This window comes from Protopterus annectens, chromosome 6.part1, assembly GCF_019279795.1.
Source record: "Protopterus annectens isolate FY-2018-M chromosome 6.part1, PAN1.0, whole genome shotgun sequence".
Classification (NCBI taxonomy): Eukaryota; Metazoa; Chordata; order Ceratodontiformes; family Protopteridae; genus Protopterus; species Protopterus annectens.
The window spans coordinates 97,162,254-97,306,432 of NC_056738.1; positions in this window are offsets into that span (position 1 = coordinate 97,162,254).

Genomic DNA, 144,179 nt, shown 5'->3' on the forward strand with positions numbered 1-144,179 from the left:
CATCAGATCCAAATTCATGTAGACCCATTTCAATTTTAAACCATAATTATAAAGTGTTTATGTCTGTAATGGCTGAAAGAATGGCTAAGTGATATTAAAATTGATAGATATGGATCAATGTGGTTTTGTGGAGTGGAGGCAGACATTTGACAACATTAAAGAACAATAATGATCCAAAGGGAAGCAGAATGTAAGAAAACACTGCTGCTGTTGGTGGGTCTTAATGCAGAGAAAGCATTTGACAGAGTAATCTGGGATTCTATGAGTAGGGCAATGGAAGCATTTACATTTTCTGATACAATAATAAAGTCAATTTGAAAGCTATATGAGGGACCAGAGGCAAAAATCAAAGTGGGAAGGCACCTCTCTGATAAGCTGTGTCTGAACAGAGGAACCAGACAGGTGTGTCCTCTTTCCTCTTTGTTTTTGCTTTGTATTTAAGACCATTTACAATGAAAATAAGGGACTCAGGAATTGAAGGATAGAATTGCTATGCTGTACATGAAAAGTTGTCTTCATTTGCAGATGGTATTAGTTTGTACCCAGTTGAACCAGAAAAGGACATCTCAGTGCTGTGGAACATTCAGAAACAGTTTTTTTTTCAGGTAATAAAATTAATGAAGATAAAACAAAGACTATAACTATAAACTGTGTACCTATACATGGACTGGTTCAGCAATACCCATATTTTTGGGGACATGATAAAATTAAGTATTTGGGAGTATAGCTTAAAATGGATTCTGTTTTAGCAGCTAAGGATATGTGGGAAGAAACTAAACAAAAGATAATACAAAAACTGAGAAACTAGAAGTCTTGCTTATGGATATGGATAAAAAGATGCAAGCAGTGAAATGTCTTCAGTCCCTTTTGTTTCATGCACAGGTCAGACATATTTTACCAAGCAAAGTAAAAGAGCTGTGGATGGTAATTAATAAAGAGTTGAGGGATTTTATCTGGGAGGGGAAGAATTGAAGAGTCAAGCAGGATACGTTGATCCTCCCAACAGTACAAGGAGGTTTAAGATTATCTGATTTAAAGTGGTATTTTAGAGTTATAGAGTTAAGACTCTTATATATAACACAAGCAGAAACCTACAAATCAAAGTGGAAAGGGATGATAATGGGGGAGGGGGGGTAATTCAAGAAACAAGGAAAGAATGGGATTTTGGATACTGATCCTTAAGGTGAATAACAGCAGTCATACAGAACATTATACTCACAAAGTAGCAGAAAGTATACTATGAACTAAGCCAACAGGGGAATGGAGAAAGGAGATTCTGTTGATAAAGATAACTGCAATTAGCTGTACAAAGAATAGGCAAGAGGGGGTGAAATCTTCTGGACGAAGCTGGCAAAGTAATCAAGGTATTGGGAACAAATAATTGGAGAAGGAAAGGTAATAGAATGGGAAGAGGCCAAGAAGACATTTGGACTGCAGGTTAGTAATTGCCTTGCCTATCAGGGATTGATATTAGAGTCTAAACAAAGAGAAAGGGATAAGGGAATCCTAAATGAAAGACCTGTGCGGGTTATGTTTTTAATTGAATCTAGAAAATAAGCTGTTGTTAAAAAAAGAATAATTAGTAGGCCATATAAAATATTGCACTGTAACCATTGGAATCAATCAGAAGAGGTCAGGAAAAGCTTGGGAAGAGAGATTAGATAAGCAATTCACAAAGAAACAATGGGGGGGACATATGTATGGCTCCTAAATATGCAACAGAAATTAGAAGATTTGGAATCTTTGCCTAAAAGTGTTTTTATAGATACTTTTATACCCAAAGCAGACTCCAAAGAATTAAAGCTTCTGGACCATTTGTTATACTTTTTGTCATATTTTTGAGATTATGCATACCTGGTTAAAGAATGCGATCTGTGGGACTTGCATCAACTGTAAAGAAGGAGAAACAAAGCATGGAGATAGGTACTTTAGATACTTTACATGTAGTTTGGTAGCCTATTTCTCTGAGCAGTACAAAAATTCTGGAAGAGTATTTTTTACTGCCAATGAGTTTCAAATGAAGGTAGGAGAAGGGTGGTACTTCACATAGATTTGACTCACCAAAGATTATTAAAACTGTATCTGAGTACTTGGCTGAGTTTGAAAATTAGACAAAATTTTAATTAAATACAGACACATACTTGATGTTAGCACAAATAATGAATGCACATAGAAAAGAATGTTATCAAGAAACATCATTATATTTTGAAAATGTCTCAACGACTTAACAAAAGTGGTTGCAGCCAACAAGTAAGTTTCATGCAGTAGCATGTACCATTCTACCACAACAGATTTACAATTAGGGACATGTTTCCAGCATTCAAAAGTAAGTTGCAGCAAGAAATGGCATTATCTTTGAAAGCATGTGCCAAAACAGCTGAAATGCTTAATACTTGCTCACAAATATTCTTGCTGATGAAACTAGAACAAAGAAATGTTCTTCTTATTGTTCAAATCTCAGACTGGACTATCTGAGGTGTGATGCTGGCATTCTGTGACTAATAATTCATATTTCAATGCCACTGTTTAAGAGCTATTGTCTTCTTAGTAGCACTGTAGTTGGTTCACAAAATCAAACTGTGTAGGATCCAGAGTTTGGAGATTCCCTATATCCTTCTTTATTAGGTCCATGATGATGTGTTCCATAGCTTTGCATATCAGACTCATCAGGCTAATGGGGCGATAGTTCCTGGGGTCTGTAGTGGCACCTCCTTTGTGGAGAGGGATGACTGTAGCAGTGCGCCATTTTGTAGGGACAAAGCCTGAGGTGAGGCTGTGATTGAACAGGGCACACAGGTGAGGTGCCAGTTCACTCTGTAGTTCATGTAGAACACAGCTAGGGATACTGTCAGGTCCCATAGAAGATGTATTATTGGCCTTGGACAGTGCTGTTTTAACCTGTGCAGCAGTATTACTGGGTGCCTGGCAATCTACGGGTATTGTGAGTGGTCCTTTGGGGGGGAGGGGTAAAGTTAGCACTGAATCTGTCCGCCAGTATATTTGCAATATCTGTATATAGGAGGTACCATTGCGCAGTAGCTCAGAGCAAATCTGGGTATTGCCATGGAGATTCTTTACATAACTATAGAAGGCCTTGTGGTTGTCTTTACTATCTGCTGCAATTCTGTTTTCATAGTTAACTTTAAAGGATTTGATGAGGGATTTCAACCTTTTGTTGAGGCTGATAAGGGAGTTTTTCCAGTCTTGGGACTTCACCTTATTCCACATCAGTTTCCTCCTTCTGTTGTAGAGTTTGTTTATGGCAGGGGACTACCAGATTGGCTTCCTTTTTTTTGAGGAGAGCATCTTAGTTCTATTGGCTATGGTGAGATCCATGCATTTGTGTACGTGTTAGTACAGTGCATTGGTGTATGATTTGACAGTCATGCAACTATTCTCCATTTGCATGGGTGCCGTGAAATTAGCCACCTCTGTTTTTAGGAGCCCAAAGTTAGCTTTGGAGAAGTTTTTCATGGTGGTTACCTTTGTTGGGGTGGGGGGTGGGAGGGATGTGGATTTCCATGGTGATTAGCTTGTGATCGGACCTAACCAGGGAGGAGTTGACTATTGGTGTAGAGCAATGGTCGCCCATGTTAGTAATGACCAGGTCAAGGATGTTGCTACCTCTAATGGGGATAAGAATGAGCTGGTCCAAGCCATTGGAATTAAGGAATTCCAGGAAGCGTTGGGCAAGTGTATTGGTACATGAGTAGTTTTCCCAGTTAATGGAGGGGTAGTTGAAGTCATCCAGTATGAAAGTGTTAGGTTGGACCCTAATATTCTCCAGGGTGCTTATGAATGTGGAGTGTGACTGTTGGGACATGGTTGGGGACCTATACCAGGCTACAACCTGAATCGCTGTCTTACCCAATGTTAGCTGCACCTGAATTATCTCAGATGTGTTATGTTGGGCTACCAGTCTGGAGGTGTGTGCATCCTTTATGAATATGGAAACACCACCACCTTTTTAAGCTTTGGTCCAGGTTTTGGGGCCAAAAGGTGTGGAATGAGTTGTAGCCTGGTAGTGCAGGGGTGCTTTCTGCTGCCTTGAACCAGGTCTCTGTTACAGAACAAATGTCGATGTTCTCCATTTTAAGGAGTACTTCGAGCGAGTGCATTTTGAGATTTAAACTTCTAGCGTTGAGCAGCATAACCCTCAAATTGCATTTGTTTGTAGCTGTTATGGTGGTAATTTGGTCTTTGGAACGCCGCCTAAAAAAGGCACTATAGGGGTGGCAAGAGCCTTGGCCAGTATCCTGAAGCCCAGTGCTGACAGATGCAGGCCATCTCTGGCAAAGCATCGAGGTCTGTCAATCATGTCATCCCATTCATGAAATTTGTATTGTTTCAATCTTTGATGTCAGCCAGAAGTGCTCTTCGCAGCACCCGTAATGTGCCCAGTAATGACTCCTTCTGCAATTCGTACATGTGCCCAGTAATTACTCCTTCTGCAATTCGTAGAGTTACATGTATTGGTAACATATCTAAATACAATTGTAGATTATTTTTTATAAGACCCATTGCTTCTACTATTATTGGGAATGTCTGGGTATCTTTCTTCCACATTGCTCTCATTCCTGCCTGCAAATCCTGATATTTTATGGCTTTGTGTCTCTCTGTATGCAAGACACTGTAGTCACTGGGTGTGGCAATTTCAATGATCAATGCTATTTTTGTCTTCTTTTCATGGACCACTATATCTGGTTTTCTAGAATCTATCTTTTGAGTTGGTAATGGATGATCCCATGTGATGTAAACTTCATCATTTTCTATGTGGCTCATGTTTCCAGTGTTTTTCAGCCACTTCAATACCATAATTTTTACACAATCCCTAGTGCAACAATCTTGCCTATTATTATGACTTTCAGTATACAGTCCTTCTGCCATTGGTATGTTACAACCAAAAACAAGGTGTGTAACTGTTTCCAGTTTGGTTTTACAAAACCTACATTTGTCAGTTTCTCCCACATGTTCAATGGACTTTGTAAACCAACATGTACGCAGCCCACTATCTTGGGCCACAATTTTAATCTTTCATCTCTTGATTTGAATTCGGCTCTCCTTAACCATTCCTGCATTCATTCCTGATAAACATGAGGTTCTTCCAAAAGTTTTCTATACTTGCAGCTATATTTATGCATTTTTCCCATTTCTTCCTTTCTCATCTGGTTCTTCACCTTATATTCTTTCTTTTGTTTTTGGCACATTCAGTTGATGCCTGATTTTTATCTACTTCTGATTTGATTTACATTCCTGCTTGATGCTGATATACTTCTGCTAGATTAAGCAGAGAAGTCATCTTAGATTTATTCTCCTCATGTTTCACTATGTTTGGGTCTTATGAGGTCAGCAGATATGTGTGGAGTCCCACGATTGCAGATCTATACATATAATCAATTTCAAGGAGGCCCATCCCTCCTTTGGAACAAGGAATATATAATCTTGGTATGAACTGATTTTTATAAATCATATGGTGAGCATGAAGCATCCTTCTTGTTTTCCTGTCTAATATATCCAACACATTTTGGGGCCATTCAGTCACTCCAAAACTGTAAGCTAGGACAGGAAGCAAATTGGTTTATAGCTTTTATTTTGTTCCTAGATATCAACACTGTTTTCATGATTAATTTAAGTCTTCTAAAGTATTCCTTACTAAGTTTTATTTGCATTTGTTTTACATTTTATTGTTGATTCTACATCAATTCCAATATATTTATACACTCCCTCTTGCTCAAGTTCTTTTATATCATATTGTCCCAAACAGATGTTTTCCTAGTGCTGCAGTTTTCCTGCTTTAAAGGTTGCTTTTGCACATTTATCAAGACCAAATGACATTCTTATATCATCTAAAAAAGTTCTGACAACATGCAGTTGTGCTTTCAGTTCCTCATCTGATGAGCTATACAGTTTTAAATCGTTGACAAAAAGAAGATGAGAAGTCTTTACACTTTGTTGTTTTCTAGGAGCCAAATTACAGCCATGGCCTATGCTGTTAAGTAGACAGCTTAATGGGTTAAGGGCAATGCAGAATAATAGCGGTGGCAGAGAGTTATCCTGGAATATCCCCCTTTGAATTTTTATCCCTGGGATAATAATTTGTTCTTTATCATGGTTTAATTGCAAAGTGGTCTGCCACTGTTTCATGGCCATTGTAATGTAATCAATCAGTGTAGGGTGTATCTTATACATTTTTAAGCACTCTTATCCATGAATATGGGATACTATCAAATGCTTTTTTTATAGTCAATCCATGCCATACTTAGATTCTTCCCCTTTTGACAGTTCTCCACTATGACTTTATTTAACAACAAATGATCCTTTGTTCCATATGACTTTATTTTGTACTGCCATAATTGAGTTTTCTTCTGACTATAAACTCTGTTGGCATCAATTCCCATGCATAGTTTATATGTCGTTCCAAGGCAAATTATTGGTTTATAGTTTTTAGGGTAGCTTGCAGGTTCACTCTTAAGTAGGAGCATTGTTTTTTCCTGTTGTTAGCTAGAGTGGTGTCTGTTCAGGATGTGCATACTAATAGTTCTTACTCATAGCTAAATCTTCGTGCAAAGATGTTAATACTGTTAACCAAAAGTTAGGTACTGTATCTGGGCCTGAGGTTTAACAGTTAGAGGCTTTTCTTAATTTTGTTTCAATCTATCTGGCTTTTACTTCATCCCATTTCATATCCTGTACCTTTAAGCTTCTTATTCTTTCTTTTACTTCTTCTATCCATTTAGCATCATTGTTATGTTCCACAGGATCTTCATAGATACTTCTCCAAAATGTATCTATTTCTTCTTTTTTTGATGGTTTTCAATTCCTTTTACCGTGTTTTCCAGTTCTCTATAAAACTTTTTTGGGTCATCAATAAATTGCTTATTTTGTACTTTTCCTTTATATCTATCAGTGTATCTTCTAAGTTTTTTCTGCCTGTGCTGAGATTTTTAGTTTATTTGCAATAGTGTATGATAGATCCTGGTCTGTTCTAATACTGCCCATTGTTTTTATCACATCTATCTTTCTTAGTATTTTTGTTGATCTGTTCCCTATTCTATATTCTTCTAACAGTTACACTTCTTGTCTTAATTGCTTTATAGTTTTCTCTATTCGATACTTCCATGATGGTATTCAATTTCTCCCCTTCCTTTCCCTCACTACCCTGTGTTTTTGTGGTAGAACTTTATCAGTTATCAAATTACCTGCACAGTAATATATCCTGTTTACTTCTGTTATATCGCATGGATCTCTATGGGCAGTCGTAATTACTGAGTTCATTTGTTTTATCAAACTTCTGACTTTTTGGGTTTTATTGACTTTTTGCAGTCTATTTCTTTCATTGATCTTAATATGTCTATCTATGTTTATTAAATCAAGCAACTCTTCTCTTAGCTCATTTTCTTCTAAACTGAGGGCACATTTTTTGTTTTCCATTTCCTGTGGGCATTCTATAGAAAGTTCTATAGCATCTTCCTGAGGCACATTCTCTTCAATTTCATCCTGTGCCATCCGTTGCATATGGGAACTCACTAGCCTATCACTCCTCAACATTGACTGCATTAGAGTTTCCACAGTTTCCTGTTCTTCCCTTGCTGTCTAGCTTCAAGTGACCATTTATACTGGTTTCCTGTGGAAGGCTCTAAAATATATTCATATTGCATCTGACCAGTTGCTTCCTGTTCCACTTGTTTACCCTTAATTTCGATATCCATTGCTCTATCCTGTTATGGTATTTTCTGAATTAGATTTTCTACACTGAATCCTTCACTTTGCAGGTACTCCATAACTTCAGTTTCTATTTCTTTAAGTTTTCCATTACAAATCTCCTTTTCTATTTTTCCTCTTTGTCTTCTTATCTTTTGTATTGCAAAATTTTCCATGATTGGATTCCTTTGCCTATATTTCTCTTCAAATATTTTTGGTGCTGCTCTTTTTGTATTGGCCAGTTTTGCTTTCGCCTTTGCATAAATATTACACCATATTAAATCTCTTTTTCTTTCCTGTGTCCATATTTCTTCTTCAGATGTCTCCTGATCTTCCTGCTGATCCTAAGTTTGAGGACTCACTCCATCATGTTGTGATGTAACCTGTGTTAGACCTTCTACACCAAATCCTTTACTTTGTAGGCACTCTGTAACTTCAACTTCCATTTTTTAACTTCTATTTTACTAATCTTTTCTACATTTCCTCTTTGTGATATTATTTTTTTTATTGTGAAATTTTCCATATCTGGATGCCTTTGCCTGTATTTCTCTTTGACTATGTCTAGGGCTGCCTTCTTTATATTGATTAATTTGACTTTCTCATTTGCATAAATAATGCACCATATCAAATCTCTCTTTTTTTCCCATATCCATATTTCTTTTTTATACTTTTCAAAAATCTCTTGGTTTTATTGTTTATATTTTCGCATTTCCTTAGATGCTTTTTTTTTCAAACAGTTCAGAGTTTCTTGATCTATATGCTGTTTTTCACAAATCTGTTGTATTAATGAATACAATTTTTTTATTTAAAGCTTCTGACAGTTTTTCTTGTGGAAGTATTTTTCTTACCTCTAATTTCTCTCTTAATCATTTTGTATATCTTGTGTCTGGAAATTCTGTGCTTTTTGCATAATAGAAACAATACATAATTTCTTTCTTATCCTCAATAGTCTACTTTATCATCTTTATGGCTCTTCTTTGACCTATCAGTTTTTTGTGATTTTTGTGGACTACTACTTCCTTCTGCAACAGGGGGGCCATCCTCCCCCTGGGCCTGGCCTGGCCCTATTATAGGAATGTTTCAGTATTTTGAGGATTCTACACTGTCATCTTTTCCATTCCTGACAACAGTGTGCCTACCAGGAATGGGCACATTTTTATCCTGGTTCTTGTGCACCCAGCTCTTATTTTAATTTTTAACCTACTTCTGTCCATGATATATGCTTTATAAATACAGTCTATTCATCGGTGTCGTCTTGGTGAGATTTTGTGAAAAACAGGGTCCACCTCGCAAAGGTACTCACTAAGACTTGAGGATAAATTTAATTTCAGCAATAATACTCTCCTTTACTTGCTGACTTATCATGTCTCCATTCGGACCCCAATTTTTAACCTACTTCTGTCCATGATATATGCTATATAAATACAGTCTATATATCATTGTCATCTTGGCAAGATTTTGTGAAAAACAGGTTCCACCTCATGAAGGTACTCACCAAGAATTGAGGATGAATTCAATTTCAGCAATAATACTCTCCTTCACTTACTGACTTATTATCTCTCCATTCTGAGTAGCCACTCTTAGTAGTTTCATGATGTAACAGTTGATGAGACAAATGCAAGAAGGAAAAGCAAACAGAAATAAGTTCAGACATAAAACAAATGCAATAATTTTTCAGTGATGCTTTTTCTGTATGTGACATGTTTAGTGTTGGATTACAGAGAAGGAAAAACACTTTTTGAGAAGAAGAACTTGGCATTTGAGTGTAATTCTCCATTAAGAGGAATAAAGCAATCACCTCTGATAATTGTTAAAAGTAATGGTATGAATTTGTTATAGAAAAGATGGTTGAACAAACTTTGTTTAAACTGGGGAGAAATATGTTCTGAAAGTGAGTCTCTATAAAAGTAAACATTAAACTCTGTTTAAAGAAGAAATGGTACATTGCAAAGAATTACATCAACTGTTCTTGTTGGCACAGATGTCAGAAGTATATTTTCTTATTTAGATTAGCTGCTTATGAATGTATGCTACAGTAACAGAAGAATAACAAAGACTGATTAAAGTTAAAGTAATTGCATTCAGTCAAAGTCACTCAAATGTATGTATTAAAGGGTCAACAGATAGTACACTTGTTTATGAAGATGGGAGGTCAGAAAGGTGTGGGTTCTATTTCCACCCTATGTACTTAGGTTCTTTTTGCATTACTGACACACACTTCAGTATAGCAGAAAACTACACTCCTGTGTGTTGTTCTTTAGGTGAGATGTTAACTGAAGTCCCATCTGTCTGAGCTGGCTGTATCTTGTGTGGATGTTACAGACTGTATGGCATTTATTGGAAAGAGTAGGACCAATGTATGTACATACTTATATACATATTTACATTTTTTACACATTTGCATGTAGTCACTTAACATAAACATATTTCTTCAACATACTTTTCCTTTTTCATATTTAACCCCCAACCATTTGTTTAATTTATTAAAATGTCAGCAGTTTCTCACTTTTTAATCCCATCTCCCCTTCCAAATAATCCACATGGGAGAAAAAAAAATCTGTTTACCTTACCACATACTTGCCTACATGTCAGCCTATATTCCCCACAACAACATGTACAAATCTATATTTATTTCATAATTTCCTAAATATTTGTTACAACAGTAGGCCACAAATGCTTTACCCTTACACAGTGAAGAAATAAATGTTCAGTAGTTTCCTCCTTCCCCTCACATATTACTAATTTTCCCTCCATCCTTTTCCATATATCACTGAGGCTTTTACAAGGAGTCTTTTTGCTGAGACTTACCATAAGAAAAATCCTGCCATCCTTCCACTTTCTGAATTATTTTCTTTCTCATAATTGTTTTTCTTTTTCACTTTCATAACTCAAAGTGTGCCATCATCCAACTATATAAAATAAACCCATAAGACTATCATACCATTTACTTGTAAGATATCATCTAAATTTCATTTCCATAGCACTGATATTCTTTCATATTCTATAATTTTACATCATCCTTAATTGGCACTTTTTTTTTTTGCTTTAATTCTTTTCAATTTCAAAAATTGACTTAGCAAAGAGTCCCCACAACATTTTATACAATTCAATATCTCCTACAAATAGAAAGATGACAAATAAACCATTGTTTTTTTAATTAACCCCCTATGCTCAGTCTTATATATATTATATAATATCCCCTTTTATAGGGTTTAACCTAGAATTCCAACTTGTGCTGAAGAAAATATCCAATACCTTCTTTTTCTTTGACATTGGGAACATATACACTCTTCCCAATATTCCAGTTTTACCAATAACACGTTCCTGAAGGACATTCTGAATGTTTTCCAGAGCTCCCTATAAGTGTAACTTCCTCTGAAATCATATCCAATTGCTTAATAACTAGATTGTGGTTGTAAAACTTTATACCTAAAGCCTCCATTTCCATCTTACAGAAGTTGAATTTTCCCACCGTTAACTGTTTCTGCTATATTCTAAACCCCTTACTTTTTTCTTTGCTTGTCTTTATTTCTACTGCCTTAAGTGCTTTTTCTAATTCTTTAATCATGTCCACCATCCACAACTTGCTTTTAGCCACTACCACTATGTAATCCGCAGGCAGCCATTATTAATATCAAAAGCAGTCTAGATCTATATCCCTATTGTGCTTGTCACTTGGCCTTAACACATTGGACAGATACTGCATTCATAATCATGGCAGACAGGACACTGCTCATATGGCATTCCTGCTTCAGCCCAATCATGAGTCTATAATGACCTTTAAAAATATAGAGTCTTTTTACTTTTACCATGTTTTTAATATGTTTCACAGATGTGCAGGTGTCACATTATTATAAACTTTCTGTGAATCACATATTACTATCTTACCTCCCCCTCCCATTTCAAAATACTTTCTGGAACTTATTTAACAATCACTAGCATCTCTTTTGAGTACTTAAGCACCACCTTTCTGATCACTTCTTCAAATCTTTTCTGCAATATTTTCATAATTATTTTATTTATTTATTTATTTATGTATGTATGAATGTATGTATGTATGTATGTATGTATTTATATTTATTCACCAGGATAGGACACTGATCAATATTGACCAATTTCAGGCTTAGGAGAAATATAAAACATTTCACAAACAAAAAAATACAGAAATGTAAGCAATAACAGAATAGTTGAAGCTAATTACACAGAAAAAGCTGTTTATACATTCCAGGGAACAAGCACAGTGCAATATACAATCAAGCAGAGTGTAATATGCAATTTATATATATATATATATATATATATATATATATATATATAAAGAGAGAGAGGGAGAGAGAGAGAGACTCAGAAAGCAGACAGGTTAGGTGATATGTCCTGTGTTGAAGCAGGAGGATTTGGTTTGGATGAAGAAGTACTTTTTGAGTTTAATTCTGAATTTGGAATAACTGCCGATTCCCTTAATGTTGACATGGGGAGCTTACCAAAGAGTAGGCAGGTCTCTGACAGGAAAAAGCATGTGCAGTGCTGTGGAGTTTGGTTCTAGGGGTAATGACAGCTGGTGTTTCAGTTTGTATGAGGAGTGTTCATGAAGTCTAGCTGCAAGGGGAGTAAATGTGTGGAGATGAGTAGTTTGTAGGGTTGTGATTCTAAAAGTAGGTTAGATCTTTGTTTTATGAGTAGCCGTTTGGCTTTTTCTAGGGCTATACACTGATGCTCACAGACAGGTGAGTTTGTAATGACTCATCAGATGTTGTTAGAGATAGTCTGGAGTGTTGCAATTTTTTTGGAGATAGAAGCAAAAATCAGGAGACCATATTTAGGTTGAGAAAGGAAAACTCATTTGCTAATAGCTGCTCTGGCTGGTTGAGTTAAAAAAAGGGACTTTTTTGGTCCAGAAGAAGTGGAAGTTTATTTTGGCTCTAACATTTCCTATGTGGAAATGGAATTTTAGTGACTGATCAAGCCACTGTCCAACGTATTTGAAGGTGGAGGTTGTCTCTATGGAATGGTTGTGTAGGTCAAAGATAGTTAAAGAGTCAGATACTTAGTGAATTTTCTGTGGAGTTCCAAAAAGCATAGTTTGGATCTTGATGGGGCTGAAAGGTGGTTTATGGTTTATGAGTCATCACTGGAGCTCATGTGGCATTGAATGTTGGTGTGAATGACCTGATCAGTAAATGACCATGTCATTAGCATAGAGAATTAATGGGAGATGGAGAAGGTTGCAAGGAAATTTGTTAATGAGTATGGGGAAGAGGAGGGGGACAAGAATTGATCCTTGTAGCGTGTATATTACATAATCGAACTTTTAAAAATTCGAACGTCGTATGGTTGAAGCCATATGATCGAACTTTTAAAAGTTCGAAAAACTAAAAAAAAAAAAAACAACAGAAAAAAACCTACCTGACGGTTTTAAGCAGGGGGCAAGCCCCCCTGCACCCCCACAACCCCAGCTCTTTAAATATACCAACTCCAAAATCACACTGCAGTGCAGGAAAGGGAAATCTTCCCATTCTGACTGTACGAAGATCTCCATTGAAACGTTCAAACTTTTAAAAGTTTGATCATATGGTGTCGACCATATGACGTTTTAACTTTTAAAAGTTCGATAACATAATATACACCCTCCTTGTAGCACAACTTTTGTTATAGGTGCAGACTCTGATTGGGAGGATCCTATTTTCACTCTGAAGTGTCTGTCATTGAGGACGTTTTTAAACCAGGGAGCATTGTCTGGACTGATACCAATATCATTTAGCTTGTTTTGGAGAAGATAGTGGTAAATGAGGTCAAATGCCTTTGTCAGGTTTATAAATAAGGTACATGTAAGGAGGCCACCATAAGAATTTAGCAGGATATCATCAGTTAATCAGTTAGGGTCCAAAGTACTGTCATAGTACTTCATCCAGGTCAGAATCCATATCGTTTGGAGGAGAGCAGGTGGCACTCTTGGATATAAAGGGAGAGTTGGGTGCAGACTATCTTTTCAAGAAGTTTGCCCAGAATTGGAAGGATGGATATTTGATGGAAGTGAGAGGTATCTTTTTTTTTTGGGGGGGGGGGGTTGCTTTGAGGGCGATTTAATTAGAGCAGTTTTCCAAATCTGTGACTTGATGTTTTGTGTGAGACAAAGATTATGTATGTGGGTGAGAGAAATGCATAGATGCTCTCTGAAGTGACAAATGAACCAGGGTTTTATGCAGTCAGAGCAAGGAGGAGTATTGGTGGAAATATTTTCAAGTGAAATAGAGACTTCTTTGGGATGTGTGCATTTGAAGTGGAACAGGGGAATGAATTATGGTGGGGTGGACAATGCATAATCTGTGGGTGGTGTGGAGTTTATTGTTAGGAGATTACTAATTTTTTTAAGGAATCTTCTGGAGAAAGTTTTGCAGTACCTCATTGAATGGTGCTTTAGACAGGGTATCATGAGGATGTTTTCTTCCTGTAAGTAGGTTAACCTCTTTCCAAAAGTGTGTAGAACTGCAAGAGGGTAATTTGTTTCTTTGGAGATTTCTTTTGTCCCTTCTGATGGACTTTTGGCTAGGTTACAAAAGACTATAAAGGAGGTACCATTGTCAGTAGTGGGGGTCTGTTTCCATTTTTGACATGCTTCATTCCTACAGGTTAAAAGATATAAGTTCATTGGATAACCATCTAGTTTTGTTGGGTTTATTAAGCCTCTGGATAAGTGGGAAGAATTTGTCTTGCAGCTAAAGTAGAAAGTCGGTTAGGCTTACAGCTGCTGTATTAGGGGCGTGTAAGGAGAGTATGTGGTTCCAGCTGTAGGTTGTTATAAAGGTTCTGATTTTGTCTATATTTGTGCTACTCTGGTTTCTGAGGACTTTTAATATTGTTGGTAGTTTTATAGGATGTTTAACAACAGGGCAATGATCGCTAAGTGATGGTAGCAGATTGTTGTTTATGCTTATGTTGCAGATGGAGTTTGGTATGGTTGCAATAATTAGATTGACTGTGGACTGTTTGGAGGATCTAAGGTTAGGTCTTATTGGTTCTTTTATGAGTTGAAGGAGACATAGGTCTGCTAGGAAATACCCATGTCAGAGGAAAGAGGGCTAAGATAATTAAGACTGATATCACCTGGAATGATGATGTTATTATTTTTAAGACAGTTATTAAGGATGTTAATGATGATTGATTTGAATTTATTTAGGGAATCAGGGAGTGGTAGACAGGCTGTAGTAATCAGTAGTGGTTTGCCATTGTGAGATAGAAATTTTAGGAGAGTCTAGTTAGGACGAGTCTGAGGAGTTTTATTGGGCAATGACTTTTTGGTTCAGTCTGTTTCTGTACAAAATTAAAGAGCCTCTGCCTGATACTTTGCTTATTCTGGCATCATTGACATACTTAGTAGGACATTAGAAAGTGCTGAAAGCTGGGGGAGTCTTTTACACTAGGATTCTGTGATTGCTAGAGTGTCTGGGTTGTTCTAGGAAATAAAAGCATGTATGTGGTCGAGCTGTTTCTATTGCTATGTGCATCCAGGAGGGCATGGTTCAGTGTAAGAAGAGAGTCGTTCTGATGCTGAGGAAAGAGGTTGTAAGGCCTCACTTGTATTCAATGTTACTCTCAAGAAGGAGTGTAAAGATAATGCAGCATAGTCTGAATGAGGTCTTTTGTGTTTTTAGGCAGAGACAAAAATGTTTCTAAGTTTTGGTAATCAATGTAGAAGAATGATCCTGAGAGTGGTGAGCTGGGAAATAGGACTGGTCCGATTACTGGGGGGGTTTTGGTAGTGGTTTCTTTGGGAAGTTATGAAAGTAGGGATAATGCATAGTGATATGATAATAGGTTGAGTGTTTTACGAAGATGTTTGTTATTGGTAGTAGGGGATAAGGGAGGTGAAGAGAAAAGAAGAAGGAGATAGAACAGGATAAGTTGGAAAAGAGGAACATGTTACTGATTGGATGTCTGTTGTGCTTGTAAGCGAGATTTAAGACTTCTAGTAATACTGTAGTACTGACTATGAGAGCAGTGAGATAAGAGGGTTATGTGGTTTTATGGTGGTGTCTTTTTAAGAGGTGTATCTTGAGGATGTGAAAGGGGGTGGAGATCAGAGCAAATATAATGGATAGTATGGGGGTGGCTAGAGAATTAGGGCTGGCAGAGAAGCAAAGCAGGACACAACTCCCACTGTCTTGGGAGCTAATCAGTCAAACAGTGAGCTCAAAAAAACTAGGCACAAATGCATGAGTTGTTCAGAAATTAGAGCTTTGAGAAAAGAGGCAATACTAATAATTGTATGACAGAAAAGCAGTGTATTTTGTTCCACCACTTTAATAAGGTAGGCTCACCCTAAACGGAATGTACGTACTGAGAAAGAAGAGTTTTGAAAGGAGGAGTCAAGCAAAGAGCAGCCATAGAGATACCGCCTACCTCAATATGGTTATAAACAAGAAAAGGCAGAAGTGTGAGATGCTAAGCACCATTGGCAGGAAAAGTGGCAAATTCACCTTATGGTTTCTATTTTTTCTCACTTTTCCTTTGCTGAGATGCCTGTGTGAAGCGTTTGAGTAGAATCCTCTGCACAGAAGATGATTACATTGCACAATGTAAATAGGTCTCCAGCATTGCATTATTTTTCCTCCTTCTCCAAGTAGATCATATAACTCTTGGATATACTATTTCTTTTGTGTGCCTGTAGTTAACTATTCATTTAACATTTGCACAAACAAAACTTTATTATTTCCCCTCCATTTGCCTACAAAATAAATAATAGATATTATTGAATCCCAGTAATAACTGTACATTTGCTTTACTATTTTACTCATTATCATCGACCCCCCCCGAATGTTGGCAGTATGACTGGTATAGGGAGAGAGCTAGCTGATATGATGGACAGAAAGAAGGTTGGTATATTGTGTGTGCAAGAGACCAGATGGAAGGGGAGTAAGGCTAGATGTATCAGAGGTGGGTTCAAATAGTTTTATCATGGTGTGGATGGGAGGAGAAATGGCGTAGGAGTTATTTTAAAGGAACAGTATGCTAAGAGTGTTTTGGAGGTGAAAAGAGTTTCGGATAGAGTGATGTTTATGAAGCTGGAAATTGATGGTGTAATGATGAATGTTGTTAGTGCATATGCTCCACAAGTTGGGTGTGCAATGGATGAGAAAGAAAAATTTGGAGTGAATTGGATGAAGTGGTGATGACTGTACCCAAGGGTGAGAAAGTAGTGATTGGAGCAGATTTCAATGGGCATGTTGGTGAAGGGAACAGAGGGGATGAGGAAGTGATGGGTAGGTATGGTGTTAAACAAAGGAATGCAGAAGGTCAGATGGTAGTGGATTTTGCGAAAAGGATGGACATGGCTGTGGTGAATACGTATTTTAACAAGAGGGAGGAGCATAGGGTGACATACAAGAGTGGAGGAAGATGCACACAGGTAGATTATATCTTATGCAGGAGGGCCAGTTTGAAGGAGATTGGAGACTGTAAAGTGGTGACCGGAAAAAGTGTAGTTAGGCAGCATAGGATGGTGGTTTGTAGGATGACGTTGGTGATCAAGAAGAGGAGGAGGAGTGTGAGGGCAGCACCAAGGATCAAATGGTGGAAACTGAAAAAGGGTAATTGTGAGGTGGAGTTCAGGGATGAGTTAAGACAGGCACTGGGTGGCAGTGAAGAGTTACCAAATAGCTGGGTAACTACAGCAGAGCTAGTAAGGGAGATGGCTAGAAAGGTGCTTGGTATCACATCTGGACAGAGGAAGGATGACAAGGAGACATGGTGGTGGAATGAGGAAGTACAGGAGAGTATACAGACAAAGAGGTTGGCAAAGAAGAAGTGGGATTGTCAAAGTGATGAAGAAAGTAGGCAGGAGTATAAGGAGATGAGGTGCATGGCAAACAGAGAGGTGGCGAAGGCTAAGGATAAGGCATATGAAGAGTTGTATGAAATGTTGGACACTAAGGAGGGAGAAAAGGACCTGTACAGATTGGCTAGACAGAGGGACCGAGCTAGGAAAGATGTGCAGCAGGTAAAAGTGATAAAGGATAATGAGGGAAACATACTCACAAGCGAGGAGAGTGTGTTGAGGAGATGGAAAGAGTACTTTTAGGGGTTGATGAATGAAGAGAATGAGAGGGAGAGAAGGTTGGATGATGTAGGGATAGTGAATCATGAAGTACAATGAATTAGCAAGGAGGAAGTAAAGATAGCTATGAAGAGAATGAAGAATGGAAAGGCTGTTGGCCCAGATGACATACCTGTGGAAGCATGGAGGTGTTTAGGTAAAATGGCAGTGGAGTTTTTAACCAGATTGTTTAATGACATCTTGGAAAGTGAGAGGATGCCTGAGGAATGGAGAAAAAGTGTTTTGGTACCGAGTTTTAAGAATAAGGGTGATGTGCAGAGCTGTAGTAACTACAGAGGGATTAAACTGATCAGTCACAGCATGAAGTTATGGGAAAGAGTAGTGGAAGCTAGGTTAATAAGGGACGTGATGATTAGTGATCAGCAGTATGGTTTCATGCCGGGAAAGAGCACTACAGATGCAATGTTTGCTCTGAGAGTGTTGATGGAGAAGTACAGAGAATGTCAGAAGGAGTTGCATTGTGTTTTTGTAGACTTAGAGAAAGCATATGACAGGGTGCCTAGAGAGGAGTTGTGGTATTGTATGAGGAAGTCAGGAGTGTCAGAGAAGTATGTAAGAGTGGTAGAGGATATGTATGAGGGTAGTGTGACAGCGGTGAGGTCTGCGGTGGGAGTGACAGATGCATTTAAGGTGGAGGTGGGGTTACATCAAGGATCAGTTCTGAGCCCTTTCTTATTTGCAATGGTGATGGACAGGTTGACAGACGAGATCAGACAGGAGTCCCCGTGGACTATGATGTTTGCAGATGACATTGTGATCTGTAGTGAGGGTAGGGAACAGGTGGAGGAGACCCTGGAGAGATGGTGATATTCTCTAGAGAGAAGAGGAATGAAGGTCAGCAGGACTAAGACAGAATATATGTGTGTGAATGAGATGGAGGATAGAGGAATGGTGAGGATGCAAGGAGTAGAGGTGGCGAAGGTGGATGAGTTTAAATACTTGAGGTCAATAGTTCAGAGTAATGGTGCGTGTGGAAGAGTGGTGAAGAAGAGAGTACAGGCAGGATGGAGTTGGTGGAGAAGAGTGTCAGGAGTGATTTGTGACAGACAAGTACCTGTAAGAGTGAAAGGGAAGGTCTACAAGAGGGTAATGAGACCAGCTATGTTATATGGGTTGGAGACAGTGGCACTGACAAAAAGGCAGGAGTTTGAGCTGGATGTGGCAGAGTTAAAGATGTTAAGATTTGCACTGGGTATGACGAGGGAGGACAGGATTAGGAATAAGTATATTAGAGTGTCAGCCCAGGTTGGAAGGTTTGGAGACAAAGCCAGACAGGCAAGATTACATTGGTTTGGACATGTGCTGAGGAGGGATGCTGAGTATATTGGGAAAAAGATGCTAAGGATGAAGCTACCAGGTAACAGGAAAAGAGGAAGGCCTAAGATAAGGTTTATGGATGTGGTGAGAGAGGACATGCAGGTGGTTGGTGTGACAGAGCAAGATGCAGAGGACAGGAAGAAATGGAAACAGGTGATCTGCTGTGGCGACCCCTAATGGGAACAGCTGAAAGAAGATGATGATGATCATCGACCCCCCCCCTTTTCCCCATTTCTCTACATGGGGTCAGGGTGTCATGTTAACTGTTGATTCAATGCTACACTCTTGCATTCTTTGACAGTCATGCCTGACTGTCGCAGATCTCCTCTCATATAATCCAGCCACCTCTTTGCTGGATGTCCTTGTTTCCTCTTACCTTCTTCCTGTCTGTCCCAAATCTTCTTCACCAGACTGCCTTCTGCTTTTCTTTATTATGACCTCTAATTCACTGTTGCTTGTTTTTCTAACTCTGCCATATTTTCTTTATCCAATGTTTTAACACTCCCACCCATGTTATCTACTAGAGCCTTCTTGCTTAACATTTTCATAACATACCTTATCACTTTATGCTTCATCTCATATTGTAGTACAATTCCTTTCCTACTTTACCACCCTATATATATTTTCATTTTACCATACCCTTTCTGTCCTTTCCTCGTGAATTAATTCATCCATTTTCCTTTCTTGTCTTTTTATTTACTTTTCAATAAAGATGTCACCTTTTCTTCATTTGTTCCCTTTTAATATAAACCTTTGTCTTTGAATTGCACTATCCACTGATTTTATATTCATTTTTTATAAAAAGCATGGTAAAAAAGCATGGTAAATCCATACATTTAACAAACTTCAATAGTCTGTTCCTTTTTCTGAAACAGAATACCAGGGCTTGTACAGTGTTTTCCAGACTACCAGACAATCAGTTTGATTTCCAGAGAGTCTAGGAAGAAAATGAATAGGTGGCAATGCTACATCATGCTTGGACAATGTGCAGTGTAAATTAAAAACATATAGGTCATACATATGAAAGTATACTACTTAATACCTCTCGGCAAGTATGTGTGCAAAGATCCCAAACCATTGTACATCATTTGCTAATCTAATGTGTTGGAGTGCAGACATAAATTTACATTATCTGATGTTTAGACAGCATCGCAGCAAAATCATTATATATTAAGTTCAGCAGTCCATTACAACATACGCAAGTAATGCAAGCCAGTGGCATTACTTTCCACTGTGAAAATCACTTCCTGAAGTACAACACTGCCAAGCTCATTTGCATGACTGATGGAAAAATATTAGCCCGTGTATAACTATTTCTTGAAGTTTCAAACTTAGAATGGGAATTAACATTGTTCTATAGTACTCTATGGCAACCTTCATACAAATGAGTACAGACGTAAAAAAGGTTGAATTGTGATCCAGTTAAGAGTAGATGTGTGTTACGTTAATGCTTTCTTTATCAGGCTTTACACATTTTTCATGATAATTTCAGTAGAGTGATCATACGGATAATATAGTTATGTTTATAGATGTGAGATTGTTACCCCATAAATCCTTGATTTGTGCAAAAGTATTGCACTTATTGCTGTAAGAGCAGGTTTGGAATTATTCTGAACTATAGAAGAGACCAAGCAGGGTACTGCTGGTGGAATAAAATATGTAACCGTAATTTCACAGGGCAAAATGTAGTGGGAAATTATAATATTCATAATTTTAGACCTGATGGTGGATTCAAACACCAACCAATTTGTACTGACAGTCTATAGATATGATCACTAGCTGATCACACCACAAAGGAAGTCAAATGTCAGGTGCTGAAACACACACATTTGAAGGGATTATGAAAACAGTATGAAACAAAGGAGTACGTGGGCAAAACACTACATGACAGTAATGACATATGAAACAAGGGATTATGTGTGCAGCACACTACATGACAGTAATGACATATGAAACAAGAGAGTATGTGTACAGCACACTACATGACAGTAATGACATATGAAACAAGGGAGTATGGGTGCAGCACACTACATGACAGTAATGACATATGAAACAAGGGAGTATGTATGCAGCATACTACATGACAGCAATTACATATCCAACAGGGGAGTATGTGTGCAGCACACTACATGATAGTAATGACATATGAAACAAGGGAGTATGTATGCAGCATACTACATGACAGCAATGATATATAGAACAGGGGAGTATGTGTGCAGCACACTACATGACAGCAATGACATATGGAACAGAGGAGTCTGTGTGCAGCACACTACATGACAGTAATGACATATGAAACAAGGGAGTACGTGTGCAGCACACTGCATTACAATAATGACAGTTGCAACATCTAATATGGCGCACATTCATCCCAACAACCTGTTCAACATACGATAATAACTGACTCTTTATAGTGCTGTCAGTCTGACTTTCCAGAGTGCAGCAAGACTGAGCACAATAGCATGAGGGACAGCAGATTAATGCAGACAAAAGTAGAAACTCACCAGATTTCGCCATAAGATGTGACCTGCCATTTCCCATGAGTTACAATTGCTGCTTGGTGCCATGCATCATACAAATACTGGGGACAGAGATTGACAAGAGAGAAAGAGAGAGAGAGAGAGTGTGATAGGGAGAGAGACAAAAACATTTTTGTTGGTGGGCCATTTCTGGGCATCTTTGTTGTGTATTACTCCTATGTTTGTCATCATAATGATTTTATAATACTCTATACAATATTTTTTTTCCAAAAGGGACAAGTAGGGTTAGGATAGAAGAAACATGAATAAGACCTAATCAGGATACTTATGTTGCGAGCACTTAACACATAAAATATTGATGAAAAACATCAAATAATGCTTGACATACTTCAGGATTCAAATTCTTGATACGATTCAAAATACAGTCTACAGACATGATTATTATCTGACTACACCACATAGCAACTCATACTTCAGATACTAACAATCACTGAATTGAAGGGACAGTGACAAAAGACTGAAACAAGGGAGACTGTAGGCAGCACGCTTCATCACAGTAATGACTGGTGTAACATCCCATAAAGTGAAAATTACATCCAGCAGCCTATTAAATATATAACAGTAACTTTCTCACACTAGTGTTATCAGTCTGTGTTTGAGTAGAGCTGCAGGGTCAAGCACATTTTCACAAAGATATCTGTACTAGTGTGGTCAGATTCAAAGTTTTTGTCATGAGATGTGAAATGCCATTTACTGTCACTCAGAATTGGTGCACAGTGACAAGTATTGTGCAAATGCTGAAAACAAACCTTGAAAGGTTTCTATGGGGCATGGCCATGTGTACTGTGTATGATTCTATTTTTTGATCAGATTAAACATGGGAAAAAGGGATGAATAGGTTAGTGGTAAAATGGGGGGGGCAAGAAGAGGGTAGGACACAAGGAGTAAAATAAAGGAATGTGAAGGATGGTGGTGAGAGAACACTATAGCTATCTACTTCTTCACTTGATAAATGCAAACTTGTAAAAAGAATTTGATTAATTTGGATAGTCACCACATCAAGGCTGGGTGACAACAACTGAATAATGTTGTATGGCCAAATGCACCAAATCTTTGGTGTGAAACAGACACATAGGCAAAGTGGAAAACTATGTACAGGGCTTAATTTTTTTGTGGCACAGGTGCCCTTTGTTCTCTAGAGAAAGGATTGTTGGGGAAGGTAGTTTGGAATAAGAGGGTTAGGTAGTTAGAGTAGATTAGGTAGCAGTAGCAGACATCCAGCATGTGAGACATGGTGATGACATAAAATGTTGGAGAACACCATGACTGGGGTTATGTAGGGGACATTGATCTAGCTCCCCATGCTGATGGTCATTTGTGTTGCAGAAGCAATGTTTCCACTCAGAAAAAAATTAAAAATAAAAAAAAAGAGAGAGAGTCAGGGATGGAGGAGAAAAAACATTTATATAATAACATTAATGGTATGTCAGATTAATATTCCAAAATATAAATAACTAGGCACATATGTAATAACATTAGTGGCATGTCAGATTAATATTCCAAAATATAGACAACTAGACACATACATATAATAAACGTTTACACATATAGATATGTGAAGTCATAAATATGTCATAAAATATGTCAGTCTCACTGCTATTATACACATCAGGCAAACAGGTGACTATGGCTTATTTGATATATGCATCACAAGAGACGACATCCATTTACAAAAATGGAAAGTTTAATGTTGTTTAATATTGTAGGAAATAGATTTTATATACTATTCTGTTCTAAAAATTAATTACTGCTGCTGGGAATCGAACCCCCATACACAGTTTAGTTGATTAACACATTGGGCCGGATTCACGAAGGCTTGCACGGAGTCTAAGAGTAGTGTAAGACTCCATGCAGCCTTCGCGATCCAGGAACAGCCCAAAGTCCGTGTAAGAGTCAAGCTAAAACGGCTCTTACACGGAGTGGGTGTGGATAAGCTAATCAACCCACTTGCAGCCGAATAGCATGCAAATGAGGCTGATTAGCGATCCAGGAAGCCCAAAACAGCTCGTGTAAGAGCCGTTTTAGCTGCAGAAATGTACTCAGTTGACAACTGAGCACGTTTCTGCAAACAAGGCAATGGAGCCATGTCAGCTCCAAATAAAGGGTGCATATGTGATAGGCAGCATGCCAATGGCCAAATATGTGGCCATTGGCAAGGTGACCCCATGCAAATATATTAAAAATATAATTTTTTTTTCGGCGATTGCCGATGTTTAAACCCAGCGCAGCCCAAGCAACGGGCTGCGCTGCATAGAACATAAAAACAAAGGTTTGAAACCCACAAATGTAGGTTTTATGCAATACATGGAATGTCAATGGAGGGACCAGCAGAGCAAAACCAACATGGCCACCGTGTAGTGGTTGCTAAGGGGGGAAGCTGAGTCTAAGAGATGTAACTAAGCATTAGTAGGCAATCTGATGCAAATGAGTGTAAGGATACTGAATTCCACTGTCACATAGCAAATGAGCACATTCTGAGTAGTGTAAGAGTTACATACGGGGAGGAACAGAGTAGGAGATAGGTGACATCACAGGGGGGAATGGTAGAAAGAGATGCAGTTCATTGGAGGTTAGAGTTACATGACAGATGTCAGACAGATATCAAGGAAAGAGGTGTGCCACTAAGTAAACATGAGAAAGTCAAGAAATGGAAGGTGTACACTGTTGCCTACACCAAAGTTTCTTGCTGGACGGCGATGTGCGCAGTGTGCGCGCGAGTAAGGCAGTGTGCGCGCGTGTAAGGCAGTGTGCGCGCGTGTAAGGCAGACTCAGCATGTGGGAGCGTGTTGGGAGATGTTTAACACCATGTGCGCGGGCGTGCACGTGTTTAAAACCAAATAAGCAGATTCTGAACTGTGTAAGTATGTGTGCGCGCGTGTAAGCCACTGTGAGCGTGTTTCTGCTGGTTTGCACACGGCTCCACCCTGAGGAAACAGAAAGGAAAAAGGAAGCAACAGATGTAGTAGGAAGTTAGCAGGGAATACTGCTGGAGCTAGCAGGTGAAAACAATTAGATGCAGGCAATTACACAGGCAGAATACTAGGCCAGCCCAGCACTTAAAACTCTGCAAACAGCAGTGCAGAATGTTTCTCTCAAGAGACACTGCAAGACAGGAGTTAAGTTATCAGAAGTGAAAACTGAAAAAGCTGAACTCAGAGCAGAAATGTTAGGGGCTGCCATAGCTGTCATAATGAGACATAGGCGACTTGCTGAGGGTGGTGACAATGCAGATGGTGCCAGACAACCCACAGTGAGGAGACGGAGAAGAGTGTACAGGCCCAGGGTCACCTACCACGGGTTACATGAGCTGGAGATAGTAGAGTGCTATAGAGTGGACAGAGACCTCCTGCAGCAAATAGTGGAGCTGTGCAGGCCACACCTCACACACAGAACCAACAGAGGGGAACCCATCCCAGTGGAAACCAAGGTATGTGTTGGCCTAAGAATACTAGCAACAGGTACCTTCCAGAGACCAACTGGCAATATGATGGGGATATCACAGGCATCAGCTTCCAGGGTACTGCACCAGTTCCTGGATGCCATGTCAGCACATGTCGGTGATCATGTATACTTCCCCAATGCCTGTGAGGTATTGGCCAGCAACATGCGTCTCTTCCAGCAAATAGCAGAATACCCTGAGGTAGTGGGTGCAATAGACTGCACGCACATATGCATCAAAGCACCAGCCGGTGAGCGGGGTAGGGCATACATCAACCGCAAGGGCTTCCCCTCCATCAACTGCCAGGTCGTGTGTGATGCCCAGGGCATAATAATGAATGTGTGTGCTGGCTGTCCTGGGAGCTACCACGATTCCCACATCTGGCATTTGACGCAGCTGTACCAGACATTTGCCAATGGGGACATCCCGCACGGACACCTAGTGGGGGATGCAGGGTATGCACTGGAGCCGTGGCTGATGACACCCATCAGAAACGCACACACACCTGAACAGGAACGCCATAATGAGGCACACGCACAAACACGTAATGTAATAGAGCATGTGTTTGGGCTGCTCAAGTCACGGTTCCGGTGTCTGGACACATCTGGTGGAGCCTTGCAGTACACACCAACTACATGTACCCAAATTGTCATTGTATGTGCCATGCTACATAATATGATCTTGCGAAAACAGCTGCAGGAGGACCAGCATAGGGCTGGGCCAAACAGCCCCCCACCATTGCCAAGGCCACCACAGGCACAGCGTGATTCGGAGGAGGAACAACCTGAGCCTGCCCCAGTAAGCAGAAGGAGGCATGCCCAGTATGCCCTGGCCTTGGCAAAGAGGCAACGCATAGCACATACATTGGCTCAGTAGGAACCTTGGGAATGATACCCCTCTCTGACTCACTCATATAGTAACAGGGATGCCTAACATGACACAACCTGCTCTCAAACATGTACAGGGAAGTGTAATATGCGCATCTGACAGAGGCAGCCCTGCAGCACCACCTGAGGCATGAATGCTATGTGTTAAGTAATGTAACACCAAGTACCATATGCACACCTGAGGACCCTGACTAACATCCTACCCTCAACAAGCAGCATGCCACAACATGACAACGAGATGATCAAGTGCAACAATTGACTGAAGTATCACAGTTACTCAAAGGGGACCCAATGTGTGCCAGTCTGGGATGACATGCTGAGTATGACATGATGCACCACCTGCTAGGACTGGCGTGCACCTATCAGTGCAGGCCGTATGGATACTGGCAAAGGCTGTTGTCACGCACAGTGTGCCCTGAATAGGTAAGGCTCAAAACACAAACCTATCTCCATAGGTACCAGAAGGGATAAGAATAAGATAAGGGATAAGTTGAAACAGCAAGATGCATGCAGTCTAAGCTCACCCAGTATGGAGAATGTTGATAACTGTGCTGTAACAGAAAACTGAGGCAAGGCTCACAACAGCACCCTAACACTACCAGGTTACACCTCATACTGTGCTGTACAGCCTCAAAACTTGGAACAAGCTACAAAAGGAGGGTGACTAGCAAGAATTGTCAAGGATAACCACACCCCCATGTTGGTACCACCACAAAGCAGCATGGACTAGCCATGCTCAAGTAACAGTGGCTAAAACTGCCCCCCAGTTTATAGCCTGCTACAGACTACTGGCCCAACACCAGGAACTGCATCCGGCCTATGCTGGAATACATGAATATATCAAGTCCTCCAAACCACATTATATTGGGCGACTGCAAATACCCAGACATATAGACTGGGAGCATTATACCAGCTGCAACAGTGTAGGACAAAAGTTCATCGAATCCACAAACCAAAAGGCCCAGGAACAACGTACCACCCCCACAAGAGGGGTAAGCATACTGGATGTGATAATCAGCAACATGGGTACGGGATGTCAAGATGAGAAGTGTATTGTTCACTGGTAAAACCAGACCATATAGTAATCACACTGGATATACAAATCCTGACCACAGTCCCTGGCCGGAAAACCACAGTGGAAAACATGTGCTAAGCAATATTTGCACACCTCCAAACTGATGTGGAATCCATTAAAGGTCCCATGCAGGTGCAAAATATGGGCCACACCTCAGAACCTGTAATACAGCCATTCCATGAACACTGCCAGGAATGCTTGGATTATGCAGTCCTAAATTAAAACAAGACACAGTGCCTAAATCTGGCATGGTGGACACCAGCCATAACCAAAACATGCAAGAGAATGAGGAAGCTACTACATGATAGAGCAAACATGAACAATGAAGTAATTACTGATCAGTAGTATGGCAATAAAATCTGTCCACACATGCAATCCACTAAGGCCAGCCACAACAAGTGGAATCTGTGAATCCTGAGGCAATGTTACACCTGCCCCAAGTACACAGACAACCCCAACTCCACCCAAGAAATACAAATATATGTGAGAGATGCAACCATCCATCCAAACTGGAGGCTGAGCTCCCTCAACTCAGTAGTCCCAAAACAAGTCAGTAGGAGAAGGTAACCACACACACCACAAACACATACCCACATAGACCTATCACAACTGCAAACCAAACACATAAACACAGAAATACATTCCCGGAGGCAGAAATCACAAACACAGCACACCAACAGAGGCCTCTAAAGCAGACACCCAATGAAACAGCCTCCAAACATAGCACATGCAACACATAGCACACAAAGCTGGTGTGCCAAACAGTCACAGGCCAGAAGGAGAAACAACATGCCTGATACAGTTGTAATAGGTGACTCCATAGTCAGACACACTGCTGTCCGCACACCAGACTGAACAAGGGAAGGGTACAGTAAGCTGCCTGTAGGCTGCCACAATATGCCACATAACAGAAATATGTAGGTCACTCCAAAGCAAGTAGAAATATGATGCAGTCATAGTCCATGCTGGTGTGAATGACCTGAGATGTACTGCCCTAGACTACATGTAAAGAGACACAGATGAGCTATCCGATTATGTAGTCCAGGCCGGTATGACACTCACCGTTCGCAGCATCCTACCCTTACCAAGAATAATGCCACAGTACAAACACGGAATGATCAGTCATAGCAAGTAGCACACTTACTGGTGTCATTCCAAGGGGATCCAATGTCTGTCTGCTCGGGATGTCATGCTTGACAAGCCACGCAGCTGTCCTTGGGATGGCCTGCACCTGTTACCCTGGGCATCTGAATATTGGATAAGGCCTTTGCCACCTCCATAGAGCCTTTTGTAGGCAAGGCTGAAAAGACTGACCCACCACCCTAGAAAACATAAGTGGGAAGAAACATAAGGGAAATGCTGACCAATGCCAGATGTGTACACCCCAATATGCATGCTCCCGAGGCCATCCCCAGAATAGAGAACATCGATGTCTGTGCAGTGACAGAAACCTGCTGCAAGGCTCCTGACAGCACACCAGCACTACCAGGTTATACCACGTACCATGTGTCATGGCCCCAAAACCTGGAACAAAACATAAAAGGAGGGTGAGTATCCATAGGCAGCACAGACACCCATACGTCCAGGTAACTGACAATGCACAAGGCAGTGGAGTTCACCCATGTACAACTAACTGTAGGCAAGACTGCTGTGCAGTCTGTAGCATGCTACAGACCACACTCTCACACACAATAACCCCCCCAACTGTCCTGAAGACACTGGACAGTATGACTGTCCCACCAAATACCAAACAAGGTACCACGAATTACCACATAGGTGGTAAACCATTATGTATGGAAGGAGTAACCAGGGACCTAGGGACACAAGTGGACAGTAACCTGTTATGTGACACCCACATTGCCAATGTGGCTAGGAAGACTGTCTACATTTGACACCGTATCAGGAAAGGAGTCACATCTACGGCAACAGAGGTCACTGTGCCCCTATACTTTTCTCTAATCATACCCATAATCTAGTACAATGCCTCATATGGGATCTACCTTACCTGACACCTGCAGCAGTTAGAAAGACCTCAAAGGTACCTCACCAAGAGGATAAAGTGTCTCAAATATATGTCATATGCTGCCTGGCTGTAGACACCCCAGCTGAATCCAGTCACATACTGCCCACACAGAGGCATTGCATGCCTGTTGTAGGAGGCCATGCCCAACACAGGAGTAATGGACATGCTCCACCCCAGAAAACACATATCCATTGGAGCTGCGAGAGTGAGAGATGTCAACCTCAACAAATAATGAAATAGGATGTGCCGGTGGGACAGATACATAATCCAGAGGCTCCCCACACCCTGGACCAGAATCCCACTCCATGTTAGGCAGAGCCCCTCACTGACACTGTTCAACAGGAATCTTGCCAAGTGGATGGATGATTGTAGAGTTACAGTGGGGGTCTTCACTGTGTCATGTCCAGACAGAGGCACAGCAAAGCAAATCATAAATGGCCATAATATCCACATAGCAAGGGGTCTCAAAAGCCACACACACTCTGGCTAGGCTAACAAATGCCCAGGGTGGATAGCCTAGTATGAACCTATGAACCTATGTAGATACAAATTGTACAGGACACTAAGGATAATCCCAAGGCTTACACAACTGATGGTAGGAGCCATGTTGGGAATTCACAGATATGCCCTGAATCACACAAATACCACAAACACACACACATATTGCCAGCATACATCCTGACAGGTGCAGTGCAAACCCCCCCACCCCCACGAATGCAGAATATCTATCCCAGCAGACTGCTGGCCCCCTGACATTGCAGATGCTGAGGTAACAGACAACATCTCCAAAGCAAAACACACAGCAGCAATGGTATGAGATGGTGTCCTGGGCTTAGTGCAACATGGAGTCTAAGATGAATGGAATGCCAAACCACACTTCTGCTCAATGTCAGCCTTACCACAGAATATGTACCCAAAGAGCAGTGTACAACAACAGTGGTCCTTCTCAACAAAGGTGTTGCCTGAATGGATACTGAACAGTACTACCCCAGAATCCTGAGAAGCTCAGTTTGCACAGCTATGGAAAGGATCAGCATGTACCACAGACATAAGGATGTTGGGGACCTACTGACACCGGACCCAACCCAGTGTGGCCTTCCCAAGTGCAGATCCTGCCCCTAACCATGTTTGACTCAATTGAAACAGTCATTAAGGTCATTGATGAGGGCAATGTGCTCCACACAGTGTATCTGGACCTTGCAAAGGCTTCTATACAATACCCTACATGTTCAGTATAGATAGGCTCACCAGCTTAAATATAAACCCACATGTCAGTACAGGGGTTGAAAACCAGACCAAGGACAGAACAGACATGGTCAGACATGCTTCAGCCATGTCAGACTACAAACCAGATATAACTGGCATCCCACAAGGCTTTGTCCTGGTATCTCCCTCGTCTGGTATATATGTCCCATAGGTACAGGCAAACATGGAAGGACTGTGTCCTAACATTTTTGCAGAGGACTACAAACTGCTCACCACATATGATCCACCAGCTGACACATGCATCCCACAAAAGGGCCACATAGAAACAGACAACTGGTGCCATAGCCATGTCAGCAAGCTAAGTGCAGAAACGTGTATAGTCAACCCCGTGGATATACAGTAAGTGCCCACCAATTACCACATAGGTGTTAACCCATTATGTAGTTAACATGTAATGAGAGACCTGGGGACACAGGGTGATAGATATCCTGCATTGGACAAACATGTGCTGTAGTGTTTACAGAAACATACCATATACCCACCTAATCATGAAGGCTGTCAGATCTACATAAGGGGAGGTCATTGTGGCTCTGCAGTCATCCTGCATCAGTGGTACAATTGACTACAATAGCCCCTGTGGGATGTACCTCAGCAGACACCTCCATCAACTGTAAAGTCCCCAACAGTACCTCATCAGGAGTATCAAACAGCCTGCACAGATGCCATGTGTTGCCTGTGTTGCTGGCATCAATAAACATGCTGCACCTTGTACAATCTGAATGGCAGTGAGCTATGCACATGAGAGACCTGAACCCCAGCACTGATTTACATAGGACAAGCTGTACTGTTTGATCCATAACACAGAAGCCACTCCCACCCATGAGTGAACCCTCAGCACAGGCTACCCATAGAGTCACTTATCAATCTTCCTCAATAGGAATCCTGATGGGTGGACGGGAGATGGTAGGTTTATCCTGGGTATCACTGTCATGTCACAGGTAGACAGAGGCACAGTATACTAACCATGACATATGTCATGGCAAACTCCTCTTACAATGTGTGTTGAAGGACAAACACACTCTCCAACTTGCATTAGACATGGACTAGGGCACATCGCTAGTGTTTGCAATTGTACACCTATGTTGTGGAATACACTAACAATGTTGGACAAGCCTGGTGTAAGTAGTTCATATCTGAACAGAATGCAACATGGTCAGATGTACACAACTGGCCCCAACCAGGATGTTGTGCCCACTATCGAAATGTAAAGCAGTGATAGCAGTAAAGCCCAGGATACTGTCCACCACAGTCAAAGTACTACCAGTACACTATACAGTACTACAGTGTTAGGTCAGTGTGAAAGGATGTTGACAACTGTATGCAAAGTATCCCATGCAAACACTGCAGGCACAGTATAATCCTGTTGTGTTCACACACAAAGCAGTTGTACAGTAACTACACAACATGACACACAACCCACAACCATAAACGGGTGATAGTTGTTGAAGTTCACACACATCCACAAATGTGGTGGGCTGCAGAGTCCAACATATGGAATGCTCACACTGGGCATGCTCACACACTTTGACAACATGCCATGGGAAGGCTGAACTGGGCATGCTCACACACTTAGGCCAAATCTCGGTTTAGCAGTTGGACACACATATCTGGTATTGTTATGTGTTATGCCAGGAACCAACCACATTACAGCAGTCTGCCCAGTGCACACAGTTAAATGACTACAGAGACATACGTGATATAGTGGATCCCTCCCATATGCAAACATCTTCCACAGATGCAGAAGTTGTTCATACAAACAGGGAATGCTATGGCAATAAAGATATGCAAACAGTCTATCAGCAACAACTAATGTGCGTTTGACAATTAAACATAATGGTGTAGAGGTCAACACTAGGCTGTTTGCCCTAGGGAATGACAGCTTAGCCATAGTGTGCTTGGTGTCTGCCTCCCCACAGGATGCACATTCCCCTTTCTAAACACAGATGATGTCAGCACCCTATAAGTACAGCAGGAGAAAAGAAACCTCCCAGTAATGCTCAGTGTGTGTGTGTGTAAGTCTGTGTGAAGGAAATGTCCCTTTTGGCAAATAGGAAAAGACACTACAGGATGCACATTCCCTTTCTAAACACCGATGATGTCAGCACCCTATAAGTACAGCAGGAGAAAAGAAACCTCCCAGTAATGCGAATAGCGCGCTCCGCTAATGCGTCTGTCTCAAGTATCATCACAGAGTTAGGTAGGGGTTTGAATCTTGCGAATGGAAAGTGTGTGTGTTTGTCTAGGGGGGGTTTGTGTGTGTGAGGGAAATGTCCCTTTTGGCAAATAGGATAAGACACTACAGGATGCACATTCCCTTTCTAAACACCGATGATGTCAGCACCCTATAAGTAAAGCAGGAGAAAAAAAACCTCCCAGTAATGCGAATAGCACGCTCTGCTAATACGTCCGTCTCAAGTGTCATAACATAGTTAGGTAGGGGGTTGAATCCTGCAAGTGTGTGGGCTTGTTTGAGGGGGGTTTGTGTGTGTGAGGAAAATGTCCCTTTTGGCAAATAGGATAAGACACTACAGGATGCACATTCCCTTTCTAAACACCAATGATGTAAGCACCCTATAAGTACAGCAGGAGAAAAGAAACCTCCCAGTAATGCGAATAGTGCGCTCCGCTAATGCGTCCGTCTCAAGTGTCATAACATAGTTAGGTAGGGGTTTAAATCCTGTGAATGGCAAGTGTGTGCGTTTGTCTGAGGAGGGTTAGTGTGTGTGAGGGAAATATCCCTTTTGGCAAATAGGATAAGACACTACAGGATGCACATTCCCTTTCTAAACACCGATGATGTCAGCACCCTATAAGTACAGCAGGAGAAAAGAAACCTCCCAGTAACGCGAATAGTGCGCTCCGCTAATGCGTCCGTCTCAAGTGTCATGGCATAGTTAGGTAGGGGTTTGAATCCTATGAATGGCAAGTGTGTGTGTTTGTCTGAGGGGGGTTAGTGTGTGTGAGGGAAATGTCCCTTTTGGCAAATAGGATAAGACACTACAGGATGCACATTCCCTTTCTAAACACCGATGATGTCAGCACCCTATAAGTACAGCAGGAGAAAAGAAACCTCCCAGTAATGCGAATAGCGCACTCTGCTAATGTGTCTGTCTCAAGTGTCATAACATAGTTAGGTAGGGGTTTGAATCCTGTGAATGGCAAGTGTGTGTGTTTGTCTGAGGGGGGTTAGTGTGTGTGAGGGAAATGCCCCTTTTGGCAAATAGGATAAGACACTACAGGATGCACATTCCCTTTCTAAACACCGATGATGTCAGCACCCTATAAGTACAGCAGGAGAAAAGAAACCTCCCAGTAATGCGAATAGCGCTCTGCTAATGCGTTCATCTCAAGTGTCATAACATAATTAGGTAGGGGTTTGAATCCTGCGAATGGCGAGTGTGTGTGATTGTCTGAGGGGGTTAGTGTGTGTGACGGAAATGTCCCTTTTGGCAACTAGGTGAACAGACTACAGGATGCCCATTCCCTTTTCTAAACACTGATGATGTCAGCACTCTATAAGTATAGCAGGGGAAGAGAACACCCCCAGTAATGCAAATAGCGTGCTCTGCTAATGTGTCTGTCTCAAGTGTCATAACAGTCAGATAGGGGTTTGAATCCTGCAATTGGCAAGTGTGTGCGTTTGGCTGAGGTGGGTTAGTGTGTGTGAGGACAATGTCCCTTTTGGCAACTAGGTGAACAGACTACAGGATGCACATTCCCCTTCTAAACACTGTTCAGCAGACGGCCATGGCTCTGGCACAAGTTGTCTGTTGCTATGATGCCCCTTTGGAAGATGCTTGTGTCAGCTGGAGAGTCGATTATGGTGGCCAGTTTGCAGTCATCTGCATATTTGGACAGCCACAGTCCATCCGTGTTGGCCTGTACCTCCAATAAATATATACCAAACAAGAGGGTCCCAGGACTGAGCCTTGTGGGACACAACCCGCAACTGTTATGGGGTCTGGCATGGCTCCAGCAATGCTAACCATGTGGGTTCTGTTCTTGAGCCACTGTGCAATCCATCTAGTGACATAGGGGCTTATATTTAAGCTGGTGAGCTTCCCTAGAATGCCCAAGTGGGGTATTGTTGCGAAGGCTTTTGCAAGGTCCAGGTAGGCTGTGTGAACCACCTTCCCCTCGGCAATGGCCTTGGTGACTGTATCAAAGAAATCAACCGGGTTACACCTGGTAGTGCTGGTGTGCTCTCAGTAGCCCTGAACCAGGCATCTGTTACTGCACAGATATCGATGTTTTCCATGCCAAGGAGTGTTTTGGGTGCATGCATCTGGAGGTTTAGACATCTGGCGTTGGGTAGCATTGCTCTTAGTGTCTTATCCCTTGTGATACCTATGAAGGTGGGTTTGTCATTTGAGCCCTGCCTAACATAGGCACTATGGGGTAGCAAGAGCCTTTGCCAATATCTGAAAGGCCAGGGGTGACAGGTGCAGGCTGTCCCTAGCAAAGCAGGTAGTTCAACAGAAGATGAATGTGTGAAGGTGTAGTGCCTGTGATTAGTTAGCAGTAGCATATATGACTGCTCACGTGGACACATGCCAGGCAGGTCATATACACTGTCACAGGCAATGTACATGTGAACAGGACAAACAGTGACAACCTGTCAAGTGGGACATGGACATACATATAGTAGGCTATGCAGATGGCACTAGGAGTCCACAGAAGCTCTATAACTATGCATTGCAGGTGTGATCAGTATTCCAGGGTAATTGCAAGCAAACATGCATGCAAACAAAGATACATTAAACAGGGCTCCATGTAGTCCATTGTACAACAAACAAGCTGTACCAGTTCCAGTAGGTAACACTGCAAATATGCAGGCACTATGCACATGTACATGGAAATACACGGGTCAGATGGCTAGGGTCCAGTCTCAGTGCACACAAGTGTACAGAACATGCATGTACTGTCAGGATGTACAACAACTGGATAGAAACCCATGTGCTCATACCTGCAGTAATACACATGTCAAATAACAGACACTGAGCCTTCACTCAGTGGTTCCATACGTAGTAGGATGTATGCTCCCTGGCCTGCCACCACAGTATCCCTGACATATATGGGGACTCTCCCTCCTGTGACAGTTAGTTATGTGTGTTGGGGCTGTCTAGCATGGTATGAGATGTGAGCATGCAGTGCTAGGGTGCTCCTGTGTGTCCTGTACCAGTCGTGTAGTACTGCACACATATCAACATCCTCAAACATCTGCATTGCAGAGTCTAGTGTGGGCAACATGCCACTTGCAATTTACATGTCCATCATTGTGTATTACTACATTCATTACCCTATCCCCTGTGCTACCTATGTATGTAGCCTTCTGTTGACATCATTACCACCAGTATGCCAACATGTGCAGATGATACACTATGGTACTTACCATGGGTGTAGACAACAGGACATGACAATCACACACTTACTGCATCAGGCATGCTGTGATATACCCACAATTAATTCAGCACACAGTACTGTTAACAACATGATACTATTACTACACATCTATGTGGTCACCCTGTGCATCAGCAACATGTTAACCTGTACCTGCACAGTTGTTACAGATTGCAGGAGGTGGCACAGTTTCATCATATGCACAGGGTGTGAACTTGGTATGCCTGAGTCAGCCACCCATACCACCAATTGACATGTATGTGTATGTGTGTTGGTGAGGGACAGCAGTAGAAGGTGGGGTAATGTTGATGCAGTGTGTGCGTGTATGCGGTAGCCCTAGGTGTTGTCAATTTGAATGTGTGTATGGATGCACACAGTTCCACCTCATGGCTGCCATATACTGGTGTTTGTGGACAGCCACAGACTGTACCTGCCAGGTCATACAGATCAGTGTCTCTGGCCACGGACACGGTACCTGTGCCTTGCAGGGGTGCTACGGACCGTATCCGGTACCAACCCAGACTGGGTACTGTCATCAGTAGCAGGTGTTCGTTGACTGGACACAGATCCCTGTCGGGCCTGGCCAGAGCCACGTGCACGTGGTCTCCTGGGGCGGTGTGATGACAGCACAGACCCAGCATTGCTGGGGCTGCTGCTGGCACTACGGAGGTGGCCGCGGCCCTGTTGTCGTCCATGCCGACTGCCAGCTGCTGCTGTTGCTGGCATACGGCCACGTCGACGCCTCAACCGCCCACCATCACCCTGGCTCATGGACATGTAGTTGTGGAACCGGTCAAATATGTCCCCGCAACGTCTGTCTATGACATCGGTGAAATCACGGATGGCAGCCGCAATGTCACGCATACTGTCAGTCATGGCTGTGCGACATGCTGCCAGCTCCCTCAGACCCTGTCTGGTGTACCGTTCCATACGTGACTGTGCCTGCATGACAGTCCGAAACATAGCTGAGGTTGTAAGACCTCTGTGGGCACGTCTGACAGGGGCAGTACGCCCATGGATGCTCCCACGAGAACCCCTGGACATCTGTCTGTGTGGTACCATCTCTGGGCCATGCCCATGGCTGCTGTGTGGGGAGGCATGTGCCACAGATACCACATTACCCTGGTCAATGCCCACTGTATGCTGTCCATCACCTAGGGACAGTGGTGACAAGGGGTGTATTGGCAGGATAACTGTGCGCATTGATGGGGTCGACAGCTGTGTACTGTCAATCGGCTGACCAATGGCGGACCCTGGCATACCTTCCTGTGCCATTACACTGATGTCATCATTATCAGTACCCATGGCACCTGACTCAGGTTCCCTGCTACATGACACCAGAGCAGCAACAGAACCTGTGGGAAGGAAACAGGAAACACAGTTTACAATGTCTACACATTACCAGCGATGCACACATGCACAGGTGCACACATGCTCACCTGCACACATGCACAGGTGCACACATGCACACATGCATACATGCACACATGCACACCTGCACAGGTGCACACATGCACACATGCACACATGCAAACATGCACACCTGCACAGGTGCACACATGCACACGTGCACACAGGCACACATGCACACATGCACACCTGCACACATGCACACATGCACACATGCACACAGTTTCACACAATTGTACAGTACTCAGTATGCGTGATATCAACACACAGACACAGACACACCTACATGCATACAAAGAGCACTACTAAGTGAGCCAAATAGTACTATTACTATCAACACTATTACAGGAATTGTTAATACACACGCACCAGCATGGATAGGCTGCATTGCAGTTATACCAGAGGGTCCTGCAGACATGAAGAAAATAATGTCAGTGGGCACAACTGTGCCATTGTTACTGAGTATGATACAGGTCAGGAGTACAACAGTCGCCTTTCACAGGTCAGCAGCTAATATTGAGGATATCACACTTGCACATTAAATACTATGGTGACAGCTACAAACCAAGGACACACCTCACACATGCATTAACTACCAGTGTACACAACAGTCAACTATACATATGACATATTACCTGCACGTTCACTGTCTTGCTGCTGTGTGGCTCCAGCCTCCATCATGATGCATGTCTGCTGCTGTTGTTGTTGCTGGTGGACTGGAGCCATTACACTCAGGAGTAGTCCCTCCAGTCTGGTGAGTGGGGGATGTGTAGCCACCCCACCACCTGTGGTGACCTGTTGCCTGTGGATATCTGATGCACGCTGATGGACATGTCTGATTAAATCACTGCAGTGATGTCGTACCTGCTCATATGTCCTATTATGTGTGCCTATATCATTTACCCGACGGACAAGGTCTTGCCACAGTGCAGCCCTCTCCTGCTGATTCTGGCTGGTGCGGGAAAAGAGTATTGCATAGTCCCGCACCAGGCTCTGGTGTATCTCCTCATCCTCAGCTGTGGAGTAGGTGGGGTTCCGCGGGTGGGCCATGTACCTGAGGAAGAAAATAACCTGGTATCAGCAATATATGTCAGCAGACTTTGGCACACATACTACACATGCTACTTGACTGTTATGATACAACATATCTCACATATGTAGCATCTGTCTGTCTATTGGTGGATACACATGTAGATGGCCAGGTATCAGTGCTCGGCCAGCAACTGTGCAACAGTACCTGGCAGACTCCATACGACATACTACCAAACACCAGCAGTCAGAACACCGATTCAGGTCAGAAGCACCTCCTCACTCTGGGGTTTGTATCTAGGTACTGTATGGCCTACATCGGCAACTACTGTGGGCTGACCACACACTGATTGCCCTGGATATACATATCCCACCTCCACCACCAGCACAGATGACTATAGTGCATAACATTACAGATACAAACTTTACACTTTGTAACAGTGATATGGTATCCTTGCAGCCCACTGGGCCAGTGGCAGATACAACCCACAATGCTGACCCCTACACAATTGCTTTCTACAGACATCTCCAAGAATGCATGGATCATGCAATCCCATATATGACCAAGACACTCTCCACAAAGGGACAGCATCCTGTCTGGTGGACCCCAGCCATAGACAGATTGTATTGCAGAAGATGGAAGCTGCTGCAAGACAGAGCATCATTCACTGAAGGGAGGGCATGTCTGAGCAGCACTGGTAAGGATCTATTTCCCATCATACTGACTACATGGGCAACGTTGAGAGGGAAATCAAGAGTGACACTACAGATGACCAGGAGGCCTTCTTCAGTTATGTTAGCAACCTGGTCAGGAGCCATCCTCTATGCCCATAGGTAGTACACAACACATATTTCACTGACACCACAGATATCGACAACATTGTGGTGGACAGGTTCAGTGCAGGTGTCACCCGCCCTCTCCCCTGTAATAAGGCATAGTTATCCCAGCTGACTGTAACCTCCCCGTCATCACAGATGTCCAGGTGAGAGACACCCGCAGGACAGCAGAATACACAACATGGATGGGACCTGATGGTATCCCCAGTTGCATGCTACATAACTTCTGACAGGAGCTAAACACACATATAGAAGCGCTATGTAACACTAGCCTGACTACAGGATATGTACCTGTACACTGGCGCACAGCAGCAGTGGTTCCACTCCATGAAGGAGGCACCTCACCATACCAATACAATACAACACAATACATTACATTACAATACAATACTATACAATATGCTATTGCCCCTGTGTCTACAGCAGTGTACTGTTCTGCTACCCTGACCATTGTGACACATGTGGTGTGATGGTACCTGCTGCTGTCACACAGTTACACAGGGTGACTCATATGGCATATTACCTATCTGACTAACATTCAGCAGGGGTACGTGTGACATGTACTCATGGGGAGTCTCGCTTCTTAACACTGTGTAGTTTATTGCAGGGTGTGTCTTATCTGTGAGTAGGAACTCTTACCTCCACATGTGCACACTATTGCAGTGGCACGGACGACACACAGCAGACATTTAGGTTGTGGATGGTGGGAGGTGTTACTATGGTTGTTGGACATCTGTCATGGGTGTGACCTCCATATGTAAATCTGGGAGTGGTAACCTCTATGTGGGTAGCATATGTGTACTCTGTGGTGTTTTCAGTCACTGTGCATTGGTAATGTGTTTGAGTGCTTTGTCACAGTGTTGTACATGTCACTGTGTCCTTCTCCATATCTGTTTCTGTCATGTGAGGTCCATACCATGGCATCCATTATGTGGTGTGGGGGGTACACCGACCTACATGTCCATACCTGACTCACCATGTCTGCGGACACATACCATGTGCAGGTATTCCAGGGATAGTGTGCCACTGTGACTATCATTGGGGCCACTATTGTACACATTTCTGACCCTGCTCACCCCTGACACATGCAGTGGTGGGCGGCCAATCACATATCTGGTGGTTATTGGTGTTGGTGATCTGGAATGTGGTATGATACTCCGGATTTGACACTGGTGTTCACTCCATGCCTTTGTCACCAGGCACCTGTTGCAATACATCTGTACACATGTGCCTCACTCAGACTTTATATACATCTCTCTCTCTCTCTCTCTCTATATATATATATATATATATATATGTATATAGATATATCTATATGTATATATATATATATATATATATATATATATATATATATATATATGTCCGTATACATATACACATATATATATATATATATATATATATATTGATGTACATATATTGCTATAGATGTGGATGGGGGGCACAGAGGGGGTGTGAGTGACAGAGGGGGTGGGACAGGCTGTGTTGCAGGTCATCATATACAATCATACCTGTAGGTAGTCAGATCAGTCTGTCTATGTATATGTATCTACATATATCTATATCTGCATGTGTGCATTACATAGATATGTTGGTACAATATTCTATCGACATCTGTCTATGTATTCCTACATCTCTCTCTCTATGTATGTATACATATATAAATATCATATATATATATATGTATGTATATATATATATATATTTATATATATATATATATATATATATATATATATACACATACATATGTTGACATACATACATATCCATATGTTGGACAGGTATATCAACATATTTGTCTACCATACTGTATACACACACTAACATACTGCTAAACATACATAGCTGTGTAACCTAATTTATACATGGCACTACAACCTACAATCAAACAACACTGATATGTGCACATAGATGCTCTCACATACAAATGTATGTACAGCCTTCACTGATAGTTGCTGTATGTCTCCTGCCCTTTACACATCTTCATATACATATGGATACAGACCAATGACACATATGGAGGGTTCACAGTATGTACACCTTTATAGTATTACTTTACATTACCTGTGTTTGTCACAGCTGCTTCTGCTGCTTTCTGGTTCTCTGTCCTGCTGCTCCACTTCCCAGTTGTCAGCTTTCAGGTAGCTGTTGCTGAACAATTCTTTTCTGTCTGCTTAATTGCAGTTTTCTCTGTCTCTCTCTCTCTCTCTCTGTCTCTGTCTGTCTCTCACGTCCTTCTCAGGGTGCAATGAAAGTATTGCATGCGTGGACATGGGGTACAGCATACTTTTGTAGGTATCTGCATATGCCCATGTGATGGCCTCTGCACCAATTGTTAGCCAGCATTTGCTAATTGTATGCAGCCAGTTGTGTACTGATTGCAGTTCTCACTGTGATTTCAGAACAGTGCTATAAAAAGGTGTGTGAGATAGGCGTAGCCCTTTCAGATGTTAAGGGCAGGGACCATGCTGTTATGCTGTGGACAATGTTCTGTGAGTGTAAAGGTTGGTATCTCTCTCATATTTCCAGGTGTGTTGTAGATTAACATTCCTCCATTCATTTCTCCAGTTTCCTGTACTAACTGTGTATGTACACTGACAACTACAACTACTACTATTGTTAATGTGTGTGTGTGTGCTTTCCTTTCACTTTTGCTTGCACTCTGTTGCTAAGGCTTCAATAGTTGCCCTTTACAGTCACTACTTGTATGCCTGCTAGGTGTCTTGACTGTAGTGTGCTGCTGTAGCTTTCCTATTTTCCATGTACATTCACACCTTGGAATGCTTGCTATATCTGCTAGGGTGTTACAGCATGCAGTGTGGTCTGGCCATGGTGTGGGCCTTGACATCTATTAGGGTATTTGAGTATGCTGCTGAGCAGGCCCCAGAGACTTTCAGGTTCATCAGTTATGTGCCTCATGGAATGGTGCATATCAGTGGGGTACACCCATTAAAATGTCTGGTATGCTGCAGTTGTGACTGTGGGTTAGCATGAGCATATGTATTACTACACTTTTTCTGCCATGCGAGTGGTGAATACTTTCCGGACTCCATAGTTACCATTGCATGTGTTACACCTTTCTGCCTACTGTTTGTACATTTCACATTGGGTCTGTGGGGCATCCCTGTAAGACATTCACTGTTGCTATGTCTAGGTTCTTAACTATTCAAATATGGTGGTGTTGGACCCGTCATGTGTACAGATATTTGCAGGCTGTCCACATTTCTGCCTCATAATTTGGTCAATATCTCATGCACACCTTTATCTGGCAAGTCAGTCTGGGCTCAAGTCAGAATATGGTGACAAACATTCAAGTTCAGACTGCATACCCTTCCAAACATCCCACAAGGTGTAGACCCTGTTACTTTCTGAACTGTCTGCGTTTGTTGTAGCTTTATTTGTAATGTGTCCCTGGTTTTGGGCCTTTGCTCCACATATTTTATTACTTGGTCCAGATGTGTTCCTGTAAGAGGTTGTGGGGTATGGGCAGTGCTTATCCTGCTGTGAGTACGTGTGTGTCTTGCAAGGTGCTATGGTGACATTATTACCTACTAGCTTCCAACTAGCATGGCTGTTTCTGTTCACACACTACTATTATGGAAATCCACCAGTTTTGTTTGTGATTCTAAATGTCATGCTTTGTGTACTACACATCTATATTCCCTTTACATTCGCTCCTACTGTTACATGATATATTTACTTTAGCACAATGTTTTGATATAAGAGTCGTGGCTTAGTTGTAAGTCATGCAGACTATAGTTGCCAAGGTCCTGGGTTCGGGACTCACAGTGGGATTTTATTTTTCTTTTGAACTGAGTACAGGACCTGTCAATCAAAGTGCCTAAGGCACTTTTAAGCAGTTGTAACCGGGTTAGCGCTGGTTTGCACGGAGCTCACGCATGTGCACTGGGGGTTAGCTCCGCGCACACAAGCGCACACCTGATTACAACCACTTAAACGTGCTTACTCTTGCGCACACCCGCTATTTTCCTTGAAAGAAAAGAAAATGGGGAGACAGGAAAGTGGTGAAAAGGGGTCACAAAGAGGGTAAGACAGTAGGGAAACAAGCTTGGGATGTGCAGGAGGGATGTAGGTAAGGCCCATAGCTGCCCATTTCTTCAGCAGCAACAGCTGTGCATATGTATGTAATTTGGTGTGACATTTGAAACCTTCCACCCCTGAGAGAGGTGTCAGGACAACAATAATACTTGTTGTACAGCCAATTGGAATTGATAGGTTCCATGTCCAGTAGACATGTGTGCGGAATGGGCAGCTATGTATGGGGCGTAATTTTTGTGTGGGTACAGAGTGCCCTTTTTTTTTTTCAGGTGAGAGTGGTATGTCAGGTGAAGGTAGTCGGTACAGCTGGGGAGGTAGGTTGGGTAGGTTAACAGACAAGACAAACAAGACGCATACAGGGGCGGTGTATGACACGTGTGGGGGGGGTTACACAATTGATGGGGACGGAGGTTTGGATATCCAGAGCCCATGAGCCCACAGATGGCAACAGTGGAACTGATATCCCCACCCATAGGCAGTTGCCACTGTTCCTTCACTGCCCAGGATGGGGCTGTGCTGGGGGCTGTGTAGGCGGGGCAACGGGCATGCCCGTTAGTTGCGCCACCCGTGCCTCGAGCTTGCGTAGGGGCTCGAGGACAGAGTCCCGAATCTCCCTACGCACCACAGTCCGGATGCTACGGAGGGTGAGTGGTGGATCTCCTTCGGCCACACTTGCAGAGGGGGGGCGAGCCCCATCCCCTGCAGCGCTTCCACCCGCAGGTGGCACAGGGCCACCGGAGGAGGGTCCGGACTCGGCACTAGTGCCAGGTGCACTCGCCAGCTGAGGTGGGAGAGGTGGGTCCGCTGGAACCCGCCTTCCCTGTCGTTCTATGTTTTGCATTATATCATGACAGTTTGGGTTAGTGACATATAATACCATTCACAATTAGTTGTAACAGCATGCATTAGTATTCCCATTAACCAAACACTCAGATATTCACACCATTGAACAGTGTGCATAACACATGCATAATTTGAACAGTAATACACAGTCCAACAACATGCAGGGTTGATTGATGGCAACAGGCCATCAGGTATGGATGTATGAACAGGGCGGATGCATCAACAGACATGCAAATATATATGACCCAACAGGACAGACGTCCAGGGGTGGTAATTGTGATTGCACATACCATTTTCACGTGGAATGGGTTATAGGTGGTTAGAGGGTGGGGTAAATAAAGTAATATTAACACCTTCGAATACAAATACATATGCTGTACATTTCTAATAGCTACAGTTATATACACACTACTGTTCTAACTACAGTGTCCTATATGTTAACTACTTAACCTTGCAGATGGGACTGTTACTGCAACATCAATCTACATTTTATTGCTGTTCATGCACATTCATATCGAGCTTTGTTCAGATACATCATCCTGTTACCTTTGCTTTATATACTTGTAGACAAGTGTGGATGTTTGGCATATCAGACAATCATCCTATCTGCGTATTTCAGACTGGGAGCAACATATCCAGATTTTAGTGTACACATTCCACATGCAGCAACACTTTGAACAGATTTTGCTGTTTGGTTCTGAGTCTCACATGCATTTAATTCTGTCCTAACTGCAGTATAGTTTATTCAGGGGTTATTACTACTGTATTGCTGTATTCCTGACACTTTCTCACACTCTCTCACTTGCTTTCATGTTACTATTCAGACTGGTACTTCTAGGCTTTATTGACATGTTTTAACAGTAGTTATTACAGTTCTTTCCAGCAGTCTCACTTCTGTCATGTTTCAGTATTTCCACAGGGATATATTTCACACATGTGATTTCATCCTCTTCTGCAGCTGTACTTTACATGCTGCTGCAGGTTGTGTACTATTTTCTTACAGACAGGGCAGTTTTATTTCAAAATATATGTTGGACAGTGTCACAGGCTGGGAACTGTTGTAATCAGGCAATACTTGCATACACTTTCACACTGTTACTTGCAGATTTAATTCCTTCCTGGCTACACTACACTCTTTTGCTGACTGTCATACATTTATATATCTTTACAGTTACTAGTAGTGGATTACTGACCTGCCTGGTGGCGCAACCGCACCAGCCTATCGGCATAGGCTCTGCGGTTCGCAGAACGGACACCTGCAGCTGTAATATAAATGAAGTAATATTGGAATACACATCTCCATAATTTCAGGTAGTTTAACTTTCTACATACATAATTAATTGTTACTTACTCAGTGGTGGGGCGTTGGGTGATTGCCGGGCCTCCTGGATCCAAAGGTTCAGTTGGTCCTGCTTGCATCTCTTCAGGTCCGCATGGTGGTGACGGACCTGCTCACCTGTCCTTGGAATTCCTGTGGCACTGGTGAGTTCATGAGCCAACTGGTCCTACACCTCAGCCCTGTACGCTCCCCAGAGGACCTGGCCCTGCATGAGTTGGGCCTCATGGTTGTGGACTAGGAGCCAGGCCATGTACCTGGACTCCTCAACACCCCACCTCTGCGCCAGTGACTACCCTCTCCTACACCTGACATTCTGCCTGCAGGTCTGTTCTACAATCATTTATGCTGTGTATTCCCGCCTATGGGGCTTATATAGTCCGTTTTTCCCGCACATATCTGTGATTGGCCATTTTGGAATTGTATCAACTTCAGTAAACCTGCATTGTCATGCTGTAGTTTGTATTCATTCCTATATATGAGCTATTATTGCATTTCTAGGTACTGCTGTCATGGCTTAGTGATTCTGTACCTTGCCTATGGTGTATAGTATCCTGGGTTCGAACCTGGCCACTGCTTTTTATTTTTCATGACTGTCTAGACATGTTGAGGGGTGTGTCTGTGTAAAGGCAGTTTTGATACGGCTTGCTCAACGCTGCCCGTCGGTTAGCTTGTTTTTGCGCGGTGCGCAGCTCCGCAAACGGGTACCCTGGTTTAAGCCTCATTTGGCTATCGGCACGCATATTCCGCTCAGCTCAGTTAGGGGCACATATATTTAGCATGGTAAACCACTGCTCAGCTACGGGCACTCATTTTGCACCAGTTAAACCAATGCTTATCTACGGGCACATACACTCACTCTGTTGTACTGTAGCTCAGCTATGGGCACATCTGGCAGTTTATATTCATTTCTTAGCTCACATTTATTCAATATAAATGGGATATTTCATTGCATTTTACATATATTCTGGTTTTATGTGTACATATGTGTCAGGGACTTGTTTCCTGCTTATTTTGCAAAAAAAAAAAAAATTTGTGTTGTGGGGGCTCGAACCATGAATGCCTGCTCTGCAGCCGGCATCTCTACCACTACACTATTGCTTCCTGGCTTATTTTGCATATTTAGTTCTTATATGCTTTCCCATTGACTGCTAACTGTAGCTGCGCTATGGGCACGCCCGCGCAAACGAGCGCACTCACGGTTAAACATCTTTACAATTTAAAAAAAATATGACATGTTCATTTAGATTGTTTTATGTTTAATAGTCTGTAGGGGCATGTGTTGTGTTGTGTTTATTCACATTTCCGTGGACTCTGTTGTGGGTGTCTACTTTGGGCACTTTTACACTTCTGGGGGCGTGTCCGCTTGCAGGGCTCAGCCTACGGACACGCCCCCTACTGTCTTACACGGACCGTGTTCAACTTAGGTGTGATTCAGCATGCTCTCATGAATATGCAGAGCATGCTGACATCACTCCGTTTAACTGCAGCCTCCGTGTAAGAGTTATAACTCTTACACGGAGGCTTTGTGAATCCTGGGGATTGCCTAATGCAATGTTCAAGCACTACTGGAGCAGGTATGTATGCTTGATATATAGGTAAGGTAGGCCTACTCAGCTGTGTGTGTCTCAAGCTCATATGGACTGATATCCTGAAATTTTTTAAAACAATTTAGTAAGTTGCAGATGTATTATGATCTTGCTTGCATTCATACCTGAGCCATACTAACCCCATGCCTCTCTGAGGCATGCTAGTCATTCTTGATGTTCCTCCTTGTTTCTAGCTATATCTTCAGCAGCTGTACAGAATACAAACCAGAAAAATAGGAATCATAATGAAGAACCCAAGTTGATAGCAATCTCTCATTTGACAACCACGTGGCCAAAGTGGTTAGAAAAACATTTTATATAGCCCACCTAATCATGAAGGGATTCACATCTAGATCAGGGGAGGTCATCATGCCTCTTTACTCATCCCTCATCAGGCCCATAATTGAGTACAATGCCCCTTTTGGGATGTACCTTACCAGACACCTGCAGCAACTGGAAAGACCCCAAAAGTACCTCACCAAGAGGATCAAAGGGCTCAAACAGATGCCATATGCTGCCTGGTTAAAGAAACTCAAGCTCTACTCAGTGGCATACCGCCTGCTCAGAGGCGATCTGTGCCTGACGTATAAAGCCATGTCCAACCCGGAATTAATGGACATGCTGCACCTCAGAAAATCCAAATCCCATCGAGCTACGCTCGAGACTTGAACCTCAGCACTGAAATAAATAGGACATGCTGGAGGGACAGATTCATAACCCAGAGGCTCCCTTCACTCTGGAATAAAGTCCCAGTCCAGGTTAGGCAGAGTCCCTCATTGACTCTCTTCAGGAGGAATCTTGATGAGTGGATGGGAGATCGTAGGTTTACCCCGGGTATCACTTCTGTGTCACTGTTAGACATAGGCACAGTATACTAACCTCGAAAAAGGGCATAGCAAAATTAATTTAAAATGGGTGGCGAAAGCCAAACACACTCTGGCTAGGCTTATAAATGACCTAGGGCAGATAGCCTTGTATGAACCTATGAACCTATAAGTGTATTGTCTGGCCAGCCAAGGTATTGAACTGTCTGATGATAGGTCAGTATACTTACACAACTCAGGGGTGTTTGCAGTTTTAAATCCTGCCTTCCATTGGCTCAGGAGGTCTTGTTTGCACCTTTTCATGTTACTGTAATGGTGACAACATTGTTCACCAATGCATGGAATGCCAGTTGCACTGGTGACAGCCATTCCAAGCCTTAGCCTTGTACTGAGACACAGTATGGTCTTCCTGTAGAAACTGACAGCTGTTGCATATTACAAGAAGTGCCACAAAGATCCAGTGGTCCCTCTTGACACCACCTTTGGGTTCTAAATGGTGCACCATCCTCACCTTCCCCTGCCATGTCTTCTAAAGGATACTTAAAATATGGCAGTGAAGTGGCACCCAATTCAAATCTCATGTGTACCAACCTGTGCACAATGCAGACAACCTTAACAGCTGCATTTGTGAGTAGAAAGTACACAAATGGCCTAGAAGATAAATTGGGTATGATTCCTTCAAAATACATTGCAGGTATGAAATATGGCAGTCAGGGCCATGTGTGATGCTCACGGTATTTACACAGGTTCTAGTGTGAAATCCTCAAATGCTTTTTGATGATGATGTCATTTCAAAGCATATATTGCCACCTATAACCATGCTCTCTGTTATGATGAATGGTAATCATACATAAAATCATCTGACACACTGATATGACATGACATAAAATATACAATGTTGGCAATAATCAGTATTGGTAAGAGATACAATGATATAAATTGGAACATCATGGGTTAGCGGGACATGCAAACTACAAACTTTGACAAATATAATCTGGGAATTGAAACCATAAGCAAAGAGAAAGCTAAACTGCTAAATGTTGCATATTAACTGTTAATCCTACAAGAGAACTAACAATTTGTGTGTATAAACTGAGGTGTAACAATTTCAACAGGCATGGAGATATAATTATGACAAGCCTCTATGTGTTTGACATTTACTTGTTATGTTACTGGATTTATATATAAAAGCAATTATGTATTTCTGTAAAACAATTTCACGTGCACTGATTCGAATGAACTGAGTAAAACATGTTGGGTAGGTGTCATACATACTTTGCATGACCTACTGTCCTACACACTTAATGATATTTGTGTTGACTGATATTTTCTACAAAACTATTGTGAAGACCTTATATATGTAAGTGTAGTTTACATTAAGTATGATCATTATACTAAACAAACTCGACATATATTACAGGTGACTTATTTAGCAATCTTTGCACAGAGCTGTGCTACAAATTTTGCTTTTTAATATTCAGTTGTTCTTCATGATAAATTCCTAATAAAATGTCTGTGACAATACATATTCTGATCCCCACAGTAAAATTATCTGTAAAATGGATTCGAACCTTGCATTATCTTTGCTATTTCTCCAAATTTACTGCATTAACACCCTCAGCCACAGAGAGAGGAAATTGACAGGTGTCTTTTCTTCACTCAGTAACCCAGCCACTAGGGATGCACAAGCCAGTGCATTTCTTTGTGCCGGTCCCAAGCCCGGATAAATGGGGAGAGTTACGTCAGAAGGGCATCCAGTGTAAAACCTCTGCCAAATGACATATGCGGACAACAATACAGATTTCCATACCAGATCGGTTGAGGTTCGGGTTAACAATGACCGCCACCAGTACTGTTAGCCAACTGCTGGCGGAAATTGGGCTACTGTTGGCCGAAGGAGAAGAAGAGGGGGAAGGCATGCCCAAAGCAGGAAGAGTGGAGGACGGTTAGGAGTGTAGTAGTGAGGGTAGGAGATTTGAATGTTGGCAGTATGACTAGTATAGGGAAAGTGCTAGCTGATATGTGGCAAAGGAAAATAACTTTCTTGGGTGGCGTAAGCCAGGGAACCTTGCTGGCTAGGCTTACATAGGCCCTTGGGCCGATAGCCTAGTACCTAACTATGAACCTATAAACCTATGAAGGAAGGTTGATATATTGTGCATGCAAGAGACCAGATGGAAGGGGAGTAAGGCCAGGTGTATTAGAGGTGGGTTCAAATTGTTCTATCATGGTGAGGATGGCAGGAGAAATTGGGTAGGGGTTATCCTGAAGAAACAGTATACCACGAGTGTTTTGGAGGTGAAAAGAGTGTCGGATTGAGTGATGTTTATAAAGCTGAAAATTGATTGTATAATGATGAATGCTGTTAGTGCATATGCTCCACAAGTTGGGTTTGCGATGAATGAGAAAGAAAAATTTTGGAGTGAGTTGGATAAAGTGGTGGTGAGTGTATCCAAGGGTGAGAGACTGGTGATTGGAGTGAATTTCAATGGGTATGTTGGTGAAGGGAACAGAGAGGATGAGGAAGTGATGGGTAAAAGGTATGGTGTTAAGGAGAGGAATGCAGAAGGTCAGATGATAGTGGATTTTGCAAAAAAGGATGGACATGGATGTGGTTAATATATCTTATAAGAAGAGGGAGAAGCATAGGGTGATGTACAAGAGTGGAGGAAGATGCACACAGGTGGATTATATTCTATGCAGGAGGGCTAGTCTGAAGGAGATTGGAGACTGTAAAGTGGTGACAGGGGAAAGTGTAGTTAGGCAGCATAGAATGGTGGTCTGTAGGATGACATTGGTGATCAAGAAGAGGAGGAGGAGTGTAAGAGCAGTGCCAAGGATTAAATGGTGGAAGTTGAAAAAGGATGATCATGAGGTGGAGTTCAGGGAAGAGTTAAGACAGGTACTGGGGGCAGTGAAGAGTTACCAAATAACTGGGTAACTACAGCAGAGCTTGGTAAGGGAGACAGCTAGAAAGGTGCCTGGTGTGACATCTGGATAGAGAAAGGAAGTCACCAGATGATTGCCAAGACCAAAACAAGAGCCAATGCTAAAGCATGGGAATGGAGGGCTACTGGTGGTGGTCCTGCTACTGAACCACCATTCACTGAGATGGAGAAGTCCCCATCCACTGTAAGGGATCCAGACAGCTCATCTGGGGTTCACAATGTTGTGCTGGATATGGGTGCAGAGATGGAAGATAACCAAAGAGTGCCTATTGGTGATGCTGTAAGTATGCCCTTTATATTACACACACACACACACACACACACACACACACACACACACACACACACACACACACACACACACACACACACACACACTACACACACACACACACACACACACACACACACACACACACACACACACACACACACACACACACACACACACACACACTGGATATAAAAAGTTTACACACTCCTGTTAAAATGCCAGGTTTTTGTGATATAAAAAAATAAGACCACAATAAATCATTTCAAACCTTTTCCCACTGTACAATTCAATTGAAAAACAAACAAATATGTTAGGGAAAAATATAACAAATAAAAAACGTACAATATGCTAGTTGCATAAGTGTGCACACCCTTAAACTAATACTTTGTTGTGCATGCGCACCCTTAAAATAATACTTTGTTGAAGTACCTTTTGATTTAATTATAGCATTCAGCCTTCTTGGGTACACACCTGCCATCAATTAAAGAGACTCTGATTATCCTTAAATAAAGTTCAGCTGTCCTAGTAGGATTTTTCCTGACATTTACTCAATTGCCTGCTACAGCAAAAGCCATGATTTGCAGAGAGCTTATAAAGCATCAAAGGGATCTCATTGTTGAAAGGTATCAGTCAGGAGAAGGGTACAGAAAAATTTCTATAGCATTGGTTATACCATGGAACACAGTGAAGACAGTCATCAAAAAGTGGAGAAAACATGGGACAACAGTGACATGAAAAGAACTGGATGTCCCTCCAAAATTGATGAGAAGACAAGACAAAAACTCATCAGGGAGGCTGCCAAGAGACTTACAGCAACACTAAAGGAGCTGCAAGAATTTCTGGCAAGTATGGAGTCTGCATGTCCTCCCCGCAGTTGGGTAGCGTTCGAAAGACATGCATGCGTAAATGGGCATGCCTTCGTTGAAGGTTGGGCATCGAGCTGGCACCTTGGCGTTTCGTAAAAATCTACTGCCAATCATTAGCGGACCGGAGTTCCGCTGTGGTGACCCCTTACCGGGAAAAGCAGAAAGACAAACAACAACAACTGGTTGTGTACTACATGTGATAATAATCTCCCATATTCTCAATATGTCTGGACTATGGGGTAGTGTTGCAAGATGGAAGCCTTTTCTTACACAGAAAAACATCCAGGCCCAGCTAAAATTTCAAGTCTCCTAAAAGCATGTGGGAAAATGTGTTATGGTCTGATGAGACCAAGGTTGAAGTTTTTGGCCACAATTCCAAAAGGTACGTTTGGTGCAAAAAACCCCACTTTGCATCACCAAAAGAACACCATCTCCACGGTGAAGCACGGTGGTGGCAGTATCATGCTTTGGGGTTGCTTTTCTTCAGCTGGAACTGGGGCTTTAGTCAAAGTGGAGGGAATTATGAACAGTTCCAAATACCAGTCACTTTTGGCCCAAAACCTTCAGGTGTCTGCTAGAAAGATGAAGATGAAGAGGAATTTTACCTTTCAACACGACAATGACCCCAAGCATACATCCAAATCAACAAAAGAATGGCTTCACCAGAAGAAAATTAAAGTTTTGGAATGGTCCAGCCAGAGCCCATACCTAAATCCAATAGAAAATCTGTGGGTGACCTAAAAAGGGCTGTGCACAAGAGATGCCCTCGCAATCTGACAGATTTGGATGTGCTTTTGCAAGGAAGAGTGGGCAAATATTGCCAAGTCAAGATGTGACAAAGACTCCTACCCAAGAAGACTGAATGTTGTAATTAAATCAAAAGGTGCTTCAACAAAGTATTAGTTTAAGGGTGTGCACACACAACAAAGTATTAGTTTAAGGGTGTGCACACTTATGCAACCAGCGTTTTGTACGTTTTTTTTATTTTTTATATATTTTTTTCCCTAACAGATTTATTTGTTTTTCAATTGAATTGTACAGGTTATAGGTCACATTAAAGGTGGGAAACATTTTGAAATGATTTATTGTGGTCTAATTTTTTATATCACAAAAACCTGACATTTTAACAGGGGTGTGTAATCTTAGTGCTGATGGTCAATTTGGAGTTATGCCAGACCCCCACTGTTAGGCATGCCATTGCTGTTGCTGCCTTACCAATCTGGGTATTCAACTTGGCATCCATGGAGAGGATGCTGGCAATGATGGAGCCCAGGTAAGTGAAGCCCTTCACCATCTTCAGAATGTGACCACCAATGAAGGTGCAGGGGGGGCTGCTGATATCCTCCCCATGATGTTGGTCTTCTTGAGGTTGACTGTGTGGCTAAACTCTCTGCAAGCACCAGTGAAGGAGCTTATGAGGTGCTGTACTGCTTCCCCAATGTGAGCAGTCAGGGCAGCAGCATCTGCAAACAGCATCTCTCTGATCAGTACTGTGCACAACTTGGTGTTATCTTGAAGGTGCACTAGGCTGAAGCAATTACCAACGCTTCTACTGTGGAGGATTCGTTAAAGGCATGGGATAGTAACAGAGAGAAAAAGATGCCAAAGAGTGTTGGAGCAAGTACACATCCTTGCTTCACTCTGCTCCTGATTAGGAATGAGCCTGTGGAGGAGCCATCATATTGTATGGCACCTTGCATGTCTTCAAGGAAGGATGCAATTACCCTCTGGAGTTTGGGGGGACATCCAATCCTCTGTAGCAGGGTGAAGAGGTCTTTTATGCTGACCAAGTTGAATGCCTTAGTTAGATCAGTGAAGGTGATGTACAATGGTTTCCTTTGCTCATGGTACTTTTCTAGCACTTTTCTAGCAGCTGCCTTAGTGAGAAGATCATGTCGATCATGGACCTTCCTGCTTTGACTCCACACTCCTTCTCAGAGTAAACACGTTCCGCGAGTGATTGCACCCTGTTCAGAACTACGCTGGTGAAGGCCTTCCCAACAACACTAAGGAGGAATATTCCATGGTAGTTGTTGCAGTCAGTTTGGTCTCCTTTGTTCTTATACAGCATGATGATGTTGACATTATGCAAATCCTGGGGCACTGTTCCTTTCTGCCAGTGCTGTAGCAGGAGCTCATGCAGGTGGTCGAGCAGAACACATTTCTTGCCAATCTTGATTACCTCTGGGGGAATGCCAGTTTAAGTTTTAAGCTTTACTGTGTGTTAAATAAATTGATTTCCAACTGTACGAGCATTGGGTGTCCTTCTGAAGTGCCTTTTTCTGGATTTTTATGGTTTGATACATTATGGGTACTTTTCCTCAGCTTTTTTTTTTTTTGATCCTTTCCTGGAACTTTACTGCAGTCAAGGGAGTCAATGGCTTTGCTGAGCTCCACTACAGAGGGTGGATCATCAAGCTCTTCTACGATCAGAAGGGGGGGGTTGTGTTTTCAACTGCTGCATCAGCGACAATGGTCTCCTTTGAGTATACCTCCTGGGAATGGTCTGCCCATCTCTCTATCGGTTTGCCTTGGTCTGTTATGACTTCACATAAGGAAGACTTTAGGGGCATAATCTTGACTATACTGGGGCCGAAGGATTTCTTCATGCTCTCATACATAGCATGGATGTTGCCACAGTCAGTGGCGAATTGGATGCTATGACAGAGGTTCAGCCAGTAGTCAGTGGCACATTGTCAAGTGATCCACTGGGCATTGTTTCTGGCCTTCCTGAGTGCAGCTAGAATCACCTCTAAAGGCTCTTTCTTGTAGTTGAGCAGTGCTGCTTGCTTGGCTGTGAGTGCTGGTTCAATCTCAGAGATTCCTGCTTCAAACCAGACTGGGTTCTGCCTCTCTCTTTTGGTGCTGCAGTAGCATTGTCGCCTCACAGTTAGACATTGCCCGTTCGATTCTCAGTTAGAGCGTCTTCTGTGTGGTGACATGCATGAACGGGCGTTCCTTCATTGAAGGTTGTGCGTCAAGCCTGGCAAGCCAGCACGTAAAACTCTACTGCCAATCATTAGTAGACTGGAGTTCCGCTGTGGCAACCCCTAACCGGAAAAGCCGAAAGACACAAACAAACAAATATGTATATGCATATATATATATATATATATATATATATATATATATAAATCTTTCTCTCTATATAGATATAGTAAAAAAATGCCATGTACCCGAATTTTAAATGCTTGAGACAATAACACTGAATTTGTAGTTAAACGAAAACCCACAACATTGATATTTTCATCAGGGAAAGGAGGTATTCAGCCAACATGGACAAAAAAAAAACAAAACAAATAGAAGTATATCAAACCCACCCTCCTAACTAAATATACCAACTCCAAGAGTGCACTATAGTAGGAAAAAGGGCAAACTCCCAAATGTTGCCTGACTGCCTCCTTTCTCTGGTGAAAATATTGGTGTTGTGGGTTTTCATTTAACTGCAAGTTTGGTGTTATCGTCTTGATCATTTAAAATTTTGTAAGTGGCATTTCGTTAATGGGAAATAGATATATGTATATATATATATATATATATATATATATATATATATATATATATATATATATATATAGGTAATGAGGTTTCACAACCACTTGCAAATGGTATATACATATTTCACTTGTATTAGTTTACAGAAATTTTTCTTAAAGTCTACCCTAATTACTTGTTTCATTGCACTTGCTTAACTCAGAGTTATGTAGCATAAGTCTGATCAGTTGCTCTAATCACAGGTCAGCCTCCCACTAGCACTGTGGAACCCCTGCCTGATGTTGAAGTGTTTGCAGCCTCTGATGATGATGGTTGTGATGAAGAGGCAAAGTCTAAGGGTGCAGATGGTCAGTCTGACACTGAGGTTAGCCTGATTTTGGACACAGTCACTATGCCGACTCATACCCATGACATGGGGCCACCTGAGATAGCACAGGCTAAGGGTGACACGGTTGATTAGGATAATGTGGCTACTCCAGGTATAGAGCTGGCATAGTCTCCCCTACACATCATGAGGGTGAAATACCATACCCAGGTGAAAGTAGAGGTGCTCAGAGAAGGCATGCTTTCTGCCATTCCCCAGATGTTAATGTGTCACTACAAGCCACACAACATATGTGTAGTGCCATCCTGGTGGCAAAGGCATGCTCCACCAAGGTCTTAGAAGAAATAGTCAGAGCACCATATTTTTGTGTATTCTGATATGCAAGACTGCCTGGACCATGTGTGTGACTCCTTCGGCCTAATTAATGATACAGTGTACCATGTAGTCTCTGTAATGGAATGTCTGCTGGGGAGGGTCAGAATCCACATAACCAGAGAGCCACTACATCATCTGGTATTAGCCAACGTGGCCATGCCAGATCCTGCTCCCTGAATAGCACTACTTCCACAGCTCTGTCGGTAATTAAGGTGTCACACACAGATATGGAAGACCATATGATCATGGATGTAGTCATGATGAGAGCTCTTCCAGCAGGCATCATTCACATTCGGGTAGCACCACAACTTCTAGCCAAGGTCATGGAACCAGTAGTGCAGCTTCTGGCAGAAGTAGTTGTTGTGGTCAGGGGTGGCAACTGTAAACTGAATCCCCTACTATGTATGGCTCACACCTGTCCAAGATGTCAGGGCATAGTGCTAGCACAAGTGCTTTGATTGTATTCATGTAGACCCACACATGGTACAACTCAGCTTGACCACACTACCTCATGCACACATGTGCATAACCATTAATATTGAATGATTTACATCTATTGCTACAGATCCTGACAATGGATACTTGCTGTTAACCTGATTTTTCAGACACACACACACACACACACACACACACACACACACACACACACATTCACACACACACACACACACACACACACACACACACACACACACACACACACACACACACACACACACACACTCTCTTCTCTGGTGTCAGGTTTGCCCTCCTGTAACACCCCCCCCACACCAACAAACACATACCCTGTGCAAGTGATGATGACTGTGCCCCGCCCTTTACACATTTGTTTGTGACTTAAGGTTGCTTATGTCTGATGCACAGAGTGGATAGCTAATGCCTACTTAATCAGATACTTGCTTTAATCAAAATTATTCTACTGAATTTTTTTCCTGCTCAAGTTCAAATGATTGTTAGGAAGTTTGTGATCCTCATTGTATTTGTATTAGTGCTCATAGTATTAAGTCCTACTAACTAGGAACTAGTGCTTGCTCACTACTTTGTGCAAATGATGCTAGGACTCCCCTGATTACTGTTAGGGTGTCTAAGTTAGGCACCTTTAATGCATGATGCATAGTACTGGGCAGATTAATATCTAGTTGCACATATCACTCATGAGTTAGTGCTGGCATTCTTGTACACCTGAACCATGCTGCATCTTACTGATGTGGCATTCTTGTACACCTGAACCATGCTGCATCTTACTGATGTGGCATTCTTGTACACCTGAACCATGCTGCATCTTACTGATGTGGCATACTTGTACACCTGAACCATGCTGCATCTTACTGATGTGGCATACTTGTACACCTGAACCATGCTGCATCTTACTGATGTGGCATTCTTGTACACCTGAACCATGCTGCATCTTACTGAACCATGCTGCATCTTACTGATGTGACATTCTTGTACACCTGAACCATGCTGCATCTTACTGATGTACAACACTTGCAAATGTAGTAATAGTAATTATCTGCTCTTTACAGGGTCAGCACTTACCTTGATCAATGCTGTTGCTGCTAAAAGTTGTCGCTTCTGGCTCTGAATCTGCCTCACAGAGCACAATCATTATATGGGTAAGTAAAGGTTGATAATTTTGCATACATCACGGTTACTATTTATATGTGCTTAGCTTCTTATGTTTTGGCTTACATAGTGATTTTGTGCACTATCCTCTGCCTCTTAGCTAGGGCCATTGCATATTGTGCATCCCTACATATCCATAGCTGCTTGTTCTTCCTCAGACTCCTCAGCTGTGTCCGCTGGCCCTGCCTGTGGTGCTAGGAACTGAAGTACTTGGCCCTGTTGCCCTTTTTGTAGCTGTTTCCTGAGAATTGTATTGTGAAATATGGCACACACTGTCAGTGTTTTGGTCAAGGTGGCTTGGTCATATTGCAGTGCACCTCCAGATCTGTCTAGACATAGGGACCTTGGCTTGAGCAAACCAAATACATGCTCTATAATATTCCTAGTTTGAGTGTATGCATTTCTGTAACCTTGCTCATTGGGGATGTATGCCTTGCTCATGGATATCATGAAAGCCGAGGTTCCAGTGCATAACCTGCATCCCCCACAAGATGCCCTTGTGGAAAGTCATGCCTAGAAAGCCTTACATACAGGTCACAGGTGTGCCATATTTGTGAATCATGAAAACTGACAGGTTTACCTGCGCACACACTGTAGATGATCTCTCGGGCAATACAGACCACCTGACACTTCATCGAGTGATATCCTTTTCTGTTGATATACCTACTTCCCTCTTCATCAGGAGAGACTTTTATTTCAATATGTGTGGAATTTATGGCCCTCAGAACCTCAGAAAAATGTTCTATAACAGAAATGTTGCATGGTGGTAGCACTGTCCTCTGGGCTACATGGAAACTAGATATGATCCTTTGCATTTTGCAACACTGCATTTAGAAACTGGTGTAATATCCTTAAGGTTGAGGCCTGTGACACCCTTAATATATAATTAAATTCAGCAATAGGTGTTACTGCAACTGCTTGAATAAAACAACGAAATATACACCAGGATCTTTATTAAATAAAGCTTTCGGGTCTACACCCTTCATCAGTATAACTTAACATATAAAAAAATCACCATTTAAATAGGAGAACATAAAGTCACATGCTTCAACCCAACCCACCTAACAATAAAAATTTAAAGCTACAATGAATCAATAAATATATGCAAAGTAGCACATAAAAAATCACATCTATAAAACATATACATTTTTATAAATAAACAATTTTATACTGTTTCATATGAAATCACATGCACCATACTTAAAAATTAATAATTAATAATTAAAACTTAAACTTATAAAACTTCTCTCTGTCTTTTAGCCAGAACGGGCTTTAGACTAACTGAATTATTTAGGCCTGGGGCTACATCAGCTTGAAGTCTAATAATCCATTCTAGTTCTTCCAGTTCCAATAAATTATTAATGTCACCCTTCCTCAGACCTACCTCTACCTTACAAAGAACCCTAAACTGGCATAGGTGTTGGCAACGGGCTGGCATAGGTGTTTATTTTTGATGGTGAACCTTTCCTTCAATTAACAGGTGTAGCAATGGGTACGCCCGTTGCCAACACCTATGCCAACCTTGTACTTTATGAATGGGAGAAAAGGGTTATTTTAGATAAGAGTATTGAGTTCAACAAATATGTGTCATTCTATAAGAGATTTGTAGATGATTGCTTTATGTTATGGAAGGGTACTTTGCTGGATTTGGATCTGTATTTGCAGTACTTGAATGATTCAACTAGTTTCCTGAGTTTCAAGATGGAAACTTCAGATAGTGTTATGAATTTTTTGGATGTAACAATTTTTAAGGAATCTAATATTTTGGAATCCAAGGTGTTTAGAAAAGATGTTGATGCCCTTAGGTATGTTAATAAAAACAGCATGCATGCCCCTCATATTTTCAAAGGAACGTTGAAAGCACAGTTTATTAGGCTGAGTAGATTAAATACAAAGGATGAAGTGTTTCAAGAGCAGGTAAATGCTATGGCAATGGAGTTTGAGAAGAGTGGTTATTCAAGGAATTTATAAATAAAGTAATTAAAGATGTAATTATTGAAAGAGAGTCCAGGTATAAACCTATATTACGAGGCTGTAGTGAGAATAATGCTACTAGACAGGTGATGTTGGGTAATAATATTGCTGTTAGGTACTTGACAACTTATAACCTAAATTCTCATAGTGTTTGTAGCATAATTGAGAAGAATTGGGCAATTTTAATGGCTATGCCTGAGATTAGGTCTATAGTAGGTGATAAACCTAGGTTCGCCTATAGGAGCTCTGAAGCTTTGAAGCAGAAATTGTGCTACAAGGATTTTCAGAATAAAAATGGAGATGACAGAAGGGTGGCTAAAACAGTGAAATGCTATAATTGTACTTGTTGCAATGACATTTATACAGGTGATGCTACATTTACACATCCTATAACTAATGAGACATTTACCATGAGAACAATTACTTCTTGTAATGAGGAGAGAGTAGTATATTTGGCTACCTGTGTGTGTTGCACCTCATTCTATGTAGGCAAAACTATAAGAAAATTGAGGGAGAGAATGGTGGAACACAGGTCTGAAATCAAGAGGAAGTTGCCCACCAATGCCTTAAGTAAGCATATATTGGATGAAGGTGTGGGGCATACTTTTAGATTTAGGGTTCTTTGTAAGGTAGAGGTAGGTCTGAGGAAGGGTGACATTAATAATTTATTGGAATTGAAAGAACTAGAATGGATTATTAGACTTCAAGCTGATGTAGCCCCAGGCCTAAATAATTCAGTTAGTCTAAAGCCCGTTCTGGCTAAAAGACAGAGAGAAGTTTTATAAGTTTAAGTTTTAATTATTAATTATTAATTTTTAAGTATGGTGCATGTGATTTCATATGAAACAGTATAAAATTGTTTATTTATAAAAATGTATATGTTTTATAGATGTGATTTTTATGTGCTACTTTGCATATATTTATTGATTCATTGTAGCTTTAAATTTTTATTGTTAGGTGGGTTGGGTTGAAGCATGTGACTTTATGTTCTCCTATTTAAATGGTGATTTTTTATATGTTAAGTTATACTGATGAAGGGTGTAGACCCGAAAGCTTTATTTAATAAAGATCCTGGTGTATACACCCTTAATATATCCCTGTAGGCCTCAGAAAAATGCCTGTAGCTAATATACGTAATGGCACACATACCATGGTTTCTACTGGTATGGATTCTCTATGATTTCCCTGGGCCACAGATGAGTAGCAGAAGAGGTTGACTATATCCTTTAAACTATCCCTGTCCACCCTGTAGTGCACTAATATTTCAGTATCATGAGGTCTAAGATAGGGCAAACTATATTCCTTCTAGGCGGAGGTCTGGCGGAAGTAAAACCTTGTATTAAAGCCTGTTGCACATACAGGTTAATGTTAGCAGCAGCAACCCCTAGCATTTTTTTCTAAGTATGTTCATGGCTGTATTACAGAGAGTATTGGAAATGAGGCCAAAAGGGAGCATGGCGTGTACATGTGGTTTTATACATTCCTGAATCACTCTGCCATGTTGAATTGCTTCATTAGCATGCACTTCACTACATATGACTTCATTAGCATACTCTACAGCTTAACCTTGTTTTGAAGCCTGGTGCAATGTGGAAGGCTGTTTAATGAATACAGCTTAGCACTCTCACTGCTACTCATCATGCACATGGTGTTGATGTGAAGTGTAGGCATTCATGAATCTAGGCCACAATCTTTATCTGAGTCAGCTAAATTCAATAACTTCTCCAATATTAGAAATGCAACTGTGTAAGTAGCGAGAACTTTGATAACACAGTTGTGCTTCCTTCTTTCGGCGTTATCAAAGTTCTCTCTACTTACACAGTTGTGCTTTCTTCCTTTGGTACCTTTAGCAGTTCAACTAAGGTTTCTACCCAATATTAGAAATGAGCTGAATGTTTCTTTGTAGAACTGCTCCTGACCAAGATGAATAAAGCAGTGTGCACCCTTAGTTTGAATCCCAGTGGTACAATAACATTATCTCAAATGACATATCATTACAAAATGCCATATTTTTGTGTACTCTTCATTACAACAGACCTGTTTTTATTTCTATTCCTCCAGGGAGTTACATTACTATCAGTCTGATGAGCTACTATAACTGTAATACACAATCTCTTTTCAGTTATGTTGACCATCTAGAATTAAGCCGCTCTTTTAAGTTGCCCAGCATCTCTCATGAAATTGCTTTTCTGTATTTCTGCACACTGAATATCCACTGAAACATCATTCACCTTTAAACTATTTCACCTCCTTCCCCTTCTTAGGTTAGATGCACACATGACTCCAATATGTCTCCCCAGAATATAGCTGTATCATCATCGTCAGATTACTTTTCCTGTATCATCTTTTTCAAAGTTGTTTTGTTTGTTCCACCATCAAACATCTCCATAATTTGCACAGTATCTTCACTTTGCATACCATAGCTATTCAACATTCTCTTTGAAAAACATAATAACATAGTGTTCTCCAGCTCATTCCATTTTGCCTCCTTCATTTTGTCTACTGTTAGCAGCCCTCCAACTCTCAGTAGTGGTAAAAAGAGAAGGGGTAATTTCCTGGGTACCCTGGCCAGATTTTCCCAAGTTATGTATGAATACCACCTTGGATTTCCCCAGAAAAGAGGCCACTGGCCTAGTGGGACTAGCCCTGCATAGATGGAATACATTCAGAACACTCAATGTTCAGAATTTCAAAAACAAAAACATTGAAAGGAAATACATTGAATCAAATTTTTGACTACATAAAAGTAAACATTACATGTTCTATGCAAGGGACAAGCTCCCCGTCCCCAATGTTAATTAGATTTACCAATTTGGAGATCACAATGGCCATGGTGGTACAGCGGGTAGCATTGTCGTCTCACAGCAAGAGGTTCTCCCGTTCAATTCTCAGCTGGAGCTCCTTCTGTGTTGAGTCTGCATGTCCTCCCCGTGGTTGAGTGACGTTTAAAGGCATGCAGGTAGATGTGTGCATGAATGGGCATGCCTTTTTGAAGGTTGGGTGTCGGGCTGGCAACTCAGCACTGTAAAAATCTACTGCCAATCATTAGCAGACCAGAGTTCTGCTGTGGCGACCCCTAACCGGGAAAAGCTGAAAGACATTACTTACCACAGTAGTGAAAGGGCAAAAAACAAATTCCCATTCTACCTCAAGCTTGAGTAACACTCTATTCAGTTTCTTGTAACTGGAAAAGCCAATTGACATTTTGAATTTTTGATGTATTTCCATTCAATGTTTTTGCTTTTGACTTTTGGATCATTTGGTGTTTTGAATGTATTCCAACATTAGATAGATAGATAGATAGATAGATAGATAGATAGATAGACAGATAGATAAATAGATAAAAAATATTCATAAATGTATACTCCTTAACTGTATTAAAACCTGAAGGAATGATTAAAATATGTGGTAATCATAAAAGTTAACAGTTAATAAGCAAATAGCATCTTTGGAGCTGAACTCTCTACCTCTAGTAGAAGTCTTGATTGCATAGCTGACATTGGGTCAAAAGTTTTATAAATTAGATGAGAATTATGCTTATTAACTACTTTTGAATTATTATTCTAAGAAATATAATCCACTATAAACACTAATGAAGGAATAATTACATATAACCAATTACCATCTGGAGTATATATATATATATATATATATATATATATATATATATATATATATATATATATATATATAGTATCTCAAAAGACTAAACAAACTTTATTACAAGATGTACCATATTTTGACATTTGTATAAATGATATTCTACTTATTGTCACTACATCAGAGGCATATTTGCAGAACTTAGCCAAACTATTAAAAGATTAACCTGGCCCTTGTACAATGAGGAGGCAGGAAAATCTGGCAAACTTCATGCCTCTTAGCCTAACAGAAGTTACAAGGAAGTCATGGAAACAGTCTTAAGGACACTGTATCTATCACTCTCTCAGACTGCCTGTGAGCAGCAGTGGAGTATCTGTTTTTACTTATTATCACACTCTGTCATACTTAAAACTTCAAGATTTTGATACTGAACTCATTGACATTTATTAAGGTCAATCGCTACATAATCACTAACCCTAGAACCCCTTCAATGTCAATTGTGGACAACATTAAGAGCCTGAATATGTTTAGTGTGTGTGTGTGTTAGTCCTAATAGGCTAATGCTGGGTGGCATAAATTATCTTTTCATCACCTAGGAGTCTTACACTATCAATAGTAAATATGACTAGTGTTTCCTGGATTTTATTAATACCAACTCTCTGGATCATTGCTCAAGTTCCCAATAAAGAGAATGATATACTTTGTCTTGTCCTTACTAATGTTGCTGATGTCTGCAAGCCAAGTAACAGCACACCTTTCACGATCAAATCTTTGCTATCCGCCATCATCCTTTCTCGCAAAATTAGTACCAGCCAGCCCACAGAATGATCTGCATTCAGAGAATATTATAATTCTAAACTTGTATCCCTGTCTAAAGGCATACAGAAAGTCAAGGTACCTTTTCCACTTCAGACCTGATTTCAGAAGCTCTGACATTTACCCAGAATTTTTACAATTACCTCAACCAATGTATTAATAATTGTGTAGTGGAATTCCCAGAAAAATAAATGTAATACTGATAGAAAAACATATATGAGTCATATAAAAAGTTTTCCACCCCATTTGGGAAGAGGTTTATAAACTGATCTGGGGGTTCTTGAGCACACTATTAAAAGAATTAAATACAAATACAAATTGAAGTTAAAGAACTCTTCAAAGAAAATCACGAGCCTTTTTTCAACTGTATTATGTACATTACAGGTATACCTAGAACAGTTCCAAACTGGAATTAAATTGCACCACCTGTTATGATATGATACCAAAGATATAGCTAAGGGTCGTACTGACACATTTTCCTTCCCTTGAATATTCCAATAGATGTCAAGCAGAGTAGCACCATCGTCATCTTCATAGGGAACCTAGATAATTGGATGGGTAGCCTCAAATTCTCCCCTGGTTTATCTTGCAGTACCTTCCTTCAGGCTTCAGAGGGCTTTTGAATATAGGTTATTCACTAGGATTGTAACAGTTTGCATATTGATTGCCTAGTACTTACCTATGAACCCATAATCTCTAAGTTGTACACCTTCCTTTATCACTGTGGACCAGATCCTGGAAGCTATTATCAAAACTAAAAGTATCAGCAACATTGGCCTCAGCAATCTACAAGGCTGCCTTATTGTTACTATAAAGTGCCTTACTGTTGAAAACCTTTCTATACTTTTCAGTCTTGCTCTCTCCACAGAGTATGTGCTTGGTTTATGAAAATGGTTCTGATGCCCAACCATTAGGGTGGTGTTACAAATAACCATAGAAAACATTATCCCATTAGCCTCACCAGTATTACGTACAAATTATTGGGGTACATCTTAATCAGTTTTATTAAGAGCAAAATTGCAAACCTTACAAACTCTGGAACCTAGCCAGATTAGATGCATGGTTGGTAGTCCTTGCTAACTTAATTTGGCTGATTTCACGAGGGTGTGACTTGTGTCCATGATCTCACCTCTCAACCTCTTAGCACAAATCAATCTGGACAAAGCCTAAAACAATGGCGAGGACAAAGCCCCCCAAAATAGGAATACATTTTAAATATTGCTCTTATAAACTTAGAAGCTTAGAAAGTTGATATAATAACATGTTTTATGTTAGCATGCATTTTCTGAAGGATACAAAGTCTGAAACTCAAATGTATGTCATTATTTAGTGACTCCAGTCCTCAGTGATTTGCCAGAAAATTACAATTTTTTACGAGAAACAGGCCAAAAATCTGGGCAAAAATCTGATCATTCTGTGAAAATCTGGACAGTTGAGAGGTATGTCAATGATGGTCATTCAGGTGATGTTGCTTATCTCACCCTTGCTAACACATTCAATACAATTTCCATGACTGCATTAATGAGAAGCTTAGCAGCCTAACTATTGACCCTTATGTTACTTGATGGATTGTAAACTGGCTTTCAGATAGAACAAACGGAGGAAGAGTTGGTGGTCTCATAAAGAAAACTACATATTAATGAAGTGTTCCAGATCTTTGTACTTGGTCTTTTTCTACACAGAATCTACTTCTGTGATGTGAAGGCAGACTACAAGATTTGTGGCTGACCATTTATGTGGATGACTGCAAACTAGGTACCATGATTGACTCCCGTACATACTTCTATATTCTTTAAGAGAGGCAGGATAGCGTTAGCACTTGGTATTCTGACCAGGGCCTTAGATTTTACACAAAAATTAGTGTGGTTGTACTTAGGGGACAAGTGTGGCCTACTGATGATGACATAGGTGAAACCCCTCTTAAGGTCAATATTGTCATCAAAGATCTGGGAACATTCATAGCCAGTCAACTGTCCTTTGGCCATCATTTAGCACTTTTAGTAAGGAAATGTTTTATTTCACAAAGTAAATTGTCAAAGTTATATTGTCTAGTTCCAGAGATATCATAGTCCCTGGTATTATTCTCTTAGTAGGTCAATCACTGAATACAATGCATCATTTGGTATTTATATCTCAAAACATGTAACACATTTTCGAAATCTTCAAAGTTTTCTAAACAACAGAATCAATGGGCAAAACTTCCATAGTTAATAGGGTAGACTAAAAACCCTCTCACTTTTTCCATCTTGTACAGATTCTTGCATACAGGTCTCTGTCTTTCTTCAAGACTACTAAAGACTGTTGTCTTATTAGACCTTCTCCACCTCAGAAACACTGGTTATGTTAAAATCACTAAGGATGAAGTTTTCAATTTACATTACCACATAAATATAACTTCTTGGACAAACAGGTTCACTACTTAACTGATTCCCTACTTGTGGAAGAAACCTTTCCTGCATTTTAAACTTTGTTACAATTTGACCTCTTTCAAGTTAAGTCCTGACTTGGATGGTTTCACATACATTTATGGGACTAGCTGTATGCCCATTATCAAGTAAGGGAGATAAATGTATTGGTTATACTATATATGGTGAATGGCTAGACTGTACATCATCATTCAGACTACCTGCCTGGCATTATCCTATGTGTTTATGAACCTATAGAAGCAATTCAGAGTGTGACAGTATATAAACAGAGCATACTTATTGCTTTCACTATCAAAACATACTTTATTTCAGCCTTGCTGGTGACACAGAAGGATGAAGTGCTGACTATAGTCCAGGTGATCTAGGTTCAATTAGCAACTTTGGTATCTGACAGTATAGACAGGAAGGCTAGGAATGCCAATCTTGGGAAGGAGGAAAGCATATAGAGTAGCTATTTGGTGAGCTCTGGCAGAAGCCTGAGCTCAGAAGGAAAGCAGGAGCTAGTGACAGGAGAAGCTGTGTATGGTTCCAGTATTGTGCACTCAAAGCTACTCCTCATAGCATGTCCAGCCTGCTATATTGAAATCTTAACACACTGGGGGAGCGGCATTAGGGCTATGAAAAATCCTGATCTCATTCAGGATGAGAGAGCTTCTGCCAGTAACTTAAAAATCACCCCAGGGATGTGAAGTAAATCTAGACAGAAGCCACAGCCTTCCCCCTGGGGGAATGAATGAGGCAACTGAGTATGCTAGTAGGAAGGTTTAATGATCAGAAGAGGTACTGAACCAAAAAATATATATTTTTTTGTTGTTTGTTTTGCTGCCTAGTTTTTACAGACTCCACCAATCAAATGTAAAACAATTTGCTAAAAATGTGAATTCTGATAAGCAGAGTAATTTAACTGAGAAGCTATCCATACATCCATTTTCAAACCACTTGTCCTGTTGGTGGTAGAGGTAGCAGTAAGATGAATTCTGATAAATGGAGAACTTTCACTGAGAAGCTATCCATACATCTATTTTGTAAACCACTTTTCCTACTGATGGTAGAGGTGGTAGTAAGCTGAGCAGAGTACAGAGGGCTTTCCTACCCCAGTGATTATCTTCAACTCAGTTATGGGATTTTCAGGTGTTTCCAAATAATTTGAGAGACAGAATGCCTCCAATGTGTCCTTGGTCTGCCAGAGGCCTCCTCCTAGTGTGACAGACCTGGTACATCTGCCAGGGGTGGCAGTCATTGAGCAGCTTAATAAGGATGAAGTTCTCCTCCGTTGCCTTTACTCAGCATGAAAGAGCAATGGCTGTACCTAGAGATCTTTTCGAATTGCTGAGCTCCTCCTTCTGCACCCTATATAAGAACATTTCTGCTGCCTGTATACATGGTCTCATCCACTGGATCACTACGAAGAGCTAATGCCCCAGGTCAGGATGAGGACATACAATGACTTTTAAACTGCAGGCTGTGCCCTCTGACTAAGATCTTGACTTGTTAACATACTCCAGTACAGTGCATGCAATACTATCACTACTGCACACATTCACTGGTCAGTATCCTCATCTCCTATCTCCTCCTCTGTCTTTACTCATTAGCAAGACCAAAAGAGTAAAAGACATGTAGTCTCCTCCATCTGATCTAGTTATTCTCTCTTGCCTACAGGGTAATCACTTTTCTTTGGACAGAATTATGACCTCTGACTTGGATGTGCTAATTTTCATTGCAGCCAGTTTTAACTCAGCAGCAAATCATGCCAATGAATTCTGGAGGTCAGACAAACAAGATAACATCATTGCTAAACAACAAAGATAGCACCCTTGTGTTCCCAAACCAGATACTCTGCTATACCTTAGTACCCTGTCCATATGCAGCTGCATTGTTAGACTATATGAAAACAGCACTGGATTTCAAGACAGAAGTTTTTGTAGGGAGATGTATCCTGCTCCCTATGCCAAAGGCTATACCTCCATTACAGAATTTTTCCAACTCTGTGGTTGTTCAAAATTGTGGGAAGGAGACACTTGGTTTTCCTCAAAAAATAGTATTTGCTTTTGTCATGAACACAAACAGGCTTTGAAAAAATCCAGTCTGTTGAGCCACAAAGTTTTGATCACTTTTACTTTAAAGCATGGCTAGTCAAAATTCTCTGTGTCCCCCTGTAATAACATGTTTGTTTTTACAGCATCAGCATATTTCTAATAAATTAAAATAACTAAATGAGATAAATACCTGATTTTCTGCAGTCAGATAGCTGAATTAGTTAGTCAGTCAGTATCTTCTGTTGCCATAGATCTCACTATGGTAACACGAAATACTTCCTGCACACATTTTATATTCTATTTATTGAATGCTGTAAACTTTTCATGCCACAGGATTTTGTATCCTAAACTGTTCTAGAACACTTTCAGCATTTAAAGGGCACACCTGATGTATACAGGTAAATCAGTTGCTGTACAAAATACTACTTTCTTAGAAAAATGTAGCAGGAGTGTTCAGAACTGTATAGTGACATAGAACACTAATTTAGAAAATCATAAAAACAGCTTGAGGATAATAGAAATAAAAACATGCACCTCTCTTTTTTCCTTTAGTGCTCTTCAGTTTACACAATGCACTTAATATTTCTAATACATTTCTTAACATTTTACAATGATCAAAAAAGGGAATTATTTTATTTCTCCAAGATATAGTAGTTGTGTAGGGTCTGATTATATAAACAGGGGATAAAGGTGTGATGATACAGGTCCCCTACACTTGGTCTGCAGAAGGTTTTGTTTACTCATGAAAAACATGAGCAATTTCCACTGGGGAACTCACATCTGTCAGTGTGCTCCCAATGCAACCCTCCTCTCCATATGGGTTAGGTGTGCATTCTATGCCCCCTTCACTTCTCTTCCTCCGTGTCACACACACACACACACACACACACACACACACACACACACACACACACACACACACACACACACACAGAAACAGATACACATATCACTACATATCATCATCACCCACACACATATATCACTACAAATTATCCCCACACACACACACACACACTTAGTGGACATATAGCTTACACCATTATATATCACCACACACACGTACATCACTACATACCACCCCACATACACACACAGACACATAGCACAAATCGTTAAATCTCACCACACACACACACACACACACACACACACACACACACACACACACACACACACACACACACACACACACACACACACACACACACACATACATGTCACTATTTATCACTCCCCACAGACACATATCATCTCACACACACACACACACACACACACACACACACACACACACACACACACACACACACACACACACACACATCACTACATATCACCCCCACACACACAGACACTTAATGAACACATAGCACATACCCGCTACATCTCACCACACACACACACACACACACACACACACACACACACACACACACACACACACACACAGTCATAGCTCTACATATCACCCCCAAGGACACTCAACGCATAGCATACACCACTACATTATTACATATCACCATATACACATCCACATATATATATATCAGTACATATCACCCCCCCCCACACACACACACACACACACACACACACACACACACACACACACACACACACACACAGGTACCATTAGATATCATCACCACACCTACTGGAACTCCATGTATGTCTTTACTGGATGGCATTAAATCCATGGGCTCTGCTTCTTCCCTTCCTACTCTGCCATTGATGAACTATCTCATGACAGTTACCCTTCCTTCTCCATCTTCTCAGTAATTGAGTTATGGCCATTGGCATTACTACTGGTTAGTTACCTGAACAAGGTGTCATTGAATTTGCATGCTGAAGAGGGTACATTGTTGCTGTGGCATGTCGACCAGAATTGTTTATGAGGATACTCCTCTACAATACAATCTGGAGTATTTCTTCCCGGGCATCTGCTGAAAATTAGCTTCGCTTCAAGTCGGACTTTCCCGGTTAACAAATGTTAAATAAATAAATAAATAAATACCATCAGATTTACATGAGACACTGAAATAAACACTTACTGCAACTGAAGTCAGTATTAAAAAGTACGTTTGTGCATTAAACGTGGAAATACCACAATACTATCGCACAAATCACTTCAATATTTATTAGCAGCTAAGTAAGAGTTAATAAATAAGATGTCAAAACTTGAATGTGCTTTTCAGTGATAATGTAAATTTATAATCAGGTGGATAGTTTTTTTTAATTTATCACATCCTTAAAACATGTCTGCACTGAAAATACAAACTTCTCAGATACTGGAGGTATGCAACTTTTGAATACTGCTGAAGAGTCCTATATATTCCACCTGTACTCCAATTTTTTCAGTATTTTTTAATATGTAATGTCTTATAGAGTTTTTTTTTTTTTATTTTAGGAGAGGGGTGGTCCCTGAGGGTACCATCCCAGCTGACCACTAGCTGCTTAGTTTCCCCTCTTATAGCTCCTAACCCTTTGAGATGATACTTATCCCCAAAGGTGGGGCCAAATTGAAGGCAGGGAATGAGAATGGGACAGCAAATTTATGCCAGTATAACCTCCAGCTGGGGCAGTTATGGTAGGGTAGGAAAACAGAGGAGGACCATTGAGTGGAGCTGGAAGTTAGCATTGTCCCAACCAGTATTTGGTATGCCAGGCCTTTTCTTAGAGCTTATCCCTCAACATAATGCTATACCTCTAGGTCAAGTGGGAAGTGAGGTGCGGTCTCTGAGGATGTGCCCGCTCTTGGCTCTAGAAGAGCTGTGCCTCATCAGTCATCCCACCAATCCAACCCTGCAGTCATTTTTCAGCAATGCTCTCCATCAGGGCTCAAAGAATGACACATCTATGCCAGTTCAGGCCCTCACTGCAGGATAGGCATGCTCATCTTCTCTGCCAGCACCAGCAAACACACCCAAGTCACTAACCAAACTTGTTTTGCCTGGGCTGTAGTCACAGCTTTATCCCTTTATGCTTCTGGACTGGTTTCTACACAGTAATTTGAAGTGTTGTGGTGGCAAACGGAATTCAGAATCTTACAGCAGTAACTTACAGTACTGAGCGTTTTTTGCTACATTGATGAATGTAAATGAATCCCAGAAGAATAAAGACTATGAGAACATAAGTAATTCACAATCAGATCAGTAAGGTACACAGATGTTTCACTTCAATCAGCTATAGACAGGATCAGAATCTAGAGCAAGGCCAAACTAAGTGCTTTGTTTCTGCTGCTCTTTTCTAAATAATATTTTACAATCTAAGTATTAAACAAATGCAAATTAATGATTTTCATTCTGCTAATCACGGGAAAATATATTCAGGACACTCACAGCAGTTTTAGTTCTACTTTTCCTCACAAAGACTAGTAAGCAATGAGGGCAATTGCATTGTTAAAATGTCCAGAATGGTTTGCATTCCTGCAGAAACAGGTTTGCTTGTGGTACTGGGAGGAGATGAGTTACCTCCCATCATCAGTATATTACTTACAGGCAGTAAGAGTACAACATGCCCCATAACAATGAGACAGTTTGAAGCCACAAACTACAAAGGTAGTACACATTCTTCTGTCTCCCTCTTTCACCACTTCCTCTATTTCTTTTTACCTTCTTGTGTTTATTGCTCATCTGGTCAATCAAAAGGTTTGCTTTGTGGATGACCTCAGCTGCCTTTTCTGTCCTCGTCTGTGGCCAAAGGGTATATTTATGCAAGTCCTCACACTCTGAAGAATGCTTTGTACTTTATTTTCAAAACAGTAAAATATCAAAGCAGCTAATCAGAGCATGATACTGCATGTGTTCTGCTGCTCGGAAGTGGAAAATGACTTATTAGTTTGTGTACTGTCAGACACTTCTACTTTGGTTGTGACTGTACATGCCTTGTGTCCACAGTTTTCTTTTACTGAATTTCAACCACTGTGATGCCAAGCACATCTCCCGAGGTTAGACTGAGAAGATTTATATTTGTTATTTACATTCACCTGATTCTTCATCTCTCAGTGGAGGAGAATATATTGTATATCATTTCTTAATACCTTTAGGCAGTTTTGTGTATTGCTCCAAATAACTGATCGATGTTCTGGAGCAATGTGTATCTTATAGACCTAATTGCAACAAGTCACTTTTCATCCAGAAATATTTAGAATTAGAATTCAGTTTTGCACTAATCTGTGCTCCCTCTATCTTTCTCTCTCTCTTTCTCTATGTCATTATTGCTTGACATATGTATAAAATGCAGGCACACATACAGATTTGTTTCATTTTGTTTATTAACTGGTAAACCACCTAGGCATCAGTACCTTTGAACTGAGATTTCAGTAGAAAGTGAATAAGCCAAAGTCTTCTGATTCCTTAACGAAACCAAGAGTTAAAGAATGCAATACTAATCTGTGCATTATCGCTAAATATACTAATTATTACTTTATTCAAATGTAAAAAACTGCTGTGGTGGTGCTGCGGTAGCATTGTCACCTCACAGTAAGACGCTGTCCTGTTCGATTCTCAGCTAGAGCGTCTTCTGTCTGGAGACATGCATGAATGGGCATACCTTCGTTGAAGGCTGTGCGTCAGGGCCGGCAACTTGGCACATAAAAATCTACTGCCAATCATTAGCGACCGGAGTTCCACTGTGGCGACCCCTAACCAGGAAAAGCCGAAAGAAGACACATATTACTTTATTCAAATGTGGTATCCAAATTGTCTGCTTGCTGTTTATTAGTTTTGTCTTATCTTCACACATCATATAAAGTTTCCATTTGCTTTCTTTGTGCCATTTGTCCACTATTGCGCTTGGAAATGGCCTACTGGATAACTCTGTCTATATACTTAGGTTTTAGAAATTAGTTTATTTTCCACACCTGCTTCAACCTATTCAAGATTACTGGTAGCCAGAACCTAATGTCACAAGTAACAGGCATGATGTAGGGAACTAATTCTGGACAGGACACTAATCACTCACAAGACAGACAAATGCACCCAATGTACACTCTACATATGAATGTCTTTGGAATATGACAGGAAACCTGAGCATCTTATAAAAATCCATCCTGACACTGTGTGGGCATATAAGCACCTCAAAAAGGTTGTCCATCTTGATACTGAACTGGTGTACTCAGTGTTGCAAGGCAGAAATGCTTAGAGCTGCTCAAAAAGAATGAAAAAAAAACAATGACTAAATAAAATGTTGGTTATCAAGATGTGTCAAACCATATTAACCTAAAGTTCTGAAATGCTGTATAAGACCAAGCTGTTAAAATGTGCTTCCAAGTTCTTTTGCTGTCATTCACTCATTTCATGCATCTGCTATGTCTGCGAAAGTACTACCTTACAATTTTAGTTACTCCATAGCGATTTCCATATAGCCTACAAATCCCTTGTTTACTCAAAACAGCTGTTTCCTGTCAGAACATCTGTCAGTGCTGACCTTGACTGGCCAGCAGGGTGAGCAAACAGCAGTAAGGACAAGTTTGTAATTTTGCACTTCAGTGCCATGATACTCCTTGGCTACTACAGCCACAGGATTAATAAACTTAAATATAAATCCCATTGCAATAAATGGCAGTTTTGCATGGATTGCTCATACACTGGTGCGCATGCTGTTTGCATCTTGCTTACAATTTTTGCTATGCAGTCATGTCAGAAGTGTGATGCATTAACATATGTGTTCACTTGCTTACATTCCAAAGTAATACACTGCAGCTGGCCAGTTTATCTAACAAAAAAAAGTTCATATCAGTAAAACGGACGGGATTGACAAAACCATTTACAAATATATTCTATCTACACAGACAATAAAATAATCATCCAAGGAACTTTAGCCAGCAGGATTCTACATCAGAATTAAGAGCAGAGAGAAGAGTTAAGTAAAGGAAGTTTTGCCACAGTATGAATTCAGAGTCTGATCCTAAAAAGACCAACTGTGAAAGGCTTATTTTGAAAGAACAGTAATAATCTTATGCAGCACAACAGCTGCACATTTTTCTGTTGTATGCCTTTGCCACCACATACTTTCCATGTAGAAGAAGACTCTCTTTAATCTTCCTTAATGAAATTCTGCCTGCATTTCTTGCACTCAGAGTAAGGAAAGTGGTAAATCTGGAGTATTGAGAACTTTTACAAAAAGCCACAATAATCCTGGATTCACAGAGCTGTCAAAACTGAGAAAGATATGCTGTTCATCGACATGCAATGATGGAGATGCGCTGTCATGGCCAGGGGAGAGGTATGCGAATAGTGTGGCAAACAAGGATGCATAAAAATGAATGCTGGGGCAAAGGCTAACTTTGACTCTATCACACAGTCAGCAGTCATAACACTGTGAAAGCTGTAGGGTGAATGCATGAAAACATGAGCATCAGTTATTTGGTAGTAACAGTATTACAAGGCCTGGCAGGCACTGCAATAAGCACCTATGGATATTTTATAAATCAGTGACATGCCTTGACCAGACCTCTGAAGACCCCAATACAGAATCATGCAGGACTGCAACAAGGAGTTGGTTAGTGAGCCTAAGGATCTAGATGTCTGAAGTTCATGGAACATGTAATAGACATGAAAGTGTGGGGTTAAACTGATGAGGTTCACAAAGACAAGGAACACTAATCCTGCAAAATGCTACCTTCCAAAAAAACTGCCTGCCATGCAAATCTAACCTTTAGGTATTGCCACTACATTAGGTTTTACAGGCTGTGGATGAGATCTGCTAAACAGACAATATGCCTTCTTCAAAGCTTGAGTTGTTATTATCAGTAATTTGTCAGCTGTAAATTCACAGAATATGAGGGCATCATTGATAACAGAAAGGAGAGAGGAACACGGAGTGATATGATGACCATTAGATACAAGACGTTTCTGGAAAGCAATGGGCAACCCAACCTTTCAATAAGTAGAGCAGGCTTGTATCCTATCTAGATGTATGAAATTAAGTTAGCTCCCAATGATACTGAGATAAATAAGGAGGCACTTATATGTTTTCTTGCAGACTGAAACACTGAACACAGTAAAGGAACTTACCACTACAAACTGCTGGGGATTAGATTCATAAGCATGCATAACAATAGAAGAGCTATAAATAGATTATTGCATGGATCCTGAAGGAAGAATCTGTGAGCTTCAGATTACATATCTCTCAACTGTCCACTTTTGTGCAGAATGTCCATATCTTTGCCTGATATCTTTGGTCTGTTCCTCAAAAAATGTGTGGTTTTCTGGTAAATCATTAAGGATTAAAGCCACTAAATAATGATACACGTGAGTTTCATATTTTATATCCTTCATAAAATGCTTGGTAACACAAAACTTGTTATTCTAGCAACTTTATGAATTTATAAGAGCAATATTTAAAATTTGTCCCTATTTTTAGACCTTTGTCCACCCATTATCTTAGACTTTGTCCAGATTTCTTGCACTAAGAGGTTGAGAGGTATGTTGAGACAGAAGAATTGTTATCCATTAGACACTGTTTTGTGAAATGATAGCAGCCATGTGACTACACTGGGGCTATTTCCAGTGTTATTGATGAGTGTGCTCTAAGGGAATGGTTTGCTATGTCAAGTGCTTCACTGATGTTAGTAAAAGTGGTCCCATAGATGAGCTCTGTCAAACATTTTGTGAAAAAAATCATCACACTGAGGAATGCCCATGATGTGTTCTTTTTAAGACATGTTGTTTGTATAGGTGTTTGGTGAATAAATAAACAAGCAAAAAAAGAAATATATATTATGTGTGCATGCTCTCTAGGCACAATGTCCTTTTTCAGGGGTGAACCAGGAGCAATGTCAATTATCTTGCTCAGAATCAACAGTAGGCAAAATGGAGGCTGAAAGAATCAAACATAAGACTGCCACAGGGTTTAGATCTATCAGACATTGTCAAAAAGCTCTGCCATAAATTGCCAGCCATTCAGTGTCTGTAAAAGACCATGAGAGAATTAAAACAGTCTAGTAAGGGTAATGCCAATGATTCAATTACCTCGAAATGAAGCAAAGTCGATTGTAAGTTTGAGGATCTTGGTCAGAACATCAAAGGCAGCATTTATGCCAAATGTTATAATGTTTAACTTATAATGTATTTAATTTACTGTAATTGTGCAAATATGCCACATTATATTTTTTCATATATATTTTAATGTGATTGATAAAATTTGTGTTGATTTCACTTTACTTGTCACTGGCCTGGGGCATGGCTGAAAACAGCTCGCCTAAATAGCTATTGAAAGAAGATAAAAAAGGAAGGAATCATTCGCATTACCAGCCCACTCACTGGACTATATGAAGAGAGACATGACTGAGATTGCTGATTATGTGTCCCAGGCAGGTATGTCCCTAGCCTTAAGCAGCAGTCTGCCGTCACCCAGAATGATGCCTCAATACAAACAGAAAATGATTGACTTTAACAATTGGCTTAGTTTCTGGTGTCATTCCAGGAGGATCCAGTACCTGACAGCCTGGGAAGATATGATCGACAGACCACGATTCCTTGCTAGATATGGCCTGCATCTGTCTCACCTGGGCTTTCAGCCTTCTGGCAAAGGCTCTTGCCTCCCCTATAGTGGCTTTTTTAGGAAAAGTGATGAGGTTAAAACTACCAACATAAAAATTTCAACAAAACACAAATTAAAGGTCATGCTGCTAAATGCAAGCAGTCTAAACATGAAACTGCACTTATTACAAGCATCCCTAACCCTGGAAAATGCTGACATCTGTGCAGTCACAGAAACCTGGTTCAAAGATGCAGATGGCATCCCAGCCTTATCTGGTTACTTATTCTATCATACAGTCAGATCCCAAACTGTGGGCAGTAAAGCCAAAGAGTGGAGTTTCAATATACATTAAAGACATACAGACCTCCAGGCTGGTCAAACAGTATGACACACAGGAGACACGCCAGGTGCAGTTAACCATTGACAAGACCCCTGTTCAAATCATAGCTAGCTACCGGCCCCCAAATCTGACTCAAGATGCCCAGTCCGCCTATTTCAACCTGTTTAAATCTATCAAGATTCAACCCTTTACCCTGATCCTGAGTGACCTTAACTTCCCAAACATAGACTGGAAGAACTACTCATGCCAAAACACAAATGCCCCGACATTCCTTGATTTTGTCAATGCAAATGCCTTGGAACAGCTAGTCGATATCCCCACAAGAGGTGATAATATCTTGGACTTGGTACTAGCCAACATGAGTAATCACTGAAGCATCCCTATATTATCATCCTCCCTGGTAAGATCCAACCACAAAGTCACCATCTTCAACCACAAAGTCACCATCTCCCGCAACCCCCCGCTAGCTAGGATTAGACATAAAAACTTCTCCAAAGCTGATTACAACCTCCTGAGGGATGGTATAAACAGCTTCCTAGCCCCCTCCCCCTCTGTAGAAACTGACACCAATATCCAAAGCACTATACGAGCATTTATATAGATGCATGGAATCAGGAATACACAACAGGACTAAATCATTGTCCATAAGGAAGAGTAAACCTGTCTGTTGGACATCTGCAATAAATAAACTCTATAACAAAAGGAAAATAATTCTGCCCAAGGCCAAGAAGCAGTAGGTGCCCAGTTGGAAGCAACGTCACAGCAAACTTCCGCTTCAAATGTCCTCATTAAGTCTCTCTCAGCCAATCCTTTTTAGGTCCCAAAGCTACCTATCCAACAGGTATCAGTCAGTAAAATGGCACTCCACCATCTCTCCATCTCTCCCAGTCACTACTGGTTTACCAAAAGGCTCTATCCTTGATCCCCTCCTCTTTAATATTCTCACCAACGCATTCCAACCATCCACACAACAGACCTCCTTAATACAGTACACAGATGACTCTGCACTCATTTGCACATCTAAAAACATGGCACACCTCCAAGAAATCCCTCAGGAAGCTTTAACAGCAACTGAAACATGGCTTTGTAATTCACAACTCATGCTCAACTCGAAAAACAAATACTATTTTTTCCCTAATCCCTCTCCCATGAAAAAAACAAAATTTAATATCTTCTCTCTTGATAATATAATCATTGAAGACACTTATCATAGCAAATTATTAGGGATCATAGTGGATGATAATCTTAAATTTGACTTGCATCTGCAAAATTCAATAAGCAAAACTCATCAAAAACTAGGAATGCTTTATAGAGCCAAAAACTTTCTCACCAACACAACTAAAGCTACACTTTCCACTACTTATCTCTTCCTGACACTTTTTTATGGCACTCCCATCCTTACTAACCTTCAGGCAGCACAAAAATCAAAACTTGCACAATGCTATAACAAAGCTGCTAAATTTGCAGCAAATATCCCTTTCAGAATCCAACACTGTATAGCACTAATGTAATTAAAACTACCCCATCAACTAACATATACACAGCCTCTTAACACCTATAAAATTATCCAGAATCCATCTGCTTGTCTAGCACTAAATAACATTCTATGCAACTATGTTCCCAGTCAGTCATTATGATCTAATGACCAAAAACATCCGTCAGTCCACAAATCTATCTAATCTGCTGGGCATTGTCTGTACTTGTGCTATATTGCTAAGGCCTAGAACTCTTTATCTCTATCCACTGGTCAATACCCTCCCTTCCATCCTTCAACACCACTCTGAAAGACTTCCTAGACAAAAGCTGGATCTGTTCTTGCTCAACATCAGGATAAAACATATCCCTAAATGTGAACAAATACCTATTCATACCTTACATCTCCTTATTCTCCCTTCTTCCCTCACTTCCTTACTTCTATCAATATCTCTCCCCTGGCTTTCTCTCTAAATATACCATAAGCCTGTTTTTCTCTCACTTTCTATTGCAGTTCCTGTTTTTATTATACTAACTTGCCTTTAATTTGTCTATAAACTGGCTAAAAAGTTTCTATTAAATTATCATCATATAACTTGTATCTATCTATTCTTATCCAACGTTTTCACAGCATGCCTAATTTGGTATAATTATTTAAACTGTGTTCTTTTTTTATTATTTTAAAGATTGTAAAATTATTGTTATTAAAATGTTTTGAAATACTTTGCAGCTTTTCTCCCCCTGCCTCCACTGAAAATGGACTCCTACCCAGTTGAACTTTCCTGGTAATCAAATGTCAATAAACAAACAACAAATAAATAAACTGCTTCAACCCCAGAAAACTTTAAACTAGAGATTTCAGACAGCATATACTTCAAGGTCTGAGTTAAGCATTGTTTTGGAATGGTCATGTATCCCCTAAAATGTATTTTGAGGGATCAATTCCTTAAGCCGTGTCATTTCACAGTCTGACTTAAGCAACTTAAGCATTGTTTTGGAATGGTTATGTATCCCCTAGAATGTATTTTCAGGGATCAAAATCCGTCAGCCATGTCAGTGTTCACACAAGTGTGAGTCAACCATGCATCACTTATTCTTTGTCAGACTTGAAACCCTGCTTATTCAAGTCTACCCGCTAGAGAACATTGCATTAGCCACTCACACCATGGGAGAAGTTTAACTACAAGTGTGAGACTGAACATATTTGAAAGTGTGACTTCATCATTGTATGGCAAGACAAATGTTTGGCTTAAAAGTGAGTGAAAGTGTTGTGAGAAACCTCTCCCATGTAAATATTTTCACTAGGGGAAGTTTATGCACAAGATCTGAAGGAAAACCACCCCAAACCTAGCACTAGAATTGCAAACACACATGTTAGGATTTGAACACTTGCTTATCTAAGTCCATACTGTAGAGAGCATGTATTAGCTGCTCACACCACAGCATGACTTCATCATTGTGTAGCAAACCAAATCCTTGGCTTAAAATTAAGTGAAAGAGTTGTGAGAGACCTCATCCTGTGCAAATATTTGTACTGAGGGGAAGTCTACATAGAAGATCTGTCAGATGAGCTACACTTACCAAGCATTATAGTCTCTCACACATACACACACACACACACACACACACACACACACACACACACACACACGCACACACATGCACATACACGCACAGACACACGCACACACACACACACACACACACACACACACACACACACACACACACACACACACACACACACTAGTCATTCCTGGATTCAAACACCTGCCTTAGTCCACAAACTAGAGAACATCATATCAACTGCTGATACCACAGGAGAAGTCTTACTACAAGAGTGAGATAGAACATATTTTAAGGGATGGTTTCACCATTGTGTTGGAAAACAGATGTTTGCAGTTAAAAGGACTGAAATTATTGAGGGAGCCCTCTCCAGGTATAACTGTTTTTCTTGAGTGGCTGTCTATTCACCAGATTGGTTAGATATGCCAGTCCTACCTAGCAATACAGTCACACTAGTTGGTCATTACTGGATTTGGACAACTACCGATCTAAGCATACAATTGAGAGAACCATGTGTTAGATGCTCACACCACAAAATAAGTCGTACTACAGGTGTGAGACAGAATGTATTTGAAGGGATGACCTCACTATTGTGTTACAAAGCAGATGGTTGGGCTAAAAGTATCTGAAATTGTTAGAGGAGCCCTGCCCCAGTGTAAATATATCTCCTGAGTAGAAATGTACACACCAGATCAGTTGGATATGCTAATCCTACCTAGCACTATAGTCACAAACACACTTAAACTAGTTAATCATTTTTTGCTTCAAGCACCTCCCTATATAAGTATACATCTGAAGAACCACACCACAGAAGACATCTTACTACAGGTGTGAGGCAGAACACATTTGAAGAGGTGACCTCCGCTTGTGTTGCAAAGTAGATATTTGATCTGCAAGGGACTGAAATTTTTGGGGGACCCCTCTTCAGGTGCAAAGGTTTCTCTTGCTTGGAAGTGTACACACCATATCACTTAAATATTCCAGTCCTACCTGACAGTACAGTCACACTAGTTAGTCATTGCTGGATTTGGACACCTACCTAAGTATACAGTCAAGAGAACTGTGTGTTAGCTGTTCACACCAAAGAAAAAATCTACTGCAGGTGTGAGACAGACCATATTTGAAGGGATGACCTCACCATTGTATTGCAAAGCAAATGTTTGGGCTAAAAGGGACTGAAATTATTGGGTGAGCCCTCAACCAGTGTAAACATTTCTCCAGAGTGGAAGTGCTTACACCAGATCAGTTGTATGTGCCAGTCCTACCTACCACTACAGTCTCACACATACACACACACACACACACACACACACACACACACACACACACACACACACACACACACACACACACACACACACACACTCACACACACACACATACACACTCTCTCTCTCTCTCTCTCTCTCTCACACACACTCTTACACTAGTTAGTCATGGCTGGAATCAAACACATCTAAGTACACAATTTAGAGAACAATTTTGCAAAAGCCAACACCATGGGAAAAGTCCTATAACAAGTGTCAAACAGCATATAGCTATAGTGTACATTACAAATTTGGGTGAATATGAATGTGTTTTGACAGACAGACAAAACAGTTATGTGTTGATCACAGTTCACTAAATCTTGCTGCAGTAATTCATCCATAACTTGTCATGAATATTGCTGTAGTGTGAAAGTCTATGTGTGTTCTCATTAAGATGTATTGACTATTTCTACGATGGATGATAAGCACAGTTGTCAATCAGTGGTGTCATCCATGCATTCCTGACCATTCGTGTCAAGATTATTGTAAGCAGTTCTCATATCAGTTGTGTGTCATTGTGCAGACTTTGTGATGTGTGTATATTGTTCAAGATTACTACAAGATATACATGCCAAAAAGGTACACTCATTACTCTACTCCTCTGTATTTATGTGTCCATGAGTCCTATTTAATTTGTACCCATTTGGAAGGGTAATGTGTTTCAGTGCAGAAATGAAGTACATTATGTACTAAGTAGACAGCATCACTGTTAGCTCCTCATAGCTTATCAAAAACAAGCTAATACACTAGAAGACACTATTACTTTCAGTCTGCCACAACTGCTTATTGAGGTGCACTAATACCAAGCATATTTGTGTGACAGATGACAAAGTATTATTACATGTGTAATTACTTTTTTCAGTTTTTGGAATTACAGTGGAGAATAGCAGTGGTTTATGGTGCTTTGTGCCAAGTATTGTGCAGCTAAGGAGGATAGGCATATGGACATTTCTGATACCGAGCCATTTCATGGACACTTGTGTTGTGTTAACACTTTCTGTGTCATCGTTTAACATCTGTCATGATCATCACAGTAAAATGTTCATAATATGGATACTAGAAGGGCAATACCTCTCCTCTGTCCACAGATTGCCTGATTCTCCACATGTTGTTGTGTTCCATATACAGTCTGTGTTTTCTAACAAGTCATTCAGGGCGGAAGTCACTACATAATAACATATCTATATGACAGACTTCAAATCCTTCAAAAAATGCATGCTACTACTAAACCTTTATTATAACAATTTCCTAAGTATGTTGGAGCAGTATTTGTAATCTGACCCTGTTTTTGAGCCTTTGTTTCCCATTACTATTGGTTATGTCCAGATGTCTTGCACTTAGAGATGAAAAGGCAGTAGTGAGATAGTGGAATACTAAATAAGGAGATATGCAGGATACTTGAGTTAGTCTAATGTATCTATCAAATACTTCAAAAGGGAACATTTTATTAGAAAGAAAACTGTAATTAATGCTTGATATACTGCTGGAGTCAAACACTGGTCATTCTGCATCACCATTCTGCAGACCAGAGGATTACCTGATCATACCACAAAGAAAGCCATATTTCAGGCAGGAAACCTCATATACTTAAGTGACAATGAGAAAAGTATGAAGCAAGGGAGTATGTGTGTGTCAGACTTCATTACAGTAATGAGAATTGAAACATCCAGTAAGGTGTACATTAAATAATACAGCCTGTTAACATATAAGAATAACTGTCTCTTCATAATGCTATCATTCCTTTTCTCTGTCACACAGCAGGGTTAAGCTCAGTAAAATGATCAGATTTTGCCATAGGCCATGAACAGTCAACTCTCAACATTGGTCTTCTATACCAAGAATCACACAAATGCTGAGAATAAAAACTGAGGGTTTATTTTTATGGGCCATCTCTGGCCATACATGTGGTTCATGAATCTATTTCTTTGACTAGATTAAAGGTGCAAAAAGGAGTTGCTAGGACAGTGGTGAAAATTGTGAGGGAAGAAGAATGCAGGACACTGTGGTAAGAATAAAGGAATGTGCAGGATGGAGGTGGGTGAGCACCATAGCTATCCATTTGTTTGCAAGCTAACAGCACATTTCTACAGGCAATATGAGAAATTTGGATAATCACCATATCAGGGAGGTGTGACAACTTCACAATGTTATGTGACCAATATGACCAAATCAAGTATGCCATGCACACATAAGCAAAGTGGAGAGTTATGTATGCGGTGTAATTTTTTTGTGGGACAGGTGCTCTTTTTTTGACAGACAGAAAAGAATGTTGGTGATAGTGTTAGGAAAGTGAGGGTTAGGTAGGTAGGGTAGATTAGGTAGCAGGTGCACACATACAGGACATACAAGATAGACAGGGATGGTAAAGTCTACAAAAGGTTGGGGGATACCATGACTGGGGATAGGTACAGGATTTCAGAGGTGCATCCTTATCTAGCATGACTACTGCGAGAAACAAGTCCTCACCTTCCAAACTATTGTCATTATCTCCAGTTGCAGCCACATTGGACAGTACTGGAAGGGGCATTGATTTGGCTATTTGATACAGGATTTTTTTATTATGCTGATGTGGGCACCAAGGTCCCTCTCCATTATCTCCTCCAACAGCTCTGTCAGCTCCTGACAGGTGACATAATCCCCATCTCCAGTGGTAATATGTTTGGTTCCCTATTAGATGATTGAATGCTTAAAATGTTGAGTACAACATGCTCAACAGCTTTTAAGTGAATGTTCATCTAAGCAAAACCTAAGAATGTCAAAAGAAGGAGTTTTGAAAAGTTATAGTTGGCCAGCCATCAGGAAGCCAATAACTGACGTCAGAACGTTCATCTTGTCTAGCCGTTCTTACAGTCCTCCACTGTGGTGCAGTCTCGTTGTTCACCCTGTGTAATGTTATGGCAGTCCTCCACTGTGGTGCAATCTTGAAGTTGCTATATTTAAGTGAGGTGGTGTGGGGGAACAGCCCCCCAAGTTAGGGGTGTGGGGGTGAAGCCCCCCCACTTTATTTAGTTTGTTGATTTGTTTTTTGTTGTTGTTGTTGTTGTTTTTTTTTTGGGGGGGGTTAATGGTGTACAGTACATTTTAGCTGTCAGCCGTTGGCTTCCTGATGGCTGGCCAACTATAAGTTTTTGAAACTCTTTGTTTTGACATTATACCATTTTGTTTAGATGAACTTCCACTTAAAAGCTGTCGAGCATGTCGTATTTGACATTTTAAGTGTTCATTCATCTAATATAGACCCCTATGTTCTGTGAGTACTAGTGCACTAGTCCATGTGGCAGAGATACCTGATATAAGTGTAGCAAGTAGTGCAGGAGTTGTGGAGGCAACCCTGCCAGGTTATGACCCAGAAGTGCTGGGTGTCTGTGTTGACTATGGTGGTGTCACTACAGTTGACTGTGGAGGGCTGGCAGTCTGAGCCCCAGTGGTCAGTCTAGCCCCCCATGCTGGTGGTCATTTGTTTTGCAACAGGTATTATACTCCAAATGTCATAATAAAAAAATAGAAAATAGGGTGGGGGGAGAGAGAGAGAGAGACAAGCAACATAGACAATATCATAAATGATTGTAAATCCCATGTAATTTTAATATATAACAGTCTGTCTGAATTATCACATAAATATGTTAAGATTTGTCAAATGTGTGTTAAGCTATAAAATTTAATCTCATCATTATTAGACACATTAAGCAAAGAATTCTGTGATTATTGCATATATGCTTTATGCATTCCAGCTGATAAAGTGTCTATGTGAAATGATTACAATGTTATTCTAGCATACTGACTGCAGAATAATAAACTTTAAGGTACTACACATGCATCTATATTACATAATCGAACTTTCAACAGTTTGAAAATGTAATAAAAAAAACAAAGAAAAAACCTACCTGAATGGTTTAAGAAGGAGGGCAAGCCACCCTGCACCCCCCCACACCCCCCGTTCTTTAAATATAACAACTTCGAGATCACACTACAGTGCAGAAAAGGGAAATCTTTCCATTACGCACTGTATGGAGATCTCAGTTGAAACGTTCAAACTTTTAAAAGTTCGATCATATGGTGTCGACCATATGACATTTGAACTTTTAAGAGTTTGACAACATGATATAGACCCAATACACACTAACTGCTGCTGCTTGTATTTTAACCAGCATACAGCTCACTTGACTTAAACATTGGCTGATGCAATGTTGCAAGAGTATTCAAGCTGTCATTATGTTTGTTATATAGAGAGCATACCTACCCATTAGTAATTGTGTCAAAAAATTATGAACTGATGCCTTCAGATCTGATAAAGTATTTTCAAGTTCTGACCTATTAATAAATGGCTATCACTCATACCTGAGATATACTTCCCCTGTGCCTCTCTGAGGTGCTATAGTCTCCCATGATTTGCCTCCCTATTCCCTTCTGTCTTTTCAGAAGTATGCAGTGAACTCCTTTTGTGGTGGTTGGTAATGGCCACTATACGTGCACAACTCATGCAGGTCATTGGTTGTAAAATATTCCTACAGACAACAACTAATAATAAATAAACAGTTTCACTGGAAAACTTATTAGAAGCCTGTACATTTTGTGAAGGGGACTGATTTAAATAATTCAGGAACTTCCCAAGTTAAAGGTAAGAGACAGTCATACAAATGTTCTTCGTTAAAGAATGGCACAACTAAGAGTGTTTCTACATCAGATGATACTTCATCAGTGGATACAGATTTAGTCTTTCCACCACTACCTCCAGTTTTCAAAAAAAAATGTAATGGCTCTTTAGAAATTTTAGAAGACAACAGAAATGGAATTTTAATGGCTAATTTTCAATCACTAATAGTTGTGGATCATTTAATGTATAATATTTCTTCTTATGATTTATCTGATGGTGAAAAATCATTACTTGATAAGAGCCTTAATTTTGTCCCAACTAGTCTTGTGTTGGAAGTCAAATTAATAGATGATGTTAAAACTTTTTGTGGAAAACAATTTAAAGTTATTTTTTAAACACAAAGTTACTTTTGAGAGTGCTATTTTCAAATTTAAATTGTCTAATTTTAATCCACCATGTTATAGAATGTTTCAGTATTTGAGAATTTGGTGTTGAAACATTTACATTTTAATTTTGTCTATACCAATATAGGTTATAATAATTTGTCTAATGATGAACAACGGGCACTTAAAAGTTTAAGAAATAATACTAATGTAATAATTAAGTCTGGCAAGGGTGGAGCTGTGGTAATCTGGGATGTGGATTCCTATAAAATGAAAGCAGTCTTAATTACATCATGTTAGTTTCTACCAAAAAACAGTGTTGGAGCCAATGTTAAAATTTAAGGCCGAAATTGATGTTAGTTTCTACCAAAAATGGTGTTGGATCCAACATTAAAATTTAAGGCTGAGATTGATTCATTTATTGATTTAGCAGTAGAAGGGTTATTACTGATAAAAAAGCAGCTTCTCAGTTAATTGTAAAGGATACTAAAATGCAGTACTTTTATATATTGCCTAAAATACACAAAGACAAGAAACGGCCACCAGATAGGCCTATATTCTCTGGACTTTGCTCATTAACAGAACCATTATCTGAATATCTAACTTTTTATTTAAAACCCCTTTTAGGTGTCATTAGATATAGAAACAGGATACAACACATTTTTTTACAAATATTGCAAGATGCACAATTGGATCCAAATTGGTTACTTTGTACTTGAGATGTGAAATTGTTGTACACCAATATTCTGCACTGGGGGAGTTACATGCCCTTGGACATTAGTTACAAAACCAACATTTACAGCCCAGCTTTTAATACATTTCTGCTTTGCCTGATTGAGCATGTTTTGACTAAAAATATTTTTACTTTAATGAAGAATACTTTTTTACAATTGAAAGGTACAACAGGTGCTTCATTTGCTACAATTTATGCAGATTTATTAATGACTTAGTTAGAGGATCATTTGATTTATGATTCTTGTCATGGCACCTTTTTGTATGCTACTGATATCTGGCATCAATATTTGGATGATTGTTGGATGGTTTGGACTTCTGATATTCCAGATGTGTATGATTTTGTCCAATATCTTAATGAAAATAAATGGGGACTACAGTTTAGTTTAAATTTTCATGATACTCAGATTTCATTTTTTTGATGTCATGGTCAAAAAAGTGTGATGGCACTCTGCTAAGTATTTTATATAGGAAGGAACATCATAAAAAATCTATGTTACAAGATGCCAGTGCTCATCCTAGGTATATTATTAAAAATATTTATCTCAATACCATCGAGTGAAAATTAATTGTTCTCAGCCTCAAGATTATGAATCATGTTCTAAAGATTTAACTTACAGATTTTTGTCAAGTGGTTATAGTCAACATAATGTTTATAGAGCAAAAAATTGGGCAGACAAGATAGATAGATCAGAGTTGCCATCTTATTCTATGAAAAAACAAAACATGTCTGAAGAGATGTTTTTTATAACTACTTATTGATCTAATATTACTCCCTTTAAGGAGCTGATTAATAGGTATTGGAATATATTGCAACCAAATTCAACTGTAACAGATGTTTTTGCCTGAATATTGCGAGTTTGTTTTTAAGAGTGGGCAATATATTATTGAAAATTTTAATTTAAATAAGACAATTTTGAAGAAATATAATTTTCAACATCAAAAGACTATGTGTTGTACAAACCTGGTGGGTTGTTTTCCCTATCAACATTATTCATTATGTAAGGTAGTTATAAAAATAGATAATTTTGCTTCTGCCAATACTGCCATGGTTTTGATATTAGGCATTTGATTACTTGTGACACTAAATGGATTTAGCAGGTGTCATTGCTCTGCTTTTTATGTTAGCAAAAATTCACACCAATTACAAACGTGGATTTATGATCATCTAAGTGATAAATGTAAAAAGGAGACTAATGTTTTAAATAAACATTCTTTGGAACATGGGGCTTCTTTCTTTTTTATTTGTATAGACAAATTAAATGTTAAGACTCCTAATAAATTGGGATGGTCTGAATTGTCACATTGTGAGAAATTCTGCATTGTTAAACTAGGTGCTTTGTTTAAACCTGGATTAAATGAGAGTTTTTATTAAATTAATTTATGTTTATTGTCATTTTGATATTACATTAAGATAAGTTTTAAAATGCAACACATGATTGATCAGGGGTTTAACTGATGACATAATGTCTAAGTTTATTTAAATGCTACTTTATGGTGTTTTTTGTTTTGATATTGATGAAGGCATATAGCCAAAACCAGTTTATCCATTCTGTCATAAAGTTTTTTATATCTGGCTACAGTTTGTTGGGCTTTTTGAATGTTGAAATGAGGTAGTGATTTGTAAAATATACCTCCCATTGGTGAAGGAGGTCCTGGTTGCACCTTTTCAAGTCACTACAATGGTGATGACATTGTTCACCACTGTGTGTGAGATGCCAGTTGCACTGATGGCAGCCTTGGCCAAGATATTCCAAGCCTCAGCCTTGTACTGGAACCTGGTTTAGTCTTCCTGCAATAGCCTTCAGGTGTAATGCTTTATGAGGAGTTCAACAAAGATCTTGCACTACTCCTTACACCACCTTTGGACTCTTAATGGAGCACTATCCTCACTATCTCCTGCCATGTCTTCTCAAGGATATAAGGAAAAACAGCAGGAAATTGGCACCCAATTCAGATCTCAAGTTTATCAGCTTGTGCTTAGTGATCAACCAGCTAGGAAATTGCATTTGAATTATAGAAAGCACAGAAATGGAATATAATTAAAAATGGGTATGATTAGTTCAGTGTCCACTTTAGGTGTGAAACATGACAGTAAGACTTGGCCATATATGCTGATCAGTGTACGTGCCAATGTTGCACACTGACTCCATCAACTGCTGCTTAAGGCTGATATTTCAGTTACATTACACATGATATATTATGTCCTATGAGCATGTTCTCTAGGATTGTTGATGGCAATTTATAACTGGACCATTATCAAAAACAAATCTGACATCACAATCACACCGTTGTTGTTGTCATTCAATGTTGTCCTTATGTAAATTTACTTTAAGTAGTACATAATGCCTTGGTGGGACATAAATTGTAAAAAATGTGAGTGATAACACCTGAGACTTAACCCCATGACACAAAGGAACTTGAAATTCTTTGTCATTGGTATTAACTGTTAATACCATGGAGAGCTGACATTCCCATCCTGTAAGCTTAAGTGTGCAATTTAGAGCTTGAGTGGAGATAGACCACTTTCTTACAACTTTGTAACTGTTGCACATTGATTTGTTACTTTAACGGATTAATAATTTTAAGCTTATATGTATTCCTGTAAAAATGTTTCCATTGCATTTATTTTTGTAATATCAACAGTGCTAACAAACTCATGCTGAAGTGAAGCATATTTTTGTGGCTGATGGCAAAACTTAGCACATGCATACATTTATTTAGTTTTGCTGTAGGACATGAAGTTTTATTTCTGTACAATCTTTCCTGCATATTGATAGTGCCCATGCCAACTGTCATGCAAATAAATGTTTACCACTTTTAAAATGCTGATTTTATGTGATGCCTGTTGAATTAATAAAACAAATCATTCATTAATGTTATGGCAGATACTGATGAAGGGGCCATACAGAGTTTACAGGACACAATGTTATACATAACATATATCAGTATAATATATGTTTGGGGAATAACAAATCTTATTCCACTGAAGTCAGGTTTGGCCAGACTTTTAAGCCGGTTTACTGACCTCTTCATATTTTCCTAATCTCTAGTGTTGCTAATTGTAATGCCTCATACTTTTGCACAAGAATTCTCTATAACATCATGCACAAGCAAGCGTGCTTCAGATTTTCTGTCAACAGTGCTATGTGGGATGCATGTGACACAGATCAGAGTTAACTTGTTTGCCATCCATTAGACACACATGTTGCAACATTCATCTTTTAACTCACAAGTGTACTTCAGGTTCAAGTACAGAAAAAAAATAACTGTCAGATCTTTATTCTGACCCCTAAATTAAAACAATCAGTAATGTGGATTCAGATCCTGCACTTCTTGTTTTGTTCTTCAGAACTTAATGGATTAACACACTGTGCCACTGAGAAAGTTACATAATAGATGTATTTTCTGCATTCAGTACTGTCCAAAATGATAACTAACTGGCTATGCACCACTGACACTCTTATTTGTACAATTGATAGCTAACTCTTTACAGATGCAAAATAAATTTTTGAGTTTTTGCCCTGAGATTTGAACTGTAATTCAGTGATGACCACAGCTGATGGTCCTCTGTAGAGCAGTGTGTATCTTGTACCTAGTCAGCCACTGTAGCTAGATAGTACGTGCATATAAGTTACTGAGCACGTGCAAAATCAGTGCCATTTTGTACAGTCAGTCAGAGTGAATGCAGGCATGAATGGAGATGCACATGTGAGTGTGTTTGAAGTAATAAGTGAGCCAGTTAGCTTAAGTAAATGTTCCATTTACAGTTCCTGATGTGTTTAATTACAATAAATGTCTTGAATCCATTGCAACAATTTATCGTCTCTTTTGAATATATGAGACAAGCAATATGGTGTCAGAAGTGGGATCCAAAGTTAAAGCTGCTTACAAACCATGAGGCACGAAGTTAGAAGTGGAGAAATATGCAGGAGTGAACTCGCAAACAGGTCAGCAGTTATTCAAAGGTACTTAAACTCGTTTAAATGATTAATGATTTTTCACTCACTGAATAAGTGGGGAAGCATTTAAAAAACATTCAAAATAACTATTGAGATAAATGAAATGTCCAAAATAGCAACATTATGATAAAAGTATTCGAGATAATTACAGAAGAGTTTGAAATAATTTCTGAAGTGTTTACAATGTACAAAAAAGCTAAAACGACCTAATTTCTTCATAATGTACTACTTTTTAGCATTAACTAAAGTTATTTGATGTATCTGAATTTTCTGGAATATTCTCAGTGTTTTCAGTGTTTAAATAAAGTCGTTTCAGAGAAATTGTGTTTTGGGGCATAATTACAAGTACTTGGTCTATGCTTAAATTTAAACAAATTTTATTGTTATGGCAGAAAAATTTTTCAGACCTTGACTGCTGGTGTTTGGCAACAATATTGCTGAGAGTGTTTGAGCAACAATATGATATTTTCATACAGGCTGCATTTTTTGATAAAGACGCACGTACTAGACCATTTATACTTCTTAATTTAACTGTCTGAGAAGCCACTGAGAGGGAACGTTCATTTGTGTATGCAGGGGAGGGGGAACTGGCCTATTGTGATACAGGCTGAATTGCGAGAAGACCATGAGTGCTTAATACATAAATTTATAGAAATGTGTAACCCTCAAATGAATATTTCAATGGAAAGGCACATATTTTGCACAAGGAATCAAAAGCTTGGTGAAACTATAGCAGCATATATTAATGACTTAAGAAATAAAGCAAAAAGTGCTGATTTAGTGATTTACGAGAGGAGTTGATAAAAGACAGGCTTGTGTGTGGTATTAATAATGATGCAGTGAGAAAGATTTTGCTTTGAGCTAGAGATTTAACATTGAGCAAAGCCACGGAGATTGGTTAAATACATGAGCTTACAGAGAAGCACACGAGTATGCTTATGATTGAGAAAAGCATGTATGCAGTATCTGCCAGTGGAAATGTTGATAGTATACAACATACAGCTAAAATGAAAAAGTAATATAAACCAAAGGGTGTGGCAGTACCCAGCCTTAACTATAAAGTGAATGGAGCCTCAGCAAACAACCTTATTGTTAATTGTCGTAATTCTGGAGGCAGTCATGAACCTAAACAAGAGAAGCTTCTGGTCAGCAATATCACAAAGGTAAAAAATGGAATCATCTCAAAAGGCTTTGCAAGTCTAAAGTGGCACATTCTTTCATTGAAAGAGAGTATCTGAAGAAGAAAGTAGATCAGATAGGGAGCCGTGAGCAAACTTTTATGTGGATGATGTCTCTGTGATCGCTGAAGCAGTTAATATAGTAGACTATCAGTTGTCAGCAAAGAGTGATATATTTTGCACTGTACAGATTAATGAGAAACCTACAGAGCTTAAAGCAGACACTGGATACAAGTGCAGAGCTATAGCAGCACAAATGTTTGCCAGAATACAAGCTGGTGAGAAACTTGATTCAGCAAAGTGTGCAAAATGTGTTGCTTATGGTGGTGAAGAGATTCAGACTAATGGCACAGTAATTCTCAAATGCCATTCTGCTGGAAATAGCTATGACTTACAGTTTTATGTAGTCAAAAGACCCATGCAGTCACTGTTAGGCCGCAAAGACAGTTTGAGAATGGGAGAGATTTCATTTAACAAAGAGGTCCACCATCTAAGTATGAACAGTAACGATAGTTTTACACAGAATATTTTTAGTGAATATGCTGACATTTTCAAAGATGAGCTTGGTAAACTCCCACTCACATATTTCATGAAGTTAAACCATGAATTAAGCCCAGATGTCAGACCAGCAAGGAAGATTCTGGTAGCAATGCAGAGCAACATAAAAGCAGAACTTGATAAAATTGAAATTAGGTGTCCTTGTTCCAGTAGAAGAACCAACTGAATGGGTATCCTTCATGGTCGTAGCTCATAAGAAAAGCTCAGATGATATTCGAATATGTATTGATCTGAGGGACTTAAAACATTTAAACATCCTTATTTTATGATACATATATTAGAAGAGATAGCCACTTTCATGCTAGATGCCACTATTTTTTCAGTCTTAGATGCAAAAAGTTCCTTTTGGCAATTTTTTCTGGATCGCAAATCTTCATTGTTAACCACTTTCAAAATACCATTTGGAAGATACAGATTTTTGAGAATGCCATTTGGGATAAATTCTGCCAGTGAAGTATTTCAACATGCAATGGAGCAAATGTTCTTTTGGTTATCCATGTGCTATCATAGTAGACAATATTATTGTAGGGGCAATGGTGAAGGCAAGCATGATAGAAACCCTTAGTGGTTTACAATATGGGGTCAAATATAAAAAGAATTTTGGATAGAGATTATGAATATAAATATAAAAAAGAAGGAGAAAATAAAAAGAAGGAGAAAGTAATAAGTATATCACGAGGAGGTGTGGAAATTGTAACCAATGTGTAACAAAACAGGCTTCTATAATTTTGGATAATGTTAATGGATAATGTTAATAAAACTGTTATACATTTTGTTAAGGGTAATTTTAATACCCCTTATGTTATTTATATGGCTAAGTGTTCAAAATGCCCAGTATTCTATATAGGAAAAACAGAGAGGCCATTTAGGAAAAGGATATGTGATCATTTTTACAGTATAAAGAAAAAGGATACTAATAATGCCCTATATAGGCATGTTATGAATTCTGGTGATGAGCATAAGTTTGAATTTGGGATTTTGGAACATATTAAAGTAAATAATAGGGGGGGTAATCGTAAGGAGTTTTTGAGTTATAAGGAAGTGTGGTGGCAATTATATACTGATGCTACCACTAATCCAGGTATTAATGACACTATAGCAATCAAACCACTTTTGTATAAGTATATGTGAATAAGGAAAGATTATTTTTGTGCAGATTCAACATATCTAAAAATGATACACAATAAAATTTTTGTAACATTTGGAGATATACATAACCATTTTTTAAGATATTTTATGGTATTTTATCATAATATTATAAACATTTTAAACACTCATTTCAAACTTTTACATTAATTTAGTAGATAGAGCATGGATGTTTTGTATTTAATATATAAAACTTAGTATGATATTATTTTAACTTGAATAGATTATTAATTTGGTTCCATTAGCAATTTTAATAATAATAATTTCAATGAAGAACATATTTATACAGTACTGCTTCATATATTTTGCACAGTATTTTTTAATATTCTTAATATTTTTATATTTTATATTACTGCGTACCTAATAATAAGATTTTATTTAATCATTTGAATACTAACAATTTTTTATATATATATATATATATATATATATATATATATATATATATATATATATTATATGAGCATAATAGAATTGTATAGTTTTCATTAGTATAGTTTTTTAGTTTATGTGTTTCGATATGGTTAGTATATAGCTAAAAAATGGCGCCAAAAAGTTTATTTACAAGGTATGAAACACCTGACTTGATTAGTTCTGAGGAAGCCTACGTCAGTTAGGTGAAAGCGCTAAACTAACAGTAACTAACAGTGTGTATATATCCGTTTTGTGGATTGTGTAAGCTGAAAGTATTTTTATTAAAGCATTTAAACAGCTTTTTTGAGTGTTTGCACAGCATTCCCTCCATTACAATTGTTGTAATAGAAACATGATAGAAATCTCAGGAAAGTTCTAGACTGTACACGTGAAGTCAATCTTAAATTGTATCCTCAGAAATGCAAATTTAAACTGAAAGAAGTTATTTATGTGGGAGATTTTTTTACCAATTCTGGCTTACAACCAGATCCTTCTAAATGAGCAGCTATTCTTGAGATGAAAATTCCATACATTGTCACATCTTTACAAGGTTTTCTTGGCATGGTCAACTATTTAGGAAAGTTCACCTCAGATTTGAGTGAGCTTTCAGCACCCTTACATGAGCTGACACACAAAAATGTAAACTTGTCTTGGTTGGAACAACACCAAAGAGCATTTGAAAGAGCGTTTGATATTCTGAAGATGAAAATTGCCAGTCCATCCACATTAAGATATTATGATGTTCACAAACCTGTAACTCATTCATGTGATACTTCAAAATATGATCTTGGTGCAGCTTGTCTTCAGAAAGGCATACCAGTAGCCTATGCTTCCAGAACTTTAACTCAAACAGAAATGAATTATGCACAAATAGAGAAAGAGCTTTTGGCAGTAGTGTCCGCATGTTTGAAGTTCAATGATTATATTTATGGAAGACCTATCCAAATAGAGATTGATCACCAACCTTTAGTGGAAATTTTAAAAAAGTCATTACATACAGCCCCAGAACACCTGCAAGACAGGATGTCAAAATTGCAAATGTACAATTTCAATATGGTCTATGCAAAAGACAAATATTTATACCTTGAAGATGCTTTGTCGCGAGCACCCAGACAAACTATCAAACATGAAAATGAGAAGGCAGACTTTGAAGTCATGAAAGTCGGAATTGTTTCATAATCAAATCATAAACTAAGAAATCACACAGATTCAGACCCAATTCTCCAGAAGCTGAAAAATGTTATCAGTCAAGGATGGCCAGCATGACAAACCAGTTTACCACTTGACATTCAGCAGTATTTTCCTTAGCGAGAAGAGATCATGATGGAAGATGGAATCATCATGAAAGGTCCTAAAGTGGTAATTCCTAAAGCATTACAACAGGATTATATCAGAATTTTGCATTGTGGTCACCCAGGTACTGATTCTACCAAAAAGAAGGGCAAGAGGCATAGTAATTTGGCCTTCTATGTCAAAAATATAGAGAAGGAAACTAGCATGTTAAATGCAACAGCACCAAACCACATCAACAAAAAGAACCACTTGAACTAAACTAGATTCCTGAATTACCATGGTTGACAGTTGCTACTGATATTTTCAAATGGAATGATCAACATTACTTAGTGTTAGTAGACTCTTATTCAGATTGGTTTGAAATTGACTTTCTTCCTAACTTAACATCCAGCACAGTTATTACTAAGTTGAAGAGACATTTTTCTGTCCATGGTAGCCTGCACAGTCATTTCTGACAATTTTACACAGTTTATAAGTCAGTAGTTCAAGGAATTTACTGAGTCTTGGGGCTTTGTCCATGTTACTTGTAGTCCTAAGTATCCGTAGTCCAATGGGTTAGCTGAGCATGCAGTTCAAAGTGTGAAACATTTGTTGGAGAAATCCAAGAGAGATGATGCCAATGTTTTTCTTAACTTAATCTCAGAAACATGCCTCGAGATAATTTCCTTTGTTCACCTGCTTAGAGATTAATGTCCAGACAGACAAGAACAACTTTACCAATCAGTAAGCAATTGTTTGTACCAAGTATAAAGAATAACAGAATGGTCAAAGTTCAACTATCAAGAAAATGTCAGTCACAGAAGTTATATTACAATAGGTCCAGCAAACCTCTTAGACTATTAAGACAAGGAGAAGTGAGAATGCAAACAGCTAAAGGATATGACCGAGTGGGTATCATCAAAAACCTTTGTGAAGAACCAAGATCTTACATCATATAATTCGAAGTAATGGATTTCAGTAGGAATCGAAGACATATATTACCAGTCTCCAAACCAGTGACACAGCAGATTGCCTGTGTCGATAACTCTACACTTGTTCAAATTCCAGAGGACAGTGTACTTTCTTCAAGTAATCCTGATGTAACCCTGAAGTTGCAATGGAGAAAGAATCCCCAGAGACTGTCCCTGTTGCTAAACCCAGTCATATTTTTTATGTGACCAGATCAGGTAGGTTTTCCAAACCCAATCCAAAATACATAGCGATTTGGATGTGAATTCATTTGTTGTTAAATGTTGGTGTGATATTTAGCTTGTAAAATGTTTTGTTCTCCCAGTGGCATGTCAAACAAATTAAAGAGAGAGGATGTAGATAAGTGTGTATCTTGTACCTAGTCAGCCACTGTAGCTAGATAACATGTGCATAAAAGTTACTGAGCACGTGTAAGATCAGTGCCATTTTGTACAGTCAGAGTGAATACAGGTATAAATGGAAATGCACATGCAAGTATGTTTGAAGTAATAAGTGTGTCAGTTAGCTTAAGGACATGTTCCAGTTACAGTTCCTGATGTGTTTATGTACAATAAATATCTTGAACCCATTACACTTTATCGTCTCTTATGAATACATGAGACAAGTGACATCATTAACTTGCATTAGTAAATGTCACACATGTAGTGATGCCAAAAACTGAAAGAAAATTAACCATAAATCAGTGTGATGATTTCTCAACTTTGTAGCCTTATTTAAGTAAAATGTGTACAGTAAGGATCTCTCCTTTCACAGGTATGTCAAAATATCTTATAGGTTCTTAAGTTCATAGGTATATACTAGGCTAACGACCATCTAGATCTTTATTACCCTATCAGTGCAATCAAGTCCAATTGTGTCCCTATGTATAATGGGCGTTTACTAGGAAGGGGTATGTTAGGAAGCTTCTAGAGGCTCTGTGGGGGAGTATGGAGATGTCAGTGACCAAGATACACAAGTAATTCAATGAGGTTTAGAATATTCACAGTGTCAGGGGGAGGGGGGACAAGGAACTTGGGAGCATACATTTTGGTCACACACTTGAGTAGAAGCAATTAAGATTTTTCTGATCACTTTTATCCAAGCAGGATACTTAGTAGGGAGGCTCATCTTACACAGAGTTTATTCTTGTTGGGCATCTTACACAGAGTTTATTCTTGTTGGGATCTGACATATAAATGCCTTCAATAAAAAATAAAAAAGCAATTTTGAAAACATTTTTATAAATCACAAAAAATCTCAGTCTGTTGATTAATGTTTATGAAATCTGAAAACATGTATAGACTGAATTTAGATGTTAACTTGATTGGTTACATTTTTACAATATGATGATGTTATGATGTCAGACAGAAGATGAATTTGATGATAGCATTAACTGTCAATCAGATTCCAAAATGGCTGCTGACAACTAGACTTGCATTAAGCTGTAGCTCCATAAACTAAAAGTTTAATCCGTGATAAAGCCTAAACATCCTGTGTCCAAAAGGAGAAACCTGCACAACCCTGGCACAAACAACATCTAAGAAGTGAGGAAACATTTTTATCTACAAATGCTAAACTAGTTTTTAACTTTTACAGTACCTTCTAAATCAGCAAGGAAGCAGTGATTGAGACCGTGTGGCAAGGCCTGCTCAATTCTACAGCTAAGCAGCAACTGGGAAAGACTTCAAAACAAAAAGAAAATTCACTACGGCTAACAACCAGGACCAAAGTAAGGAACTAATGGAAATACAAACGTCCAAATCAAAAATATCTGCAAGTGTGACTCCTGAAAAGGACACAGCAAGCAAGAGACAGAAAATGTCTAAGTCACATCAGGAAACAAATAAAGTTTCTTTGAGAGCAAAAAATGAAAGTTCATACTCAGTAGAAGATATAAAAACAGCCCTTCTATCACTCCAGAGTGACATTCGTGAGTTTTCTGAAAAGCTTAGTTCTGTGGGAAACAGCATTGAACAAATTGTGACAAGACTAACCTTAAATGAAACTAAGACTGAAGAAAATACAGCTGAAATCAAAGCCCTGAGGACTACAATTAAATCCAATGAACAGACCATAAGGGAACTCCAATCAAAAATGATATACCTTAAAGCAAGAAGCAGAAGGAACAATATAATTATAAGAGGGGTACCTGAAGTATTTGACCAAACCCAACTAAATACAATAATTAAAGAGATTGCGGAAACAACTGCTGAAAATAAGAATATAGCAAAAGAAATGATCATTGAACGTGCACACAGATCTAATCAGAGATCGCAGGATGACACTGTACCAAGACAACTTTATGTAAAAATACTCAGTGCAGCACACGCCTACATGATTCTAACGGCTGCTAAACAAAAAAGAAATATAACATGGAGGGGCCATAAAATAAGCATTACACAAGACCTACCTCTGTCCATCAAGCAAGAATGCCAAGAACTAGCTCCTTTCTGCTCTTATCTAATTAAGAAAAATATCAGATTTCAAATGCGCTATCCTGCAAAACTTATGTTCAGCTACATTGATCAAAAATACTGTGTTCAAAATAAAACTGAAGCTAAAACCACATTTACCAAAGCATTCAGAGAAATCCCTGAAACGAAGAAATAACACAGCAACATAGCCGACAAACTAAAGCTTACACCAGCTTTTTTAAAACCTATGCTTTAAGGTAAGGCTATAAAATATTACTATAAAGTTCTGCATGTGTCATTATTTAGCCCTTGCATTCCGGTTATACAACATGGTGTGTAATCAGCAATCATCACGGTCAAATGTCAGCTTAAATCTATAATGCAGTCATATGATCAAAAAATATAGCAAATGTACTACCATGTAAAATCAATCTATATACCTCTATATACTATGCAAACAGTTAAACTTCTAAACAAATCTAATTCTAACTACATAAGAAGGTTTCAAAAGCACTACACATCTTACTAAATAAACCTAAAAATAATGTTTTGCTGAAAATCACAAATAAATAAAAACAAAGCTAGTAAAGCATATAAAAATAACTTCCAGGCACAAAAAATGCTTAAACAAGCTTTAATTAAAAAAATGTACCACTTTTGATGATCCGGAGAGCTGTCTGTGCAAACACAAACTGGAAGTAACAACACTCAGATCTATGCAGTGCTGGGAGGTCAAAAGACAACTTCCTGTAAAGGTTTGAAGGTCAGGAGCTGCAAAGCACTACTGGGAACTGCTGAGCTCAATGTACAGTAGTAAAAGAAATCAGAATTAAAGGAACTATGAAAGCATACGAAGATATAGTTTCTCAAGGTAACAAAACAGGACTTTTGCAAGTGCAATTAAAGGATTCTTAATAAGTGTGAAGCAACTGTCTAAGAAAAGCAGTTTTTCTTTGTTACAGTTGCAAGTTTCTAAAATGTTTCTGTGCTAGAATGTAAATATATATAGCAATTGTCATTGTGTAATGATAAAGAAAAACTAACTTTGCACGAAAGTTATATCTGTTCAAAACACAACAAGTTAATGAAGGTCTTCAGTAGTCATCTATTTTAGTTTCACTTCTGGTCTGTGTGTTAAATATGTAAAGTTCTCTTGTTCTAAGTAAAATCAAAATGCTACCCCATGCAGGGGACACTGCTTGTAGATTTAGCAAGATGTTTCTGTTTGTCTATCTAAAAAGTGTACTTCTCCTGATTTTAAAAGTAATGTTAACTAAATGTCTTCACGTTATGTTTATAGGATGGTATCCAAAACTGTGGATGTATAGTTAGGAAGACTTACAGTTCTAGCATAATTATTATTTAACTGTTTCTATTTGCATGCAGCAGTACAGTGCAGTTAAAATGTGTTTAGTTGGTGTGCCAGAAATGTAATAGGTGTAATATGCATACTAAGCATCAGGTGTCTGAATGTCACTTTTCTGCAAAAAAAAAAAATATATACATATATATATATATATATATATATATATATATATATATATAAGGGGTTCACTGTAAAATTACTTAATAATGTTTAAGCATATTTAGATAAACTTTGATTAACTGTGCACAAGCAAGTGTCTTTAGTTACAAATAAAAGGGGGCTATAACGTTTTAAATGGCTTTCTCACAAACAACCCTCAAATTTATTTATTTTATGTTACATTTGTTAACTGGGAAATTCCGACTGGACCAGGCCCATTTTCAGTGGAGGCCCGGTTAGAAAAGCTCTAACATCAAGTTATACAAATACAGTACATCCAGCATAATACACAAAACAGGTTATATCATGTATGCTAAGCATAGTAATATAACAAGAATTAATAAAAACACTCCAGGTAAAAGAAGATAAAGAACATGGGTAAAAAGTCAATGTCAGTCATACATTGGTAAGAAAATAAAATATATCAAGTAAGATTCTACAGTTAAAAGTACCCTTTCAGATGACCAAGCCTACAGGGGATCAGAGCTCCAGCATCTGATCAGAGAGGAATTTGGGGAGTTAATGAAGATAGTCCTATAAACTGTAATGAAGGTAATCAAAATCTAGGCTTTACATAATGTTTTTTATTTTCCTTTATTAAGATATTAACACACTACTGCAAAATAATCTGTAAATAGTTTCAACATGTTAAGAGCGCACACTTCATTAAGGAGCATGCAACTGTGTGTCAGGTATGATTAGCGTCACTTGAAACGAAGTATAGTTTCTAGTTATTATCTCCCTTTACCAGCAATATAACAACACTCCCAGATGGTATTCAAACAACACACTAATCATAAAATTTAATACCACAAAAAGGAAGGGAGATAGGTGGGTAGGCACTGGAGGGATGAAAAAAGGTTGGAAGCCATCCTGTTCAAAAGTATGATACCCAAAAACAATTTTCTTCTTCATCACAACAATGACTTAATTCGCTACAAATACAAAAATAACCTAAGGCCACTCTTTTATCTGTATGTAAATAACAGATAGCCACCCATGTACATAGTTGATACCTGGAATGTTAATGGGTTAGGTGGTAGCAAAAAGCTAAATGTAATCCTACACTTACTCTATCAAGCTAACTCAAATATCATATTCTTACAAGAGACACACTTAAACAACGAACAATGTTTAAAAACTAGCTCAAGAAAATGGATCAAGCAAATTATTTCACCAGGGAACAGTTCTGCTACAAAAGGAACAGCTATTATTATCAAAGAATCCTTTCAAGAGAACATAACAAATAGTAACTATGATATGAAAGGAAGATGGTGTTTTTTTCACTAGCACGCATCCACAAACAAAACACAATACTCTCTTCTTGAATATATATGGCCCATGTTCAAACCAGCATCTCTTTCTATACGAAATATATAACTTACTATTAAACTTTGCCAATCATTCTATTATTATGGGGGGATTGGAATTGTTTAATCGACCCACTTACAGATAGCTCAAACAAAAACAAAAACAGCCAGCCCAAGTGACATCAGCGCTAAATGACCTCATACATAATCAGAACCTTGTTGACCCCTACCTAATTTTGGATCATGAAAGATCAATAATCCAATACACTTTCTATTCACCTCCACATAAAGTGTGGTCAAGATTAGATTATTTCCTGATCTCTTTGAATGTTGATAGGTTTTGCCAAAAATATGTAATCACAGAATAATCTCAGATCATTCCAGAATCACAATTACTCTCAATAAAAATCTCATTTATGCTAATCAGCGAGGCCCCTATAACTGGTACTTAAACAACAACCTTTTAAACCATAAAGAGTTAATTGAGGAGTTAGGTAAAACTATAAAACAATTGGACCAAGATAATTCACAAAGCCAAATACCATTAGACATTCAATGGGCAGCCACAAAAACTGTATTAAGGGGTACCTTAATACAGAAAGCTTCACTGTACAAAAACAAGAGCAAGAAAAGATTAGTCTGCTTGAGTCACAATACAAAAACACTGAATTACAATTGCAAACCCATCACTCACAGGAACTAGAAAGGAAATTACAACAGATTCGGCAAGAACTCTACTCTATACCACTTCATAAACACACAATAAATGAACTGAAACTCCTATATAATTATTCTGAATGAGCACAGACCTCTTCTAAGGTACTTGCAAGTATGATAAACATCAAAAACACTCTCCATAACATCCCAGAAATACAATATAAAGATAGAAATCTACAGAACAATGAAAATATAGTCAACTTGTTCTTGGATATTTACAACAAGATCTATAACCCGAAAAACTGAAACATTTACCTAATCTACAAGAGAAATTCCTTAACAATTTAAAATTTCCAAAACTTGATGTAAAACAATATAACTTTCTGAACAGTCCCTTATCAATCAGTGAAATAAAAATTGCGATAAAAAACTAAAAGTCAATAAATCCTCAGGCCCTGATGGATTTACAGCTATGTTCTACAAAAAACTCAGCAATATACTAGCTCCAATACTGCTAAGACTATGCAACATTATTATAGAAAATGGCTTTACAGTCAAATACTTAAATAATTCAAAGACAATTTTAATCCCAAAACCTAATTCAGACAAGCTGAATCCCACTAATTACAGGCCCATTGCCCTTCTAAGTCTGGACATAAAGATACTGTCTTCAATGTTAGCTAATAGATTACAAAAAATCTTGGATAAAATTATTTCCCCAGAACAAATGGGCTTCATGAAAAATTCAACTAAGCAATAATGCCTGTATGTTAGACACCCTAATTTCTCTCTTAACTAAAGATAATCATCCAAGATACGCACTTACAATAGACGCCTCAAAAGCATTTGACAATGTGGACCAGGATTTTCTTTTCTCAACAATGTCACACTTCAACTTCCCTACTTCATTTATAATGGCCATCAAGATGATTTATAACAATGCCACAACCACGCTAAGTATTAACAAGTGGTATTCTAAACCTATTAAAATCACAAATGGAACTCGTCAGGGTTGCCCACTATCTCCGTTCCTTTTCAATATTTATCTAGAACTGCTACTACTCTATATCTCCCAAAACACATACCACCATTTCCCAAAGGTATATAACACAATAGTAAAATACTCAGCTTTTGCTGACGGCCTAAACTTATACTTCAAACTCCATAATACTGACTTACCAAAAATACTTTCCTCAATAGAACAGTTCTCTACAGTTGCAAATTATAATATGAACCTTCAAAAATCCTCAGTCTTCCCTCTAAATCCCATGAACCATAATACAGCATATTTCCCTTTAGTCAACATACCCATAACATATAAGCTAAAATATCTAGGCATAAACTTCTCTCATACTTACAAAGAAATGCATAGCTCAAATTTCCTAAACACATGGGATAGAATTAGGCAAGACATCTTAAGATGGGAAAACTTAAACCTATTGCTTCTCTCTAAATCTGCCATTATTAAAATGAACATTCTTCCCAAAATTCTATTTCAGCTAAACTTTATTAACCTCAAACTACAAAAAAAAAAATACTCAAAGCAATGGAAAAAGTCCTCTCCAAATTCCTATGGCACCCTAAAACAACAAGAATAAACTACAAAAACCTTACAATACCAAAAATAGAAGGCAGGCTGGGGCTACCAGATTTTGGCCTATATTACCTTATTATAAAAGCAAACAGATTGATCCAATTTGCGTAATATGATAGTACAAAAAAGACTTGGTACCCAATATGGGTTAAAATATGGGCAAATTTACTAAATTCCATAAACATAAATCCCAAAGCTGTTCCTTACCACCAACCCCAACAAAAAATTTTCACAAACTACACCCAATAATCAAAAATGGTATTACTGCATTCCAATCCCTTTTTCTTTCTATCAATCTGCAGAATTTGTTAGTACTGTTACAACCTATACATATGAACCTGAATATTAAGTTAAATAATAAAATAATTGATCTCAAACCATTCCCAAGAATTAAAGAACTAATAGTATGGGCTATCCTACAGTACAAAGATGACACACTTGATAAACTAAGAGAAAAATTCAAGTCACCAGCTTGCTATAATTACATTCTTAGACAAATTATATCAATAATAAACTTAAAATAGTCAAACCACAAAATAGAAATACAAAGTATAGAAAATACTCAAAACATAATCAAAGCTCTAACAGCTAAAGAAGAAAATGTTACCAAATTCATATAAATTAATAAATGAGTTAAAACACAAATCTGCATTACTATACTCAAAATACTGGGAAATGTAAATAATGATATCTCTATAATACAAAAACAAGAAGCCATTAATAATACCTTAAAACTTACACCTTTCAAAAACCTCATATGCATACAACTGATGATTAACAATAATGCATATTATACCCCAGCTGTTCTCAAACAATTTGGCTACAAAAAAAGCTCACTGTGCCCCTTCTGCTCTAGGGAGAAAATCTCCAAGCTCTGGTGTTCTCTAAGAATGCAACTAGAGAAAGTTGGATACTCAAAAAACACTCTCTCTTGGGAAACAATGATCCTGCATATTATTCCTAGTTCAATCATTGGAATGCGCAAACATATCTTAGTTACAGTATGCGCACTACTTAAATTTTATATATCTAAGAATTGGGTCAATAGCAAAAACATCTCATGGAACAACTTTAAAGAACTGGCAGTTAAATATATCACCTCTCACAAACTAGCTACTAAAAGTATTAAAAAAAAGATTATACTTCCAAACATACTGGAATTCTCTCCTAGAAACAATTTTGATTAACATACAGAATACTTAAAATTAAATGTCAGGTAGTTGGCTGATTTAAAATAAAACCTCTATGTTACTGAACATAAATAGTTGTATTACTGATATATAAAACACACTTCTGTGATTCAACAAAAGGATGGCTTCCAACATTGTATATATTGTATATAATGTAAATATGTTTTTTTAGGTTGTTGAAAACTTTCAAGTTTTTTCTTTTCTTTTTTCTTTCTTCATATTTCTGTTTTCTTTTTCTTCTAGTCCAGACAATTAAATGTTTCCTGCATATATAATCCTAATTATCAACATTCTCAGCATAACTCTGCACTATGTAACCCCTAGATATGTTGTGATGATCTCGGTTGTTAATCACAAAGTTTCTTGCAAATGTTTAAATGTTTTCTTTGGAAAGTTTGGATACCTTTACTCATTTATGTAATACATGCTGTATTGCCTGCAATCATTTTGTACTTTTGCTTTTATTATGTATTTGTGGAAAAATACAATAAAAAGGATTTTTCAAAAAACAAAGTATTAACTGTCAATATACTGTAAGACAGATGCTTAGTGTTAAGCACCAATACAAATGATATATTCTTAAGACCAAAAAGAAATGTAATGCTGCTGAGATGCAGGAAATGTAAAGCTTTTCTGATTAGTTTAAAATGAATGGACAACTTGTGACTCCTTAAGAATATAATGATCCATCTGACAAAAAACAACCAGCCATGTTATTTTGGATGGTTGACAGGCTGAGTATTCCAGACTCTCTCTCAAACTAAAGAGAGACTTTTTACAAAAAAAAAAATTAGCTGGTCACTTGGTTCTTTCCAACTAAACTGTCACCACTGAGGGCAATTTCTTACTTCATAATAAATTCAGGGAAAGATTCCATTATCCCTGGGCAGACTCCTTTGTCCTAGTATGAATTTTAACTCTTAGATTATTATAAGCCGATCTATCTGAGTCCAAATGTGAGTTTTCACTTATGGCTCAGACTCATGCCTAGCTGCACTGACACTTATCCACCCTGACATGTAAGGCATTACAATTCAAACAGTGCCCTCTTCTTTGATTAATGGGATTTTTTTATCTTTATTAAATAAGGCTATGTGACCAATGTCTTGAAGATGCCTATCTTCATTCTGGATATTCCTGATAATTACTGCCTTATAACTAACCTTCCATTTAACAGAAAGGTTAGAAGTATTGAATTATTAATCCATTATTGTCCAAATTTAGTATTAGACATGGTAATACGGCAGACCTACCTGTGTAAAGAATGATCTCCTAATGTGAAGGAAATAAAACCTTGACTTCTGGTCCACTTTGATCTACCCCTCAGCATTTGATAAGGTGTATGTACTACACTGTTTTAAACCACATTGTACATATTGTGATGCTTCAGGTGTTTTCTGGACTGGTTTGATGCCTATCTTTCTAGGTGTACCCAGTGGGTAGTATTTGCAAATTACTTCTCTTCCTGACAGTGTCATATCTAGTGAATAACAGGATTCTACTCTGGGTCTTCTGTTGTTACCCATGCTTATGTTTCCACTGCCTGAGCACATTAGTGTAAAAGGTCCTAATTTTCACTACTATACACATGATACATACAAGAAAATTAACTTTTCCTTTCTCTCAAGATAAAATGTCTAAAGTAGACTTTCTTGGTAAGGGTTTGGCATGCATCCAAATTTGATGATAATTAGATTTTAACACTGCTCTTATGGCATTACCATAAAACATGGCATGTTTAACAGTATTTGCCACATGAAAACTTTTTTTTTAATTGACATCATGATGCATTCATGTTACAAGACATATTGAAGAAGGGGCCATACAGACTTTACAGGAGGTGATTCTACACAGCATATGTCAGTATGCTGTACATTTGGGGTGATGACAAGTATTATTTTTCAAAAAACACGTTCAGACATATTTTTAAAACTGTGTTGCTCAACCCTCCATATTTCCCAAATCATTATATTGCTAATTGTACTGCCTCATATTTTTGCGCAATAAGCATTTGCAATATCATGCACATAAACGTGTGGTGACTTAAATCAGTAGAATGAGTACTGTAGGTGAGACAGATAGAAGTTATCTTCTCTAGGTGAGACAGATGGATGTTGTCTTGTTTATCAGCCATTACACACACATGTGCTATAACATTCACATTTTATATTGCAAGTGTAGTTCAGGATCAATTACAGAAAAAAAATATTTTGACCCCTAATATCAAAATGTCTCTAATGTCGATCAAACTATGCAGTGCTTTTGTTGTTCTTCAGAACTTAGTACATTAGCACATTGAGCCACTGAGAAAGTTATATAACAGTTGTATTTTCTGTATTCAGTACTTTCCAGAATGGTGACTAAATCACATTGCTGATACTCCATTTTGTGCTGCTAATGGCTAAGGCTTTGCACATACAAACTAAATTCTTGAGTTTTTTCCTTGGGAAGTAAATTGTCATTCAGTGATAGTCATGGATGACAGTCACCAACGTGCAATGCTAAGTGCTGAACAAATGATGAAGCAAAAAAAATAATCATAAATCAGTGTGATGATTTATGAACTTGGTGGACTAATACACATAAAATGTCAGTGAGGATACCTACTTTTACAGAGATGTCTACCTCTCTAGATTAGAGCCCTGAAACCACCACATTACTTTGAAACATTGACATGATTTACAGTGTTTGGTACCTTAACATTAACATAAGTATAGAAAGTGGAACACATCAACTAAGCTTTGTAATTTTGACATTTTGCATTTAGAGAGAAATATACACATGCCATCACACACTTGCCACTTCTCCTTTCACAGTAGAAGTCTTGCTTAATGTGTTCCTTGCAGATGTTATGATAGTGAAACATGTGAAAGTACAAAGAAATGCCTGCAAAACAGCCTTGCGTTATTTTCGTTTGTTCTGAGCATTACCCCATTGTTGCACCCAGTATGTATTACGTTCTAAAATGCAACTGACCTTTATTATGTATGTCTATGTTGTACATATTTGAGATGAGTTAAAACCACTTTGTCCTTACTGGTACATAATCTTATTATGATATTTTACTAAAGTGTGTATAAAGATACTCTCCTAAGTCCATAAATGTACCTGACAAGTAAGCCTATTCTCTCTGAAACACTCTGCAAGTGCACTTCCCATTAGCAGGATTGATAAGCAAGTAATTAAACATGCACGACTGCTCACAAGTTACATTTCTAAGGCATTGCCTAGCCCAAGTTTTGAATACGCATTCTTGCACTGCACAGGCATGCTCACAGCATTGTGTAGGTCTTAACATCATATTTACCTGCCCAACACCTCAAGCAGATTGAGTCATTCGAGTCATTCAGGAATAATAATGAGCTGATACCTAATTTACATATTCATTGTGCCCAGTGGGGTTAATCTACATGACATAAGCAGAACCTGGAGCCATGGAACTTCCATTGTGCTAGGAAAGACAGTTTGATTTCTCAAGTGCTGCCAAACAAAATTACTGTTTCTGACTGTTAGAAATGTTGCATTTATATTACTTTTTGGAGCTCTCTTTCAATTTCTGTCAGGCTATGTTTTATTCTATATAACTACTGCTTACAGATTTATTTTAGTATGCTTTTAATAGAACAATGAGTGCTAGCTCCACCTTGCAAAGCCCTGTTTGCAATGAAGGTATAGTAGTTGCTATTGCAATGTTCCTTTCCTTTTATTTTTTGGGTTTCTGCCAAAATTTTCTGAGGATGCAGACACGTCTGACTTGAGAAGCTTATGCAGGTTAATGTTACATTAAAAAACTGTTCACTACTAATCCTGCTCTATATTGCTGACATTAGTTTATTTTGAATTCTGTAGTTGGGTTATTACTGCTGGGGTATGAAAGATTGTACAGGTATTGCTTAGATCTTTGTATTCAGATATAAATCATTTGTAATAGTTTTAAATGGTGATGCCTGTATAATGATTTGTTTCTTCTGCCTAATATTAGATCAGCTTGTTACCATACATCACCTGTTGTGTTGTGCCTCATACATTTTATTTTTACTATACTACAGATATATGGCACCTAAACCAGCAAAGACAGCACCAGTCCCATGCACACCTGAATTTTCAGATGCTGAGAATGAGGCTTTCGGCCTACATGGGGCATGTAACTTAGATCCATGTTCATCTGACATGCCCTTCTGTGACTGTCTAGCAGCAGGCAGTCAGTGACGTAAATGTTATGGGTGGTCATGGCCATTACTACAAAGGTATCAGACATAGGGATAGTGATATGTTAAAGAATGCTATAAATAGAGCCAAGACTGTGGCATGGGAACAAAGAGCTATTGGGGTGGTCCTATTACCAAATCACCTTTCACCGAGACAGAGGAGTTTCTGTTGACTGTAAGGGATCTAGGCAGGTCAGAGGAGTTAATCAGTGCTGTGATGGATGTGGGGCAGTGACAGAAGATAGCCACAGGATGTCCACTAGTGAGTTGGTGGTAGCTGTCACCTCTGGGGTACATGGAAACCATGCATGCTCCCCCACATGCTACAGCACTGGATTGAGAAAATGGTGGAGTATTCTTAAGGCAGAGGCCTGTGATCCTCCACTTTGTCACTTGTGGATCCCTGAAAAGTCCCTGTAGTTAGCATATGTAATGTTACACATACCTTTGTTTCCACTGGGATGGGTTCTCCATGCTTCCCACAGGGCCTCATGTGAGAACGGCAGATGTTCACTGTTTGCTCATTGCTATTCCCATCCACCCTGTAGCACTCCATTATTTCTATATCATGAACTCCAATTTAGGTCAAACATGGTCTGAACACCCTATGCCTTCTGGGCTGAGGTCTATCAGCAGCAGCACCTTTTATTAAAGCCTGTTGCATACACAGATATATAATGGCTGCAGCAACCCCTAATATTTTTAAAGTATCCATTTGTCTGTATTCCAGGAAGTCTAGCAATTCACAGCTAAAACAAGCATGATTTGTGGACAATCATGTTATACATTCCTGAATTGCTCTGCCATATTTATTTGATTAATTTGCATGTGATTCAGCTCTTTATTAGCTCCTTAGCATATTCGGCTGCTAACTCTGGTTTTGCTGCTGGGTGCTGTTGGCTGAATTGTAAACAGTTTGCTTTTTGCTGCTTTCAGTGCACATGGGTTTAGCATAACATGTAGGCATTCATGAATCTCAGTCATTGTGTATATGCAGTCCTTTAGCCTCTGTTTAATTAGAAGTCCTGTGGAAGCATAGCTATATCTGGCATTCTTAAAATATTGGTCAATTTACTAAAATTAAAAACAAATCACCAGCAATCCTAATTACAGTGGCATGGTCCCTATCACAATGGATTGAAAACACTACACCATAAACCTTTGTGTCAGTCACGTAGACACATCTGTCAACAAGACAACTAGTGTAAGCCTTATTTTATATCAGTTCCTGCAATATTATTTATCTACTACAGTATAGAATTAGGAATCTGACTGAAAACATGAAATCAGCTGTATAAATAAGGCACTCCAAAGGGTCAGGTTAAAGTTCAAATCAAACAGCTCCTAGGATCAGTATAATTATCGATCCTTCCTGCCATATTCCTTATACCTCTAGATATTTATCAGCTGAAAATTTAACATAACATATGTCTATAACATACTGCTTATTTAAATCTTTAAGGAGCTCAACGCTTATTATTATGCCAGATGTTCAGAGAATTTTGACTGTCAGTGAATTTGCCCTGAAAGCTATTGACTGTTTGCATCCAGATGATTGAATGGAGATCACTGGCTTTTTGTAATGGTAGTTAGACTCAAAGAACAGCAAGAAGGTAAGTGTTGAGTTTTCATGACTTTTTCTTCTCCGAATTTGTACAATCTCTGAGTTCATATATACCTCTGCTTGGGGATTATATATGGGCTTGCCTAACCCCGCCTACAGCATTTTTTTCAGTTTTCCCCCTGTTGCCTGCTGACCAGCAGATCCTCTCTCAGTCAGTCAGCTAATTCATTCCCATCACTGGGTGAGAGCCAAATGAGAGGTGTCATCATACAGGCAAACAAGGGTGCTTCAAACTTTCTTTTATCCTTATCCACTGGTTCTATCCATGCAAGCATCTAGCAAGGTGCAGGGTTGAGGTGTGAAATGGGTTGACTTCAAAGGATGTCCCTTCACATTCACAAAGGCTGTTTTTCTTCAAACAGACTTGCCTCTACCCTGTAACATGAGATCATCTCTGTGCACCTTTCAGTACATAAGAAACTCTCCCTCCCCATTAGGAGAGGTGATGGACTGTGATGATGTGAGCTAGTGCCAGCTGTGCCTGGAGGAGAAGATAAGTGCATGTGTAACATATGCCAGCATAGCTAGCTGGACTTTTGCAAATAATTATATGTCATTTGAATATCAAACTGATTTGTACAGATGCTTGTGTTAAAAATGTTTTTGTAAAGTTGTGTTAAACATGTTTCAATAGTGGGTCTTGCTGGGCAGAAAGAAATTACATGTATGTCAGACTGTATTGTTGTAACTGATGAAATTAATACATTTTAATAAAGGATGCTGGAAGGGAAGGAGTTAAGCTCAGCCCAGCTAACCTTAAGAAAAGTAGCTTGAAAGTAAATGACTTGGTTTAGGCCATAAAGATTTTATCACACAGGTCTGAATGCAGCCAGAGACATAATGTCTGTGAAAAGCCTGGGCTGGGATCCTGCTCTGCTGTTCTTAGTGATGAACCATTTGCTACCCTGGGGTGCCAGAGAATGGCTTGTTAGCTTCTGCAGGAAGGGTGGAAGTGCTGAAATTGTTTTACAGTTTTCAGATGCTGTACTAAAGCTTAGCTAAATTTCTTTGTGTGCATTATGACATATAAGTGTCAGATCCTGGCTCAGTTTCTAGTGAGAGGGTAGTGTGGGAGCCACAGAGTCAGGTGACCAGATGTGATGTCATTCTATAGCCAGCACTGAAATTATAGTTGAATACTAGTGAGAGATGTGAGGAGTGTACTCTGTTTTTGGACCTGACAAGATATTCATCCATCAATTTGCCTTCCTAAGGAACGGTAATTCTTCAATTAGTTGAATAAATATAGTGGAATTAGCTAAATGTTGTTTTTATCTATCTGCTTGGATAAACACTACCATTTTTATGAGTATTAATTTTAGTAAGTGTAATTGGATACCCTGGTAAGAGCCTTAAAGTACCTGGCTTCAGGTGTTCTGGTGGCAGCAAATCTATCTTATAGTCTGGGTGGATGTGGCAGAGTGAGTGAGCTGTGCCAGCCTTTCCCAGGTGTGTGTGTGTGTGTGTGTGTGTGTGTGTGTGTGTGTGTGTGTGTGTGTGTGTGTGTGTGTGTGTGTGTGTGTGTGTGTGTGTGTGTGTGTCTCTGTGTATATCAAATCTTAAAGAGAGTGAGTGTTACAGATACTTTGAACAGGGACACTGAGAGCACTGATTTCACAGAGAGGGTGGTGGGGGACTTGGCTAGGAACACCCGGCTAAGGACTCAGCTCTGCAGTGATCAGTGGGGAGTCATATTTGAGGCCTAGAGAGGAAGCCCAGCCCCAGGACTGCAGTGTGCATTCCCTGTGTGCTCTTAAGGAAAATTGTACTTAGTGCAGAGGGCTGCATCTGAAAATACTGCGCGTTTATTTTTCTCACATTGAACATTCCCCACTGGTGTCAGTGGTGAGGACTGAGGCTCCTTGAACACTGGCCCAGAGGTGGAATGTCACTTAGACTACTTCCCTTTACTCCTTCAAGCAATACTCTTAACAGCCAAGTGTAAGAACTCTGATTATCCTCAGTCAGAATTTATAGGTGTCTTAATGAATCTACGGTTGACACTTCTGTAAAAATGTGAAGTCTTTATCTAAAACGTGTAATATTCAATGGGTACACAAAATGTACACTTACTAACAGGGAAAACATTAAGAAAGGTGGTTCAAAATGTGAAAGTTACACTCAAACCTGTGGAAAAGGGAACATTTCTTGTAGTGATAGGCAGTCTTCTGTACAAAGAACCAAACCAAGAAATGATGAGTGGCAAACAATATACCAAACTGTTATTTAAAAATCAAATGTGATGCTGACATTTAAAAGAAAAAGAAAACTTTTTGCTTGCTTTGCCAAGTTGTATTTATACAAATGTAAGCTATATACGTACCTATTAATAATTGTGAACAAAAAAAAAAACCAGTCAGACTGCAAGGACAGACCACCCATGCCCCGATGTTGAATGCAGATGAGAATAGTAGAGAAACTTGAACCCTGTTTGTAAATTATCGTCTTAAAAAGCTAGTCTGACCTGTACTAGCATATGTATTAGACAGATCAGGTTTTTTTCCCAATTCCCTCAATACCTGTAGAATGCCTGCAGTTTACAAGTAGCATTATTTCTAATCCATATGTAAACATTCCCCATTCTGATGCACTGAAGGTATTCCATAGCATTCTAACACAGCACACTATTATTAAAACAGAATTATTACTCATTTATTGAATTTATAACATCTAATTATGAAATTGAATTCTTTTACATGTAATAATATTTCTGTATAACCAAAAGAACAGCGATGCAGACAGAGAAGGCCAAACCCTACAGTTACATATTAAATGCGATAGAGAAACAGATGCTAAAAGCTGATAACTCATTTCTTAAACACATTATATCTTATGGACGCAAAATAATTTGCTGTATGAGCTGGAGTATTGATACATTAATTAGTTAAGTACTGACTGAAGTTATTTTCCTCAGTGTAGTGTGCATTTATTATTTCTGTGTGGAGTCTTTTATTTATGTACTAAATATTAATCATAATGCTAAATATTCCACATGATTACATAGCTCCTGATATCTTGCTAATAACCTCAGTGTCATCTTAGTAGGGTGTTAAGGAACTCCCGATTATTACAGAAATGTTTGCTGTTGTATTTAGATTTTATTTTTCTGACACAAGCACATTCTTGTGTCATTTTGACTACTACATACTGCTATATTTTGTTTGCTAAATAGCTAGGAAAGAAACATTTATTTCCAATTAATGTAATTATTCTAAATGCCCATTTACATTTCATGTATTCAGATGTTGTGCTGTGTTACTACATTATGGAGCTTGTCTCACTGGGTCAGCTATGTCAGAGAACTGGGGAAGAAGATTTTATCAGGTGAATGCGCCTAAAGCAGAGGGATAAAGCCCTTGCTGCATACCAGATGGCCCATGTTAGATTCTTGGCACAGGCATGGGGAGGGTTGCAGTGGGAGGATGGTAGAGATTGGCCAACATCAGCTCCCCCATACTGGTTAACAGGTGCAGCCTAGGTGATCTCTATGCTGCATAAGCAGTGTGACACATAGGAGATTGTGCTTGCACAGAAATACAAGGCAGTGATAGTGGAACTCAAAGGGATGTCACCAAGTAGTACACATTAGGCCATATGCCACTGAAGCAGTATGATGCTGCACCAATGTCCTTTACATCCTAACTGGCCCTGAATAGGGGTGTGGTTGACCTGGGGGAAGGCTAAGGTGGGTCAAGTAGATCTGGTGAATGAAGATTGGAGCTGGTGGGAGCAGATGGTCAGCTATAAGAAGAAAAGAAAGAAGTATTTGCCAGATCAATAAAATATAAATAAAGAAATGATACTAGCTAAATAAGCAAGCAGTGTTCACAGTGTAATAAGTATTTGTTAGTTCCAAATGTTGATTTCCCTTACTAGTGGATCAAATGAAAAATGGATAAAATGTGCAGTAAGTAAAATCAATAAATAAGTGGCAAAGGCATGATAGACATGAAGTAGCAGGTATAAACTTCATTTCATAAATTTTGCTAGACAGTGACTGCAGAGGGCGTTAATTGTCAGAATGCAAAATGGGCAAAGCAACTGTTTTGCCAGTATCTGTAAAAGAAGACATGTTACATGCATGATGTGCAATGAAGGAAGAGCTACAGAAGTCAGATGGAGCTAGCAGAGGCAACTGAATTGCTAAAATAAAGCCATGCTCACAATTGTTGCTGTTTTCAATAGCTATGACTTTTTTTTTACTGTCCTTCAAAAAGTAAAATACTACCCAGGGATTCGGAAAGGCTTGCCAAGATGTGAAAGCCTTACCTTCAAATATTTTCTGATGGTACTAAGCCTTTCTCATTCAGAGACTAGTTTCCCATTATGGTCTCACTGGGGAAGCCAATTAGACTTGTACTCTCCCCTGGAAATGTCAGTGGCTCTGAATTAAATCGACAGAGTAAGTTTATTTTTTTTTTCCTCAGGGAAAAAATATTGTATGCAGTTTTTTGATGGTGTACACCCATTTATCCCTAGGAGGCTGGTGGCAACATGCACTGTGACTACAGATAAGAGTAATGAGCCATGGATGTATTTGTGTGTATTTGTGTCTGCATGTGTAAGTATGCACATCTTGGATGAATGTGCACATCTGTAGGGACATTAATGCAACTCAGTGGATGCTTTTGTGTGTGTGTGTGTGTGTGTGTGTGTGTGTGTGTGTGTGTGTGTGTGTGTGTGTGTGTGTGTGTGTGTGTGTGTGTGTGTGTGTGAGTATGTGAGCATGTGTGTAGGTGTGTGAGTAAACAGTTCCACAACTGAGAGAATGTCAGTAGGTGCATGTTTGTGTGGCCATGAGAATGTCTAGAAAAGTGTGTGTGTGTGTGTATGTGTGTGTGTGTGTGTGTGTGTGTGTGTGTGTGTGTGTGTGTGTGTGTGTGTGTGTGTGTGTGTATGTATGTGTGTGTGTGTGTTGGGGGTGCCTGTGCTAATGTGATATGTGGTCATGTAAGAAGAGCAGTAGTACACTCAGGTCTGACAGCACAGAGCTCTATTCAGAGATTTGGTAATGAGCCAGTGAGAAGGTGCTCCTCTGTGTGATTTAACATTGTCTCTAAATCAAAGTTTCCCACTATTTCACTGCATGTCTAACCCATATAAGCCAATTAGCACAGGATCTGTGTAAATCCTCTCTCCCTGGAAAATGGGTATGCCCAGAGTGGAAGGCACTTTTGCATTGTAAATGCAAATTCTCAATTTAGTGTAGAAGCATGTTTTCTTTCTAAAAAATATCATCTTTTGCATTCATGGTATATTGTGAAGAAATTGCTATTATCAGTTTGAGCTGAAAACAGAATTTATGTAATTAAGTGGCTGTTTTCAAATGATTAAATGTAGATTTGTAATGCTGGTATTTTTCGTAAAGCATTTGTCCCGAAACTTCAGTATTAAATATTTCACAATGAAGCCTCAGAAATGAAAGAATCAATAATTTAACTTATGCAAAGACAGACAACTATAAAGTATGTGGACAAAATCTGACTTAGTGGTGCACAAATGTTCTATATAACCCATATCTGAGAAGTGATGATGCTCGTATTCATATGCCTGTCAAAATAAATGACAACACAGTACATTTAAAAGAAAATTATTAAAGCACTCAAAATTATAATGTTACATTTGGAGATTTAATGTTGGCACTTTAATGACACTTGAACATCAAAAGTTCAGTGTATCATTTTTGTCTTTACAAGTAACAAAATGTTCACGTCATATGGAATGATATTTTCAAAAGGAAGTGTGAAATCTCTCAGTTTGGGTTTGTAAAAGGTAGATCATGTCTACTAAACCTGATTGACTTCTTTGAAGTAGTCACTAGAGCTGTAGACGTGGGCAATGTAGTGCACATAGGCTATCTTGACCTCGCCAAGGCTTTTGATACCATCCCCCACTCTGAAATTATAGATAAACACACTAAACTGGGCATAAATCCCTATGTCACATAATGGGTGGCCAAATAGCTCACTGATAGAACCCACACAGTATAATGTAGCCGACACCAAGTCCGACTTCAGACCAGTGATGTGTGGCATACCACAAGGTTCAGTCCTGGGTCCTCTCCTGTTCAGCATCTATGACTCTGAAGTGCAGGCCAACACAGAAGGTCTTCGGCTAACAAAGTTCACAAATGGCTGCAAACTGGGAGCCATAACAGTATCACCCAATGATGTAGACATTCTACAAAAGGGCCTCACAGAGACAGATGCTTGGTGTCAAAGTCATGGCCTCAAGCTCAATGCCAAGAAGTGCATTGTCATCCCTTTGGGAAAAACTCGGTACCCATGAACTACCACATAGGTGGTAGCTCACTAAACACTGAAAGTGTGAAAAGAGACCTCGGGACACAGGTGGACAGTAGTCTCTCCTTTGATAAACACATCGCCACAGTAGTCAGGAAATCCTTATACATGGCACACTTCATCACAAAAGGGTTCTCCTCTAGAAAAAAGGTCATTGTTCCTCTCTGCTCATCCCTCACCAGAGCCATTATAGAGTACAATGCTCAATTTGGCATGTATCTCACAAGACACCTGCAACAATTGGAAAGGCTACAGAAATACCTCACTAACCAGCCTCAAACAGATGCCATATGCATACCATCTCAAAAAACTCCAGTTCTACTCCGTCACATATCGCCTACTCAGAGGTGATCTCTGCCTAACATACAAAGCTATGTCAAACCCAGAGCTGTTGAACATGCTGCACTTAAAGAAATCCCAATCTCTCTGAACCACATGCTCCAGGGACCTAAACCTTGTCACCACAATAAACAAAACATGATGGAGGGATAGATTCCTGTCCCAAAGACTTCCCATACTCTGGAACAAACTACCCATTCATGTCAAGCAAAGTTCCTTACTGGCCTTCTTTAAGAAAAATCTTGACGATTGGATGGGAAACAGAAAATTCACCCCGGGGATCCCTTTTGCGGCACTGCTTGACAGGGGCAGAGGAAAATGATTTTCTTGGGTGGCAAAAGTCGGGGAACCTTTCTGGCTAGGCTTATATAGGCCCCAGGGCCGATAGCCTAATACCTACCTATGAACCTAATCTAAGTCTGGATTATAAACAATATGTTTTGGATGGCATCTGAAGAGCAGCAGGAAATACATTCATATCAAATACTGAACAAATCACTATATGTTTTGAGAGCTTATCAAAATAAAAAAAAAAGATACACATTTAAAAATTGAATCATAAATTTTCACTTCAGTAGCATCACCCCAACATTGTACTAAAATATATTAATGATTTTTGTTTGATAAATACAAAATAACACAAAGTAAATATATTTGCAAAGCAAAAAAAGCTGAGGGGGTAGAAAAATTCAATTAACTGAATAAGAAAATGTTTGAATTATACATTAAAGAACAGCACCGAAAGAATGATTACACCTTATTTTCAGTTTTAAAATTCAGATTATATTAAATATCATGGACTCAGGAATGCTTCTATATGGGGATTTCACTCTATCAGCTATGCACAATGCACTCTTGAAAGGTGAGGGTATCTGCTGGATGAGAGTACATGATCAGTGAATGGATTTTTTTTTTATTCAGTATTAAACCAAACTTGGAGTGCACAGAGGTGACAGTGTTCATCTCTTTCAGGACAGTAGTCAACCACTGTCAGCACAGGAAGACTTCACAGTGACAGATGGAACACCACCACATTGTCCTGTGACTATAGAGAAGTAAAAAAGAGTGGGTGGATGGGGCACTATTTTATAATAAATGATCGTAAAGGACAGGACAGGTTTTTTTAACAAGAAAAAGACAACAGAATACCGAGCAGCTGCTGATAGTGAGGGGACAGTTTGTATACACTGGGATCTGAAGTGACAGAGCCGTACCCCAAAGTGGTATGCCCACTGCTGCTATCAGTGGAAGCAGCAGTAGATTCTGTTCATTATTACAATATAGATCATACTCCAGTCTTTGCTATTATAGGAGTAGGGAGTAAATGTAAGCACTGTAACAGTTCCAGATACATTAGGAAACTGGCATTTAAATTGTTTTCTGTTGAACAGCAGAGTTAAGACCCAAGTTCAATTCAGATTTATTGCAGTGCCTATAACCAATGTACACCATATAAACAGAGTAAAAATGGTGCAACACTCAAGTTGAAAGGCATATTAAAACATCAAAATACAGTAAAATATTGGGACTATAAACACAGAAACCTCACTTAAAAAACAATAGCTTGCACCTACATACAAATAAGTATCAGAAGAATGTATTTATTTATTTATTTATTGAATGTGATGGTATTTAAAATGATGGGAAATTCATTACTTACCTGAATAGAATGTAGCTTAATAAAAAATACCACCAGTTATTTACCTTCCCTTATGTGTGTGTGTGTGTGTGTGTGTGTGTGTGTGTGTGTGTGTGTGTGTGTGTGTGTGTGTGTGTGTGTGCGTGAGTGTGTGCGTGAGTGTGTGTGTGTGTGTGTGTGTGTGTGTGTGTGTGTGTGTGTGTAAGCAACCATCTTAAAAATCTGTGCAGATAAAATTAAGGTATAATTACTGCTTTGTTAAAATTTCCTTCATTGTATATACAAAAACTTTAATTCATTCCTAATATATGTGGTTATATATTTGGTTTATCATTCAAGTATGCACATATTCCCGTTTTACATGTAGCTGGTTGGTTTACACATTTTATATGCAGCTAGCTGGTTTGCACATTGAAGCAGCTGTGTCATCCCATGCTGAGTGTCTACTTATCTAATAATTTGTAATAGCTCTGTGCTCTGTTGAGTATACTCTGCTTGGGCTATAATTTCTGCTTAGCTGATTATTTACAAAGTACAATAGTGATTCCTAACTTCAAAGTAACAAGAACTACAAAATAAACTGTATTAAATAAACGTTGCAATATTCCAACATACCATCTACTCATCCAGGTTAACTGCTGACTTGATGAAGACGATTCTAAATACAGATATATATTTTTTTAAAGAAATACTGAAAAAAGGACTTTATAAGAGAAGTTTTGTGGTGTGAGAGGCTTACTAGATTCAACATATTTAAGCTAGCTTGTTTCATTTAGCCGTCTTTTTTCCTTAATGCCATAGCCTAAGCCATTACATGTTCCACAAGGTGCATTTATTGAATCTCCTTTTATTGTAGCAGTGTTTAGATAGGTCTGCTACAGGTGTTTGTGTACTATTAGTTTGTGACACACTTGCTTGCTCTCACTTGTTTGAAAAGGCAACTGCTCAAACTCCTACTGACTTTATCTCAGTAACTACTTAGCCCTCCCAACATCATATTCTATAACACTTTATTGCCCTATCAGAACCTTAACTATAACCCTGAAACTCTCTTCTCATTCCCTAACCCTAAAATTTCCCTCCTGCTCCTTTACACATTAAATGAAGATTGATGCTATATGCAGCTATCAAAAATACTTTAGTTACTACATTATCACTGTGCAATGGTCAGATTCGATGGGAAATGAGATAAGCTGTAGTAACATGCATTGATTAGTTGTGTTAACACTATATAGATTACTTATCACCTGCCTCTTCTGTGTTATTTTTCCTGACAGACCATTGACACCTTAGAGCTTACATTCTGTTACTCTGATACAATTTTCAATCTATACTAACTTCATTAAATTTTCCCATTCTAGGTTCATAGGTTCATAGGTGTTTACTAGGCTAACGACCACAAGGACCTTTTTAAGCCTAGCCATACATCCAAAATCTCTGACAAGTTCTGACACCCTTGATAAGTGTAAGCATAGGCCTGGGACATGAACCATTTACAGGTTACCTGCTTACATTAGAGACATAGGTGCCAAACCAGGGATGGATTTCCATGTTCCCATCCAACTGTCCAAGTTGCAATTGAATTGGGTTAGGGAGGAACTCTGCTTCACATGGATGGGGAGCCTGTTCCATAGATGGGATAGTCTCTAAGATACATACCTACCTCTCCAGCAGGTCCCATTTATATCACAGGCAAGGTTTAAGTCTTTAGAATGGGTAAGTCTGGTACAGTTTGTTTTGTGGATATGAAGGAGGTCCATCAGAGTGGGGTCTGACAATGCCCTGTATGCCAGGCACAGATCTCCTCTCAAAAGCCTGTAGGAGACAGAATACAGTGATAGGGCCTTGAGGCGGACAGCATAGGACATATTACTTATGCCCTGAATTCTTTTAGTGAGGAACCTCTGTGGACATTCCAATTATTGGATATGCCTGGTTAAATACATACCAAAGGGGGCATTGTACTCAATGATAGGGCTGATGAATGCCGAACACAGTGGAACAATAACCTCCTTGGACTTAGATGCCATACCTTTGTTTATAAGTTGTGCAACATAGAATGATTTCCTCACCACTGTAGACATGTGATGATTAAAGACTAGATTACTATCTATGTGTGTCCCTAAGTCCCTGACTAAAGGGTCAACTGTAAGGGGTATGTTCTCAACATGATAGTTACCAGGGATGGATGACGTCCCAAAGGACACTATTATGTATTTCTTTGCATTTAGTTTTAGTCCATGACTCTGACATCAGTTGTTTGACTGTGTCAGCCCCTCCTGGCAAACATTTGTGTCAGTGTGAGATTCAATGGCAGCTCCTAATTTGCAATCATCTGCAAATTTAGTCAGCCAGAGACCACTGACATTGGCCTTGACTTCTAAGAAGTAAATGCCAAACAGGAGCGGTCCAAGGACTGATCCCTGAGGGACTCCACTTGTGACTGGCCTCTTTGTAGAGGTGGACTCTGCAATTCTAACTTCCTGGGTCCTATCTTTGAGCCAGTTGGCTATCCACCGGGTGACATATTGTGGCAAATTATATATAATATTAATATAATATATGAAAGATATATTACAAAGATATCTGCCTTGATAATTACATTACCCGTATTAAGGTAAATTGATATCTGCCTCAATAATTACATTACCCGTATTAAGGTAAATGCCTTCATGTTCATTTGTTGTAAGGCTAAGTGAACTGTAACACCCAAAGAAGTAGTTCTCTACTGTAAAAGCAATCCTTACTTAAACAGATTCTGAATTTCCATGACTTTTTAATTAAGATAAAAATTACTTTTTAACATAAATTGAAACACATTGATTCCTGATATAGTGATATACACTGTACTTATTTAGCTGTAATACATTCTTTCCATCTCGATACCATGCTTCTGTCATAGTACAGACTGTAAAGCCCTAAAGGAATAATAACGTTTCCACTTAAGTGTTTTGTTTGTTTGTTTGTTTGTTTAACATCTTACATTAAATTGTACCACATTTATATGCTGGTCCACTTCGCTATTAATATTTGTGTAAAGTATGTTGAGTTTATGGAATATAGTCAACTTGTATCAAACTGCACCACAAATGGAATTTGGTTAAAAAAAACAGCAACAAGCTCTTTGCTACATGTCACTTATACTGATTCCATTCTGATGGTACAGTTACGGCTGCTGTGAAGTATCTGCACCATGTGCTGCTGTGAAGCATATAATTAATTTTATGTTGCACAGCTCCAGCTGATCGTTGTAGTACAAATACTTCATATATGCCTTGTTGTTAAGAAATGGATAATGTGTGTACACTGCAAAATTGTTGACGGTGAAGGCAATAAGAGAGGTTGTTGAAACAATGATGGGGAAACACTATGGCCTCCATTCTATCCCAACCCTTCATGTGGGGAGGGGAGGGGAGAAGAGAATAAAGTAAGAGACAAAGGAACTCTAGGTATAGTGTAGAAGGTTCTAGTGAATGACAGCACCAGCATGAAGTACAATAGTACAGATGAATGGAAGCCATATTGTGTGTAATGCATGTAAAAGTTCCACTTAGTACAATACAAATGAAGACCCAAACAAGGTCCTTCATGCTGAGCCCCCATACATGTGCCTGTACCACCCCCATCCACACTTACTAAACATATTATCTCTGTGGCCATCATATATCATGATACTGTTTAGTTTTAAAGGGAAAAGTCCACCAGACAAGCAGAAGCCCTGATTTGTGAATGTTCTCTTTTTGACATATGACTGTAGTTTATTCTCTGTGTGGAATATTTTCAATCCATATATATATATATAGTTAATAAACTGTATATTAATCAGATCAAACAATGGTAGTAGAAGTAGCGAACTTAAACTCATCTTAAGTCAAAAAATAATAAAAAATATATAATTAAAATATTGGTCAGAATTACTAAGTATTCAAAAGTAATCCAAGCAGAGTAGGCAGTCTGTTTCCAGTCGAAAGTCCTTTATTAAGAAGCGATCCAAATAAAACAAAAATAACAGAGTAATAGTTTCCTCACAAGCTTTCTAACTATATATATATATATATATATATATATATATATATATATATATATATATATATACTTTTTATCAGGCAACGGAGTGGTTTATTGTGCTGTAAAACAAAGTGTTATTGGTATACATGTTAAATTAACATCCCTTCCCCCGTCAGTGTGACATTTGAGCTGGTCCTACCCTATTTAGTAGCTGTCATAATAATATAACCCTTATGTACTTTAAGTAAAATTAATAATGATGTGGTACCTCTTATTTAACCAAATTATTAAGTAGATTATTAAGTCTGTGATTTTATCCAAGACAATATACTACATGGCTGGAGATATATAAAAACCTTATACCATTTGGCAATAAAAAAAATATATAAATATATACATATTCACTTTGCATGTAAAAAATCCAGTGTAAAAATCATATTCTATTTTCATAACCCATTTTTAACAAAGATCGCTTTCGCCCTTCTAGACTTCTTCAGGTCTGTGTACAAGAACCCTAAAAACTATCTACAAAATATTATTGTATAATTAGTTAGTATTGTTATTACACATCATTTTGAATAAAGTGGAAAAAAAAACAAGAAAAAAAAAAGAAAACATTTATGATGATGGAAACAAAATGTACACTTAAAACTGATTTTACATGGTATTTAACATGGTATTTAAAACCAACTGGAAGGATAAAATAAAATAAAATTAGTAGTGTAGATAGTTTTTAGGGTTCTTGTACACAGACCTGAAGAAGTCTAGAAGGACGAACGTGATCTTTGTTAACAATAGGTTATGATAAAAAATATTTTTGCACTGGATTTTTTGCATGCAAAGTGTATATGTATATATATATATATATATATATATATATATATATATATATATATATATATATATATATATATATATATATATATATATATATATTTTTTTTTGATTGCCAAATGGTCTAAGGTTTTTATATATTTGCAGCCATGTAGTATATTGTCTTGGATAAAATCACAAACTTAATAATCTACTTAATAATTTGGTTAAATAAGAGTGTGATGACCGTGCTGTGGCCCAGCAATCAAGGAGCCTCAATCCTCACCACTAACACCAGGGAGGTTGTCTCATAGAAGAGAAAAGGATAACTAATACACACAGTAAAGTACAATTTCCCTTAAGTGCACACAGAGATCACAGTCAGTCTGGGGATGGTTGCTCCTTTGCTCACCAGGTCCCCAATAAGACACCCCACTGGCACAGCTATAGGGTCCAGGTCCCAGCCTAGCTGGGCAAGCTAGAACCTCCAGTACTCTCTCTGTCCAACCAGTGCTTCATGTCCCTGCTAAGTAGCTGACACAACACACACGCACTTTGAGATAAGTATTTATATAACTTCACAGACACTCCTGGGAAAGGCTGACACAGATTCTCCAGCTGTGCCCCTTTACCCAGACCATACAGTAGTAATCCCTGTCACCACCCAGCTAATAATATCAGCTACTGAAAGGCCCTTAAAAGGGTGTCCAATTATTACTGTGCAATATTATTATCCAATGGTAATGTGACTAACAGTCAAGGCTTACTTTAGAGTGGCCTATTACAATATCCTCTATAAATATGCAATGTACTCTAGAGCTCATCTCTACACAAACCAGCCACAGGTAGAAGGTTTTAAAAATATTTAATAATAAATAATTAAAACACAAGACAAAACTACTATACGACAAAGATATCTAAGAACTTGAAAACAAACAACGCAATAAACTGAATAAAAAATACACAAGGAAAGGAACAGGTCACAAATCACGCCAGCCGAAGTAAAACAAATGTAGCCTTTTACTTGTAAGCGCTTTCATGCATATGAATACATGCACTTCTTCAGACAAACACAGAAATATATTAAAACACTTATATAGGCTTTGAATACCCAGCTGACCCATTTTATGAACAATGATCTAATTAATTATCCAATTAAGTCAGGGTAAATCAAAGCAACTTCAGTAAAAACAGTACATACAAAAACTGACTGCACAAATCTGCAAAAGTCTTTGATTGCATATATATTTTACCAACTACCAAAATTTCTACATTATAAAAATAAACACATATATCAAGAGAAATTATGTATGAAGATGTATATAAATCTATTTTATATGTATTATAACTACAAAAATACTTTGCAAGAACCTTTTGAATACAACATAAGAAAATATTACTTATATATTTATACTATTTTCAAAATTAAATTATTATAACAACTGTGAATATGTTACTGGTACGTAGTCATAAATGTCAAATGCATTCGTTTTTAGCTAAGTGTCTATTGAATACATAATTCCATATTCTGATGTTATAGACACCAATGAGTGAATGGAAAAGGAAAGAAAAACAATACATATGCATAATCATTGATTTTTCAAAACAGAATATATTTTATCTGTTTAAAGCTTTCATATTGAGGAGACATTTTATGGAACACATATCATTAATTCCTGGGAATGTATATGTGTTTGTTTTCAATTGCCAGAGGAGTTCATGTTCCTGTAATTTTAAACACCATGCCCCTCCTCTGGGATTTCTTTGGACTTTTTCAACAACATTAAATAGAAAACTATGTGACTGGTTTTCGTTAATATGCTTAGCTAACGCATTCGACAGATTTTGTTTAGATATGGCATAAAGATGCTCATATATGCGTGTTTTCAATGCACGTTCTGTCTTTCCGAAGTAATATGCAGCACAGTCTTTACATTTGGCGAGGTAAACAACACCTTGACTTTCACAGTTAAATTTGTCATTAATGTGGTATTTTGTACCACGAACTGTGAAGGTAGACCCAATCTGTATGTGCTTGCAATATTTGCAACAACCACACTTCATCATTCCTTTATTTGGCTTATAAGTTATTGAGGGGGACTCCAATAATTGTTTAATGGTTAAACCCCTTCTATATACTATAGTTGGTTTCGGGCCAAATAAGGAATAAAGTTTTTCATTCTGTAATAAACATTCCCAATTATTTGTCAATACTTTTTTTATCTGCCCAATGTTAGAATTAAATTGTGTAAGAAAACTAGTGTTATAATTATTAGTTATGACTCCATTGCTCTGATTGTCATTATGCAAAATGTTTATATTTATTTTTTCTGTATTAAGGGCGGTACCTTGAAAAATGGGGGCAATGAGCCCATTCTTCCTTTTGTTGCTTACTTCAGAATAAACTGCATTGACTAGCTGGTTTGGGTATCCCCTATTATGAAACATTTCACATAGTTTCTCACATTCTTCTTCAAAGTTTATATCTGTTGAACACATACGAGAAGCTCGGACAAATTGTCCTTTGACAACCCCCTTCTTTTGATGGAAGGGGTGATTGCTCATAAAATGTAAAAAAGAATTACTGTATGTGGATTTTCTAAAGGTTTTTGTAACAAAGACATCATGTATCATGTCTTTGGAAATATTAATGTCCAAAAAATTAATTGTTGTATTACTCAATTCATAAGTAAACTCTAAGAAGGAAGAAAAAGAGTTCATTTCATCTATAAGTTGTGAAGCCTGTTCAGAAGTCCCAGTAATAACCATAAATATGTCGTCCTGATAACGTGTGTACCAAACATTAATTTCACAAAATAATTGTTCTGACTTTGTTGAACTGTTAGCTAAGGGGTTTACATATGTACTACCTCTAAAATTTAACCTCAGCAATGTTTTATGCGATTTAAAATTATTCCTACGTAAATTAAATTTGAAAATTTTATTTGGTGAACAAGATGTCACTCAAAAACCCAATGAATATGTGGCAAGTGTGTTTAATCCACCTTTAGATCAGAACCTCGTAACATTTGAAAAAATAACTGAAATGCAGTTAAGGGGTTTGTATAAGGAATGTAGATCATGTAAGTCATCACATACAAACAAGCTAGATTTAATTACACATGCTAAAGTGCATAAAATACGGGTAATGAAACCAGATAAGGGTGGGGGGGCAGTTCTTATGCACGAGGCAGACTATGTGGAAAAAATGTATGATTTATTATCTGCTGAAGAATATGTACAGGTTTCGCTTAATGAACTTAATCAAGCATATCAAAAAGTAAGAAATCATTTAAGCGACTTGTTCATTGAAGGACATATAACTATTGAAATGTATCATTATTTCTCAATGCAGGCACCCCTTACTCCTATTTTGTTCGGGGTTCCGAAATTACATAAAAATATCTCTACACCGCCCTTCAGACCCATAATTGATGGTCGCAACTCAATAACTTACTCTTGCGCCAAATGGGTTGATAATAAATTAAAAGAATTCTTAAAAACTGAGGGCCAGATATGCAGAGATTCTTGGCATGTTTTGGAGAATTTGAATAACATTCCTTTCAACGCTGACTATATTTTCTTAACAGCAGATATTAAAAATTTATACACGGTAATCCCACAAAGTACCGGACTGGATTGGGTTAGAGATTTTTTATTATTAAAAAACTGCCCTGGTGATGATGTTGATTTAATTATTAACATTTTGGAACTAGTGTTAGAGAATAACTATTTTATGTTCCAAAAAGACATATTCTTACAGCGATCAGGCGTGGCAATGGGTTCCCCATGTGGGGGCAGTTTCGCCAACGCTGTAATGGCCTTTTGGGAGCACACATATCTTTTCCCTCACAAATTATTTTGTGAAATTAATGTTTGGTACACACGTTATCAGGACGACATATTTATGGTTATTACTGGGACTTCTGAACAGGCTTCACAACTTATAGATGAAATGAACTCTTTTTCTTCCTTCTTAGAGTTTACTTATGAATTGAGTAATACAACAATTAATTTTTTGGACATTAATATTTCCAAAGACATGATACATGATGTCTTTGTTACAAAAACCTTTAGAAAATCCACATACAGTAATTCTTTTTTACATTTTATGAGCAATCACCCCTTCCATCAAAAGAAGGGGGTTGTCAAAGGACAATTTGTCCGAGCTTCTCGTATGTGTTCAACAGATATAAACTTTGAAGAAGAATGTGAGAAACTATGTGAAATGTTTCATAATAGGGGATACCCAAACCAGCTAGTCAATGCAGTTTATTCTGAAGTAAGCAACAAAAGGAAGAATGGGCTCATTGCCCCCATTTTTCAAGGTACCGCCCTTAATACAGAAAAAATAAATATAAACATTTTGCATAATGACAATCAGAGCAATGGAGTCATAACTAATAATTATAACACTAGTTTTCTTACACAATTTAATTCTAACATTGGGCAGATAAAAAAAGTATTGACAAATAATTGGGAATGTTTATTACAGAATGAAAAACTTTATTCCTTATTTGGCCCGAAACCAACTATAGTATATAGAAGGGGTTTAACCATTAAACAATTATTGGAGTCCCCCTCAATAACTTATAAGCCAAATAAAGGAATGATGAAGTGTGGTTGTTGCAAATATTGTAAGCACATACAGATTGGGTCTACCTTCACAGTTCGTAGTACAAAATACCACATTAATGACAAATTTAACTGTGAAAGTCAAGGTGTTGTTTACCTCGCCAAATGTAAAGACTGTGCTGCATATTACTTCGGAAAGACAGAACGTGCATTGAAAACACGCATATATGAGCATCTTTATGCCATATCTAAACAAAATCTGTCGAATGCGTTAGCTAAGCATATTAACGAAAACCAGTCACATAGTTTTCTATTTAATGTTGTTGAAAAAGTCCAAAGAAATCCCAGAGGAGGGGCATGGTGTTTAAAATTACAGGAACATGAACTCCTCTGGCAATTGAAAACAAACGCATATACATTCCCAGGAATTAATGATATGTGTTCCATAAAATGTCTCCTCAATATGAAAGCTTTAAACAGATAAAATATATTCTGTTTTGAAAAAATCAATGATTATGCATATGTATTGTTTTTCTTTCCTTTTCCATTCACTCATTGGTGTCTATAACATCAGAATATGGAATTATGTATTCAATAGACACTTAGCTAAAAACGAATGCATTTGACATTTATGACTACGTACCAGTAACATATTCACAGTTGTTATAATAATTTAATTTTGAAAATAGTATAAATATATAAGTAATATTTTCTTATGTTGTATTCAAAAGGTTCTTGCAAAGTATTTTTGTAGTTATAATACATATAAAATAGATTTATATACATCTTCATACATAATTTCTCTTGATATATGTGTTTATTTTTATAATGTAGAAATTTTGGTAGTTGGTAAAATATATATGCAATCAAAGACTTTTGCAGATTTGTGCAGTCAGTTTTTGTATGTACTGTTTTTACTGAAGTTGCTTTGATTTACCCTGACTTAATTGGATAATTAATTAGATCATTGTTCATAAAATGGGTCAGCTGGGTATTCAAAGCCTATATAAGTGTTTTAATATATTTCTGTGTTTGTCTGAAGAAGTGCATGTATTCATATGCATGAAAGCGCTTACAAGTAAAAGATATCTAAGAGTTCAGAGATCACACAGAAACTTAAAATAATACAGTAGGACAGGTCTGATTTCAAAGAAAAATACCTAATTAATCTTTACTAGCTTTAACTATTCCTACAAGAAATCACAGTGCTAGAAACTTACATGTGAGCTTAGGCAGAGTGCTGAGTTAGATATCCAAGATCAAAATGCTCTTAGTCTCTTGTGAGCAATAGTATTTAAACATTACTAACAAACATGTCTCTAAGGCCCTCCCAAATTACATCATTTTTGACACTTAGTCTGGAGTTCTCAGGCCACAAACTGCATTATTTAGCAATCTAACACCTGCTCAGAAACTTACAACAATATAAGTCATTTCACATGTATATTCTAACAGAAACCAGAGCAATAAAGCACATTCCACATCTAAATTCTGGTCATAAACTTTAGCCTTAAAACAATGGGCATGAAACCTTCATCCAGACGCACTGGAGCCGAATTCTAACATGAAAGGGTCACAACATGCTTCACTGGGCCAGTAGAGTGCAATATTGTCACATATTTTGCAGTTCCACATTTCACAGAGTTCTTTTACACTTAAGAAACATGCCTGTATTTTGCACTTATTTACAAATGCCAGAATTATATCTCTCCCCAATCGTCACATCATTATTAATTTTATTTAAAGTACATTAGGGTTATATTATTATGACAGCTACTAAGTGGGGCAGGACCAGCTCGAATGTCACTGATGGGGGAAAGGATGTGAATTTAACATGTATACCAATAACACTTTGTTTTACAGCACAATAAACCACTCCCTTGCCTGATAAAAATTATATATATATATATATATATATATATATATATATAAATATAGTTAGGAAGCTTGTGAGGAAACGATTACTCTGTTATTTTTGTTTTACTTAAGAAAGGATTTTTGACTAGAAACAGACTGCCGACCCTACCTGGATTACTTTTGAATACTTAGCAATTCTGTACAATATTTTAATTGTATATTTTTTATTATTTTTTTGACTTGACAAGTTTAAGTTTGCTAGTTCTACTACCATTGTCTGATCTGATTAATATGCAGTGATTAACTAGATATATATATGGACAGAAAATCTTCCACATAGAGAAGTTTCTTGCACTGTTTTGCTTTTGGACCGACTATACTTGTTTACTGGGTTGTTTGAGACTTCAGGGATACCACAGAGATTACTTGTTTTTTTGAATGTAGTTCATTCTGATCTGCATCACTGAAGCCTTATATGACTGTCTGCTCTTGGATTTTCTTCATTATAGATGGTCTGCACATTTTTCTGTGATACCTTTTCTGCATTTATTGAAAAATAAGTAAAACTTTCTATGTTTCTAGTTTTGTTGCAGTCCTGTAATTGGTGAAGGTAATATAATCTTATGTTGTTCCGTTTTTTGTTCAGATACAGAGATCAGATTACTTGGTAATCCAGCTACTGCTGCCTCCTCTGACCACTAGACTCCAACTCTATGAATCATTCAGTGGATTCTTGCCACTGCACTAGTCCACAGCCTGTGCAACACCTAAAAAGTGTGTCAGATGAAGCAAAGTAAATGTCTCCTCGATGGCTGAGTAAGTATAAACAAATGAGAGAGACTGGATCAGAAAACAACAAGGCAGGTTAACGACTCACTGTACTACCCACATGCTTCAAAGCAGTCTTGGTTTGTATTAGTTAAAAGTTTAAAGCAGTGGACTCATAAATAAAATGCCTGGATTCACTATTCAAGATGTAAATGTGTATACAAAGAGTAAGATACACAGACTTGCAAATTGCAAGACACTTGTATACATCTTTACTTATCGCCAGTTGCAAAGAATTTATTTTAAGTGAAATAGTTAAATGTTAATGTAATAGCTTATGTTTTTGCACTAGAAAATGCTAAATAAATGTATGCAGTCTGTAACTTCCCAAATGAATATGTCATTATTACTGTAATAGAAATGTTCCACTTTTTCAAAGTTGCTGCAGACAAATTAAAAAAAAATGCAAAGACCATTACTATCTGGTATTGTTTTTCTTACTCAGATTGTGTTAAAATCTGCTAGTAGTGGCAGATGATAGTTCACTCATTTTAATGAATTAAAATTACCAGTCTGGAAAGGATTTCTATAATAGTCTGTAAATATAACTCCATCTGCAACTGTTTATGTAAAACGCGCTGTAAAATAACACATTGGGGTGGCTGTTATTGGCCAAGGAGTAATTGATGAATGAGATTGTATCCTGCTTTCAGTTGGTAGTCAGTAATAGTTATTTCCCACAAATTTGTCTTCAGTATAGTTATTATGAGCACATATGCACAGAAACACAGTCAGACTGTATGCACTGAATGATCCCAAACGCCTGTCATTTGAGAATTGCTTGTGAATGAAAAGTGATAGAAAACATTTTTGAATGTACTCATAAACCAGATCTTAAATAGTGATTTAATATGAAATCCTGATGTTAACTGCACATGAAAAACGTTAATCTTACTACAGCTATTAAACATTTGCCTGCTATTGAAGATTAAGCTACATATTTCTTTGGGTTCAGTTCCTTCATCGAACATGTGTAGGATGACGGAAGCTGGTATAAGTGGAGGGCCACATAATCTGTGATGCTTGTGCATCTGTCTTACATAGGAAAAGCCTACCGCATAATGGTCTTTTAACAGAATGCTGGAGTCTCTACTCACAAAACTAGTAACAAATTAATTAACAGACCTGATTCTCTGGAGTGCCAGCATGGAAAGGAAGGAGCTGCTCATCTATTCACTGGTCTTCTTCCTTGGGAAGCTGATGGAGTATATTTAGTTACTGCGTAATCTTTCAGAGCCTGGAGTAACAATATAAACTGTTGCTCAAGTGAATCTGAGAAAGGCAGATGTGAGGTATTTTCACACCATGTCATTACTATATTTCCCATCAATGATGAGTCAGCTACTCACACATACACACAAAATACACTCAAAACATTATGGCAGAGCATAATATGAAGACAGGCATAGCTATTTCCCTTTCTGAGTTTTTGTTGTGTTTTGCTGAGCCTTAACTATTTGGACCATATATTTCATTTTTTTGCACCGTCCCTTTCTTGATGCAGAGATATTTATTAATTCATATGGGTCTGTACCTGCAAATTTTCTTAACATTTATTCATGAAGAGGACGTCCGTAACAGTGCAAACCAGAATGCTGTCTCAGACAAAGAAATGGGCTTCTCACAGCAAGATCAGCATTCAAGTACAAGTCAGTGCTCTGAAATTCCCATTGTGGAGACACGTCAGCCCACCTTCTATATTAGTACCCAATCCTATGCATTTCACTGGAATTATCATGCTTTGTTTGGGCATGGTTGAAGTATAACCCAGGGCAGTGCAGGAAATGCAGCAAATTCCTCTTCCATTGCTCAGGATACATGCACAAAACCTTCAGTAAAATGCATTTTTGCACTGGATTACATTTGCTCCAATGTTTGGTTAATGTTGGCGGAATCACATATCTGTAGGAAATGTCAGCAGCCACGTTTTTGTGCTCTCAGTGTATTCAGAGATGCAGGGTTGGTAATGAGAATTTAACTGTACTGTGCAGACTGTTTGTAAATGGAAAAGATGCATTGATATGTTGCTGCATTATCAATGGTGTTGTAGCACTACAGAGTGATTTGGGAGCCAACTCACAATATTCTGTTGGCGCTGACTACATGCATTGCTGTAAGGTATATGTACATAGTGTGCACTCTTGTCCTGTGGTACATGTACATAGTGTCCACTCTAGTCCCATGGTACATGTACATAATGTGCACTCTAGTCCTGTGGTACATGTACATAATGTGCACTCCAGTCCCATGGTACAGGTACATACTGTGTACTCTAGTCCCATGGTCCATAAACATAATGTGCACTCTACTCCTGTGGTACATGTACATAGTGTGCACTCTAGTCCCGTGATACATGTACATAGTGTGCACTCTAGTCCCATGGTTTTCCAGGTAATTAACTATACTGAAGCAGATGTGAAGAAGAAGTGGAATGCAATGCAGCAGACACTTGAAATATATAACAACTATATTAGTTACACTTTTAGATATCAAAGATATTGCCTAGACCTGAATTTATAAGATTCTACACTGAAAACACCACCACAGAATACAGGACACCTAAAGGCAGTCATCGCCACCACAAAGAATCCATGCACGAGCAACATCACCGTATAAAGTCTTTGGAAGAGTGGAGGTGCCCCTACAAAAATACCAATGAACTTACCTTCCTTTCTGCTATCTTGAATTCTTCCAGCGTCTGCCCTTTCAGAAGTGATCCAGTAATGCAACTAGTGTTCCTCTCACCACTATCTAGACTCAGGAGATGAAGTCCGTCTCAGGCCTGCACTGCATCGCAGGTCCCTTCGTGTATTTATGCTCAAGTCATGCAGCTATACAGGTATACTTCACCACAACCTGTTATCTCAACCAGACTTGTAACTCAAGCACTGCATGAAAACAAGTAGGAAATGATCCGACAAGAAACAAGACTCAGTCCTTGCCTCTGTACATCTAAAGCTTAAACAGTAAGAAGGAAAAAAAGTCTAGATGGCCCAATGTGCAATGCAATGGTTCTGATCATATATCATGATCAATGATCTGTGGGACATTGAAGATGTGTATTTGAATGTTCTGATGAGGATTTGTGTGTGTGTGTGTGTGTGTGTGTGTGTGTGTGTGTGTGTGTGTGTGTGTGTGTGTGTGTGTGTGTGTGTGCGTGTGCGCGTGTGTGTGTGTGTGTCTCTCTGTCTGTGTGTCTGTGTATAAGTGCTTGGGGATGCTGTGAAGGCTTGCCTCCCTTATGGAGGTAAAAGGGCTTAACCTATTAAAAATGTAACTTTTGTTATTTGCCATAGATTCATGTTGACAAGCTAAATTCGTCAGATTGGATTGTTCTAAAGGTGGAACCTGATGAGTCGTAGAGGAAGCAATCTGTGGCCTTTAGAAAGCTTATATAATCTCAAATTCACTCCATCCTTCTATCCTAATTTCTCTCTCTTCTATCTCTCCTTTCTAGGGTGTTTTTTTCCTCCTCTCTTAAGTTACTATTTACACAATTCCATCTTCCAGGAATCTCAAACATTCTGGTCTAGCAATGATATTTTGTGTAACATGCAATTAGTACACTCAATATTTATGAGGGTGGCCTAATGGTTAAGGTGTTTGCCTTACAAACACAAGATGCAGGGTTTGAGTCTCACAAGGATAATTGGCTAGGCTTAAAATGGCTCGCAAGGGCAGTTAGCCTAGTAATAATCTATTAATTGTGTACTAGCCTTTACTTAAGTTTTGTACTATGTTGAGTGTTGTTTAACTGCATCTCATTACTGTTAACTAAATTACTGCTGTTTCATACTCAAAAGAATATATTGTACTTTTTTAGAACTTTTCTCCCCGGGCCTCTGCTGAAAAACAGGCTCCTAGCCCAGTCAGACTTTTCCCAGTTAACAAATGTAATAAATAAATAAATAAATAAATTTGGTTGTGTGTGCACTAGACAAATAAAAACATTCCTTTTTCTTTCTTTGTCATTTAAAGTTACTCTGTTATCAGAATCCTCAGTGTCAGGTTCACAAAGTGGTAGATATTTTAAATTTGTGAAGTAAGAGTACCTATTACATTGAACCCAGTGTCAAGGAGAAGTGGCAAGGGAAAGCCACAGCATGTGGCACCATCATGTTACATTTCTGTACTTAGCCACATGCATAAGTAAGTCTTTGGTAACTAGTTCTAGCTACACAGCAAATAGCAATTTGGTAGAGAAGAAATTCCTGGGTAAAACTTCTTGCTCTGTATATTGTTTTGCTTAGTTATATATCACAATGTGAAGCGATCAAGATACAGAGCACATGAAAATAAACTTGCAAAGGATTTTGCACAGACTTTCTTCCATGACTCACTTCACTCACTGTCTATGGGTGGGGGCTGGGTCACTGGTAGTTAGACTGTTATTATAATTCATGCCAGAAGCTGAGCTATTTTGCCCCCCAGGAATTGTAGCAGCTGAATTACCATTTAGCAGAGGCCATTTGCTCAGAACAGGTGAAATTCAAGGGGCAAAAATAAATTACAATCATATCAGCAAACTTAAGGTTGGGGGGGGGGTCAAGTGAAGTAACAAAAAAATAAGATGCTACTCACCAAAAGAGTGCCTTAGAATTGCACTAAGACTGCACTTTGACATTGGGCCAGATTTCTACAGAAATCATTCCAAAATGATAGTGGGAGCTAAAAGTGAAACGAGAACCCAGTAGTTGTCTAGGGATTGCAGTAGCAGTTTCATATCTTAGTTATAGTGTTTGCTGTTCTGCAATTCCATCCTACAGATATTCAACATGAAAGAGTGGCTCTGTTTATATCTCTACATGCCCAGCAACCAGCTCTAGGTCACACTTACTTTGCAAAAGCCTAGCTTCTTATAAAAGCCATAGTGATTAAGCTATATCTGCTTTTAAAAGGAGCTTTACTAGTAAAATATGTTGGGCCAATTCCTAAATAAAACTGAAAAACTATGATTTGTGTCTTTCTAACTGATATATATAGCCAGCAGCATAAAACTATAAAACCTGCAAACTGTAGGATGCTAGGGTATAAACTTGTAATATCCAATGTGCATGTGGTAGAGTTGCTCTGTTACATCTTATTAAATGAGGCACGTCAGACGCTATTTATCACTCCAATGTTTTTGATAATTTGCTCATGATTTTCATATTTTTATTATTTTTATTAAGAAAAATATAAATTTTTGAAAAGATTTGTTTTAATGACAACTTTTGGTATTATATAGGTTTAAATCTCAGAATATATGCTTTATTTGAGAAACATACTTTGCCTTTTTGCTACATACTATCTTATTCATTCATTTTGAATTAATAAACTGGAGAAGCTCCAGGAGGACAGAATTGGTTTGTTATTCACCTTTTGATTGACTCTAACTGCAATATGCATATTTCAGAAATAAACTTGAAAGCTTTTAAGGTGTTGGATTTCTTGCTGTGTTTTCATCAACTGGAATAATATACTGCATGTTTCTGAAGTCTGTACCCTTGTTTTGTAGATTCTCCTTTGATTCAATGCACAAAAAGTTGCATTACACTGGAATTGCACTTTTTTCCTTGTACATTGCAGCTCACAATCAGCTATCAAGCAGTGAGTATGTCTCTGGTGCAGAAGTAGTAGTGAGCATGTCTCTGGTGCAGAACAAGTCACAAGTGCAGATCAAGTAGTGAGCATGTCGGCATGTAACCAGTGCAGAACAAGTAGTGACCATGTCTGCTGTGCAGAACAAGTAGTGAGCAAGTCTCCAGTGTAAAACAAGTAGTGAGCATGTCTCTGGAGCAGAGCAAGCAATGAGCATGTCATCAGTGCAGAACAAGTAGTGAGCATATTGCCAATGCAAAACAAACAGTGAGCACGGTTCTGGTACAGAAAAGACAAGGATCTTGCAGTTCCAAAAATCTTAGTATTGGTATAAGGGACTAGTAGTGTGTAGCAAAACTGAAAGTGAAAGATAAATGATAACCTGCAATTTATTTTATTATTATTACTAACAGGGGATGATAACTCTTTTTTTCTACTTTGGGGATGTTAATATGGTTGCTTAGACATGCAACAGTGTTAACAAGGGAATTTCTGTCCTTGTGGGACTGGATACCCAGCAGTGCTGTCATAATGATGTTGAGGTATGATAAGACACTGCAGTGGGCAGATGGGATTTTTGTTAATTTGAAAATAAACTGTAATCATGGCTCATAAGGGATGATTTTCTTTATTGCAAGGACTGATGTTAGTAGATTTTACACTCAGTACAGCATTGTAAACACAGATCACCAACATTGAGGTTCTGAACCTCCCATGCCAATTCAAAATAACCCATTTGTGGTTGTAGATAGAAACTGCAGTTTTCTCCATCTTCACCCCAATACGCCTCTACCTATTGCTTACTATTTACTACTACATTTCCCTTCATAATACCTACTATTATCTCAGTGATGGCGAACCTATGACATGCTTATCATGACATTTTGGGTGACACACCAGCGTTCCCAAACACCCGAGTTACGAAAGAAACTGTTTTTGCATTTGTTGCTTGTGTAAGTGCATTGAATTATTTTGTGCTAGCAGCCAGTTCAACAACACTGCTGCAGAGGTAAGGAAGTTATTAACGTCAAAGACTATTTTGATATACTTTCTCGATAGAGTCTGCAAAGGGCAGTGCTGACATTGTTTTCTCTTCATGGTTACACTTCTGCAAAGGGCAAGTAGTCTACATTTCTAAGTGTGTGCTCTTTTACATTCCTCTCAACTGTCCCGCTTAATCTCTCCTAAAACTTGCAACTTTTTATTCTTAATAATGACAATAATTAGATTTACAGACTTATTCTACTTCAGAAAATGTATATTAATTCATGTTCATTTTTTATGTCAGTGTCTCAAATTAATAGTACTAGCCGCTTATTTCTAGATTTGTCCTTGATTCTGTAGAGATTTATCCCTGGTGTAGTCAGAGCTATGCTGTTTTATTTATTTATTTATTTATATTTATTTATTTTGGTTATTTTATTTTTGTTATATATTTTTGTTTGGGAGGGTGATACACTAGCAATATTTCCTTGTACTTTTTACTATATATTTCCTTGTATCGATTTTGTTTAGGAATTTTCCGAATGTTTGACATGCTGAGCCCAAAAGGTTCACCATCACTGTTTTATCTCATTTGTAACTCTGCACACATCTCATCATCTACTATTTTACTACTATATTCTCTTCTACTGTCACTCTCACCTAATCCTTTTGTCTCATATACAACTACAACTAACGTACCTCAGTGCTTGATTTTGCACCATATTTCCTTGTACTTTTTATTATATATCTCCTTGTATCGATTTTGTTTGGTTACAGTTGTAATATGTGATATTATTCTTATTGTTATCACTCTGGAGCTTTTCTCCTCTGGCCTCTAACCAAAATGGGCTTTCTGCCTAGTTAGACAAATTTGCAAATCAAATTAATTAAGAAGAATCTGCATTTGAGATTTAAAAAGGATGTATTTCTTTATTTTGAAGTCTGACACTAGTGTGTTGCAATTTATCAGCAATCCTAAAGAGACTGCTAACATTGCAGGACTGACAACACCTCAACATTACTGCACAAGAACCTTAGTTTGGACTGGAGTGAACCATGTAATGAAGATTATGGAGATTTTTTTTTTTTTTTTTGCATTTCTAAGAAAAAAAAGAGTTGTAGTTTGTGAAGGATGGCTATCTTTAATATATAGATTCCTTGGGGTCTGAGTAAAGTAGTTATAGCTACTACTGTGGAAAACTGCAGCTTGTGTTCCATTTAATGTCACTGAGAAATCAGTGGCACATCATTGACATCTTTCAGAACTACTGTGTCTTGTACTAAAGACTGCATAGTCTGCTCCTGCTTGGTGATGCTGAAACACAGATGTGTGAGGACTAGTGTTAAAACTCACTGGGGAAAATAATGTCTTGTTTGCACATGCACACAAGTCAGCACAAAATCTTAAAAGATAACTCTTATACAGTCTAATGTAGCAGACTTGAACCACTATAGTGATGTTAGTTTACGTACATTTTATTCTATCTGTATTTATATACAGTGAGTGTCTTTTTTTATTTCCAGTTAACTTTGTCCATAATGCTTATGATAAATTTTATAATTATTTACTCATTCTCTCTACGTTATGAACTCCTTTTTTGCAGCTGGCAGACACAGTTGTAATATGTGATATTATTCTGATTGTTATCACTGTGGAGATTTTCTCCCCGGGTCTCTATCCTGCTATACTTATATAATCCTGTTTTACTTATTTTTATTCTCCATTGTGAGCTGCACTATTATGGTCAAGGCTATTTCTGCGATCATTTGGTGTTTTGTTTACTTTCCAACTTTCCCAAGTCATTACTGCAGTCATACAACTCTTAGCCAGTGACTTAGCTTAGTTACCGAAAAGCAGTCACTGCATTACTTGTTCAATAAATGCAAACAAAGCACATCTGTAAGATAAAATGGAATACAATAAAGTAAAACAGGATGTTTACCCACAATTTGTTATTCAGAGGGCTTCTACTACTGAGAACATTTTTTCCATTAAATGGAGACTTACAGAACAGACAAACAAACTTGTTTGTGGTGGGTGATTCAATGCCAGCTGTCTGTTTCAGGATGATGGTTTATTTGCTACAGTGGAATCACATGGTCTGAAGGTGGATAATGTACAATCAGTTTTGTGTCCAAGAAATATTTATCTTCTGGAAATAGAAGATATTGCTACTTGATGCCCAACTTTCACTCACAAACCACCCACTTGGCCAAGGTGTCCGATGGCATTACCTACCCAAAGGAAACTATTCCACCCTCCTGGAAAGGGGAAAAAGCCAGAGTCACAAGGAAGCAAATAACATTTTTAGCCACTAAATCTTATAATGTAATATGAGTCCGACTTTTAACTGTTATGACCTTGGGGCAGTAAGTGTCATGAATTAGCCTAAAATGGACAGTCTGTATGCTACTTATATAATACAACAGAGCTGTGCAGCCTTCCTCCAGTCAGAAAACTCATTAACAAAAAAGCATATTTTTGTTTTGTGACACATTAAATTGTCACTTATTTCCAACATTTGACAGCAGGCTGCACAATGTCGTTGATCACTGACAGATTAAGCCTTGATCTGTGAAGCCATTACATGTCTCTCCACTTTACCTTCTCCGGTTACTTTACCTATTAAACAAAAGTATCTGGTAGATGTGTTAAACTTCTTAAGTGAGACTGTCCAAAGAATAAAGGGATTACATGCAATAAGTAAGTGAAGTGGTTTGCCTGGACAGGCCCTGAATAGAAGAGCCTTGTAGTACTTACCTCTGGAATGTGAATTGACAATGATGCAATGAGCTAAAATAGCCATACTCTGGCACATCGGTAATCCCTTGTGATGGGTAATGTTTCACACCAAAGTAAAAATGTTTTTTAAGTTTTATCTATGAAAATCCTTTTAGGAAATGACTGTAGCACTAAACTAACTTTTTCACCTAGAGAAAAGTTCATCTTTAGATGTGAAGAAGTCATGCACTAAACATCAGATTGACTGCATATTTACAGGTATAGCCTGGATTAATTCTGTGCTTCAACACTTCAAAGATGAAGTGGCTTGCTCTCAGGATTTACAATGGGACACGTTCATCCCAAACACTTATCTCATGCCATTTCCCATGCTCCATTCATTTTAAATAGCTGAAAGGACAGAATGTGCATGGCATTGTGGGCACTGGAAAGTATCTGAAATACTAGAAAGTATTGACTGCATTCAAATCTTAAATGAAACAGTAAAACTCTGTTTTTTTTTCCCAATACATTTACAATACAATATGGACACTCTTTAAAATACTAATAACATTGTGCTGCAGCCTGCAGCTAGTAAAGTCTTGTTTTTCACAAGACACTTTTAAGGCTTAATAGCTCAGACATAAACATCACAGTCAGAAAACTCATGCATATATTTTAAATTTCTGTCCTTTGACTTTATGGTATACATATATTTCATATCAATGCACAGGTGATTTGCTGTGCTATACGGAATGATTAGCGGTTCTTAATTTTCCATCATTAGCATTTCAAATTATGCAATCATTACATGGAATTTATTTTAGATGATTAATATTAAATAGTTCATTACAAAGAAAAAACACGCTTTTCAATTATCTTATCACTGATATGTGTGTGTATGTGTGTGTGTGCGTGTGTGCATGTGTGTGTGTTGTTTTTTTTTTTTTTTTTTTTTTTATTCAAATCAATAAAATGTAAATTTTCCTCTAATTAATTCCTTCAAGCCCATATAAAGGCATCATTTTCATCATGGCCCTTCTTGCTGCCCTGGCATGAAGCCAAATAATCATTAGTTGGTATATAGTAGGGACTCAAACAAAGAAGCAATGTGAACACCCAATCGAAGATGGCAGAACCAAACAGTAAAACATGCATGATACTTTTGATACTCATTTGTAACACTAGAACTTCTTTATTCCCGTGAGACAAATCCTTCCCAAGAAAACTGCTGGCATGATTGTCAATTAACTAAGTACTAACACTAACATATTGCTTTAAGAACATCTAAATATACATCTGAAAGTATTATAGGGCATTCACTCACTCCTCTTCAGTAATGTACAAACAAAGCTTGTGATTCACTAAGAAATGTACCTTTCATATTCACTGTTTCTTTCCAGATGTTAAATTGACAGAAACAGCATAGGGCTCAGTGCGACCAGTACGGCTTCCATTCAGCCTTCTTTTACTGCATACTACAAAAAGAGTTCTTTATCCGAAGAATAACATGTCAGTTTCCCATGAATGCTGCAATTACAGTTCCATATTGCAAACATTTCCAGTTTAACCTATTTCCCTTCAAGACTATACAATGTATTATGCTTAGTCCAGTTTGCATATGTAGGAAACATATCGAAACATTTGTCTCAACCCCAAAGAATTCTGGTTGCTTAATTTTATATTGTAAAAGGGGTCAGTCAGATAACAATTTGTAGTGTCACAAACCAGTATTACAGTGATTAAAGGAGTGTTTAATGATTTACACAAAGTCAGACAGGCAATGATAGGACAACAGTTCCTAAAACAGGTACACAGCTGGTTAAGCCATCCTACAGCGAGAATCCAGGCATAATAACCAACTCAGGAATTAGGGCTAGTTGTGTGGACTGTACCCAAACAGAAATTTTTTAAGTTTGCTAATTTTGAATATGTTCAAGCCAGAAATTTCAGCATCAAAAGTAACAGTATCCTGCTTAAGGATTATCATTAAACTGGAGCAAAGGTAGGCCATAATCATATCAAGCAACTTCCACTGGACATTCCACCATGCAAAAGGTAAGCTTTGAACTAAATCACTCAATATTGGCAATGTCCTTCAGTTGAAAAAATAAGTCACCCTCAGGGCCACAAGGGCTTGGAAATAATAATATCAAAGTAACAGAAGAGGAGAAATACCCAATAATCCTGATCAGCCTTTTCAGTAACTGAATAGGAGTTATTGGAAACATATAATGACTGTCTGACCTTATCCAATGAACCATGATCTTTTCTGGCAAAGTAGGTCATTCTGTCTCTCTGTAGATCATGTAAGATTACAAGTTCTATGATATGGGTACAAACACCATGCTGCTTAATTATGTCTAAATTCAATTCATTTCAAAAGACTTACACTTGTAGTGGAACTCCCAAGTGTAATGTTAATAATAGGACAAAGTCACCTAAACTTTCACACAGGAACCTTCACCTCAAGTACTCCCTTCATTAATACAATTAGCTCTGAGGTCACTGCAGCTTAGGGATGTGGAAATGATCCTGACTGGCAAAGAGGGCAGTATCGCCCTCATAAGATGTTCATACTTGAGATATTCACATTAGTCTAAACTACTGAGAACATACCCAGAGTACAACTTTAGCATCTGGAAAACTTAACTTTGGAAGGATGATGATCTCCCTGAGTACAGGTTTATTAAGTATTCATCAAGATATTCAACATCTTTTCAGCCCTACTATATGGCCAGAAACTTCAAAAACTGGATCTCTATTCTCTTGCAGACTAGACGTACATAGCTAGAATTAGACAAAGTAAATAGGCAAAAGCATTACAGCTTTTATCAGCCTATGTTAAGTTTAAACTCATCTATCACCTCAAATTCTAGAAAGGCAGAACTGGAACTGCACTGGAAAGCTTTTTTATTACATGTAGCAGTGCCCTGGGTCTAGTTACCTATCCAGTCATTCCAAATCCTTCGCTAAACTTAAGAGAAGTCAAAATTAATCAATAGATATACTTTTAAAATGAACAGAGATATTAAGTTTATAGTGTTGATATACATTCTTTTAATAAATAAAAATCCTGTCTTCAAACTAAAGTGATTTTGGTTGAATCCCAAGACATTTGCATGGTCTGCCCTTGGCTGACTAAGTTGAAATGCCTGGATTCATTAAAATAGTTC